The sequence below is a fragment of the Manis javanica genome, chromosome 10 (assembly GCF_040802235.1).
Source record: "Manis javanica isolate MJ-LG chromosome 10, MJ_LKY, whole genome shotgun sequence".
NCBI lineage: Eukaryota > Metazoa > Chordata > Mammalia > Pholidota > Manidae > Manis > Manis javanica.
The window spans coordinates 87,562,906-87,681,075 of NC_133165.1; the positions used below are offsets into that span (position 1 = coordinate 87,562,906).

Genomic DNA, 118,170 nt, shown 5'->3' on the forward strand with positions numbered 1-118,170 from the left:
TAGTAGTTTTGGAGAGGAGTCTTTAGGGTATTTTTTATGTACAGTATCATGTCATCTGCAAATAGTGACAGTTTAACTTCTTCTTTACCAATCTGGATTCCTTGTATTTCTTTGTTTTGTCTAATTGCCGTGGCTAGGACCTCCAGTTCTATTTTGAATAACAGTGGGGAGAGTGGGCATCCCTGTCTTGTTCCCGATCTCAGAGGAAAAGCTTTCAGCCTCTCGCTGTTCAGTATGATGTTAGTTGTGGGTTTATCATATATGGCCTTTATTTTGTTGAGGTACTTGCCCTCTATACCCATAGAATGGTGAGATTTTATTGGAGAAATCTAAAGAACATTTTGATTTACATAATATTTGCATTCTTGGAGATTTCAGTATGTAATTAAACTAGACAAAAATACTTCATGTTTATATTTTAAAAGGAGTGAATTCCTAGGCTTGAATAATTGAAAACAGATTTTTTTTAACCTACATGAATGTCCCATAGGACAGTCAAAATTTATACAGAATTGGGCCAATTCTTCATTGTGTGGACTGTCCACTGCCCTGTAGGATGGACTAGCATCCGTTAGCACCCTTTACTAAATAACAATAAATACTCCATTCCAAAAATTGTTACAACCAAAAATGCTTACGTAAGTTTCCAGATGCCACCTATGAAACAGTAATTACCCTTATTGAGAACTACTGGGATAAAGTGATGAACAGAATACATTTATTGATAGTCCCTTGAGGAGGGGAGATAATGAAACAAAAGTCATGTTGAAGAATATTCTGATAGCTGCTTTCCAGGTGTGAGGGCTACCTAAATATAGGAGGAAAAAGTAACCTCCTTTTGTTTGTTTCTTTTGTTTGTATGTATAGCAACCACAATTTATAAATCATTTTCACACATCTCACATGAACTGTGAATTTAGTATCTCCACCATTTTACAGATGAGGCAGAGCCAGCTCAGAATTGTTAAGTTAATTATTAAAAGTCTTTTTAATGAAAAAGCTAGAGTTGAGATCCAGATATGGTTTCAAACCCAATGTTTTAATTATGTCTTCCAATGCTAGGATGATGAAGGCAGAAAAACATTTTTAAGAGGAAAAATCTGAGACTCATGAGCAAGAATTAACAGGACTTTGATTAGCCATTTTATAGTAACTGTCATTGACATTCTGGAAGGAAAAGTGACCAAAGCTCATTGTCAAACTGAAAATTTATTAATATATTCTCTCCTTATTTTTATAGGACATTAATATGCAGCTGTATAACATAATGTACAATGTGCAAAGGGTAATAAGTCACTACAATGTTGATGAGAATGTGCACTCTAGAAGGAATATCTCCATTACAGAAAATAAAAAATGGAGAATAAATTTGCTGGAGAAAATAGTCACTTGTGGTAAAACTGCTGAAATTAGAGAAAAGGCTCTTGTCTACATCCTGGCCTGGCTGGAAGAATGGAGTAAGTTTCCAGAAGTGGTTCAGAGGTAAACCACAATGCTAATGAAAAATCTAGAGAAACAGGATCTATTTCTGAATTTTGTTCTGTATATTTTTGTAGTTCTGATAATTTTGAAGAAGTAATCAGATCAAAAGAGACCGAGTATTCACAGAACAGTTGTCCTCTGTTCCAGTAAGAATAAAATAAGAAAAATATGGCTTGCTCACTAGTGCCAGCTATTCTGACCTCCTTGATTTTCTTCAAGCATGACAGCATGCTCTTGCCCAGTGTCTTTAGGCTTACTTTCCCTTGTCTGGAACATTTTCTACCAGGCAGCCAGATGGCTCATTCTCTGCTGATACCTCACTTTAAAATGAGGTGTTCTCTGACCATTCCCATTTCTTACCCCTGGCACTGCGCATTACTCTCATCTCTTCTTTATTTTTGTCTTTAGCATTTCTTACCATTTGACATACTATATAATTAACATTTTTATTTTCATTTTTTGTATGTCTCTTTTCACTAGAATGTAAGCAGGATGAAGTCAGGGAATTTGTTTCATTCAATGCTGTATTCTTAGCATCAGAATAGTACATGACAGAGGAGACATTGGATGAATGAAAGAATAAGTTAAGGATACAAAAAACAGGAATTTCATTTAATTGCAAGAAATCTCACATAACAGGGGTTATAAAATACTAGATAACTTACCAAAGGAGTTAATTGGGATTTAGATCCCCAATATTAAAATACATTCATATTTTGTGTACCTACTTCTGTGGAGTAAGGTAACTATACCAAATAGCCACCTTTTTACCTGACTCATATTTTCATTCCAAGATTTACTGTTTACCCTTCTAGTCCAAGTCACTACCTTTTTTATTTCTTCACAGAAAAAAGCCTCAAAATAGCAATAAGTGCAAAATACCTATATTCCTCAATATTACAATATTGAGTAGTCAACATTATAAGCCTATATGTTTATAATTATTTTTCTGCACAAAAGTAATATTTTTTACTCTCTTCAAGATGCCATTTTATCTGAGATGACTTCATATGATATTGATGAACACTTTCAATGGATAGCACAAATGGAGATGTTATCAGAAACATTCAAAGCTACTAAGAGCAATGTCAATATGCTGAGTAGGATTTGTACATCTTTGCTTGAAGAAAAGAAGAAACAAAAGAAAAAAAAAAGTAAGGGTGTTTTTAGGTTTTATTATATATCATACCATTTTATTACATACCATACCACTTTATTACATACAATTTATATACCATAAAATTCACCTGTTAAGTGTACAATTCAATGATTTTTAGTAAAAAAAAATTGAGTTGTTTAACTGTCACCATAATTATAGAATATTTCTATCATTCCCAAAAGCTCCCTCATGCCCATTTGCAGTCAGTCCTCATTCCCATCTCAGCTCATACAACCACTAATCTATTTACTGTCTCAACAGATTTGCCTTTTCTGGATATTTCACAAAAAGGAATCACATTATATGTGGTCTTTTATTTCTGGTTTCTTTCATTGAGCATGCTTTTGAGGTTCAACTAAGTTACAGGATGTATCAGTAGTTTCTTCTTTTCTATTGCCAATATATACCACTGTTTGCATATACCACATTTTGTTTACCCATTCATCAGTTCATGAGCATTTGGATTGTTTCTACTTTTTGGCTTTTATGAATAATGCTGTTTTGAACACACATGCATAAGTCTTTGCATGGACACATTTTTTTTCTTTTTTAAAGTGAAGTATAGTTGATATACAATATTATACTGGTTTCAGGTGTACATAACAATGATTCAACAATTACATATACTGTGAAATTCTCATTACAATAAACATAGTTACCAACTGTCAACATACAAAGATATTACAATATTATTGACTATATTTCCAATGCTGTACTTTTCATCCCTGTTACATATTTACTTTATAATTGGAACTTTGTCCCTCTTTATCACCTTCACCTATTTCTCCCATCCCCCAACCCTGCCCCCAAAATCCTGTGTTTTAGTCTGTTTCTGTTTTGTTTATTCAATTATTTATTTCATAAAATTTCACATACAAGTGAAATGATACAGTATTTGTCTTTCTCTGGCTTATTCTACTTAGCATAATACCCTTTAGGTCCATCCATGTTGCAAATGGCAAGATTTCATTCTTTTTTATGGCCAAGTAGTAGTCCATCGTATATATGTACCACATCTTTATCCATTCATCTATCAATGGAAAATTATGTTCCACCAATTTACATTCTCATCTACAGTGCACAAAGGTTCCCTCTTCTCCAAATCCTCACCAACACTTGTAATTTTTTGTCTTTTTGATATAGCCATTCTGACTGGTCTGACATGATATCTTATTGCAGTTTTGATTGGCATTTCCCTGCTGATTAGTGATGTTGAGTATCTTTTCTTGTGTCTGTTGGTCACCTGTATGTCACCTTTGGAAATGTCTATTCAGGTCTTTTGCCTTTTAATTGGATTGTTTTTGTGTGTGTGGGTGTGTTGAGTTGTATGAGTTCTTTATATATTTTGAGTATTAAGCACTTGTCAGATATATTATTTGCAAATATATTCTCCCATTTTTGCAAATATATTCTCCCATTTAGTAGGTTGTCTTTTCATTTTGTTGATAGTTTCCTTTGCTGTGCAGAAACTTTTTAGATTGATGTAACCCCAATTGCTCTTTTTTGACTTTGTTTCCCTTGCTAGGGAGATATATTCAGAAAACAATTACTAATGCTGATGTCCAACAGATTACTGCCTATGTTTTATTTTAGGAATTTTATGGTTTCAGATCTTAAATGTAGGTCTTTAATCCATTTTGAGTTTATTTTTGTGTGTGGCTTAAGATAGTGATCCAGTTTCATTCTTCTGCATGTAGCTTTTCAGTTTCCTCAACACCATTTACTAAAGAGACTGAATTTTTTCCATTGTATATTCTTGATTTTTTTTCATGTATTAGTTGAACATATAAACCTGGTAAACCTGGGCTTATTTCTGGACTCTCAATTCTGTTTCATTGATCTATGTTTTTATTTTTGTGCCAGTACCATACTGTTTTGATTACTATAGCTTTGTAGTATAGTTTGAAATCAAGGTGCATGATACCTCCAGCTTTGTTCTTCTTTTTCAAGATTGCTTTGCCTCTTAAGATTCTTTTGCTGTTCATACAAATTTTAGGGTGATTTGTTCCAGTTTTGTGAGAAATGCCTTTGGAATTTTGATAGGGATTGCCTTCAATCTGTAAATTGCTTGGGGCAGTACGGACATTTTAACAATACTAATTCTTCATGTCCATGAGCACATGGAATCTTTCCATTTATTTGTGGGTTTTTAAATATCTTATAATTTTCAGTGTACAGGTCTTTCACTTCCTTGAACAAATTTATTCCTAAGTATTTCATTCTTTTTGGTGCAATTGTGGGATTGTTTTCTTGATTTATCTTTCTGATACTTCATTATTAGTATATAGTATATAGATTGCAACAGATTCCTATTGATTCATACTGACTTTGAATCCTGCAACTTTACTAAATTCATTTATTAGTTCTAACAGTTTTTTGGTGATGTCTCTAGGGTTTTCTATAGATAATATGTCATCTGCAAATAGTGACAATTTAATTTCTTCCTTGCCAATTTGGATGCCTTTTATTTCATTTTCTTGTCTGAATACTGTGGCTAGGGCTTTCAGTACTATGTTGAAAAGAGTGGTAAGTGTGCTACTTTGTCTTGTTCCCAATCTCAGAGGAAAAGCTTTCAGCTTTTCACCACTAAGTATGTTAGTGTGGGTCTGTCCTATGTGGCCTTTATTATTGAGGTGTGTTCCCTCTGTATCCACTTTTGGATAGTTTTCATCATGAATGGATGTTGAATTTTGTCAAATATTTTTTCTGCATCTATTGAGATCATATGATTTTTATGCTTCCTTTTGTTAATGTGGTATATCACATTGATTGATTGCAGATATTGAACCATCCTTACATACCTGGAATAAATCACATTTGGTCATGGTGCATGATCCTTTTAAGGCATTTTTTGAATTTAGATTGCTAATATTTTGTTGAGGATTTTTGCATCTATGTTTATCAGGGATATTCACCCGTAATTTTCCTTTGTAGTGTCTTTGATTTTGGTTTCTGAGTGATAATAGCCTTGTAGAATGGATTTGGAAGCATTCCTTCCTCTTAAATTTCTGGAATAGTTTGAGATAGATAGGTAATAACTGTTCTTTAAATATCCGGTAGAATTCACCTGTAAAGCTATGTGGTCCTAGCTTTTGTTTTTGGGGAGGTTTTTGAATACTGATGGCATTTCATTACTAGTAATAAGTCTATTTGTTTCTATTTATTTTTGGTTCAGTCTTGGAAGATTGAATGTTTCTAGAAATTTATCCATATCTTCTCCTGCCCAATTCAGTGGTATATCATTTTTCATAGTAAACTCTTATAATCTTTTGTAATTCTGTGTGCCATTTGTAACTTCTTTCATTTCTGATTTTATTTGAGTCCTTTTTTTTGATGAGTCTAGCTAAAGGTTTCCCAATTTTATCTTTTAAAGAAAAAGCTCTCAGTTTCCTTGGTCTTTTGTATTGTTTTTTAAGTCTCCATTTCATTTATTTTCACTCTGATCTTTATTCCCTTCCTTCTGCTAACTATGGGCTTTGTTTGTACTTTTTCTAGTTTCTTTAGGTGCAAGGTTAGATTGTTTGATATTTTTTCTTGTTTCCTGAGGTAGGCCTGTACTGTTACAGACTTTTTTAGAACTACTTTTTCTGCATCTCAAAGATTTTGAACCATTGTGTTTCTATTTTCATTAGTCTCCAAGTATTTTTTTGATTTTCTTGTTTATTTCTTCATTGGTTGGTTAGTAGCATGTTGGTTAGCCTCCACATGTGTGTGTTTTTTCTAATTTTTTTTTCTTCTAATGAATTTCCAATTTCATATTATTATGTTTGGAGAAGATACTTGATATGATTTCAATCTTCCTAAAATTATTGAGACTTGCTTTCTGTAACATGTGATCTATCCTGGAGAATGTACTATGTGCACTTGAAAAGAATGTGTATGTTATTGTTTATGGATGGAATATTTTGTATATATCTGTTAGATCTATATGGTCTAATGTGTCATTCAAAGCTACTGTTTCCTTATTGATTTTCTGCCTGAATAATTTATCCGTTAATGTAGGAAGGGTGTTAAAGTACCTTACCATTATTGTATTACTGCCAATTTCTCCCTTTATGTCAGTTAATGTTTGCTTTATATAATTAGATGCTCCTTTTTGGGTGCATAAATATTTACAATTGTTATAACTTCTTGCTGGATTTAACCTTTTATCATTATGTAATGTCCTTCTTTGTCTCTCATTAAAGTCTTTGTATTAAAGTTTATTTTTTGACATAAGTACTGCTACCCCAGTTTTTTTTTAATTTCCATTTGTGTGGAATGTCTTTTTCCATCCCCTCACTTTCAGTCTGTGTGTGTCTTTAAGTCTAAAGTGGGTCTTTGTAGGCAGTATATAGATGGGTCTTGTTTTTTTATCTATTCAGTCACCCTACATTTCTCATTGGAACATTTAGTCCATTTACATTGAGTAGTTATTGATAGATATGTACTTATTGCCATTTTGTTAAAAGTTTTCTGGTTGATTTTGTTGTTGTTCTTTGCTCCTATTGTTCTGTTCTATTATTCTGTTCTTTATGCATGATGACTTTATTTAGTGTCATGCTTAGATTCCTTTATTTTTTATCACTTTATCTATTATAGGTTTTGGGTTTGTGGTTACCATGAATTTCACATATAACATGCCTATATATATAGCTTTCTACATTAAGCTGATGATGACTTAAGTTTGAAAACATTCTATCAGTATTACATTTTTCTATTTTCCCTGCACACTTCATGAGACTAATGTCTTATAGTATACTTTTATTTAATGATTCCCTTAACTATTTTTTTTAGATAACTGAATTTTCTGGCTTTTTTTTTGGTATCATTAATCTACAATTATGTTTGTAGATTACATGAGGAGCATTATTATGTTTACTAGGCTCCCCCTTGCACCAAGTCCCACCGACAAGCCCCATTACAGTCAGTGTCCATCAGCATAGTAACATGCTGTAGAGTCACTACTTGTCTTCTCCATGTAGCACATCCATCCCCGTGCCCCTCCCCACATTATACATGCTAATCGTAATCCCCCCTTACTTTTTTACAGCCCTTATCCCTCCGTTCCCCACCAATCCTCCCCAGCCCCCTTCCCTTTGGTAACTGTTAGTCCATTCTTGGGTTCTCTGATTCTGCTGTTTTGTTCCTTCAGTTTTTTCTTTGTTCTTATATTCCACATATGAGTGAAATCATTTGGTATTTGTCTTTCTCTGCCTGGCTTATTTCACTGAACATAATACCCTCTAGCTCCACCCATGTTCTTGCAAATGGTAGGATTTGTTTTCTTCTTATGGCTGAATAATATTCCATTGTGTATATGTACCACATCATCTTTATCCATTCATCTACCGATGGACACTTAGGTTGCTTCCATTTCTTGGCTATTGTAAACAGTGCTGCGATAAACATAGGGGTGCATCTGTCTTTTTCAAACTGAGCTGCTGCATTCTTAGGGTAAATTCCTAGAAGTGGAATTCCTGGGTCAAATGGTATTTCTATTTTGAGTTTTTTGAGGAACCTCCATACTGCTTTCCACAATGGATGAACTAATTTACATTCCCACCAGTAGTGTAGGAGGGTTCCCCTTTCTCCACAATCTCACCAACATTTGTTGTTGTTTGTCTTTTGGATGGTGATGATCCTTATTGGTGTGAGGTGATATCTCATTGTGGTTTTAGTTTGCATTTCTCTTATGACTAGTGATGTGGAGCATCTTTTCATGTGTCTGTTGGCCATCTGAATTTCTTCTTTGGAGAACTGTCTGTTCAACTCCTCTGCCCATTTCTTAATTGGATTATTTGCTTTTTGTTTGTTGAGGTGCGTGAGCTCTTTATATATTTTGGATGTCAACCCTTTATTGGATCTGTCATTTATGAATATATTCTCCCATATTGTATGATACCTTTTTGTTCTATTGATGGAGTTGTTAGCTGTACAGAAGCTTTTCAGCTTGATATAGTCCCACCTTTTGCTTGTCTGGGAATTGTTTAATCCCTCCTTCATATTTAAATGATAATCATGCTGGATACAGTATCCTTGGTTCAAAGCCCTTCTGTTTCATTGCATTAAATATATCATGCCATTCTCTTCTGGCCTGTAAGGTTTCTGTTGAGAAGTCTGATAATAGCCTGATGGGTTTTCTTTGTAGGTGACCTTTTTTCTCTCTCTGGCTGCCTTTAATACTCTGTCCTTGTCCTTGATCTTTGCCATTTTAATTATTGTGTGTCTTGTTGTTGTCCTCCTTGGGTCCCTTCTGTTGGGAGTTCTGTGTGCTTCCACAGTCTGAGCGACTATTTCCTCTCCCAGTTTGGGGAAGTTTTCAGCAATGATTTCTTCAAAGACACTATCTATCCCTTTCTCTCTCTTCTTCTTCTGGTACCCCTATGATGCAGATATTGTTCAGTTTGGATTGATCACTCAGTTCTCTTAGTATTGTTTCATTCCTGGAGATCCTTTTATCTCTCTGCATCAGCTTGTCTGCATTCCTGTTCTCTGATTTCTATTCCATTAACTGCCTCTTGCATCTCATGCATTCTGCTTTTAAGTCTTTCCAGAGATTGTTTTATTTCTGTATTCTCCCTCCCAACTTTATCCATTAGCTCTTACATTTTTCTCTGCAGCTCCATCAGCATGGTTATGACCTTTATTTTGAATTCTTTTTCAGGAAGATTGGTTAAATCTATCTCCCCTGGTTCCTTTCTCAGGGGATGTCTGGGTTATTCTGGTCTGTATCAAATTCTTCTGCCTTTTGATGGCATTAGAGGTAGTTGTGGGCAGTTGGTGCGTGTGTCAGCTGGGAGAATAAAATCCCTTCCCGCTTGCTCATCACCTTCCTCTCCTGCAAGAACAGTGACCCCTAGCAGCTTGTGTTGGGAGCTGTGCCCTAGCGGGGTCTCGAAGTCTGGTCCGGGCAGCTGCAGAGTAGGCTCCGAGCAGCTGCTGTGGGCATGGCCGGTCTCAGGCTGCTGCTCCCTATAGTGGGGCCACGCCGGAAGGGGAATGGGTGGGAGGCTGTTTATCACCGTGAGGGGCCTCAGAGCTGCGCTACCTCCCAGGGGGTTAAGGTGCATGGAGTTCCCTGGGATTCCCAGCTGCTGGGCTGAGTGTGCCGGGATGCTTCCATCCAGCTGTGAGGCTCCTGTCCCTTTAAGACTTACTTTTAAAAAGCACTCACTTTTCTTTTGTCCCAGAGGCACTGGCTGTGGGAACCCGCTCACAGGTTTTACTGTTCCGTTTCCCTGGTATCCAGCACACCACACACTGTGTGTCTGCGCTCCTGGTGCGGATGACTAGGGCTGGGTATTTCTCAGTCCTGGGCTCCCTCTCCCTCCCCACTCTGACTCCTCTCCTCCTGCCGGGGAGCCAGGGTCAGAGGCACGCTCTGGTCCCCACCAGGCCGCAGCTTGGCGCTGTGTGAGGTGCTGGGTTCTCGCAGGTGTAAATGTAGCTTGGCTGTTGTCCTGTATCTTCTGGTCTCTCTTTTAGGGAGAGTTGTATTTGTTGTATTTTCAAAAATATATATGGTTCTTGGGAGGAAATTTCCACTGCCCTATTCACACTGCCATCTTGGCTCCTGATTTTTCTGTTTTTATCTTTTAACTTTGCTATTAGTTTTAGTATATGTTTGCTTTCATCACTAAAAAAAGTTTCCCTTTCATAATTTTCTTCTAGTTATGGCCTTTTCTTCTCCTCTTAAAGAAGTCTCTTAACATTTCTTGTAGGGCCAGTTTAGTAGTGGTGAAGTCTTTTAACTTATGTTTATATGGAAAACTCTATTTCTCCCTTCAATTCTAGATGATAACTTGCTGTGTATTCTTAGGAGGGTTTCTCTTTCTCCACATTCTTGTCATCATTTGTTGTTCCTTGTGGTTGATTTTTTAAAATATTTTCTGTCTCTTTGCTCAAGTCTTCACTGAGTTCATCCACTCTTTTCCCAAGTCCATTGAGCACCTTTATAGCCATTACTTTGAACTCTTCATCAGGAAGATTGCTTAACTTCATTTCATTTAGTTCTTTTTCTGAGGTTTTGTCTTGTTCTTTTGTTTGGAACATATTATTCTGTCTCCTCAGTTTGCCTGGCTTTCTGTGTTTGCTTTTAAAAATTAGGTGAAATGGCTACCTCTTCCACTCTTGAAGGAATGGCCTCAGATAGGGATGACTCCTGGAATAGACTGGATGCCTGGCAGATTTGGCTCATTGGCTGGAGGCCAGGTGGGCACAGGCCAGAGGTGTTCCAAAGAGTGCCAGCCAAGGGTATGTGTTATGGGGCCAAGGGCACAGTCTAGCAGAGGTCCTGGTGAACATCTGCCAGTGGATATGCCACTGGGGCTGAGGGATCATGGTTCAACAGAAGTTCTGGTGAGCACTGGCCAGGGACACATCCATGGGACAGCCAGGGACCAAGGGAAGATGGTCCAGGGAAGAATGTGGACATACGTTTTCATTTCTTTTGAACAGATACCTAGGAGTAGAATTTCTAAGTCATTTATCTGTAGTGATGGTAAATTTATGTTTAACTTTTAGAGAAATTGTTAACTTATTCCAAAGTGAAGCACCATTTCACATTCCCATCAGCAATGTATTAGGGTTCCAGTTTCTCCACATTTACAACAACAATACTTGTTATTCTGTCTATTTTATTATAGGAAATGGGTCAAATGGTATTTATATTTTTATAGGAATGAAGTAGTATCTTGTTGTGGTTTTAATTTGCAGTTCCCTAATGATTAATGATGTTGAGTATCTTTCCATATGCTTATAAGCCAGTCCAATATATTTTTTTGATGAAATGTCTATTCAAATACTTACCCATTTTTATTATTGAGTTTTAAGAGTTGTTTATATATTTTTTCTTTTATGGATAACACTTTTAGTGCTATATTAATAAGTTGTATCAGTTAGGGTTCAACCAGAGAAACAGTGTCAGTAGAAGATTATGCATTATCTTCTATCCAGCCATCCATCACACTGCAATGTATCTTGGGGAACATACATTGTATTATTTCACTCCTTTTAAATTTATTGAGACTTGTTTTATAACCTACCATATACTCTAACCTAGAGAATGTTCTAAGTGTGCTTGAAAATAATACATTATTTTGCTGTTGTCAGGCTGTAGTTTATATTGTTGTTCTAGTCTTCTGTATGTGTATTCTTAGTGATTTTCTGTCTAGCTTTTCTATTATTGAGAGTGGGATATTGAACTCTCCAACTACTATTACTGAGTTGTACATTTCTCACTTTAATTCTGTCACTTTTTGTTTCCTGTATTTTTTTTTGGTTGCTTCCAATTTTTTATTTTTTATTTTGGTATCATTAATGTACAATTACGTGAGCAACATTATGATTACTAGACTCTACCCTTTATCAAGTGCCCACCACATACCCCATTACAGTCACTGGCTTCCTGTACTTTTTTAATTAAGGTATCATTGATATACAATCTTATGAAAGTTTCACATGAGCAATATTATGGTTACAACATTCAACCATATTATCAAGTCCCCCACACACACCCAATTGCAGTCACTGTCTATCAGCATGGTAAGATGCTATAGAGTCACTCCTTGCCTTCTCCATGCTACACTGCCTTCCCCATGTTGCTTCCTGTATTTTAAGGCTCTTATTAGGTGCATTATGCTTGTAACTTGATAGCCTCCTTATGAATTGAACCTTTTATTATTGTAAAATGTTCCTTTGTTGTCTCTAGAACCACTTTTTTTTGTCTTAAAGTCTATTTTCTCGATATTAGTATATTCTCTCCAGCTCTCCTGTGATTAGTTTGCAAGATTGACTTGACGATATGTTGCTTATAGTTGTACCTTGTCAGTTAAAAAAAAAACAATCTGACTTTTGATTGGAATGTCAAAATTCATTTATATTTAATGTAATTTTTGAAATGATTGGATTTATACCTTCCATTTTGCTACTTGTTTTTCATATGTCTCATATCTCTTTTTTTAAACCTATTCTTATTTTATTGCCAGCAGTCATTAATGTTTTTCATCAAATTTGGAATGATTTAGCTATTATTATTTCAAATATTTTTTTTTTGAGAGGGCATCTCTCATATTTATTGATCAAATGGTTGTTAACAACAATAAAATTCAGTATAGGGGGGGTCAATGCTCAATATACAATCATTAATCCATCTCAAGCCTAATTCTCGTCAGTCTCCAATCTTCTGAAGCATAACGAACAAGTTCTTACATGGTGAATGAATTCTTACATAGTGAATAAGTTCTTATATGGTGAACAGTACAAGGGCATTCATCACAGAAACTTTCGGTTTTGATCACGCATTATGACCTATAAACAATCAGGTCAAATATGAATATTCATTTGATTTTTGTACTTGATTTATATGTTGATCCCACATTTCTCCCTCTATTATTATTATTATTTTTATTTTTAATAAAATGCTGAAGAGGTAGGTAGATGCAAGATAAAGGTAGAAAACATAGTTTAGTGCTGTAGGAGGGCAAATGTAGATGATCAGATGATCAGGTGTGTGCCTATGGACTAAGTAATAATCCAGGCTAGACAAGGGCAGCAAGACATCCATGGATGCAGAAGATTTCTCTCAAAGCAGGGGGGGTGAGGTTCTGAGCCTCACCTCTGTTGATCCCCAAATTCTCACCTGATGGCCCCCCTGCGACTGTGCCTGTCTTAGGTTGTTCCTCCCTTGAGGAATCTTACCCATCTCTGGCTAACCAGTCATCTTCCGGGGCCATACAGGGAAATGTAAAGTTGGTAAGTGAGAGAGAAGCCATATTGTTTGAAAAGGTTAGCTTTTTACTTCTTTGCAGATTTATGCCCTGTGGCTTCTATGCCCAGCACTTGTCTCGAGGTATCTTTACCACCTGGAGGAATTATGATACTCGGTAAATTCAATATGAGGCACGAATTCTATTTAAGGGTTGTAATTAGGAAGGAAGAAGAAAAGCTATAGATGTAGCATATGGAAGGAAACATGGGAGGATTGATTATTTCTTTGACATATCTTCTTGTAGAGTACCTAAAGTATGTATAGGTTTTAAACTACTAACTAATTTGAACACACATATTAACATAATAGGAATACGGTGACATAAACAAAGCAAATCTATAATTACCAGCCATCTCCAGTGAAGCCAAGAAAACCATTTAGGCACCCTAGGCATTTGTGAAAATTTGTCTATGATATGATGGATATTGTCCAACTGTACTTGAACAATCAGACAAATTAAAGCAGCCCATTTCTGGGATCTGTTCACATCCCATATGTTCTTTTAACCGTAGAGAGTCTATAGTCATGAGATTTTGGAGTGCTACAACTTGCACCCCTCCCAACTCCTGGTTGAGTTCCAACAGTACAGATCCGGTCAAATTCGTTGTCTCACTGTATACACATGCCAGCCTAGACACCTCCCTCCACATTCCTATGGCAAGACCAGGAGACGGTGGGCTGAATGCGGCCACAACCGCAGCATTGTCCGGATCCCTGTGGAGGCTTTTTGATGATCATCCCCTGGCACAAGTCCTCCAGAGAGTGCTGATGCCAGAAGCTCCTCCTCATATTGTATCTTAGTTCATTTTCTGGGTATCCAAGCTAGGCCTTGATCTTCTGCATAGAAACAAACAGACCCTTTGCCCACACTTTGACATGCCCTCTATACCACTGTGCAGAACTCATTGGAGGTCAGCACACAGTAACTGCTTTTTTTTTTTTTATTAAGAGAAAGGAATATTATCAGAAAAGAGTACCTCCATAGCTGATCATCTGACACCCTTTAAGTGATCAACATTAAGGATATTTAAAGCATGCGTTGATCTTTGATTTATCAATAGTTTTATCCTATCAAGGAGTAATCCCCCTTTTCTTTCTTTCTTTCTTTCTTTTTTTTTTTTAATTTTTAATCTACACTTACATGAAGAATACTATGTTTACTATGCTCTCCCCTATATCAGGTCCACCCTAACAACCACATTACGGTTACTGTCCATCAGCTTAGCAAAATGTTGTAGAGTCACTACTTGTCCTCTCTGTGTTGTGCAGCCCACCCTCCCCTTTCTCCCTCCCCCCATGCATGCCAATCTTAATACCCCCCTTCTTTCCCCCCCCTTATACCTCCATGCCCACCCATCCTCCCCAGGTCCTTTCTCTTTGGTACCTGTTAGTCCATTTTTGGGTTCTGTAATTCCGCTGCTGTTTTGTTCCTACAGTTTTTCCTTTGTTCTTATACTCCTCAGATGAGTGAAATCATTTGGTATTTCTCTTTCTCCGCTTGGCTTATTTCACTGAGCATAAAACTCTCCAGCTCCATCCATGTTGCTGCAAATGGTTGGATTTTTCCACTTCTTATGGCTGAGTAGTATTCCATTGTGTATATGTACCACATCTTCTTTATCCATTCATCTACCGATGAACATTTAGGTTGCTTCCAATTCTTGGCTGTTGTAAGTAGTGCTGCGATAAACATAGGGGTGCATCTGTCTTTCTCAAACTTGATTGCTGCGTTCATAGGGTAAATTCCTAGGAGTGGAATTCCTGGGTCAAATGGTAGGTCTGTTTTGAGCATTTTGATGAACCTCCATACTGCTTTCCACAATGGTTGAACTAATTTACATTCCCACCAGCAGTGTAGGAGGGTTCCCCTTTCTCCACAGCCTCGCCAACATTTGTTGTTGTTTGTCTTTTGGATGGCAGCTCTCCTTACTCGTGTGAGGTGAAACCTCATTGTAGTTTTAATTTGCATTTCTCTGATAATTAGCGATGTGGAGCATCTTTTCATGTGTCTGTTGGCCATCTGTATTTCTTTTTTAGAGAACTGTCTGTTCAGTTCCTCTGCCCATTTTTTAATTGGGTTATTTGTTTTTCGTTTGTTGAGGCGTGTGAGCTCTTTATATATTCTGGACATCAAGCCTTTATCGGATGTGTCATTTTCAAATATATTCTCCCATACTGTAGGGTTCCTTTTTGTTCTATTGATGGTGTCTTTCGCTGTACAGAAGCTTTTCAGCTTAATGTAGTCCCACTTGCTCATTTTTGCTGTTGTTTTCCTTGCCCGGGGAGATATGTTCAAGAAGAGGTCACTCATGTTTATGTCTAAGAGATTTTTGCCTATGTTTTTTTCCAAGAGTTTAATGGTTTCATGACTTACATTCAGGTCTTTGATCCATTTTGAGTTTACCTTTGTATATGGGGTTAGACAATGGTCCAGTTTCATTCTCCTACATGTAGCTGTCCAGTTTTGCCAGCACCATCTGTTGAAGAGACTGTCATTTTGCCATTGTATGTCCATGGCTCCTTTATCAAATATTAATTGACCATATATGTTTGGGTTAATTTCTGGAGTCTCTAATCTGTTCCACTGGTCTGTGGCTCTGTTCTTGTGCCAGTACCAAATTGTCTTGATTACTATGGCTTTGTAGTAGAGCTTGAAGTTGGGGAGTGAGATCCCCCCTACTTTATTCTTCTTTTTCAGGATTGCTTTGGCTATTCGGGGTCTTTGGTGTTTCCATATGAATTTCTGAATTATTTGTTCCAATTCATTGAAGAATGTTGCTGGTAATTTGAGAGGGATTGCATCAAATCTGTATATTGCTTTGGGCAGGATGGCCATTTTGACGATATTAATTCTTCCTAGCCATGAGCAGGGGATGAGTTTCCATTTGTTAGTGTCCCCTTTAATTTCTCTTAAGAGTGACTTGTAGTTTTCAGAGTATAAGTCTTTCACTTCTTTGGTTAGGTTTATTCCTAGGTATTTTATTCTTTTTGATGCAATGGTGAATGGAATTGTTTTCCTGATTTCTCTTTCTATTGATTCATTGTTAGTGTATAGGAAAGCTACAGATTTCTGTGTGTTAATTTTGTATCCTGCAACTTTGCTGTATTCCGATATCAGTTCTAGTAGTTTTGGAGTGGAGTCTTTAGGGTTTTTTATGTACAGTATCATGTCATCTGCAAATAGTGACAGTTTAACTTCTTCTTTACCAATCTGGATTCCTTGTATTTCTTTGTTTTGTCTGATTGCAGTGGCTAGGACCTCCAGTACTATGTTAAATAACAGTGGGGAGAGTGGGCATCCCTGTCTGGTTCCCGATCTCAGAGGAAATGCTTTCAGCTTCTCACTGTTCAGTATAATGCTGGCTGTGGGTTTATCATATATGGCCTTTATTATGTTGAGGTACTTGCCCTCTATTCCCATTTTGCTGAGAGTTTTTATCATGAATGGATGTTGAATTTTGTCAAATGCTTTTTCAGCATCTATGGAGATGATCATGTGGTTTTTGTGTTTCTTTTTGTTGATGTGGTGGATGATGTTGATGGATTTTCGAATGCTGTGCCATCCTTGCATCCCTGGGATGAACCCCACTTGGTCATGGTGTATGATCCTTTTGATATACTGTTGAATTCTGTTTGCTAATATTTTATTGAGTATTTTTGCATCTACATTCATCAGGGATATTGGTCTGTAATTTTCTTTTTTGGTGCGGTCTTTGCCTGCTTTTAGTATTAGGGTGATGTTGGCTTCATAGAATGAGTTTGGGAGTATTCCCTCTTCTTCTATTTTGTGGAACACTTTAAGGGGAATGGGTATTATGTCTTCTCGGTGTGTCTGATAAAATTCCAAGGTAAATCTGTCCAGCCCCGGGGTTTTGTTCTTGGGTAGTTTTTTGATTACTGTTTCAATTTCTTTGCTCATAATTGGTTTGTTTAACTTTAGTGTTTCTTCCTTGGTCAGTCTTGGAAGGTTGTATTTTTCTAGGAAGTTGTCCATTTCTTCTAGGTTTTCCAGCTTGTTGGCATATAGGTTTCATAGTAGTCTTTAATAATTCTTTGTATTTCTGTGGAGTCTGTCGTGATTTTTCCATTCTCATTTCTGATTATGTTGATTTGGGTTGATTCTCTTTCTCTCTTAATAAGTTGGGCTAGAGGCTTATCTATTTTGTTTATTTTCTCGAAGAACCAGCTCTTGGTTTCATTGATTTTTGCTCTTGTTTTATTCTTCTCAATTTTGTTTATTTCTTCTCTGAACTTTATTATATCCCTCCTTCTGCTGACTTTAGGCCTCATTTGTTCTTCTTTTTCCAGTTTTGATAATTGTGATGTTAGATTATTCATTTGGGATTGTTCTTCCTTCTTCAAGTGTGCCTGGATTGGTATATACTTTCCTCTTAAGACTGCTTTCGCTGCGTCCCACAGAAGTTGGGGCTTAGTGTTGTTGTTGTCATTTGTTTCTATATATTCCTTGATCTCTATTTTGATTTGTTCATTGATCCATTGATTATTTAGTAGCATGTTGTTAAGCCTCCATGTGTTTGTGAGCCTTTTTGTTTTCTTTGTAGAATTTATTTCTACTTTTATACCTTTGTGGTCTGAAAAATTGGTTGGTAGAATTTCAATATTTTGGAATTTACTGAGCCTCTTTTTGTGAGCTAGTATGTGGTCTATTCTGGAGAATGTTCCATGTGCACTTGAGAAGAATGTATATCCTGTTGCTTTTGGATGTAGAGTTCTATAGATGTCTATTAGGTCCATCTGTTCTAGTGTGTTGTTCAGTGCCTGTGTGTCCTTACTTATTTTCTGCCCCGTGGATCTATCCTTTGGGGTGAGTGGTGTGTTGAAGTCTCCTACAATGAATGCATTGCAGTCTATTTCCTTCTTTAGTTCTGTTAGTATTTGCTTCACATATGCTGGTGCTCCTGTGTTGGGTGCATATATATTTAGAATGGTTATATCCTCTTGTTGGACTGAGCCCTTTATCATTATGTAGTATCCTTCTTTATCTCTTGTTACTTTCTTTGTTTTGAAGTCTATTTTGTCTGATATTAGTACTGCAACCCCTGCTTTCTTCTCACTGTTGTTTGCCTGAAATATGTTTTTCCATCCCTTGACTTTTAGTCTATGCTTATCTTTGGGTTTAAGGTGAGTTTCTTGTAAGCAGCATATAGATGGGTCTTGCTTTTTTATCCATTCTATTACTCTATGTCTTTTGATTGGTGCATTAAGTCCATTTACATTTAGGGTGACTATTGAGAGATATGTACTTATTGCCATTGCAAGCTTTAGATTCGTGGTTACCAAAGGTTCAAGGTTAGCTTCTTTAGTATCTTACTGCCTAACTTAGCTCGCTTATTGAGCTGTTATATACACTGTCTGGAGATTCTTTTCTTCTCTCCCTTCTTATTCCTCCTCCTCCATTCTTCATATGTTGTGTCTTTTGTTCTGTGCTCTTTTCAGGGGTGCTCCCATCTAGAGCAGTCCCTGTAGGATGCCCTGTAGAGGTGGTTTGTGGGAAGCAAATTCCCTCAGCTTTTGCTTGTCTGGGAATTGTTTGATCCCACCATCATATTTAAATGATAGTCGTGCTGGATACAGTATCCTTGGTTCAAGGCCCTTCTGTTTCATTGCATTAAGTATATCATGCCATTCTCTTCTGGCCTGTAGGGTTTCTGTCAAGAAGTCTGATGTTAGCCTGATGGGTTTTCCTTTATAGGTGACCTTTTTCTCTCTAGCTACCTTTAAAACTCTTTCCTTGTCCTTGTTCCTTGCCATTTTAATTACTATCTGTCTTGGTGTTGTCCTCCTTGGATCCTTTCTGTTGGGGGTTCTGTGTAATTCCATGGTCTGTTCAATTATTTCCTCCCCCAGTTTGGGGAAGTTTTCAGCAATTATTTCTTCAAAGAGACTTTCTATCCCTTTTCCTCTTTCTTGTTCTTCTGGTATCCCTATAATACAAATATTATTCCTTTTGGCTTGGTCACATAGTTCTCTTAGTGTTGTTTCATTCCTGGAGATCCTTTTATCTCTCTCTATGTCAGCCTCTGTACATTCCTGTTCTCTGGCTTCTATTCCTTCAATGGCCTCTTGCATCTTATCCATTCTGCTTATAAATCCTTCCAGGGATTGTTTCACTTCTGTGATCTCCTTCCTGACATCTGTGATCTCCTTCCGGACTTCATCCCACTGCTCTTGCATTTTTCTCTGCATCTCATCCCATTGCTCTTGCATTTTTCTCTGCATCTCTGTCAGCATGTCCATGATTTTTATTTTGAATTCTTTTTCAGGAGGAATGGTTAGTTCTGTCTCCTTCTCAGGTGTTGTCTCTGTGATCTTTGTCTGCCTGTAGTTTTGCCTTTTCATGGTGATAGAGATAGTTTGCAGAGCTGGTACAAGTGACTGCTGGAAGAGCTTCCCTTCTTGTTGGTTTGTGGCCTTCCTCTCCTGGGAGAATAGCAACCTCTAGTGGCTTGTGCTGGGCAGCTGTGTGCAGACAGGGCTTCTGCTTCCTGCCCGGTTGCTATGGGGTTTATCTCCGCTGTTGCTGTGGGCGTGGCCTGGCTGGGGCTGCTCCTCCAAAATGGTGGAGCCCCATTGGAGGGGGAGCGGCCGGGAGGCTATTTATCTCTGTAAGGGGCCTCTGTGCTCCCTGCTGCCCAGGGGGTTAGAGTGCCCAGAGATCCCCAGATTCCCTGCCTCTGGTCTAAGTGACCTGTCCTGCCCCTTTAAGACTTCCAAAAAGCACTCTCCATACCAAAATAACAACAGCAACAATGAGAGAGGGAACAGGAAAAAAAAAAAAAAAAGGAAAAAAACACGCGATTTTTTTTTTTTTGTCCTCAGGCACCGGTCCCAGGCACCCGCTCACTGGTCCTGCTGCCCTGTCTCCCTAGCACCAGGGTCCCTGTCCCTTCAAGGCTTCCAAAAAGCACCTGCCCACTGGTCCCGCAGGGAAAAACGCGTGATATTCTTTGTCCTCCAGCGCCGGTCCCAGGCACCCGCTCACCAGTCCCGCCGCCCTGCCTCCCTAGCACCGGGGTCCCTGTCCCTTTAAGGCTTCCAAAAAGTGCTCACCAAAAAGAGGAAAAAAAAGGGGAAAAACGCGCGATTTCCTCCGTCCTCAGGTGCCGGTCTCAGGCACCTGCCCACCAGTCCCGCAGGGAAAAACACGGGATATTCTTTGTCCTCAGGCACCGTTCCCAGGCACCCGCTCACCGGTCCTGCTGCTCTGCCTCCGTAGCACCAGGGTCCCTGTCCCTTTAAGGCTTCCAAAAAGCACTCGCCAAAAAGAGAAAAAAAAAAACAGGGGGGGGGGAAACGGGTGATTTCCTCCGTCCTCAGGTGCTGGTCTCAGGCACCCGCCCACCGGTCCCGCAGGGAAAAACGCGTGATATTCTTTGTCCTCAGGCGCCGGTCCCAGGCACCCGCTCACCAGTCCCGCCACCCTGCCTCCCTAGCACTGGGGTCCCTGTCCCTTTAAGGCTTCCAAAAAGCGCTCATCAAAAAGAGAAAAAAAAAGGGAAAAAATGCACGATTTCCTCCGTCCTCAGGTGCCGGTCTCAGGCACCCGCCCACCAGTCCCGCAGGGAAAAACACGGGATATTCTTTGTCCTCAGGCACCGTTCCCAGGCACCCGCTCACTGGTCCTGCTGCCCTGTCTCCCTAGCACCAGGGTCCCTGTCCCTTCAAGGCTTCCAAAAAGCACCTGCCCACTCGTCCCGCAGGGAAAAACGCGTGATATTCTTTGTCCTCCAGCGCCGGTCCCAGGCACCCGCTCACCAGTCCCGCCGCCCTGCCTCCCTAGCACCGGGGTCCCTGTCCCTTTAAGGCTTCCAAAAAGCGCTCGCCAAAAAGAGAAAAAAAAAAAGGGGGAAAAACACGTGATTTTCTCCGTCCTCAGGCGCCGGTCTCAGGCACCCGCCCCCCGGTCCCGCAGGGAAAAATGCGGGATATTCTTTGTCCTCAGGCGCCGGTCCCAGGCACCCGCTCACCGGACCCGCCACCCTGCCTACCTAGCAACGGGGGCCCTGTCCCTTTAAGGCTTCCAAAAAGCACTCACCAGAAAAAAAAACCGCTCCGGTTTCTTTCCACCCGCCGGGAGCCGGGGGGAGGGGCGCTCGGGTCCCGCCTGGCCGGGGCTTGTATCTTACCCCCTTCGCAAGGCGCTGGGTTCTTGCAGGTGTGGATGTGGTCTGGATGTTGTCCTGTGTCCTGTGGGCTCTATTTTAGGAAGATTTTTCTTTGTTATATTTTCATAGCTCTATGTGTTTTTGGGAGGAGATTTCCACTGCTCTACTCACGCCGCCATCCTGGCTCTGCCCCCTCAACTACTTTTCTATTTCAAATATTTTTAATGCCCCTCCATCTTCTTTTTCCAAGGCTTCTGTTACTTTTACATTGATATGCTTGATGGTTTCCCACAGCCTCTGGAGCTTTGTTCATTTTCCTTCACTTTTCCTCCCTCTTCTTCAGATTACCTAATATCTACTAATCTAGTGTCAGTATTGCTGGTTATTCTCTTCCATTAGCTCAAATCTGTTATTGAGCCTTTTTGGTGAATTTCATTTCAGTTATACTTTCCAACTACAAATATTCCACTTGGTTTTTCTAATTTCCATCTCTTTATTGATATGCACTATTTGATGAATAATTGTCATCATACTTTCATTTTAAAATATGATTTCCTTGAGTTCTTTGAACACACTTATAATTGCTTCCTTTGAAGTCTTTTTTTTCTGATAAATCCAACATCTGGGTCCCCCTGCCCCAATCCCTAAGATAATTTCTATTGACTGCCTTTTTCCCCTGTGTATGGGTCAGATTTTTCTGTTTCTTTGCTTGCTTCTTTAATGTTGAAAACTGGGACATACTAGGTAATACATTGTAGCTGCTCTGGATTTGGATTCTCCCTACAACCTGCAGGGTTTGTTTCTATTGCTTTTTTGGTTTGTATTTTAGTGACTTGCCCAGACTAATTTGGTGGAGTCTGTCTCCCTCAGTGGGTGCAGCCACTGATATCCGTGCTTTTTTTTGTTTTGTTTTTTCATTTTAATTTATATTTTTAATCCTGAATTCCTAAGGGTCACCATCGAGTCAGCATAGATTAGTGGTCAGTCAATGACCGACCAATCATTAACTGATCCAGACTGATCCAGTAAGGCTTCTACCCTTTGCTAATTAATCTGTGTATAGGTTAAGGCAGTATTGTTTGAGACAATGCTCCGGACTTGGGTTTTCCATGCTTTTCTTTAGATCAAATCAGCTCCCTCAGGCAATAGAGCTGTCAGTACCCACAGCCTGCCTTTCTCAGGCAGAACTACCAGGGCATGGGGCTGAGGAGTTGGAGATGGAAGCAGCTCCAGGCTAAAACATCACAGACTTCTACTGTTCTTACTGAATGGGGTTCAGTAATTTTTCTTGAATAAATGTTTTTCAATTTTTTGTATACCTTTGGTCAATTTCCGATGTCTTAAAGTGGTTATTTTTGGCAGTTCTGTCAAGTTTTATCATTGTTCTTTTTTTTGGGAAAAAATATGCTGAGTTTCTTATTGTCCTTCTGGAAGTCTTTTCAAATGTTTGACTTTTGCCTGTTTTTGTGATTGTTTGTAAAGAACCAAGGTTAGTTTTGATTCAGAAAAGGGAGTAAAGAAAGACAGGAATGAGAAAAAGAAAATGGAAATCACCAAGCATAATCAAAGCCAAAGGGAAATTTTGGCTTACATTATATCTAACTCCAAACCTATAATGGAGGTAAGTTGAGGTCACAGCTGAGTTCTTCTCCTAAATTCTGTAAGCAGGAGTTCTAGGTGTTTGTGGGAAGAGTCCTTCTTGCAAAAATAATACTACTGATTTTGAGCCAAAGTTTTCTGATGAATCTTCATCCTATAGCTATCTGTATCATTTAGGCTAAATTCCTTAGGCTGAAGCACAGATAGACAACAACACGAATGAAGAAATATAATCTTACTATTTTATTTTATATTTTACGTTTATTTTTCTTCTAGCATCTAGAGGTACTCTATGGAAATCTTGGAAAGAAAGAGTTACAAAGCAACCTACAACAGCTCATGCTTTAAGACAGGATCAGATGATTAATGATCCCTCTGCAATACAAACAAAGGTTTCAGAAATCCAAGATATGCTACAGGAACTCATAGGTACTGCAATGTTCAATAAAGTGGAAAACAATGCTATTAAATATATATCATCAACAATAGCAAATCTTTTAAAAGCTTTGACTATACTAAAGGATGAAGCAAAAGTTACTAACCTTCAAAGTACCAATATGTATATAAATGAGGCAAGTGAAAGAGAAAAAGAGGTCTCCCTGAAGATAATACAAGATCTCAGTGAAAAAAATGAAATGCTTCAGCAGAAACTTCAAGAATCACAGGAAAAATGTGAACAACTTATTCGATCTAAAAGTTTTATAGAACACCAAATACAGACAGCATTGCCCATATCAGTCTTGGAAGTGTTACCTGAGCTCTCTCCACATTTATCCATGACCATTAGCAAAGCTAACAGAAAAGACACTATGCATAGTATTTTTGCCAAGGAAACTGAAAATACTGTAGATGAGATTCAAAGGAAAGGGACCAAATCCTTGGGGATCAACTGGGACTCAGGTATTTTAGATACAGCCACAGGTGAAATGACTCCAGGCTTAACTGAACAGCAATACCATTTACCTGAAATAAAAAGGGAAAATTCTTCTGAAGATAACACTGAAGATAAGATATCACTGATGAAAAAGGATGCCGATCAGAAAGATGGGACTGACCAGGATCAATTACAGAACAGGAAGCTCACAGAAGGCCCACATATTCATGAGATCTCTGGATCAAATCTGAGGGATGATAAAAGTGAACAAAAAGTCTCAGAGAACCAACTTGGTCACCACTTTGAGCTACAAACACTGGAAAAGAAGAAAAAAGAAATAAAATCCTTTTCTGAAGCCAGACCAAAGGCATCCCCTGAATCAAAAAGTCAACACATCCCTGCTGAATCCCCTGCTATTGACACAAAAAGCCAAGGTGGCAAAAGTGAAACAAGTGGTATGTGGGAACAACACAGGAAGGTCAAAACTGAGTATTCACCTGACAAACACCAGATTTCTTCAGAGAATAAAGAGGAAACCACCACTGAGTCAGTGGACAAAGCGAGTGAAAGTAAGATAGGTAACCAAGCAGAACTATTCAGTTTGCATCAACTTGGTCCTTCCTCTGAGGAAGTGAAAACCAAAGGAAAGAAACACCAAGTCTCTCCAGGAACCACCAAAAGCAAAAAAGGAGAAATGGAAGAGACAAACATACTAGATTTTGCCAAGAAAGTCAAGCCTCATGAACTTGTTAAATCACAACCTAGGATAACTAACGAGACTTCAGAACCTATGAGAGCTCCAGGAAGTCTGGATGGCAAAATTGAACAGGGTAACCTGGAAGAATTTCAGGAAGCTGTACTGGCTTTCCTAACAGAGAAAATCAGTAACATAGGAAAGCCTTTGGATAAGAAAACTGTGCCAAAAAAGTTATTAAAAAGAGCAGAAGTTGAAAAATTAGGAATCATTAAGGCAAAAATGGAAGAATATTTCCAAAATGTGGCTGACACTGTGATAAAAACATTGAGAAAACACAAAGATACGAAAAATGCAGCACAGGTTGGAGAGAAGGCAGTCTCATTCATGCCAGGATCACATTTTCAGAAGCCAACTAGTGCAAAGTCTGAAATTAGCTCATTACTCTCACATGAGAACATGGACCCAATAATTGAAAATTTAATACAAAGGATCTTGACTGAAGTAGAAAGTGAAAGAGATGTTTCAGTAGAAAGTGAAAGAGATGTTTCAGTAGCCCCAGTAGTAGGGAGAGACCACAAGGAGAAGGAAAAACAAAGACAGGAGGAGTATTTGCAAAAGGGTCAAGAAAAAGATTTTGATATAAGTCTCAAATCCCGGTTGCAAGACAAAAGGAATCTCTGGATGAAGAACAATGAGATAGTAAGTAAGAATTTGAAAGAAGAGGCCTGGTTCCAGATGAAGGAGGGAAAGCAAGGGCAACAGAAGCAAGAACAGTGGCAGGAAGAAGAGGTATGGAAGGAACAGCAGAAACAGAGAATGCAAAATCAAACTGAGCAAGATGAGAGGCAAAGGCAAAGCAAAGCAGAGGAAGAAGAGCATCAGAAGTCAAAGCAGCAGCAGTTGGAAGCATGGAAGCAAAAAATGAAAGAGCAAGGGGTGCCCTTGGAGGAGAAGGGACAGCAGGTTCAGATGGAAATAAGACATCTGGATCTGGAAAGCAGTTGGGAGAAAGAGGAGGAAAAGCAGAAGCCAAGGAGAAAGGTAGAGGACCATGAAATGCAGAGGCAGAAAAAGGCAAAAGATCAGATGAAAATTAAGGAGAAAAACACTGAAGAACTAGAAAAGTTGCTCAGCCAAACATCAGTGACATTGTTTCCCAGGTGGAAGAGTATACAGAAAGATGTATCTCAGTTATACCAAAGAAAAGTGTTCCCTGGGCTTAAGATATTAGAGATTCTTGCCGATGGAAAGCATCCCATACCAATCACTCCTCCCACCTCCACACAATCTTCCTCACCTGGAGTCTTTCCTACTTCTGGACAGTCCCCCACAAAGTCCTTTACTCTCACTTCTAAACAGGCCCAGACACAGGGGATCACTCTTAGCCCTCAGCAGGGCCAGGCAATGGAGACTGATCACATCGCCAAGGAGGCCCAGGCGCTGAGCATCATTCCCACTTCTCAGCAGGTTCAGGTACTGGGGGACACCCCTACTCCTAAGATGTCTCAGGGTTTGGAAGTAACCCACACAAATGAGCAGGCACAGGCATTGAGGGTTCCTCTCACCCTTGAACAGATCCCTAAACTGAAAATCCCTTTTAAATGTCAGCAGCCACAAGTATTAGAGGACTCTATAATCTTGGAACAAGCCCAGGCATTGAGAATCCCTACTAGTCCTGAGGAGACACAGACCCTAAAGGCACCTTTCATATTAGAACAACAACAGGCATTGCAGGTTCCTCTAATGGCTGACCAGGAACAGATATTTCAGGTCTCTATTAACCAAGGACAAGACCAGGCACAGGAGATCGTTCTTACACTTAAGGAGCTCCAGGCACTGGGGGTCACTGTCCCCCCTGAGCAGGCCCAGGCACTGGGGATCACTGTCCCCCATCAGCAGGCCCAGGTACAGAGGATCACTGGCCCCCCTGAGCAGGCCCGGGCACTGGGGATCACTGTCCCCCATCAGCAGGCTCAGGTACAGAGGATCACTGTCCCCCCTGAGCAGGCCCAAGCACTGGGGGTCACTGTCCCCACTAGGCCTGCTCAGGTACTGGGGATCACTGTCCCCCCTGAGCTGGCCCAGACACTGGGGGTCAGTGTCACAGCTCAGCAGGCACCAGCACAGGGTATAACCCTTACCTCTGAGAAATTCCAGGATTTGGGAATCACACTCACACATGAGCAAGTCCAGGTTTTGAGGGCTCCTGTCATTTCTGAACAGGCTGAGTCATTACAGGACCTTGTCATTCTAGAACAGGTAGAGGCACCAGTATTTACTTTCTCTCCAAAGAAAGCACAGACTTCAGATACATCACGTATCCACGAACAAGCCCAGGCTATGCATGTCACCCTCACCCCTGAACAGGCACATTCACTGGGGATCCCTCTTACCCTTGACCAGGCTCAGGCATTACAGACCTCTCTCACTTCAGAACAAGCCTGTAAATCGGGGGTCTCTATCACTCCAGAAGTGGTTCAAGAAGTATCAAACACTCTTAAGCAGATCCATGCACTGGGGGTCACTCCCTCCTATGAGCAGAGTCATGCGCTTGGCACTCCTTTCACTCTGGATCTGGCTCAGGCATTAGAAGTCCCCATCACTCCAGGAAATGCCTGGGTGTCAGCTGTCACTCTTACCCCTAAACAGATCCAGGCTTTGGGGGTCCCTCTAGCTTTAGAACAGGCTCAGTCATTGAAGGTTTCTCTCTCTCCAGAACAGTTCAGGGAATTAGGGGTCCCTCTCACCTCAGATAAAGCCTGTGCCTTAGGATCTCTGCTCACTTCTGAGCAAGTCCAACCTTTGGGAGCCCCTTTCCTCCCAGGACAGACCCATACCATGGGCAGTACTCTCATGTCTGAGCAGGACCTAAATTCAAGAGCCCCTCTCACAGATGAGCAGCCCTCACAATTCTGTGCTGGTCCTTCAGGACATACCCTGGGAGTTGGGACCTTTTCCATTACTGATCAATCTGTCATACCAAGTGCTCCTCACCTTCCTAAGCAGTCCCCCACACTGGCTTCCACTCTCAGTCCACTGCAAGATTGGAAGTCTCCTCTCCATCCTGGGCAATCCATTACATTAAGCCCTAGGCTGTCCCCGGCATCATCAGCTCCTATTGCTGAGATGTCTTCTGTGTTTGAGGAGGTCTCTATTCCTTTGCAGATATCAAGGTCTCCTCCTATCCAAGAGCCCTTTGTCCCTGGGAAATCCCTAGGAATGAGGACTCCTCCTGACTCTGGGAAGCTCCTGGCACCACAGACTTTTCCTTCCTCTGGACAGAACCTGGTTTTTAAGGGTCTAGCATCAGAGGTCCCTCTCACCCCTGGGAAGCTCCCCAAATCTAGGGCCCCTCCCACTCCAGGGCAGCCCCTTGCACCAGAGGCCATCCTTAGTGCTAGGCAACTCCTCAGACCTAGGGACTTTCTGACTTCCAAGTCACATCTGATGTCAAAGGCCCCTTCTGTCCCCAGGCAGCCCCTCATATCTGGACTCCCACCCACCTCTGCACAGATTCCCAGTCTCTGGGCTCCTCCCTCTCCTAGGAAGTCTTTGGTTCCTGGGGCCTCTTCTATCCCTGGAGAACTCCTGGAATCTGGACCCTTAACCCTCTCTAAGCAGTCCCAGGTATTCCAGCCCCCTAACACCTGTGAGCAGTCTCACTATCTACAAGCCCCTTCTACCCTTGAGCAGCATCTGACACCACTGACCCTTCCTGGACAAGCTTCTCCCCCTACCCCCCCCACCCCTAGGCATCCCCCAACACAATGGGCCTCCTCAACCACTAGAAAGGCCCAGGAAAATTTGTCTTCTGTCTCTAAGAAAAGTAAGAAAAGATTGGCAATTATTTCTTCTCTGAAATCTGAATCAGCATCGGTCCATCCCAGTGCTCCAAATTACAAGGTACCTCAAGCCCCTATCACCACTAAGAAGTTTCAAATATCAGAGGTCTCTGACATTGGTGAAGAAAACCAGATACTCCATGATCCTTTCTCCATGGAACAATTTAGAACATTTCAGTCCTATCTCACCAGTTGTAGGATACCATTATCACAAACCCCTCACATTGATGATGGAGCCTTTCCCGCTCTAAAGAAGCCTATAGCATCACTACCTCTTCCTACTACTAAAATACTCAAAACATCACAGATCTCACCTTCTGAATGGGACCAGAAATCACGATTCCTGTCTATAGACAAGCCCTGGATACTGACTGCAGTTTCAGATACCAAGAAACCCAAAATGACAGTGCCCCCTTCCTCTACCCAAGAGTTCAACAAAGAACAGAGGTATTTTGTTGACGTGGAGGCTCAGAGGAAGAACCTAATACTCTTAAATGAGGCCACAAAAGCTTCTGGACTCCCTTCAGAGCTACACACAACAACTAGGAATCTCATAATTGAGGCACTTCATATGGACACAGTTCGGCTGGGACACCTATGCCGCAAGTACATTGCCTATTGGCTCATCCAGCGTGCAAGGTAGATGTAACTATTTTATGTCAAGTTTTCTGGTTCAGTTCTGATTTCAAATATCCTCCCTCATCACCCTATAACTATATACATATTTGTCAGTTCAGATGTTCTAAATGATTCTCTTACAGGTCTGTGGGATGAAAACCTATTAAAGGTAGCAAAAGGAGATCAGTATTTTTAGAAAATAAGAGATGTCATATAACATGATCCATTTTGTTCATTTATATCTCTAGCAGAGGTGCCGAGATGTATATATAGTGGATCATGACTGAGCTCCAAAACATCAACTTTAGAAAAGTTGCTTCCAGTTACTCTGAATTTCTTTCATCTTATTGGGTTCACCAGATGATCTATGTTTCTTAAAATGGGAGATGGCAGGTTATGTACAAAGTGCTGCCATGGCAACTTTGCTGCTGGAGTAACCTGGAAAAAAAGGTCCTGGTCCTGATTTTTTTAAATTGCAAGTATCAGAAATAGGTCAGGGAAAGCGATGATTGGTCTGTCATCCTTAGCATTTGCATTTGGGTTACTAACCTATTATTTTGGAGAAATATTTAAACCTAAAATTACAAGATGCCAAATTAAAACCTACAATAGAAAAGTTTATCATTAATTATAGGAACAACTTATGTCATTTATTCAACAAATAATCTATTGAATGCCTACTATATGCCAAGCATTGTTCTGGGTGCTAGGGATATAGCTGTGAATAAAACAAAATAACTTGTTCTTATGAAATTTACATTTTCGAGGACTGAATTCATTTGGAAACTAAGGACTGGAACAAGATGCAAAAGAAAGACATCTAAGATATAGTCAGAACTTTCAGTTTCATATGAGATCTGTTAAAAAATGTTTTACTCTATACCTGTCTTTAATTTTCTCTTTCCAGGCTGACTAGTTCTAGTCTTTTAAATCTTTTTTTACATGTGAACACTTTTAGTCACTTTAGAAATGTAAATAACATGTATCTTGGTCATTCTCCAGTTTCCTTATGTCTTTTGTCCTTTTTTATAGTTAAATAAAAAAGTTAAGTTGTACATTCCCTTGATAATGTATTTAGAAAGTATAAATGGTAGAGTGAAAAGTCTCCCTAATAGACCTATCCTTGGCTATTATGTCCCTCCTCCAGGGTTACTAAGCTATGTTCATCCAGAAATATTTTCTGCATATGTAGAAAAATACATATGCTCTTTTATCCCCCTTTCTACATATTTTAAAGTTATGTTTAATATTTTCATAACTACATTTAGATATTAGGCATTAGATAACTAGATATTAGTATATAAAGAGCCTACTCATTCATTTTATAGCTTCACAGTATTCCAAAGTCTGGATTTACCAGAATTTACTTAACCTCCAATGGGCATTTATGTTGTTCTCAAAATTTTGTATTATAAAAATATGCTTCAATGAATAATCTTGTATATTAACATGTATATTCCTAGAAGCAGAATTTCTGGATCAAAGGGTAAATGTTTTGTAATTATGAAAGATTTTTGTCAAATTGTTCTCAGAAGAGGATATAACAATTTACACATTGGTCAGCATTATAAAAGAGTCTTTTCCCACAAGACTGACATGAAATATTATCAAATTTTTTTGTTCATTGTCAATATAATAGATGAAATATGGTATTTCACTTCTTTAATTTGCATTAAAGGGTGAGGTTAAACATCTTTTCAGAGACTTAAGAGCCATCTGTATTTCATTTTCTGTGAAGATTCTGTTCGAATACTTTGCCATTTTTCAATTGGGTTATCAAGTTGATTTTTAAAATTTATTTATGGGACTTATTCAAATATTTGGAAAATTAGCCCCTTCTCTTTGATATAAACTGAGAGTTTTGCCCTACTTGTTTGTTTGTGTTTTGACTCTGCTTTTGGTTGTTTTTGCTTTATAGAAAATTTTATGTGTTTACGTCAGTATTTTTAATAATGTTTTGTAACTTATTTAGAAGGGCCCTTTCCACCCTGAGAAACATAAAAAAATTCTTTCTAGGTTTCTTTTAGTAAGTTTATGGCTGGTTATTAGTTTTTTGCTTGTTTTACATTTAAGTCTTTGATTCACAACTTTGTTGTGAGACACAGATTTTATTTTCCACGTGGCTACCCATTTGTCCCATCGCTACTTAAAAAATAATCTGCTTTCCCCCTGCTGATTTAAATGTACTTTCATCATAAATTCTGGTAGCATGGAGGTCCATATCTGGCCTTTTTGGATTTTTTAATTGATTTCATTTAGATGAGTCACTTCTATTCTGTTATTTATTGTTTTTATTTTTATGATGCTGAGTCTTAGTGGTAGTTATTAGTGCTATTTGCCAGTACTTGTAAATGAGATGTGAGCAGAACTGATGTGTGTCATTTCTGTGCTGACCTTGTTATTGTTGGTTTGAGACCTGCCAGAGTCTCCTTTTCCACTGGTATGATAATTTACAGTGTTCAAGGTGATGGCTGGTCTGTTAGCCTGTGTCCCTGGGAGTATACAATGAAGCCCATTCCCTGCCAAGCTATGAAGGACTTGAAATATGAGCAGCAAGTAAAATTTTGTTGTTTTTAGCCACTGATATTGGGGGCTATTTGTTAAAACAGCAAAACCTAGCTTATCCTTACTAATACAGTTTTCCTATCCAAGAATGTGGTATACCTTTCTTTCTGTCAAGGGTGTGTGTGTGTGTGTTTGCATATTCATCCGTAAGTGTATATATCCTGGTAGTTTTTTTGTTCTTACTATTATAAACAAACTCTCTTCTTCTATATCTTCTAACTGGTTGTTATTTGTTAAATGAAGGCTAGATATCTATCTATTTTGTATGCAGTCATATTACTGTATTCAAGCATGTGAAAGTTTTTCAGGTGATGTTCCTGAGTTTTCCAGGTATATAATCATGTCACCTGCAAATAAATTTTTACATCTAAATTTTCCAACTTTTAAACATTGGATTTCTGTCTCTTGACTACCTGAATTGGTTAATATCTCCAGAACTATATTAAAAAATAGTGGTGGTATGACTATAGGCCATCTTTGTTTGACTTGCCCTGTGTAACAGCTAGGAGTGCCTTTTCATGGCCCCATGTTATTTTTTCCTAGGAACAGTTCATCTTTAAGAGGTTTAGAAGGACCACTTACATTTATATTCTCCTTTCCAAAAAAGTTGCAAAACATTCTTAATCTTAGTCAGTTTTTTTGCTGTTTTGTTTTTTCCATTCCCATGTAACTCAGATTGCCAAAATGTAAGACCTTTTTTCATTGCTAATTATTAAGACATAAATACAAATTTGTTAAAAACATAGTGGTTATAGTGGACATCTTTCTAGTATTTGCCATTAAGAAAAATGCTGTCTTTAGGTTGAAATACATTTTATCACATTAAAGAAATACCCAGTTGCTCCTGTTTCATGTTTTTTAATCAATAATGGATATTGAATTTTGCTAAATTTATTAAATTGCATTTTGTTAAATGTGATTTCAGTACTTCATTTTCATGTGTATTAAAGAAAATACAATTTTCTCTTCAGGCCTATTATTAAACCATCTTCGCATTCTTGGACAAATCCTATTTGTCCTTGGTGTATGCTTCTTTGAATGTGTTATGGAATTTGTTTGCATTGATATTCATTAATAAGTTTGGCTGGTAGTTTCTTTTAGTGCTATCATTGACAAATTTTAGTATAATTTTAAGCTTGTATCAGTTTTAAAAAGTGTGGAAGCATGCTTTTCTTATTTTCTGGAACAATTTAATAGTAAATTAGCTGTTCTTTAAAGGTTTGTCAGGTTTCACATATCATATTATATGGGCTTGGTACTTTTGTGAGGGAAGTTCTTTGACAGCTATCTCAACTTTTATATGGCAATTAGTTTCTTTAGATTTACTGGAAATTTTGAAGACCTAAGTAATGTGATCTGACCTGTATCAGTAAAATCACTTAAAAATTGAAATATATAGATTAACATTTCATAAAAATATTTATTTAAGTTATACAATTATAACTTTAATCCCATCAAGGATCAATTCATTTTCAGAATACTATTCTCTAATATTTATGTTATAATAATCAGGTTACCAAAAGGTGTAACAAGGAATAAAATATTGACAGATTAAAAACTTCATACATAATAAGGATGTCTAGGTCAAGAAGATTCTAACATATGGAATAGAAAATAAAAAGTATAATAATATAAATTATTTTTTAATGAAGGAAGTTTTCCAGAACCTCTGTAAGTGAAGATTCCCTATTTAATGCTAAAACATAGTTTTAGAGTTGTTTTACTACATGATCAGTGTAATATACCTGAGAAACTATAATGGAAAGGATGTAAAATTAGATTAGATGATGATAATGAAATACTTCATTTCCATGCATATTGAAGAAAATCCTCACAGGTACTATATATTGTGGTGACTAGATAGGATTTAATTTATCATTTAATTCATCAACATTTTTGAATATCCATTACTTGCCAGGGACTGTGTTAGGCCCAGGGGGTGGAGGGTGGAAGGATACAAAGATGGGTAAGCCATATCCCTGCTCTGAGGGCTCTCAAAGTCTACTCAGAGGGTCACACAAACACATGATTATACATAGTATGATGTGGAAATGGTGATACATATACAAAGTATACAAAAGAATACTGAGAATTAGGTGAAGCTTATAAGAGTCTGGACCTCTGAACTCTGTCTCGAAGAAGCAGTAAAAGACAGTAAGAAAGAAAAGACAAGAGTCTAGAGGTGCAAAGAAAGGGAGCCAGAAAAAATCTGTGTGTGTATGTGTATCTGGGGAAACTCCTTTTTTTGCTGGTGGAACACAAAGAATTAGCAAGGTGTGGCAAAAAATAGAACTGGAAAGATAGGTCAGATTATAGAGAATCCTAAATGGCATGCTGACAAACTTGTATTTTACATATGTGATAGAGGGTAACTGAAAAATTCTTAGCAAGGGAAGTAAAATGTCAATAATATAAAAGATAGATTTAAGGAGATCATGTAGAGGCATCAGTTAGGACCAGATGGCATTCGCCCAAAAGTTTTAAAGGAATATAAAGGGAAAAGTGGAATTACTAGTCAAATATTTCCTGTTGTCTGGAAGAGATTCTATGCTAGGGTGATATATTAACAGTGTTAACTCCCATTAAAGAAGGGCATCCATGGAAGGTAATCTGGTGGAGTTGGTGATTAAGAAGTATAATCACTGCACTCTTGAAACAGTGAAAACTGTTAGACTAAAGGAAATACAAGTTTCATTGGAGTATTACACTTGTTTTATCTTTGAGGTAACAGTGCATGAATGAAGAACTAAACGAATACACATAATTTAAAGCTGGTTATGTACATACAGAGTGTTACAAAGCATCTTTAAAGAACAGGAACTTTAGCTATATTATGACATTTAACCTGGAGTTGGGGAATCAGGTTCAGAAAGTTGATACTATTTGGCAATCCTATTTACCCAAGTTACATAGCTAGGAAGTGGTAGAGTCGAGTTAAAAAGATCCATTTTCAAAGTCCACATGATACTATACTACAAATTATAGTACCTTGCCTTGAAGGTACTATTATGCTTTTATATCCAAATCCTAATCATGCTTTCTCTTAAACGTAGACTTTAAAAGTCAGGAAGATCTTTGTTTGCTCAAATTACCAGTTCTAAACTTGTCTTAGACTCGAATGTGCTGTTTGTAAAATGGATGTAATAATATTTACTTTAAAGAATGGTTGAGGGTTAAATGAAATATTCTGAAATATTGAAAATATCTTCATTTAATATAAGTTTAAAAATAGAAATAAAATTTCTAGCACAATGATTGATCCATAGTAGATACTCAGTAAATGTTAAGCATTTTACCCTGGATCATGATTCTATATCAAATACCATAAAAAAATTTCTAAAGATGGGGCAATACTTTATCAGTATAAGTGGGATTTGATAAGAGAGTGGGAACAAGAGTTAGGAAGGGATGGCATATTTCTAGACAGGAAATTTTAAACAATGGGATACCTCAGTGGTTCCTGTTGGACTGTTTAGATTATTAAAATGAATTATCTTTAAATCCATAAACAATAAAATCCCTAAGTTTGAGATGAAACTGTAAACTTTTCCAAGTAGTAAAATATGATTTTAGTAAGAAAAAATTATGGAGAAAATCTAAAAGACTGTGTGAGAAAACAGAAAAACAACAGGAAAGATTTAGTGTGTAAAACAAGGCTTATTGGGGACAGTTGATGCACAGCATAGTGATTATAGTCTATACTATGTTATAAACTTCAAAATTGCTAAGAGACTAGATCTTAATTGTTCTCATCACAAAAATAAATGGTAATTATGTGACATGATAGAGATGTTAGCTAACACTATGGTGGTAATCATATTACAATGTGTAAATGTATCAAATCAACACATTGTATACCTGACACCTACACAATGTTGTTATTTATAGCTCACTAAAAATATATATTTATATTTATGATATAAATACAGACATATATATATAAATATATATAAATATATATATAGTGGTTAGATGAATGCTACCTATTGCTTCATTGAGAATAGTGTTATTTATGGGAATGGATGTGACAGGCATTCTTGTAATGCATGTAGAGAAGCGATTAAAAAAATGTAGTAAAGATGGTTATAAGGGTGAAAAATAAAAATAAGAATCACCTATAGGGTATAAAAAAATAAGGAAATTGGGAAATTAATTAAAATTAACTACAAATTCAGAACATCAATATAATTAGTATTAAATGATCCTGATATACAGAAGTCCCTAAGCTCTTCATTTTAACCCACAAGAGACCTAGAATTATTCGCTCTTTATATATATGTAATATATATATATATATATATTGAAAAATATCTTCAATGGATTTCTACTGCCTCCCCCACCATCCAAACTCCTTAATATGCATTTTAAGACCTTTCATAATCCAGCCATTCCAGTCTCATCTCCCACTAAATCTAAACCCTTTTTCATCTATCTGTGGTCTAAAAGTTCCAGACTACTCACCATTCCCAAAATACAACTTTCATTTTTTTGCCTTTGTTTATACTATGCACTCAACATCTCCTCATTCCTTTCTTCCCAAATCTTAGAAAGATTTTCCTGAGCTTCTGTTTAGAGATCCTGAAGGCTACCAGAAGGATTTTTATTAAAAAGGTCTGGGGAATCGCCTGGGAATCTGCATTTTCAAGGAGCATCTCCACTCCCTGCCCCCACAACCTCATACCCCCAATGATTCAGTCCAGTGATTAGGGTCCACACTTTGAAAAATACTGGCATTGCAAAACGATCTATGTTTGTTCCCCACATCTGCTATTTATTCATTATGCAACTAGAAAATTACTTTGCTTTGTTTAGATTCCTTCTCCTGTAGAATAAGGATGGAAAAACACTATCTGTTTAGGAGGCCCAAATGTTGTGGTATACACTATAGGAAGCAGAGTACATTTTTATGACTGTTTCTCAAGGTCCTATTTAGCATCTTCCTATGAAGCTTTTTTTATTCCTCCTCTTAGAATTATGCTTCCCTTTTTGCTAAAAGAAACCTGTTTATATTTCTATTTAGCATTTCTTTCATTCTCTCTTTGGCAGAGTTCATTTATTAGTCTCCTATTCTTGTTTGTAAGTGCTTTTGAAGACAAAGATACTGTCTTTTTCATAATTGTATTGAGTACCTTCTATATGTCTTGTACATATCAATATTAAAATTCTAAGATATTGAAAGAATAATAAACAACACTATCATAACACTAAAAAATGTGACAATTGCCAAGTTTGTTAATGAACATTTGACAGTCATATAGATTTTTGAAAATGTAGTCATATAGGGAGCAGGATTGAGGTTTCATTAAGCAAGACTCCCACCCTATCCTATTGCCCTCTACTTCACCAAGGATGGGATGAGAATTCAAAGTAACTGAGGCCAGGTTGGTTGAGTTATGGTCAATAATTATGTCAATTTAATTCTTGTTAATTTTTTCAAGAAACAACATAATCAAACGATTACAAGCCATCCAAAACACTGGGAAACGTTATGAGGCACAGAAGCTCTACATAATGCTGAGCAGAATTGATGACTACCAGAAAAAAGTGATGCAGTTCTGGACCAAGAAGCAGAAGTCTCTAGAGGAGGAACGGAATCGGTGCCTTAGGAAAATGATGTTCTTTTTTAGCCAGGTAATCAGGTCTAGTCCCTCTCCCTGCATGTTGTAATAAAAATGAAAGTGATAAACTATATAAGGTAACATTCACCTGGAGATGCTGTGTATATTAGTTTCCAAGGGCTGCTGTAACATTACCACAAACTTGATGACTTAAAACAACAAATATATTGTCCTACAGTTTTGATTCAGTTAATGAAATCGAGATATTGGCAGGATTGGTTCCTTCTGGAGGTTCTGAGGGAGAAATCTCTCCCATGCCTCCCATTCCTCTCTCCTAGATTCTGATGGATTGAGGTATCCTTGGCATTAGTTGGTTTGTAGCTGCATAGCAACAGTCTCCACCTCCATCCTCCCCTAGGCTTTCTTCTCAGTGTGTCTTATGTCTTCTTTTCTCTTATAAAGCCATGTGTTATTGGATTGAGGAAACACCTGGTTAATCTAAGATGATCTCATCTGGAGATCCTTAATTACACCAGCAAAGACCCTTTTCCTAAATAAGGTTACATTCACAGGTTCTGGGTTTGGTGGGTTTGCCATTGAACCCACTACACCATGACTTCAGTGGAACTCCTAAACTAACAACAGGAACATTAGCTGAGTATACTCTCTAGAAAAGATTAGGAGAGACTTCCAGAAATGTTCAACTCTTTCCTAGTCAACCAACATCTACCGGCCTCTAGATAGGAAACCTCTGAAGTTACTGCTCTCCTACTGATTCGTGGTGGTTACTTCTTTCTTCAAAACTGTCAAAAGCAAGTCTTAATATCATGAGTTTACAAGAAAGGAGATAAGGGTTTATCTTTAACTTGCTCACATAGCACCAGGAATGGAAGATCCTGCTAAACTCTGGTATCCATTCATTATGTCCCAGAGCTCTTCTGAGATAATCTGCAGTATGCTTTTAGGAGTGATTGTCACCTTCCAAAAAGTTACAGAGCTGAGATTGCCCTGGGATCATATGCTCCCATTACATGCTTCAGCATGGAATTCTGGAACATTCCTGGAGTTCTAGGAACATCCTATATCTATATATGCTCTTTTAAAAAATTGAAGTATCATTGATATACAATCTTATATTGGATTCAAGTATACAACAGTGTTTCCACAGTTACCCACATTATTAAATCCTCACCTGCACTAGTGCAGTTACTGTATGTCAACATAGGAAGATGTTACAGAATCATTGGTTACATTCTACATGCTGTACTATTATTCCCATGACCAACTTATATTATGACTGAGAATTTTTGTGCTCCTTTATCCCCCTTGCACATGCGATCCATCCCAAACACTCCCCCTTGATTACCGAAAGTCCTTCCTCATTGTCTATGAGTCTACTGCTATTTTTTTCATATTTCACAAATAAGTGAAATTATATGATTTTGTCTTTATCTACCTGGCTTATTTCACTGATCATAATTCCCTCTAGGTATATCCATGTTGCACATGGCAGGATTTCTCTTTTTTAAGGCTGAATAATATTCCATAGTGTATATGTACCACCTCTTCTTTATCCATTCATCTACTGATGGACACTTCGGTTGCTTCCATGTCTTGGCTATTGTAAATAATGTAGTGATAAAATAGGCATGCATATGTCTATTCAAATCAGGGATTTTGTTTTCTTGGTAAATTCCTAGAAGTGGAATTGCTGGAGCAAATGATATTTCTATTTTTAGTTTTTTGAGGAATCTCCATACTGCTTTCCACAGTGGCTGCACCAATTGACATTCTCACCAACAGTGTAAGAGGGTTCACTTTTGTCAGCATCCTCATTTGTTATACCTTGTCTTTTGGATGGTGGCCATTCTAAATGGTTTGAGGTGATATCTTACTGTGGTTTTGATTTGTATATCCCTGATGATTTGTGATGTGGAGCATCTTTTCATGTTCCTGTTGGCCACCTGTATTTCTTCTTTGGAGAAATATCTGTTCAGGACCTGTGCCCATTTTAGAATTGCATTATTTGTTTTCTTGGTGTTGACGCATATGAGTTCTTTATATATTTTGGATGTTAACCCTTTATTGGATATGTCATTTACAAATATATTCTCCAATACTGTAGGTTGCCTTTTTGTTCTGCTGATGGTGTCCTTTGCCGTACAGAAGCTTTTTAGTTTGATGTAGTCCTGCTTGTTAATTTTTTATATTGTTTCTCTTACCAGGAAAAAATTGTGTAAAGAGATTTTTGCCTATGTTTTCCTCTGAGAGCTTGTCTTATCTTCAGGTCTTTGACTAATTTCAAATTTCTTTTTGTGCATGAAGTTAGACAATAATCCAGTTTCATTTCTAAGCTGTCCAGTTTTCCCAACACCAGTTACTGAAGAGACTGTCTTTCCCCATTGTATATTCATGGCTCCCTTACTGTATGTTAATTGACCATATGTGTGTGGGTTTACATCTGGGCTCTCTATTCTGTTCCATTGATCTATGGGTCTGTTCTTGTGCCAGTACCATATTGTTTTGATTACTGTAGCTTTGTAGTATAGCTTTAAGTCAGAGACTGTTATCCCCCCAGGTTTGTTCTTCTTTCTCAGGATTGCTTTGGCTATTCAGGGTCTTTTGTGGTTCCATATGAATTTTAGAACTACGTGTTCTAGTTCACTGAAAAATGCCATTGGTTATTTTGAGTGGGATTGCATTGAATCTGTAAATTGCTTTGGGGAGGATGGCCATTTTGACAATATTAATTCTTTCTATGCATGAGCATGGGATAGACTTTCATTTATTTGTGCGTTCTTTTCATTTCTCTCATGAGTGTCTTATAGTTTCCAGAGTACAGGTCTTTCACTTCCAGCTTAGGTTTATTCCTAGGTATTTTAATCTTTTTTTATGTAGTTGTAAATGGAATTGTTTTCCTGATTTCTCTTTCTGCTAGTTAACAAACTAGTTTGTTTATAGGAATACAACAGATTTCTGTGTATAAATTTTCTATCCTGAAACTTTGCTGAATCCAGTTATTAGTTCTAATAGTTTTTTGGTGGAATCTTTAAGGTTTTCTATATACAATAACCTGCCATCTGCAATTAGTTACAGTTTAATTTCTTCTTTACCAATTTGGATGCCTTTTATCTCCTTATCTTGTATGATTGCCATGGCAAGGACTTTAAATTCTATGTTTAATAAAAGTAGTGAGAGTGGACATTACAGTCACTGTCCATCAGCATAGTAAGATGCTATAGAATCACTTAATTGTTCTCATCACAAAAATAAATGGTAATTATGTGACATGATAGAATCACTGCTTGTCTTCTCTGTGCTATACTGCCTTCCGCATCCCCCTGCCACTACATTATGTGTGTGAATCATAATGCCCCTAATTCCCCTTCTCCCTCCCTTCCCACACACCCCCTTCCCCCAGTCCCTTTCCCTTTGGCAATTGTTAGTCCATTCTTGGGTTCTGTGAGTCTGCTGCTGTTTTGTTCCTTCAGTTTTTGCTTTGTTCTTATGCTCCACAGATGAGTGAAATCATTTGGTACTTGTCTTTCTCCACCTGGCTTATTTCACTGAGCATAATACACTCTAGCTCTATCCATGTTGTTGCAAATGGTAGGATTTGTTTTCTTCTTATGGCTGAATAATATTCCATTGTGTATATGTACCACATCTTCTTTATCCATTCATCTACTGATGGACCCCTTCTCCCATGCAGCAAGCTCTGTGCAAACCCCATCCCTTCAGCAGCCCTCTTGCTGCTAGGAAGCCTCTCAGACTGCCTGCCTTTCCTTTGTCCCAGAGAGGCTGGATGTGGATCCCTGTCTTCCACAAATGGCCAGAATCTCAGTCTCTCAAGCACTATGCCTGTCCCAGATCCCCAACCATACCAACCTCCAGAGCACCACACAATGTAGGTTTGTGCTCCAAAGCAGATTTCCAGGGCTGAGTGTTCAGCAGTCCTACGCTTCCTCCTGCTATCCACTCCATTCCTCTTCCTCCCACCAGTGAGCTGGGGTGGGGGAAGTGCTTGGTTTCCACCGGATCAAGGCTTTGGTACATTACCCTGTTTCGTGAGGTCTGCCCCGTTCTCCAGGTGTATGCAGTCTGGCACAGCCCTCTTTCCTGCTGCTGTTTTAGGATTAGTTGTATTAACTATATTTTCGTTCTATATGCAGTTTTGGGAGGAGTTCTCTCTCTCACCTCTCACACCACCATCTTGAAACTATCTTCTGATGTATTTTTGAATTTGGTTTCCTAATATTTTGTTGAGCATTTTTGCATCTATGTTCATCAGGGATATTGGTGTACGACTTCTTTTTTTTTTTTTGTAGTGTCCTTGGTTTGGGTACTGGAATGATGCTGGCCTCATAGAATGAGTTTGCAAGTATTCACTCCTCTTCTACATTTTGGAATACTTTCAGAAGGACAGGTATTAGCTCTTCTTTAAATGGTAGAATTCAGCTGTAAAGCCATCTAGTCATGGACGTTGTTTGTTGGCAGTTTTTGGATTACCAGTTCAATTTCACTACTGGAAACTGGTTTGTTCAGATTCTCTGTTTCTTCCTGAGTCTATCTGGGAAGGATGTATTTTTCTAGAAATTTGTCTATTTCTTCTAGGTTGTCCAATTTATTGGCACATAATTTTTCATAGAATTTTCTAATAATTCTTTGTATTTCTAGGGTATCCATTGTGACTATTCCTTTTTCATTTCTGATTTTTTTATTTGTGTATTTTCTCTTTTTTTCTTGATAAGTCTGGCTAGGGATTTGTCTATTTTGTTTATCTTCTCAAAGAACCAGCTCTTGGTTTCACTATTTTTCTATTGTTTTATTCTTCTGTATTTTACTTATTTCTGCTGTGATTTTATTATGTCCCTCCTACTGACTTTGTGTTTCATTCTTTAATTATGAGTTTGGATTGTTTATTTGGGATTGTTCTTGTTTCTTAAGGTTGGCCTGTATTGCTGTGTACTTTCCTCTTAGAACTGCTTTTGCAGTGTCCCACAAATTTTTGACTTTTTTATTTTGGTTTTCATTTGTCTCCATGTATTGCTTGATTTGTTTTAATTTATTCATTGATCAATTGATTATTTAGAAGCATGATGATTTGCCTCCATGTGTTCATAGACTTTTTTGGGGTTTTTTGTGTAATTTATTTCTAGTTTCATACTATTTTTGTCTGAGTTTCAATCTAGTTCCTCCTTTAATTCTGTTAGTATTCGGTTTGTGTATTTAGGGACTCCTATGTTGGGTGCATAGATATTTATAATGGTTATATCCTCTTGTTGAACTGACCCTTTCATTATGTAATGTCCCTCTTTGTCTCTTGTTACTTTCTGTGTTTTAAAATCAATTTTGTCTGACATAAGTACTGCTACTCTTGCTGTTTTTCTCCTTATTATTTGCTTGGAATATCTTTTTCCATTCCTTCACTTTCAGTCTATGTATGTCTTTGGGTCCAAAATGACTCTCTTAAGGCAGCAAACAGATGGGTTTTGTTTTTTTATCCATTCTGCCACCCTATGTCTTTTGAGTGGTGTATTCAGTCCATTTACATTTAAGGTAATTATTGATGGTATGTATTTATTGTCATTTTATTATTGTTTTCTGTAGTTCCTGTTTCTTTCTTCATCTCTCACACTCTTCTTTTGTTACTTGGTTTTCTTTAGTGTTGTGATTGGATTTCTCTTTTTCAACTTTTTGTGTATTGTAGGCTTTAGGTTTATGGTTACCATAAGGTTCAAGGATAGCTTCCCTTACTATGAAACAGTCTATATCAAGGGGATGATTGCTCTATTTCAAACACAATCTAAAAGTACTTATTTTTCTTCTCTTCCTCTTCCATACTTTATGTATTACATGTCACAATCTGCATTTTTGTGTATCTCTTGGCTAATTTTGTGTACAGTTGGTTTTACTACTTTTGTTTTTTAATTTCATAGTTGCTTCATAAGTCTACTACTTTTACTGTGGGTTTATTTTCACTGGTAAAACTATTTAGGTTTAATAACATTTCCATATAGAGAAGTTTCTTTCACATATCCTGTGATGCTGGTTTAGTGGTTGTAAATTCCTTTAGCTTCCATTTCTCTGGGGAGATTTAATCTCTCCTTCAAATTTGAATGATAATCTTGCTAGGTAGAGGATTCTTAATTGAAGGTTCTTGTGTTTTAATACATAAATATTTCATGCCACTCCCTTCTGCCCTGTAAAATTTCTGCTAAGAAGTCTGCTGATACCCTGATGAGGTTTCCCTTATAATCTTTTTCCTTTCTCTGACTGCTTTCAGTACTCTCTCCTTATCCTTAATCTTTGTCACTTCAATTATTGTATGTCTTGGTGTTGTCTTCCTGGGGCTCCTTTTGTTAGGGGCTCTCTGTGTTTCCAAGAAGTGAGTGTCTACTTCCTTCCCCAGATTGGGGAAGTTTTTAACAATTACTGCATCAGAGACTTTCTACCCCTTTGTGTTTCTGTTCTCTTTTTGGTACCCCTATTAAGCAAGTATTGTTTCTTTTGGAGCTGCCATACACCCCTCTTAGCATCCTCTTGTTTCTAGAGACTCTTTTTCCTCTCTTTCTTCAGATTCATTTGTGTTCCTGTTCTCTAATTTCACCTTATTGACTGTGTCCTCTAATTGCAGTAACCTATTATTCATCCCCTCCATTGTATATTTCATTTCAGCTTCTGTATTCTTCAGCTCTGAGTGGCTCTTTTTCAAGACTCTACTCTCCAGTGCCTGGTTTTTCTTTGCTGTGGAGCTCCAGTTTCTGCTGGATGGCAATGGGCAGGGCCGCCTTTCTGTCTGTCAACAGTGGTCTCAGTCTGCCACTGATGGAAGTTTGCCATAGCCAGCCCTTTGTGATCAGAGCTGTGGCTCCTCCTCCATAATGGCAGGGCTGATAGGTTAATGGGGTGGGCAGGGTGGTTGTGTGGCTCTAGGGCAGGTCAACTATAGCAGCTGTAGTGAGTCAATCAGTGGCAGGTTGTGCAGGTGCAAGGAAGAAGGAGTAAGGAGCTCTCAGAGCTGGCTCCTGCAGGTACCTCCCTAGTTAGGCTGAGACAGGGTCAAGAAAGCTAGGAAAGCATCCCTCTATCTGCCAGGCAGCAAAGTCCAATGCTGCTGGGTCGAGCAAGCAGGTGGGTGGGCGTAAGTGCAGGGAAATGCCTCTGGCTGAGCCACTAGCAAGGAGGGTGGAGAGCATTTGGGAATCCTGAGAGTGCCCAAACTTTTGGGCTGAGAGAGAGCTGTGGAAGTATCATCCCTCTGCTCTTTCTCCTGTACAGAGAGCTCCATCCAACCTTCAACCCTCTGGCACCCTTCCCACTGCTGGCAAATCTTTCAAACTGCCACCTCTGTTTTGGGTCTTATCTGCCTGTCCTCCACAAGCATCTGGAGTCTCAGTCTCCCATAATGCTCCAACTCTCCTTGTGTCCAGCCCTGCTAATCACCAGAACCCAAATGCAGTATGGACTCATGTTCCCAGAGCATATCTCTAGGGCCAGGTGTCCAGAGTTTCTGAGTGCTTATCCCATCCCCACTCCATTCCTCTTCTTCCAGCTTGTGGGTGGGATGGGGAAAGGGCTGGGGTTCCGATTGATCATTGCCCTGCCACTTTACCCTTCTCTTCACCAGATGTAGGTGGTCTGCAGGTCATTTTCAGGATTGGTTGTATTTGCTGTAGTTGCTTCCTTGGTATACATGTGGGAGGAGGTTTCTGCCTTCCCTCCTACTCCACTCTTTTTTCCCCAAGAAGCTCCCATATATATCCTTTTATTTTACTAAATTAATTTATAAAATTAGTTTATTTGCTACTTTAGAAGGCATAGAGAGACTTATCATAGCCTGATCTAAATTAAACATATTCTGAATTTTCTAGAATAGTTATTTTTTTTAAGAGGGCATCTCTCATATTTATTGATCAAATGGTTGTTAACAACAATAAAATTCTGTGTAGGTGAGTCAATGCTCAATGCACAATCATTAATCCACCCCAAGCCTAATTCTCGTCAGTCTCCAATCTTCTGAAGCATAACGAAAAAGTTCTTACATGGTGAACAAATTCTTACATAGTGAATAAGTTCTTACATGGTGAACAGTACAAGGGCAGTCATCACAGAAACTTCCGGTTTTGATCACTCATTATGAACTATAAATAATCAGGTCAAATATGAATATTCGTTTGATTTTTATACTTGATTTATATGTGAATCCCACATTTCTCCCTTTATTATTATTATTATTATTTTTTAAATAAAATGCTGAAGTGGTAGGTAGATGCAAGATAAAGGTAGAAAACATAGTTTAGTGTTGTAAGAGAGCAAATGTAGATGATCAGGTGTGTGCCTGTAGACTATGTGTTAATCCAAGCTAGACAAGGGCAATAATACATCCACGTATACAGAAGATTTCTCTCAAAGCAGGGGGGGTGAGGTTCTAAGCCTCACCTCTGTTGATCCCCAATTTCTCACCTGATGGCCCCCCTGAGACTGTGCCTGTCTTAGGTTGTTCCTCCCTTGAGGAATCTTACCCGTCTCTGGCTAACCAGTCATCTTCCAGGGCCATACAGGGAAATGTAAACTTGGTAAGTGAGAGAGAAGCCATATGATTTGAAAAGCTTAGCTTTTTAATTCTTTGCAGATTTATGCCCTGTGGCTTCTATGCCCAGCATTTGTCTTGAGGTATCTTTACCACTTGGAGGAGTTATGATACTCGGTGAATTAGATATGAGGCATGAATTCTATTTAAGGGTTGTAAGTAGGAAGGAAGAAGAAAAGCTATAGAGGTAGCAGATGGAAGAAAACATGGGAAGATTATTTCTTTGACATATCTTCTTGTAGAGTAACTTAAGCATGTATAGGTTTTAAACTCCTAATTAAATTGCACACACACATTAACATAATAGGAATACAGTTACATAACCAAAGCAGATCTATAACCAGCTATCTCCAGTGAAGCCAAGAAAACCACTTAGGCACCCTAGGCATTTGTGAAAATTTGCCTATGATATAATATTGTCCAACTGTACTTGAACAGTCTGAGAGAAATCAGACAAATTAAAACAACCCATTCCTGGGAACTGTTCACATCCCATATGTTCTTTTAACAGTAGATAGTCTGTAATTGTAAGATTTTGGAGCGCTATAACTTGCACTTCTCCTAATTCTTGGTTGAATTCCAACAGTATAGATCCAGTCAAATTTGTTGTTTTACTGTATGCACAGGCCAGCTTAGATATCTCCTTCATTCCAATGGCAAGTCCAGGAACCAGTGGGATGAATGCAGCTACAACTGCAGCATCGCCTGGATCTTTGTTGAGGTTTTTTGATGATCATCTTCTGGTATGTCTCTTCCAGAGAGTGCTGAAGTTGGAAGTTCTTCTTCATATCGTATCTTAGTTCATTTTCTGGGTAGCCAAATTAGGCTTTGATCCTCTGTATAAAGACAAACAGACCCTTTGCCCACACTTTGATACGCCCTTTATACCATTGTGTAGAGAAAGGAATATTATCAGAAAAGTGTACATCCATAGCCGATACTCTGACACCCTTTAAGTGATCAAAATTAAGGATATTTAAAGCATGCATTAATCATTGATTTACAGTTAGTTTTATCCTATCAGGGAGTAATCCCCCTTCTCTTTCTTTCTTTTTTTTTTTGTTATCTTTAATCTACACTTACATGAAGAATATTATGTTTCCTAGGCTCTCCCCTATACCAGGTCTCCCCATAAACCCCTTTACCGTCACTGTCCATCAGCACAGCAAAATGTTGTAGAATCCCTACTTGTCTTCTCTGTCTTGTATAGCCCTCCCCTTTCTTCCAGCCCCTCATGCATGCTAATCTTAATACCCCTCTTCTTCTCCCCCCACCCCCCGTATCCCTCCCTATCCACCCATCCTCCCCAGACCCTTTCCATTTGGTACCTGTTCTTGGTACCTTGGGTTCTGTGATTCCGCTGCTGTTTTGTTCCTTCAGTTTTTCCTTTGTTCTTATACTCCACAGATGAGTGAAATCATTTGGTATTTCTCTTTCTCCGCTTGGCTTATTTCACTGAGCATAATACCCTCCAGGTCCATCCATGTTGCTGCAAATGGTAGGATTTACCCTCTTCTTATGGCTAAGTAGTATTCCATTGTGTATATGTACCACATCTTCTTTATCCATTCATCTACCGATGGACATTTAGGTTGCTTCCAATTCTTGGCTATTGTAAATAGTGCTGCGATAAACATGGGGGTGCATCTGTCTTTCTCAAACTTGATTGCAGTGTTCTTATGGTAAATTCCTAGGAGTGGAATTCCTGGGTCAAATGGTAAGTCTATTTTGAGCATTTTGATGAACCTCCATACTGCTTTCCACAATGGCTGAACTAATTTACATTCCCACCAGCAGTGTAGGAGGGTTCCCCTTTCTCCACAGCCTTGCCAACATTTGTTGTTGTTTGTCTTTTGGATGGCAGCCATCCTTACTGGTGTGAGGTGATATCTCATTGTAGTTTTAATTTGCATATCTCTGATAAGTAGTGATGTGGAGCATCTTTTCATGTGTCTGTTGGCCATCTGTATTTCATTTTTGAAGAACTGTCTGTTCAGTTCCTCTGCCCATTTTTTAATTGGATTATTTGCTCTTTGTTTGTTGAGATGTGTGAGCTCTTTATATATTTTGGATGTCAAGCCTTTATCGGATCTGTCATTTACAAATATATTCTCCCATACTGTAGGGTTCCTTTTTGTTCTATTGATGGTGTCTTCTGCTGTACAGAAGCTTTTCAGCTTAATATAGTCCCACTTGTTCATTTTTGCTGCTGTTTTCCTTGCCCGGGGAGATATGTTCAAGAAGAGGTCACTCATGTTTATGTCTAAGAGGTTTTTACCTATGTTTTTTTCCACGAGTTTAATGGTTACATGACTTACATTCAGGTCTTTGATCCATTTTGAATTTACTTTTGTGTATGGGGTTAGACAATGGTCCAGTTTCATTCTCCTACATGTAGCTGTCCAGTTTTGCCAGCACAATCTGTTGAAGAGACTGTCATTTCGCTATTGTATGTCCATGGTTCCTTTATCAAATATTAATTGACCATATATGTTTGGGTTAATGTCTGGAGTCTCTAGTCTGTTCCACCGGTCTGTGGCTCTGTTCTTGTGCCAGTACCAAATTGTCTTGATTACTATGGCTTTATAGTAGAGCTTGAAGTTGGGGAGTGAGATGCCCCCTACTTTATTCTTCTTTCTCAGGATTGCTTTGGCTATTCGGGGTCTTTGGTGTTTCCATATGAATTTTTGAATTATTTGTTCCAGTTCATTGAAGAATGTTGCTGGTAATTTGATAAGGATTGCATCAAATCTGTATACTTCTTTGGACAGGATGGCCATTTTGACGATATTGATTCTTCCTATCCACGAGCATTGGATGAGTTTCCATTTGTTAGTGTTCCCTTTAATTTCTCTTAAGAATGACTTGTAGTTTTCAGAATATAGGTCACTCACTTCTTTGGTTAGATTTATTCCTAGGTATTTTATTCTTTTTGATGCAATTGTGAGTGGAATTATTTTCCTGATTTCTCTTTCTATTGGTTCATTGTTAGTGTATAGGAAAGCTACAGATTTCTGTGTGTTAATTTTGTATCCTGCAGCTTTGCTGTATTCTGATATCAGTTCTAGTAGTTTTGGAGTGGAGTCTTTAGGGTTTTTTATGTACAGTATCATGTTGTCTGCAAATAGTGACAGTTTAACTTCTTCTTTACCAATCTGGATTCCTTGTATTTCTTTGTTTTGTCTGACTGCTGTGGCTAGGATCTCCAGTACTATGTTAAATAGCAGTGGGGAGGGTGGGCATCCCTGTCTAGTTCCCGATCTCAGAGGAAAAGCTTTCAGCTTCTCGCTGTTCAGTATAATGTTGGCTGTGGGTTTATGATATACGGCCTTTATTATGTTGAGGTACTTGCCCTCTATTCCCATTTTGCTGAGAGTTTTTATCATGAATGGATGTTGAATTTTGTCAAATGCTTTTTCAGCATCTATGGAGATGATCATGTGGTTTTTGTTTTTCTTTTTGTTGATGTGGTGGATGATGTTGATGGATTTTTGAATGTTGTACCATCCTTGCATCCCTGGGATGAATCCCACTTGTCATGGTGTATGATCCTTTTGATATACTGTTGAATTGTTTGCTAATATTTTATTAAGTATTTTTGCATCTACATTCATCAGAGATATTGTCTGTAATTTTCTTTTTTGGTGGGGTCCTTGCCTGGTTTTGGTATTAGGGTGATGTTGGCTTCATAGAATGAGTTTGGGAGTATTCCCTCCTCTTCTATTTTTTGGAAAACTTTAAGGAGAATGGGTATTATGTCTTCTCGGTGTGTCTGATAAAATTCCGAGGTAAACCCGTCCAGCCCAGGTGCTTTGTTCTTGGGTAATTTTTTCATTACCATTTCAATTTCTTTGCTCGTAATTGGTTTGTTTAACTTTTATGTTTCTTCCTTGGTCTGTCTTGGAAGGTTGTATTTTTCTAGGAAGTTGTCCATTTCTTCTAGGTTTTCCAGCTTGTTGGCATATAGGTTTTCATAGTAGTCTTTAATAATTCTTTGTATTTCTGTGGAGTCTGTCGTGATTTTTCCATTCTCATTTCTGATTATGTTGCTTTGTGTTGATTCTCTTTTTCTCTTAATAAGTTTGGCTAGAGGCTTATCTATTTTATTTTCTCAAAGAACCACCTCTTGGTTTCATTGATTTTTGCTATTGTTTTATTCTTCTCAACTTTGTTTACTTCTTCTCTGATCTTTATGATGTCCCTCCTTCAGCTGACTTTAGGCCTCATTTGTTCTTCTTTTTCCAATTTCAGTAATTGTGATGTTAGACTATTCATTTGGGATTGTTCTTCCTTCTTCAAATGTGCCTGGATCGCTATATGCTTTAATCTTAGGACTGCTTTTGCTGCATCCCTCAGAAGTTGGGGCTTTGTTTTTTTGTTGTCATTTGTTTCTATATATTCCTTGAGCTCTATTTTAATTTGTTCGTTGATCCATTGATTATTTAGGAGCATGATGTTAAGCCTCCATGTGTTTGTGAGCCTTTTTGTTTTCTTTGTAGAATTTATTTCTACTTTTATACCTTTGTGGTCTGAAAAATTGGTTGGTAGAATTTCAATATTTTGGATTTTGCTGAGGCTCTTTTTGTGGGCTAGTATGTGGTCTATTCTGGAGAATGGTCCATATGCACTTGAGAAGAATGTGTATCTTGTTGCTTTTGGATGTAGAGTTCTATAGATGTCTATTAGGTCCATCTGCTCTACTGTGTTTTCAGTGCTTCCGTGTCCTTACTTATTTTCTGCCTGGTGGATCTATCTTTTCGGGTGAGTGGTGTGTTGAAGTCTCCTAAAATGAATGCATTGCAGTCTATTTACCCCTTTAGTTCTGTTAGTATTTGTTTCACATATGCTGGTGCTCCTGTGTTGGGTGCATATATATTTATAATGGTTATATCCTCTTGTTGGACTGAGCCCTTTATCATTATGTAGTGTCCTTCTTTATCTCCTGTTATTTTCTTTGTTTTGAAGTCTATTTTGTCTGATATTAGTACTGCAACCCCTGCTTTCTTCTCGCTGTTGTTTGCCTGAAATATGTTTTTCCATCCCTTGACTTTTAGTCTGTGCATGTCTTTGGGTTTGAGGTGAGTTTCTTGTAAGCAGCATATAGATGGGTCTTGCTTTTTTATCCATTCTATTACTCTGTGTCTTTTGATTGGTGCATTCAGCCCATTTATATGTAGGGTGATTATTGAAAGATATGTACTTACTGCCATTGCAGGCTTTAAATCTGTGGTTACCAAAGGTTCAAGGTTAGCCTCTTTAGTATCTTACCGCCTAACTTAGCTCACTTATTGAGCTGTTATATACACTGTCTGGAGATTCTTTTCTTCTCTCCCTTCTTATTCCTCCTCCTCCATTCTTCATATGTTGTGTGTTTTGTTCTGTGCTCTTTTTAGGAGTGTTCCCATCTAGAGCAGTCCCTGTAAGATGCCCTGTAGAGGTGGTTTGTGGGAAGCAAATTCCCTCAGCTTTTGCTTGTCTAGGAACTGTTTAATCCCACCATCATATTTAAATGATAGTCGTGCTGGATACAGTATCCTTGGTTCAAGGCCCTTCTGTTTCATTGCATTAAATATATCATGCCATTCTCTTATGGCCTGTAGGGTTTCTGTCGAGAAGTCTGATGTTAGCCTGATGGGTTTTCCTTTATAGGTGACCTTTTTCTCTCTAGCTGCCTTTAAATCTCTTTCCTTGTCCTTGATCTTTGCCATTTTAATTATTATGTGTCTTGGTGTTGTTCTCCTTGGATCATTTCTGTTGGGGGTTCTGTGTAATTCCATGGTCTGTTCTATTATTTCCTCTCCCAGTTTGGGGAAGTTTTCAGCAATTATTTTTTCCAAGATACTTTCCGTCCCTTTTCCTCTCTCTTCTTCTTCTGTACCCCTATAATATGGATATTGTTCCTTTTGGATTGGTCAAACAGTTCTCTTAATATTGTTTCATTCCTGGAGATCCTTTTATCTCTCTCTATGTCAGCTTCTATGCATTCCTGTTCTCTGGTTTCAATTCCATCAATGGCCTCTTGCATCTTATCCATTCTGCTTATAAATCCTTCCAGAGTTTGTTTCATTTCTGTGATCTCCTTTCTGGCATCTGTGATCTCCCTCCGGACTTCATCCCATTTCTCTTGCATATTTCTCTGCATCTCTGTCAGCATGTTTATGATTTTTATTTTGAATTCTTTGTCAGGAAGACTGGTTAGGTCTGTCTCCTTCTCTGGTGTCTCTGTGATCTTGGTTTGCCTGTAATTTTGTCTTCTCATGGTGATAGGAATAGTTTTCAGAGCTGGGACTAGTGACAGCTGGAAGAACTTCCCTTCTTGTTGGTTTGTGGCCTTCCTCTCCTGAGAGAATAGTGACCTCTAGTGGCTTTTTCTGGGTAGCTGCATGCAGACAGGGCTTCTGCTTCCTGCCCGGTTGCTATGGAGTTTATCTCCGCTGTTGCTGTGGGTGTGGCCTGGTTCTGGCCGCTGCTCCAAAGTGGTGGAGTTGCGTTGGAGGGGGAGCAACCGGGAGGCTATTTATCTCCATAAGGGGCCTCCATGCTCCCTGCAGCCCAGGGGATTAGAGTGCCCAGAGATCCCGGGATTCCCTAACTCTGGACTAAGTGTCCCACCCTACCCCTTTAAAACTTCCAAAAAGCACCTGCCAAAACAAAACAACGATCACACACACACACACAAAAAAAAAATCGGCTGCTCGTTTTTCTTTATTCTCCAGCGCCAGCCTCGGGCACCCACTCACCAGACTTGCTGCCCTGTTTCCCTAGTATTGGGGTCCCTATCCCTTTAAGACTTCCAAAAAGCGCTCGCCAAAACAAAACAACAAAAACAAAAACAAAAACAAAAACAAAAAGAAGAAAAAAAGAGAAAAAGGTGGCCACTTGTGTTTCTTTTGTTCTCTGGCACCAGTCTCCGATACCCGCTCGCCAGTCTTGCTGCCCTGTTTCCCTAGGATTGGGGTCCCTGTCCCTTTAAGACTTCCAAAAAGCACTCACCGCAACAAAACAGCAACAACAACAAAAAGAAAGATGGCCACTCGCTTTTCTTTTGTCCTCTGGCGCCGGCCTCCAGTACCTGCTCACCGTTCTTGCTGCCCTGTTTCCCTAGTATCCAGGGCCCCGCGCATGCACTGTGTCTGTGCTCTGGTCCGGATGGTTGGGGCTGGGTGTTCAGCAGTCCTGGGCTCCTTCTCCCTCCTGCTCAGATCTCTCTCTTCCCGCTGGGAGCTGGGGGGAGGGGCACTCGGGACCCGCTGGGCTGGGGTTTGTATCTTACCCCCTTTGCGAAGTGCTGGGTTCTCGCAGGTGTGGATGTGGTCTGGATGTTGTCCTGTGTCCTCTGGTCTCTATTTTAGGAAGAGTTGTCTTTGTTATATTTTCATAGATATATGTGGTTTTGGGAGGAGATTTCCACTGCTCTACTCACGCTGCCATCCTGGCTCCCTAGAATAGTTACATTTTACATATTAAAGCTCTTTGACAAAAAGTGGATATTTTTGACAGCTTTTGGCTTGGATAATATGGCCAGTGTAGATGTTCTAAAGCAATATGAGTTGGTAGTGTCATGAGCTGTCCAACAGGATTCACAATGTCTAAGGAATTTCAGAGGATACCTAATTGTCTGGGGTCTAGATGATGAGGTATCAAGGCATAAAGAAGGGAGAAAAAGGAAAAGGGAAAAAAGGGTAGAAATGAATAAATTTCTTATACTGAAGCAAGGTGGTGGTCAAGAGGTTGGTTCTGCTACCAAATTGTCAAACCAATTTCACCACATACTAGATAAGAGAACTTGGGAAGCCACTTAAACTTTCTGAGCTTCAGATCTCCATATGTAAGACAATGGTAACAGTACCTGCTTACCTCAAGGTTGTTGAAAATATCAAATAAGTTATTATATAGAAAGTATCTGACATTAAGCAAGTAATCAGTAAATGTTAGCTACTATTACATTGTATAGTACTTCACAATTTATGAAGTGTTTCTATATATATTATCTATAAAACTCTTAACAACCCTGTTTTATTATCTTTGTTTTATAAGTGAGGATAAAATTAGCAACTAACCCAAAGTCACACAGCTAGGAAATGAGAGGACTAGGAATAGAGAGCGTATGCAGGACCAACATTTATATATATCATAGCTGCTACCTCTGAAATTGTGTGTCAAAGGTAGGATGGAGGTTGAGAAGTAGTTGGAGGAAGGGAGAAAAGAGGATTTGCAAATCAGTGGAACAGGAAGAGGCATACTTTAGCTAGGGCCAGCTCAGAAGACCTTCCTAAAGACTCTGACCCTTTCTTTTCATGGTTTCCCTTTTCTCTAATTTTAGCTCCAAAAGATGTATAATCTGAATCTTAGTCAACCTATCCCTTTGATCGTCAACAAAAAGCTGATACCTGCCACTACCAAATTTGTTCAACAGCCGTTAGTGGAGCTACTGACAGAAGAGGACAGAAAGTCTGATGTATTTAAGAAATTTAGGTATGTGGTAGGTAAGACTGACATTAAACTTACTTTGGATGATATGTGGGACCTAAATCTTTTTTTTCTGCCCAAGAGATATCCTTACCCACAATTACAATATAGTGGAGTAGAGAGTCTAAGGGAGTATTAATTTTCTTAGCTTATTTATCAAGAGGTTTATTTACATATATTTCTACTTAGGTATTTAACATCTAATTGAGAGTTCCATTGTAAAAAATGAAGTGGGTTTTGTAAAAAAAAAAAAAAAGTTGTTTCTTCCTAAGAATTAAATTATTTTAACATACAATGAAAAAAACCATAGAAGCATTACTTTCCTTTAAAGAAGGTAAGAGCTTTGGGAAGAAGGGGGGAAAGATTGTTGCTGGGAAAAAATAATATAGATATGGTCTGTATACTCCATGAAGCTAAGATCAGAAGCTAGTTTTAAAATGAATTACTAGGTGAAGTTATAGAATTGCAGCTCTCAACAATAAAAATGCTATTTCCATAAATTCTGCTGTTTTAATCCATTTCTCAAAGTGGACTTAGCTAGTGTTCCTCTGTGCCAGGGAGGGTACTATAGGACAGGGTGATGGTGAAAAAAAAGGGAAAGTAAAAATCATACATTTTGGTTGGCTACTGAACTCAGGAGAGTTTGGTGTGCTTCTAATGAGGGCTCTCTGATTCTGTAGACAAGAAGATCAAATGAAAGCCATCTGGAATGCTGATCTGTCGACTTCAAGCTACCCAATAACAGAGAAGAAATCAACACATTCACTGTGGGCCCAGCTGGGTGGGTACCCAGATATTCCTAGGCTGCTCCAGTTAGATGTTCAGTCTACCTTCAGAAAATCTCTTGCATCCATTCAATCACAGTAAGTTAAAGACTGGGAGTACTTTGGTAATCAGGTCTTTGGTCATCTAACTTTTGTTTCCCTAACTTGACCTTCTCTTACAGCATAGGGAGTAGGTGGTTGATGTGAAGTTAGACACACCAGTCATAAAACAGGCTAGGTAAATTCAGCATTAGTTTTTTACTGATTCTCTTCATAGGCCTGCAGATGTCACTATTAGAATACTGAAGAAAAAAAATGGTTATAATACCTCAAAACCTAATCTAACACTAAATAGATGCACTTTGTTGTTTTTCTAGTCTTTTTTTTACTTAGGTACAAAAAATAAAATGCACACATCTTTGTGTACAGCTTGATGAATTCTGACATGTGTACACAGTCATGTAAACCATCACCCAGATTGAGATAGTTTCTAGTTTAATTCCATTGTGATCTGAGAGCAGGCATTGTACGATTTCTCTAAATTTGTTAAGGTGTATTTTATGGCTCAGAATGTGGTTTATCTGGATGACTGTTCTATGTCAGCTGGAAAAGAATGTGTAACCTGCTATTGTTGGATAAAGTAGTACAGAGATAGATGTCAGTTATCTCTAGTTGATTGATGGTGCTCTTGAGTTCAACCAAATATTTAAAGATTTTTTAGCCTGCTGGATCTGTCCATATCTGATGGAGGAGTGGTAAAGTTGTCAACTATAATAGTGGATTCATCTATTTCTCTTTACAGTCCTATTAACTTTTGCTTCACATAGTTTGATGCTCTGTTGTTAGGCAAACATTAAGAATTATGTCATCTTGAAGCACTGACCCCTTATCATTATGAAATACCCCTCTTGATCCCTGATAATTTTCCTTGTTCTGAAGTCTGCTCTGCCTGAAACATAGCTACTCCTCCTTTCTTTTTATTAACATTAGCATAATGTTTTTTTCTCATCCATTTACTTTCTCTTTTTTTTGGTATCATTAATGTACAACTACTTAAACAGCATTACGGTTACTAGACTCCCCCTACTATCAAACACCCCCACATACCCCATTACAGTCACTGTCCATCAGCATAGCAAGATGCTATAGAACCACTACTTGTCCTCTCTGTATATACCACCCTTCCCGTGTCCCCCCACCCACTACATTATGTGTGCTAATCGTAATGCCCCTTTTTCCCCCTTATACCTCCCTTCCCACTCATCCTCTCCAGTCCCTTTCCCTTTGGTAGCTGTTAGTCCATTTTTGGGTTCTGTGAGTCTGCTGCCATTTTGATCCTTCAGTTTTTGCTTTGTTGTTATACTCCACAGATGAGTGAAATCATTTGATACTTGTCTTTCTCCATCTGCCTTATTTCAAGCATAATACCCTCTAGCTCCATCCATGTTGTTGCAAATAGTAGGATGTTTTCTTCTTATGACTGAATAATATTCCATTGTATATAGGTACCACATATTCTTTATCCATTCATCTACTGATGGACACTTAGGTTGCTTCCATTTCTTGGCTATTGTAAATAGTGCTGCAATAAACATAGCGGTGCATAAGTCTTTTTCAACTGGGCTCCTGCATTCTTTGGGTAAATGCCTAGGAGTGGAATTCCTGGATCAAATGGTATCTCTTTTGAGATTTTTGATGAATCTCCATACTGCTTTTCACAATGGTTGAACTAGTTTACATTCCCACCAGCAGTGTAGGAGGGTTCTCCTTTCTCCACATCCTCGCCAACATTTGCTGTTGTGTGTGTCTTTTGGATGTTGGCCATCCTAACTGGTGTGAGGTGATATCTCACTGTGATTTTAATTTGCATTTCTATGATGATTAGTGATGTGAAGCATCTTTTCATGTGCCTGTTGGCCATCTAAATTTCTTCTTTGGAGAAGGGTCTGTTCAACTCCTCTGCCCATATTTTAATTGTATTATTTGCTTTCTGTTTGTTGAGGTTATATAATTTGGATGTCAATCCCTTATTGGATATGTCATTCATGAATATATTCTCCCATACTGTATGATATCTTTTTGTTCTACTGATGGTGTCCTTTGCTATACAGAAGCCTTTTAGTTTGATATAGTCCCACTTGTTCATTTTTGCTTTTGTTTCCCTTGCCTGGGGAGATATGTTCATGAAGAAGTTGCTCATGTCTATGTCCAAGAGATTTTTGCCTATATTTTTTTCTTAGAGTTTTATGCTTTCATCACTTACATTCAGGTCTTTGATCCATTTCGAGTTTACTTTTGCATATGGGGTTAGACAATGATCCAGTTTCATTCTCTTACATGTAGCTAGCTGTCCAGTTTTGCTAACATCAGTTGTTGAAGAGGCCATCATTTCCCCCATTGTATATCCATGGCTCCTTTATCGTTTATTTATTGACCATATATGCTTGAGTTTATATCTGGACTCTGTTCTGTTCCACTGGTCTATGGGTCTGTTCTTGTGCCACTACCAAATTGTCTTGATTACTGTGGTTTTGTAGTAGAGCTTGAAGTTAGGGAGTGTAATTCCCCCTGCTTTATTCTTCCTTCTCAGGATTGCTTTGGCTATTCGGGGTCTTTTGTCATTCCATATGAATTTTAGAACTATTTTATGTAGTTCATTGAAGAATGCTGTAGGTATTTTGATAGAGATTGCATTGAATCTGTAGATTGCTTTAGGCAGGATGGCCATTTTGACAATATTAATTCTTCCTAGCCAAGAGCATGGGATGAATTTTGATTTACTAGTGTCCTCTTTAATTTCTCTTAAAAGAGTCTTGTAGTTTTCAGTGTATATAGGTCTTTCACTTCCTTGGCTAGGGTTATTCCTAGGTATTTTATTCTTTTTGATGCAATTGTGAATGGAAGTGTTTTACTGATTTCTCTTTCTGCTAGTTCTTCGTTAGTGTATCGGAATACAACACATTTCTGTGTATTCATCTTGTATCCCACAACTTTGCTGAATTCAGATATCAGATCTAGTAGTTTCGGAGTGGATTCTTTAGGGTTTTTTATGCAATATCATGTCATCTGCAAACAGGGACAGTTTGACTTCTTCCTTGCCAATCTGGATGCCTTTTATTTGTGTTGTCTGATTGCTGTGGCTAGGACCTCCATAACTATGTTGAATAAAAGTGGGGAGAGTGGGCATCCTTGCCTTGTTCTCGATCTTAAAGGAAAAGCTTTCAGCTTCTTGCTGTTAAGTATGATGTTGGCTGTGGGTTTGTCAAATATGTCCTTTATTATGTTGAGGTACTTGCCCTCTGTACCCATTTTGTTGAGAGTTTTTATCATGAATGAATGTTGAATATTTGTCAAATGCTTTTTCAGCATCTGTGGAGATGATCATGTGGTTTTTGTCCTTCTTTTTGTTGATGTAGTGGATGATGTTGATAGATTTCCGTATGTCGTACCATCCTTGCATCTCTGGGATGAATCCTACTCGATCATGATGGATGATCTTTTTGATGTATTTTTGAATTCGGTTTGCTAATATTTTGTTGAGTATTTTTGCATCTATGTTCATCAGGGATGTTGGTGTGTAATTTTCTTTTTTTGTGGTGTCTTTGCCTGGTTTTGGTATTAGAGTGATGTTGGCCTTGTAGAATGAGTTTGGAAGTATTCCCTCCTCTTCTACTTTTTGGAAAACTTTAAGGAGGATGGGTATTAGGTCTTCTCTAAATGTTTGATAAAATTCAGCATTGAAACCATCTGGTCCATGAGTTTTGTTCTTAGGTAGTTTTTTGATTACCAATTCAATTTCTTTGCAGGTAATTGGTATATTCAGATTTTCTGTTTCTTCCTGGGTCAGCCTTAGAATGTTGTATTTTTCTAGAAAGTTGTCCATTTCTTCTAGGTTATCCAATTTGTTATATATAATTTTTCATAGTATTCTCTCATATTTTTTGTATTTCTGTGGTGTCCACAGTGATTTTTCCTTTCTCATTTCTGATTATGTTTATGTGAGTAGACTCTCTTTTTTTCTTGATAAGTCTGGCTAGGGGTTTATCTATTTTGTTTATTTTCTCGAAGAACCAGCTCCTGCTTTCAAGATTCTTTCTATTGTTTTATTTTTGTCGATTTTATTTATTTATGCTCAAATGTTTATTATGTCCCTCTATCTATTGACTTTTGGCCTCATTTGTTCTTCTTTTTCTAGTTTCATTAATTGTGAGCTTAGACTGCTCATATGGAATTGCTTTTCTTTCCTGAGGTAAGCCTGTATTGCAATATACTTCCCTCTTAGCATGGTCTTCGCTGCATCCCACAGACTTTGCGGTATTGAGTTATTGTTGTCATTTGTCTCCCTATATTGCTTGATCTCTGTTTTTATTTGGTCATTGATCCATTGATTATTTATGAGCATGTTGTTAAGGCTCTATGTGTTTGTGGGTTTTTTCATGTTTTTTTTTGCATAATATATTTCTAGTTTCATACCTTTATCTGAGAAGCTGGTTGGTACAATTTCAATCATTTTGAACTTGCTGAGGCTCTTTTTGTGGCCTAGTATATGATCTATTCTTGAAAATGTTCCATGTGCACTTGAGAAGCATGTGTATCCTGCTGCTTTTTGGTGGAGTGTTCTGAAGATGGCTGTTAGGTCCATCTGTTCTAACATGTTGTTCACTGCCTCTGTGTCCTTACTTATTTTCTGTCTGGTTTATCTGTCCTTCAGAGTGCATGGTATGTTGAAGTCTCCTAAAATGAATGCATTGCATTCTATTTCCCTCTTTAAATCTGTTAGTATTTGTTTCACAAATGTAGGTACTCCTATGTTGGGTGTATATATATTTATAATTGTTAAATCATCTTGCTGGGTTGACCCCTTTACTGTTATGTAATGTCCTTTGTCTCTTGTTACTTTCTTTGTTTTGAAGTCTATTTCATCTGATACAAATACTGCAACTTCTGCTTTTTATGCATATTAGTTGCATGAAATATCTTTTTGCCCCCCCTCACTTTTAGTTTGTGTATGTCTTTGGGTTTGTGTGAGTCTCTTGGAAGCAGCATAAAGACAGTCTTATTTTTTTATACATTCAGTGACTCTGTGTCTTTTGATTGGTACATTCAGACCATTTACATTTAGTATGATTACTGATAGATATGTACTTACTTCTATTGCAGGTTTTAGATTTGTGGTTACCAAATATTCAAGCATAACTTCTGTACTATATAACAGTCTAACATAACTCAGTATGCTATTACAAACACAATCTAAAAGGTTTTTTTCCTCCTTTTTCTTCCTCCTCCATTCTTTATATCTTAGGTATCATACTCTGTACTCTTTGCTATCCCTTGACTGACTTTGGGGGTAGTTCATTTAATTTTGCATTTATTTAGTAATTAGTTGGTCTACTTCCTTTACTGTGGTTTTATTTTCTCTTGTGACAGCTATTTAGCCCTAGGAGCACTTCCATCTAGAGCAGTCTCTCCAATATACACTGTAGAGAAAGTTTGTGGGAGGTAAATTCTCTTAACTTTTGCTTAACTAGAAATTTTTTAATCCCTGCCTTAAATTTAAATGATAATCTTGCTGGGTAGAGTACTCTTGGTTCAAGGCCCTTCTGCTTCATTGCATTAAATATATCATGCCACTCCCTTCTGTTGAGAAGTCTGATGATAGCCTGATGGGTTTCCCTTTGTAGGTAATCTTTTTTCTCTCTCTGGCTACTTTTAAAAGTCTGTCCTTATCCTTGATCTTTGCCATTTTAATTATTATATATCTTGGTGTTGTCTTCCTTGGGTCCCTTGTGTTGGGAGATCTGAGCCCCTCCAGGGCCTGAGAGACTATTTCTTTCCCCAGACTGGGGAAGTTTTCAGCAATTACCTCCTCAGAGACACTTTCTATCTCCTTTTCTCTCTCTTCTTTTTCTGGTACCCCTATAATGCGAATATTGTTCAGTTTGGATTAGTCACAGTTCTCTCAATATTCTTTCATTCCTAGAGATCCTTTGTTTTTCTGCCTCAGCTTCTTTGTAATCCTGTTCTCTAATTTCTATTTCATTTACTGTCTCCTCTACTTCATCTAATCTGCTTTTAAATCCCTCCATTGTATGTTTCATTTCAGATACTTTATTTTTCAAAGTTTCTATTTCTTTCTTAAATTCCTCCTTGAGGTCTTGAATACTTTTCTGTAGCTCTGTGAGCATGTTTATAACTTTCATTTTGAAATGTCTTTCAGGAAGATTGGTGATTTCAGTTTCACTTGGCCCTCTTTCTGGTGTTTATGGGATTTGGGTTTGAAGCAGTTTCCTTTAATATTTCACATTTGTAGGTGGTGCCCTCTAATGCCCAGATGCTCTACTCTCTGGAGCTACTTAGCCCCTCGAGCAATGGCAGGGGTTACAGGTGAGTGGTGCTCATGCCTGTCAGGAGGAAAGAGCTCTTTCCTGCTTCCTGGCTACAGTGTCTGCCTCCACTGCCAGGGCCACTGGGCCGAGCACATAAGGAGGAGCCTCTGTGCTTCACCCTTGTAGCTGCCATATGTGGGAGTTCCCTCCAGCTGGGCTGGCGCAATGGTGGGGGCAGCTGTTTTGCAAGCCAGTGCTGATCAGGAGGAAGGAACATCAAGCTGTGTATCATGGTGGGGGGCGGTCCTCAGAGCTGTGTTGCCAGCCAGGGGGATGGAGTGCCTGAAGTTCCTAAAAGTTCCCAACCTGCTGGGCTGAGTGCACCTGGACAATTTTGTCTACCTGTCCTTTCTTCTGAGCAGCAAGATCTGTGAAATCCTCACCCCTTTAGCAGCCCTTTCACTGTTAGGAAGTCTCTCAGATTGCCCACCTTTCTTTTGTCCCAGAGCTGCTGGTGTGGTTACCTGTTTTCCACAAGTGGCTGGAATATCAGTCTCTCCAAGTATTCCACCTGCCTTAGCTTCCCACCCCATTAATCTCCAGATCACCATATAATGTAGGTTCATGCTCCCAGAGCAGATCTCCAGGGCTGGGTGTTCAGCAGTCTTAGGCCTCCACCCCCTCCCTGCTCTGTTTATCTTCCTCCCACTGGTGAGCTGGGATCGGGGAACAGCTTGGGTCCCATCAGATCGTAGCTTTGGTACTTTGCCCTTTTCTGTGAGGTCTGCTCTTTTCCCCAGGTGTAGGCAGTGTGCCACAGCCTTCTTTCCTGCTGCTCCTTCAGGATCAGTTGTATTTGCTATATTTTCATATTATATGTGGTTTGGGGAGGAAGTTTCTGTCTCCCCTCTCATGCTGCCATCTTTAAGCCAATCTTCCCCTCTGGAGTTTTTAACTCTCAGACTTGTCCACACTGAACCTGCTGCAATTCATCAATTACAGTTTAGGTTTTCTACCAGCACTAGTTACTGTGGAAGTGTATGCTGGTGGGTTTCTGCTCTAGTAAGTTGGGATTCTCTGTATTGTCTATCTCTCCAATTTGGGGGGCAATGGTCTGCCTGGGGCCTCACTTCTCTGAAGGATCTAAAAGGAGTTGTTAATTTTTATATTTGTTCAACTTTTTACTTGTTACTATGAAGGAGTAGCAACTTCTTGCATATATTTTTCAAAAGTTTCTGTGCACTTTCCTTTTGATTGCAAAAACTCGCTCATATTGAACATATTTTTAACCTGCTTTATGTTTCACTTAACAGCCCTTCTTTAAAACTTTTTTATGTTAATATAGATTTACACCATTTTTATTTGTTGCTTGATACTCACTGTATAGACCTATCATAATTTATTGAACTGTTCTCCTACTGATATAAATTTGGGTATTTTTTAACATTACAAACAATGCTGTGGCAAATATATTTGCATAAGTTTGTATATTTATATGATGATTTCTCTGTGAAAATTCCTTTAAAATAATATTATTTTTTTTAGTTACAAATGTAATGCCCATTCTTCGTAGGAAATTTGGACTATACAGACAAGTGTATGCCTAGAAATAACAACCATTGTCAATATTTAGGCTACGTTCAAACCTTAGTTATAAGAATACTATCTAATAAGTAATAAGCTATTACCAAGCACTGCTCTCCCTAATTTTGGTCCTGGAGACAAATTGCCTTGTTAATAAGGTGACTTTTATAAATATGGATTGCATATTAATTTTGCTAGTTTAACTGTGAGTTCTGGAGGCACTCTTGTTTTCCCTATGAATTGTCTATAGTCCCACAAATGTGTTTAAGAGCAATGTATAAGAAGATTAATTTTCCTGTCTTGTTTACAGGTTTAAGAAGATTCCCAAGTGACTGTAAAATTAAACACAAGCATGTTGAAATTAAATTTCAATGTTTCTGTAAAATGTATATTTTGCTCTCTTTCATGCATATACACTGGTTTGTCTATCCTTTGCTTTTACATTCTGCTGGTAGTTCTTCATGTTAAACATCTTCATTTCCAGACTACTACCATGACCACCCAAGAAAGGATATTTTCTGCTCTAGATAACTAGAAACATAAAGCTTCAACAAACACTGGGGTGGACTGTCATAAAAGGGACATCACATGGCCCCTAATGTGATGATGCCAAAGTGGCACATCCTACCTCCCCCATCCCAAACCCAAAGATGCCTCAAAAATAAAAAATACATGGATATTGAAAAAGAAAATAAAACTAGCAGAAATCTCTGGAGGGTTAGAAGGTGGTTATGATTTGATAAAGAAGGGAAACAGTAGCCCTGGACAACAGAGGAGAGCCAGGTTCCCAACAAGAGGAGTATATTTGGGAGAAATTTTGAGTTGGGCTCTTTTCTATCCACCATATTGCCCAGAATAGATCACTGCCTGTGCCATCAGCCCTACCAAAATGCCAAAAAGCAGGTTTGTAGGGGAATACTTTTGAGATGTAGGGTGAAAAAACAGTAAATTCTGGCTCAACCAATAAGCATCTAAGAGTTTCCTCCTACCTTCTCCTATAGGCCGCCTTTTTACCCAGAGGGCTTGACAAATACATTTGTAGAAAGAACAAAGCCTAGAGTAAGGTACAGAGAGGTTCACTAAAGGGCAAAGCCTTCTGATGAGAGCAACACTCATGAGGATATTCAAAGATGGACCCCCTACTCCCTAGGAATGGCAGGCAAAAGCTAGGCCTAGGTTTTGATTCCTTCCACCCCTTTCTCTATCCATTACCCACCAAGATAATTGATACCCATAAGGGAAAATAATACAGGGAAAAACATCCAGACAATTAGAAAGGCAATAAACTGAACAACCTATTATATATGATAAGAATGAATAGAATACTAGACAAATAAATGTCCCCAAAGAGGATATCAATAATGAATCATAAACAGTTACAAAGAACCAAGTAGGATTATTGAATATTCAAAACAGTTGAAATTAACTCACTAGATGATATAAACAGCAAAATACCATAGCCCTATCATCATCCAAGCTCTATCTTTTCCAGAAGATACTGACACATAGAAATTACAGCATTCATATAATAGGAGCTGTAACAGGAGAAAAAAAAAGTAAATGGAGGGAAGACGATGTATGAAAGAAACAAGTGAGAACTTCCAAAGAAAGATGGACATTGAAAGGGTGTATGGAGTATAAATAGGGTTGGAATAGAAAAATGCACACCTAGTGATATTTTAATAAATATAAACACTCCAAAGACAAAATCCTAAAAACTTCTAAGAAGGGCAACTCATCCCACAAAGAAGATAATCAAATGATGTCAGACTTCTTAAGAGCAACATCAAGAGGCAGAAAAATGAATATTTTCAAAATACCGAAAACAGAAACTTTGACTCTAAAATTTTATATTCAGCTAAGTTATAATTTAAATGTGAGAGTATGAGAAATATATTCTCAGTTATTCAAGGTCTCAGCAGATTATCATAAAGATCCTCTTTGAAAATACTCTTGGGAAATACTTTTATATTTACATTTTTATATTATTGAACAGAAATTTTAGGAAATGTTACAAAATATGAGAGCAAGAATGAGAAAATAACTTTGTAAAGTTTATTGCTATCTAAAAAAGCACTTTATACATAAACACACACATACAAGATATAACAAGTAGGGGACAGAGTGCAATATCCAGAGGCAGGTAAGAGTCTGTGTGTTACAGCATTTGTTCTATTAAGGGGGAAGATACAGATAGGCGCTGGTGAGTTTCATAAATTGGGAAAAACAAATACAAGTAGGAGTCAAGGAGTCAGAGAGAACCCATGGAAGAACAAATGTAAATTGCAGGCTTTTCAAACCCATAGTAAAAACTGATTTAGTCAAGGAAATGAGCAAGAAGCAAACAAGAAAAAAAATGAAAATTTAAGATGGAATAAAAAGCTTTAACATGAAAGTAATTTAATATATTAGTTACATGCATCAAAGAAAAGACTTCTTAGATTGAATTGAAAAAAAAAAGATCTAGCAATATAATGTCTATTAAAGACACATTTAGAAGAAAGGACAGGACAAATTAAAGCAAAAAGATAGAGAAAGGCAACTATGATCCAAAAGAAAGCCAAGCAGACATCTTAGTATCAGACAAAAACAGAATTCAAGGCAAAAAGCATTAAGAGCAAAGGGAGACAGTAGATAAAGAATATATAATATATAGATGACTATACATCGTACGATATAATACATAGATGACATATATATCATCATAGATACTTATAACAATATAATCTCAAAATAAATAAAGCAGATCCCTGGCTTCCCCATGATAATAGTGCCACACATGCAGGCCTCTCAAATGATGTCTATTTTAACTCCCACATCTCCCTTATCATTTGACCTGGAAATGAGGTGGGGATCTTCCTTATTCCTCGGTGCTACTTCTAGATCATTCTTTCCCACTCTAAAATACTCAACTTCTAAATCTCCTATCATTAGACTATATACCACCCAAGGCCTTCTTTATTGCAGTCATTTACCTCCTTCTTGCTCACTGTCACTCTATCCAGTACCGCTGTCATAATCCCTAGCAATTTTAATATTCATATAGGTTTTTCTAACACCTGGCTCACGATGATTTAATCTGTTCTTCAGTTATTTAATCCTCTAGCCATTAGTCATACCCTCAACCTTGTGATTACAAAAAAAAAAAAAAAAAAAGCCGAACAGAAAACAAACTTAAAACCCATCTCAGTTTCAAATAACTCAGTCTCCAAATATCACCTCTTTACAGCTCACTCCCACTAGTACCCCAACTCCAACAATCCTTTGATCTCCACAGGGACCTTTAACTTCATTGACTCTATCACCTTCTTACAGTCCCTCACCCCTTCATGTCCTTACTTCCAGTTTAAATCCCATGGTCGATAATTATAATCTGTCCCTTGCATATGCTCTCAACTTGAACTCATTTGCTCCTTTTCTGCTCTGAAGTGCTCCTCTCCTCGGCTGACCACAGCCCAGCTTAAATACAGTTTTCTCTGCCACTCTATAGCTGCGCCCTGGCAGTTGAATGTGGCTTCAGGAAATCATTCAAACTTGCTGAGCCTTCTGTTGTTACCATAATGCTCCCTGGCAAACATAACTGTATTTCTTTAACCCATATATTGACTTTCCTAGACAACAATTTTGTATTTTTTCCTGTCTCCTCAAGTCTCTGAGGTCTTCTCTTTCATCTTTCTTCCTGATGATCTAGCTCCTTAAGGCACTGCAAAATGGAAGCAATCATTATTAACTCCACCTACTTCTGCCACCTCATCTTCCTAGCAATCTGCATTTATAACCACATATTTTACTTTCTTTTTTATTATCTATGGATGAACTCTCTGACTCCTATCTAATACCAGCTTCTCCACTTGTACACTAGAACCCACCTCTATTCTTCTATTCAAGTCCATTGCCTCACTAAGTCTCCCATCTCTCTCTGTAGAATCGGTTTTTCCTCTCTAACATCATATTATTTTTCTCAACCTAAAGAAAAAAGTTCTCTTGGACCCACTTCATCCACTGGTCACTACCCCATTTCTCTTCTTCCTTTCACAGCAAAACTGCTTTTAAAAATTGTGTGAACTCACTGTCTCCAACTTCCCTCCTCTCCTGAACCCACTCTAATCAGATTTTTGCCCCTGCTCCCTCCATTATCAAACTGGACCCTAGCAAGGTCACCAACACCCTCCATATTGTTAAGTCCAACCATTGATTTTCAGTCATCCTCTTACTTGACCTATCAGCAACATTTGAAACACTCTCTTTGAAATAATTTTTTCACCTGGGTTCCAGGACACATCTGGTTTCCTGCCTACCTTTCTGGCCACTTCTTCATCTCTTTGTTGCTTCCTCATCTCCCTGACCTCAAAATGTTGGAGTGGTTCAGAGTTTATTTCCTTGGACCTCTTTTCCTGTCTACACTCCCTTGATAGTCTCAGTCTATGGCTTTAACTACCATATATATGCTGATGATCAAATTTATATCTCACATTTATCTTTGCCTCCGAGTTTTGCCCCTGAACTCTAATTCTATATATCCAACTATCCATGTGATATCTCCACTTGGCTGAATTCCTGACTGGCTGCATCAAGCCTACTCTTTATGCTTTGTCCCTGATGATATTTTTGCCTTGAATTTATCTTATGTAAAAAAGAAATGAAAATATATTTTCAAAAATATATGCAAATCAATATGATCCAACTCAATTCAACAGTCAAGGTATTCTAGGAACACAAGAATGGCTTCACATAAGAAAACTATCAATGTTATTGACCATATCTACATATTAAAGGAGAAAATCACATGATCATCCCAAGAGTTGCAGTATAAAATACTTGATAACAGTTAAACATTTATGTTTAAAATTTCTTCAGAAAAACAGAAATTTACTTCTCTATACTAGCAATAATGAATCAGAAATGGCAAGCTACCATTCACAATAACAGCAAAGATCATAAAATATTTAACAGTTAATCCACAAAGATGGTACAATTCCTTTACCTGAAAGATCTGAAAAAATAAGGTATGTTCTTAAGTCAGCTTAGCTTAGTGAAATGTCAATTCTTCCCAAATTAATCTGTAAATTCAAATGCTATTAAAAGATGTTTGTTGGAACTTTTTTAGAAATGTGATAAACTCATTCTAAAATGTGTATGGAATAGCTCATGAAAAGTTGTATCAATTTTGTAAAAGAAAATTAAAAAGGCAATAATAATACCAACTGCTAAGACCTAGTACACTATATAAATTTAAGAAACAATAGCAGCAAGATAAAGAAACAAGAACAAATAAACAAATAGAACATATAAAAAGCTCAGAAACAGACCAAGGAGACATAGAACTTGACATATGAAAAAGGCAGCACCACAAAGGCAGCAAGATCATCTTTATGAGGAAAGAGCATCCAGCAAGATCATCCTTTATGAGGAAATTATGTTGGTAAAACTGGTTCAGTTGGATCCCTATCTGACAGTAAATACAAAGGCAGACTTCAGATGGCTTAAAGAGATAAATTAAATAAGTAAAACTATGAAGTTAATGGAAGAAAATGTAGGAAAATACCTTTGTGAATTAGGGTGGTGAAAAATAGTTTCCTATTTTGGTGAAGATCCAAAAATAGGAAACTTAAATCACTCTGATGTACATCTTAAATATCTTACAATTTTATTTGTCAATTATACCTCAATAAAGTTGAAATTAAAAACTAAAACTAAAACTAAACTTAGGGCCAAAATTTTATGGATTGTTTACCAGTACAGAAATATTTAATAGGTGCTTAATACCAAATCTTGGTGATATGTGTGAGGAGACTGACCTCTTATGCACAGGATGTGGAAGTATAAACTGTATTAACTATTTTGGTTTTGGGAAGCAACCTGGAAGTAATGAGGTTAAGTGTGTCACACTCATAGGTATATATCCTAGAAAAATATATCATGTGGATTATCATGGGGACATAGACAAGTGTTGATCCAGCTCTTGCCATGATAGCAGGGAGGTGGAAGCAACCCAGGTATTTTAACTAAAGGCACAACTATATAAAATAGGGTGGATGCTGACTGGAAGTAATGTAGCAACCAAAAGCAACAAGCTAGGTGTATATATAGTGTATACATAGATTTTAAACACATAATGTTTTATAAACAGAGAAAAGAACAATAGGATATTTAAAGCACAATATCATCTAAGCATATTAAAAACAATTACATATTCTGGGTTCCTGTGAATTCCCACATCTCTTCTTAAAAACTATACAGAACAGAGAGAGGAGCCAAGATGGTGGCATGAGTTGGGCAGTGGAAACCTCCTCCCAAAACCATATATATTTTTGAAAATACAACAAATACAACTATTCCTAAGAGAGACCAGTGGATACAGTACAACAGCCAGGCTACATCTACATCTGTGAGAACTCAGATCTCACAAAGGGGGTAAGATACAAGCCGCGGCCCAGCAGGACCCAAGCGTTCCCCCCACCCCAGCCCACCGGTGGGAGGAAAGGAGTCAGAGTGGGGAGGGAATGGAAGCACAGGACTGGTAAATAACCAGCCCTAGTAATCTGCACCGGGATTGCAGACAAATTGCACGGTGTGCAGGATACCAGGGAAATGGAAAAGTAAAATCTGCGAGCAGGTCCCCACAGCCGGCTCCACTGGGACAAAAGAAAAGTGAGTGCTTTTTGAAAGTCTTAAAGGGACAGGGGTCTCACAGCTGGAAAGAATCGTCCCAGCACACTCGGCCCAGCAGGCTGGGAATCCTGAGGAATTCCAGGCACCCCAGCCCCCTGGGAGGCAGCGCAGCTCTGAAACCCCTCAGGGTGATAAACAGCCTGCTGTTCATTCTCCCTCTGGTGTGGCACTGCTACAGCGGCCAAGCAGCCTGAGAGCGGGGCGCCGTTCTCGCAGGAGAGTACACCTGGCACGCCTGCCTCTCCCCACAGGACTCTGGGCTACCCCGAGGGCTGCTCCCGGTGTGCGGAGAACCGACACAGGCAGTGGAGATGGGCAGGGCAAGCAGCAAGCAGGAAGAGACTTTGTTCTCTCAGCTGACACACGCGCCACCTGCCTATGACTACCTCTATCACCATGAGAAGGCAGAAGAATTTGGTCCAGTCCAGAATCACCCAGACAACCCCTGAGAAAGGAGGGCCTGGAGAGACAGATATAACCAATCTTTCTGAAAAAGAATTCAAAATAAAGGTCATAACCATGCTGATGGACCTGCAGAGAAATATGAAAGAGCTAAAGGATCAAGTTTGGAGGGAGAATACAGAAATAAAACAATCTCTGGAAGGACTTAAGAGCAGTCTAGATGAGGTGCAAGAGACTATTAATTGAATAGAAATCAGAGAACAGGAATACAGAGAAGCTGAGATAGACAGAGATAAAAGGATCTCCAGGAATGAAACAATATAAACAGAACTGTCTGACCAATCCAAATGGAATAATATTTGCATTATAGGGGTACCAGAAGAAGAAGAAGAGAGAAAAAAGGGATAGAAAGTGTCTTTGAAGAAATAATTGCTGAAAATTTCCCCAAACTGGGAGAGGAAATAGTCTCTCAGACCATGGAAGCCCACAAATCTCCCAACACAAGGGACCCAAGGAGGACAACACCAAGACATACAATAATTAAAATGGCAAAGATGAAAGACAAGGACAGAGTATTAAAGGCAACCAGAAGGAGAAAAAAGATCACCTATAAAAGAAAACCCACCAGGCTCTCATCAGGCTTCTCAGCAGAAACCTTACAGGCCAGAAGAGAATGGCATGGTATATTAATGCAATAAAATAAAAGGGCCTTGAACCAAGAATACTGTATCCAGCATGATTATCATTTAAATATGAAAGAGGGATTAAACAATTCCCAGACAAGCAAAAGTTGAGGGAATTTGCCACCCACAAACCACCTCTACAGGATGTTTTAGAGGGACTGCTCTAGATGGAAGCACTCCTAAGGCTAAATAGATGTCACAAGAGAAAATAAAATCACACCAAAGAAAGCAGACCAACCAAATACTAACTAAAGGCAAAAAAATAAAATCAACTATTCACAAAAGCAGTCAAAGGAAACACAGAAGAGTACAGAATAAAATATATAACATATAAAGAATGGAGGAGGAGGAATAAGAAGGGAGAGAAATAAAGAATCATCAGACTGTGTTTATAATAGCTCAATAAGAGAGTTAAGTTAGATGGTAAGATAGTAAAGAAGCTAACCTTGAACCTTTGGTAACCACGACTCTGAAGCCTGAAATGGCAATAAGTACATATCTTTCAATAATCACCCTAAATGTACATGGACTGAATGCACCGATCAAAAGACACAGAGTAATAGAATGGATAAAAAAGCAAGACCCACCTATATGCTGCTTACAAGAGACTCACCTCAAACACAAAGACATGCACAGACTAAAAGTCAAGGGATGGAAAAAGATATTTCATGCAAACAACAGGGAGAAAAAAGCAGGTGTTGCAGTACTTACATCAGACAAAATAGACTTTAAAACAAATAAAGTAACAGGAGATAAAGAAAGACATTACATAATGATAAAGGGGTCAGTCCAACAAGAGGATATAACCATTATAAATATTTATGCACCCAATACAGGAGCACTGACATAAGTGAAAGAAATACCAACAGAATTAAAGGAGGAAATAGAATGCAACACATTCATTCTAGGAGATTTCAACAGCCCACTCACTCCAAAGGACAGATCCACCAGACAGAAAATAAGTAAGGACACAGAGGCACTAAACAACGCACTAGAATAGATGGACCTAACAGACATCTACAGAACTCTACACCCAAAAGCAGCAGGATACACATTCTTCTCAAGTGCACATGGAACATTCTCCAGAATAGACCACATACTAGGCCACAAAAAGAGCCTCAGTAAATTCAAAAAGATTGAAATTCTACCACCCAACTTTTCAGATGACAAAGATATAAAACTAGAAATAAAATGTACAAAGAAAACAAAAAGGCTCACAAACACTTGGAGGCTTAACAACATGCTCCTAAATAATCAATGGATCAATGACCAAATTAAAATAGAGATCAAACAATATATGGAGACAAATGACAACAAAACACAAAGCCCCAACTTCTGTGGGATGCAGCGAAGGCAGTTATAAAAGGAAAGTATATAGCAACCCAAGCCTATTTAAAGAAGGAAGAACAATCCCAAATGAATAGTCACAATTACTGAAACTGGAAAAAGAAGAACAAATGAGGCCCAAAGTCAACAGAAGGAGGGACATAATAAAGATCAGAAAAGAAATAAATAAAATTGAGAAGAATAAAACAATAGAAAAAAATCAATGAAACCAAGAGCTGGTTCTTTGAGAAAATAAACAAAATAGATAAACCCCTAGCCAGACTTATTAAGAGAAAAAGAGAATCTACACACATCAACAGGATCATAAATGAACAAGGAAAAATCACAATGGACTCCATAGAAATACAAAGAATTGTTAGAGAATATTATGAAAATCTATATGCTAACAAGCTGGAAAACCTAGAAGAAATGGACAACTTCCTAGAAAAATACAACCTTCCAAGACTGACCAAGGAAGAAACACAAAATCTCAACAGACCAATTACCAGCAACAAAATTGAATTGGTAATCAAAAAACTACCCAAGAACAAAACCCGTGAGCCAGATGGATTCAACTCTGAAATTTATCAGACATATAGAGAAGACATAATACTCATTCTCCTTAGAGTTTTCCAAAAATAGAAGAGGAGGTAATACTTCCAAACTCATTCTATGAAGCCAGCATCACTGTAATACCAAAACCAGGCAAAGACCCCACCAGGAAAGAAAATTACAGACCAATATCCTTGATGAACATAGATGTAAAAATACGCAACAAAATATTAGCAAACCAAAGTAAAAAATACATCAAGAGCACCATACACCATGATCAAGTGGGATTCATCTCAGGGATGCAAGGATGGTACAACATTGAAAAGTCCATCAACATCATCCACCACATCAACAAAAAGGACAAAAACCACATGATCATCTCCATAGACGCTGAAAAAGCATTTAACAAAATTCAACATCCATTCATGATAAAAACTCTCAACAAAATGGGTACAGAGGGCAAGCACCTCAACATAATAAAGGCCATATATGACAAACCTACAGCCAACATCATACTTAACAGCGAGAAGCTGAAAGCTTTTCATCTCAGATCGGGAACAAGACAGAGATGCCCATTCTCCCCACTGTTACTCAACATAGTTCTGGAGGTCATAGCCATGGCAATCAGACAAAACAAAGAAATAGAAGGCATCCAGATTGTTAAAGAAGAAGTCAAACAGTCATTATTTGCAGATGACATGATACTGTACATAAAAGACCCTAAAGACTCCACTCCAAAACTATTAGAACAAATATCTGAATTTAGCAAAGTTGCAGGATACAAAATTAACACACAGAAATCTGTGGCATTCCTATACACTAACGATGAACTAGCAGAAAGAGAAACCAGGAAAACAATTTAATTCACAATTGCATCAAAAAGAATAAAATACCTAGGAATAAACCTAACCAAGGAACTGAAATACCTATACCCTGAAAACTACAACACACTCTTAAGAGAAATTAAAGAGGACACTAACAAATGGAAACTCATCCCATGCTCTTGGCTAGGAAGAATTAATATTGTCAAAATGGCCATCCTGCCTAAAGCAATCTACAGATTCAAAGCAATCCCTATCAAAATACCAACAGCATTCTTCAATGAACTGGAACAAATAGTTTCAAAATTCATATGGAACCACCAAAGACCCCAAATAGCCAAAGCAATTCTGAGAAGTAAGAATAAAATGTGGGGGGGATTTTGCTTCCCAACTTCAAGCTCTACTACAAAGCCACAGTAATTAAGACAGTTTGGTACTGGCACAAGAACAGACCCACAGACCAGTGGAACAGAAGAGAAAGTACAAATATTAACCCAAACATCTATGGTCAATTAATATACCATAAAGGAGTCATGGACATACTTGGAGAAATGACAGTCTCTTTCAACAGCTGGTGTTGGCAAAACTGGACAGCTACATGTAAGAGAATGAAACTGGATCATTGTTTAACCCCATAAACAAAAGTAAATTCAAAATGAATTAAAGACCTAATGCAAGTCATGAAACCGTAAAACTCTTAGGAAAAAACATAGGCAAAAATCTCTTGGACATAAACATGAGCAACTTCTTCATGAACATATCTCCCCGGGCAAGGAAAACAAAAGCAAAAATGAACAAGTGGGACTATATTAAGCTGCAAAGTTTCTGTACAGCAAAGGACACCACCAATAGAACAAAAAGACATCCTGCAGTATGGGAAAATATATTCATAAATGACAGATCTCATAAAGGGTTAACATCCAAAATATATAAAGAGCTCACACACCTCAACCAACTAAAAGAAAATAATCCAATTAAAAAATGGGCACATGATCTGAACAGACACTTCTCCAAAGAAGAAATTCAGATGGCCAATAGACACATGAAAAGATGCTCCACATCGCTAGTCATCAGAGAAATGCAAATTAAAACCACAATGAGATATCACCTCACACCAGTAAGGATCGCCACCATCCAAAAGACAAACAACAAATGTTGGTGAGGTTGTGGAGAAAGGGGAACCCTCCTGCACTGCTGGTGGGAATGTAAACTAGTTCAACCATTGTGGAAATCAGTATGGAGATTCCTCAAAAAACTCAAAATAGAAATACCATTTGACCCAGGAATTCCACTCCTAGGAATTTACCCTAAGAATGCAGCAACCCAGTCTGAAAAAGACAGATGCACCACTATGTTTATCACAGCACTGTTTACAATAGCCAAGAAATGGAAGCAACCTAAGTGTCCATCAGTAGATGAATGGATAAAGAAGATGTGGTATATATACACAATGGAATATTATTCAGCCATAAGAAGAAAACAAATCCTACCATTTGCAACAACATGGATGGAGCTAGAGGGTATTATGCTCAGTGAAATAAGCCAGGTGGAAAAAGACAAGTATCAAATGATTTCACTCATCTGTGGAGTATAAGAACAAAGAAAAAAACTGAAGGAGCAAAATAGCAGTAGGCTCACAGAATCCAAGAGTGGACTAACAGCTACCAAAGGAAAAGGGACTGGGGAGGATGGGTGGGAAGGGAGGGTTAAGTGATTCTACAGCATCTTACTATGCTGAAGGACAGTGACTGTAATGGGGGGAGTCTAGTAAACATAATGTTCCTCATGTAATTGTAGATTGATGATAACAAAATAAAATAAAATAAAATAAAATAAAATAAAATAAAATAAAATAAAATAAAATAAATAAACAAAAAAAACTATACAGAACAAAAAGGAAAACAAAAATTCCTACAGCTGATACTAAAATACAGAAAAAAAATCCTCCAATCTCCAGTTTACAAGGAAGTTGGGAAAAATACAGTGGAGACCATCCAGAATCCCTGCAAGTGTGAGAAATCACAGAATCTGCTTTAAAAAGTAGCAAATTTGAAGGGTCTTAAGGTTGGTAGAATCTGACAACATCAACAAGGGTTCATTTCCAGAAGGAAGTCACCTAACCGTTGGCGGGAACAACTGAGAGCTGGTCTGAACCTGGCAAATCAGCACTGGCAACAAGAGTCAAAACATATTGGACTTGAGAAAGACAAATACCACATGACTTCACTTATTTGTGGAATATAAAAAAAAAAAAAAAATGAACAAAATAGCAGTAGACGCATAGACACTGAAAAATGACTGGTGTTACCAGCGGGGAGGGGTTGTGGTGGGGAGAGTGAGGGGGATAAAAGGCCACAAAAATTCTCAATCCTACTATAAATTGGTCATAGGGATGATACTGCAGCATGGAGAATATAGCCAATGATTCTGTGACATCTTCCTGTGTTGACAGTAACTGCACTAGTGGGATCAAGGATTTAATAGTATGAGTAACTATTGAACCATTGTGTTGTACACTTGAAACCAATATAAGCTTGTATATCAACTATACTTGAATAAAAAATAAATAAATAAAAATAAGCGCTTGGAAAATTCATAGGAAAAATGGTAGCGGCCTTGGGAAAGTGCCACTCTTAAGGAGAAAGAGGCACTTTGGAAAGTAAATGCACTGTTCCTTGGAGACAGCAGCCAGTGGTAAATGGAAGAAAGAAAAGAAGTAACTGTTAATAAGCATCCTACTCAGAAAAAGAGTAGGAGAATAAGAACTGTGACTATAAAAAAAAACCCACAAGAATTAAGAAAACTGATCTTTACTATAGCAACAGAAGAGGGAGTGCTTGAGCTGAAAACCAAGAAAGGCTCTCAATATCCTCACCATTCTCGGAAAAGTCCATCTGTTAAAAGCTGACCCAGAAAAATCCAAAATATTCCAACATGAATAACAATAACAACAAAATTCAGTATCCATACAAAGTTACCATAATAAAAACACACACTCATACAGAAATAATCACGTTTTGAGAGATGAAATCATACCAGAAAAAATGCTCTCCCAAAGCAGAAACCAAGACTAAACATACTAGATATGTAAGTACAGTGGACCCTGTGGTGTGCTCCCCAGATATTCAAAACTGAAGCATTCTTAGCCTAAGTTGCTGGAATGCTGGTGTCTTGAGTCCTCTGGGAATTTCCTTTAGCCAAAGAAAACTCCCTCAGCCATGGTCAAATCCTTTCCTCAAGGTCCACCTGCATCTTTGTTGTGACTGCTCAGGGTCTGTAGTATACTGGACCTGTGGTACCTACTGGCCTGGAAGAGTCAATGTTAACATTTTTAGGAATTTTACAAGCAAGCTGTTAAACATAACCATTACTAAAACTTCAATTGTACGAACTCAAAATTAAATAAATCATATTCAAAATAATGTAATAAATACTCAATACTCATTAATTCCTAATTATTTACTAAATTTATTATTACCTATGCTCCTGAGGTTGTATTTATTGTTTCTCTATGGGTGTTGCTATGCATTTCTTCCCATAACCATGTTCAGTAATGCCATGTTGATAGCTTAAAACTGACCATGATGGAAATATTTACATGCTGGAAGATGTTAAAAATCAGGGCTTTCTTTTCTTCCTGAGAATTGGTTGTTAAACACTTACCAGCATACCACTCCTTCTGGCCAATTCTTCTCCCTTCATGTTGTCACAAGTGTTGACAGAAAGAGCCTCTCCAATAAGCTTCATCCACACAAGTCTGTGTCCCACGGAATGCAACCTAAAACAACAAAAATGAATAGTTAGGACCAAATGTACTGTATAGGACATAGGGGATGGAAAATAAAAAAGCCAAGAAAATTTTAAAGAAAGAGATTAAAAGGATCTAAGAGAAAGTAATATAGAAATAGGACAATATCCAACATACATATTTCTGGTTGCCGTGAAGAATAAAAGCAAAATAATGGAATAGGATGATTCTAATCTAGTAACACTTTTGGGGTTAGGAGGAAGGGGTGGAAGAAAGACCTGAATCTACATACTGAAAGGGCACACCAAGTTAAACAGACCCAGACTGGTTAACTCTTAGATTTATCCTAGAAAATTATTTTATTCTAATACAAAGGGAAAAAATGACCTGTGCTTCCTGGCAGAAAGATCAAGACACTTTCTAAAACTTGCAAACCAATTTGGCGTCAGAATTCTTGGCAACCTTCAAAGCCAGAAAATAGTAAAGCAACATCTACAATATAATCAAGGGGAAAATATGCACCAAGGATTTTAAATGCAGACAATTGCCCTATAAGTAGCAAGCCCATAGAAAAAAGTTTTCAGTATGATATATAGCTGGGACTACTGTACTCCTGAGCCCTTCCTGAGGACAAATGCACCCAACTCAGACAGAACTGAGAAACGTCAGCAAAGAGACCAGTGGTGTGCACTGAATATATTTAAGACTAAAACATAAGTGGAAGTAAGAATAATATATGAATTTTATATGCTCTGACTATGTAGTAATAACTTAAAAATAGAAAGCAGGGGAGAGAGAAAAAAAGTGGAATAGCTCATTGATTATCTAAACAGGTAAAAAGTGGGAGCTAAAAGATGTCATCTAAAGCCAACAAAACTGAGAATTATAAACCAAAACATATTAGATAGGCAAGAATAAACATTAGGAAAATAATACTATTAACTAAATTGGATGGTAGAGGGCACAGAAGAGAGATAGAAGGAGGTGGTTTGAGTTCCTTCATTATTTCTCCAAGTAAGAAACTAATAGTCAATGTGTAAAGAAAAACAGGACCAAGGGATTATTTGAGTATTGGCATAAAGAGAATCAGAACAAAAATATAAATTCAAGAGAAAAGCTAAAAGCTACAATTCACTATGAGTAGTCATGAATTTCTATGCAACAAATAATATAGCAACAGCTGTTATAAAGTAGTAACTACAGAATATTAGAGAAATAGAAAAATGCTAATAATGACTTTAATATATCTCTCATTCCAAGACAGTCTGAAGAAATAACAACAACAAAAGTAAGATTTAGGAAAACTATACAACATTGGACTATAAGATGGATAGTCTCATAAGATGGATGAAAGATTTATCAGTCTTTTACTATGAAACATCACATGATGGTATATCAATTACCTATTGCTGCATAATGAACTACCCCCAAAATGTAATGGCTTAAAGCAATGCATATGTATTATCTCACAATTTCTGTAGGTCAGGAGTTCAGTAGTGACATACCTTATGGTTATGGCTTAAGGTCTGTCATAAAGTTGCAGTCAGAGGCTATATGGACCGCTTCATAGAGCTTCTTGAGTATCTTTATGACGTAGTAGCTAAGTTCTCTCAGAACAAATGATCCAAGAAAGACAGAAAGAATGAAGCCGCAATGCCTTTCTATGATCTAGTCTCAGAAGTGCCTTTTGAAGTCTGTCATTTTTGCCACATTCTATTCATTATAAGCAAGTCTATCCATGTTCAAGGGTAGGAGCCCTACCTTTTGATGGGAAGAATATCAAAGAATTTATTGTTTTAAAACCATCACAGATGGTATACTGAAAGTAAAAATTTGAGTTGCTTTTCTATTAAAATAAAAAATTGATCTTTGAGGTATATAGTCAGCTATCAATGCCTGGATAACAGAAGTTTCTTAAATCACAAAAATACTATACACAAGAGTCTGTTAACTTTTGAGTCTTGCATTCACAGTAATCACCAACAGGCTAGGAAAGGAAGAAGGGAAGGTTAAAAAGTTACTGCAAGAAGTACACAGAAACTACATTTGGTCAGCATGACTCATTAATGGGAATTCTCCAACATTATCTGACTGGTTTGGAAGACAAAGACCTTTTAAGGATAGTATAATTTAAGGATTTGGACCTGTTCTTGCTTGATTTTAAAGGGCTTTGCCTTGATCAAGAGCCTAAAGCAGAGGAGAGAATAAGAGGATAAGTACGAAATCTTTCTTTCATGTATGTAGTGATTATCTCCAACTAGGATAAAACTATAACATGAAAGACCATATCTTTTCTTTCTTTCTAAATAGTTTAGTTGTTCAATAAGTGAACTACCTAACAGAAATCAAAATAAAGAAATATGGTCAGCCTTCATTTCAAGTACAAATTTATGATTACAACAGTGCTAAAACTAAAGCCCTGGCTTCCAATTTTGCTAGATAAATGAATTAATTGGAATTCACAGTTCTAATTCTATTCACCTAAATACTCAGGTTTACCAGCTCCTGGCACTGTCTAATACTTAAACAAAAATTAATCAATCCTAAAATACAATTCTCTGAAATTCTTCTCTGATAAGCCCAATGGAAAAAAAAAATCTTCCAGTGAAATAAAGTGAGATAAACTGAACAAATCTGGGACTCCTTTCAGGTTAAATAATCTGTGGATCACTATTTAGAACCAACTGTCAGAGCTCAATTATCACAAACTTCCATTAAGTTTAAATGATTAGAATAAACAGTTCACTTTTTAAATGAGGTCGGCTCCCATGAGGCTATAGTTTGGATGAGTTTGCTGACCTTTTCTCACTTCTTGAGAAAGCATTATACATATTTATTCTAACACGCTTTAACACAATCCAATGTTTCACAGAATCCTCTTATCCAATGGACCTAGTTCTGAGGTGTTCTTTTTATATTAGGATCTGGAAAATGTTAATAACATTTCTGACAATTAATAATTAAAACTCTTAATTCCTTTATTCCACTTTTCCAAGTTTATTTACAAAGAATATTTTCGGGACAACTTAAAACACAAATAATACAGGAGAGTAACAAGTTTGAGGTCTACTACAGGTAAAATATCTAATCTCTCTTTGCTTCAATTTCCAATTTCTAAAATGGCAATAGTAACATTCAATCAAAATCACCAGATTATAATAAGCAATTAATAACTTAATGTTGGCTGAGTTCATTTTAACAAAATCTGCAGAACTCAAATTATATGTTTTAGTACAAGGGTTGGCAACCTATAGCCTGTGGCCAAATCTGGCACATGGTATATTCTGTATGTTTCACAAGCTTAAAACAGTTTTTACATTTTTAAAGAATTATAAAGGTAAAAGAAGAGGAAGGAAAAAAAGGGAAGAAGCAACAGATACTGTATGTAACCCACGGTAGCCTAAAATATTTAGTAACTGGACCTTTATGGAAATAGTTTGCTGACCCCTCTTCTAGAGGATTCAGCTATCATGAAAACGGTATCTAGAAATATTTTCAACAAACATGATAATCAAAATGTATATTTTTCAAAGCCATAATATGGGCAGTTAAGGGAGAAAGAAAAAGAAAGAGGAAATTGTATTTGAGATCATTCATTTAATAAACATTTAAATACTTGCAGAACAATGTGCTAAGTACTGGTGATTTAGCAAGCACTCAGATAAACAACCCTCCTGTCGGACTGCTATAGATGGAAGTGTTCCTAAGGTTGAAGAGCTGTCACCAGAGGTAATAAAAACACAGTAAAGAAAGTAAAACAACTAATTACGAAGCAAATGCAAAATTAAATTAACTATCCCCAAAGTCAATCAAGGGATAGACAAAAAGTACAGAATTTGATGCCTACTATATAAAGAATGAAGGAGGAAGAAAACGGAGGAGAAATAGAAAATAACTTTTAGATTGTGTTTGTAACAGCATACTAAGTAAGTTAAGTTAGACTCTTAGATAGTAAGGAAAGTAACCTGGAACCTTTGGTAACCATGAATCTAAAGCCTGAAATGGAAATAAGTACATACCTATCGATAATCACGCTAAATGTAAATGGACTGAATGCACCAATCAAAAGACATAGAGTAACTGAATGGATAAAAAAAACAAGACCCATCTATATGCTGCTTACAAGAGACTCACCTTTAACCCAAAGACATGCACAGACTAAAATATAAGGGATGGAAAAAGATATTTCATGCAAACAATAGGGAGAAAAAAGCAGGTGTAGCAGTACTAGTATCAGACAAAATAGACTTCAAAACAAAGAAAGTAAGAGATAAAGAAGGACATTAAATAATGACAAAGGCCTCAGTCCAACAAGAGGACATAACCATTATAAATATATATGCACCCAATACAGGAGCATGAGCATATGTATAAATTCTATTTAAAGGAGGAAATAGAATGCAATGCACTCATTTTAGGAGACTTCAACACACCACTCACTCCAAAGGATAGATCCACCAGACAGAAAATAGGTAAGGACACAGAGGCACTGAACAACACCCAAGAACAGATGGACCTAATAGACATCTATAGAACTCTACACCCAAAAGCAACAGGATACACATTCTTCTCAAGTGCACATGGAACATTCTCCAGAATAGACCACATACCAGGGCACAAAAAGAGCCTCAGTAAATTAAAAAGGTTTAAATCCTACCAACCAACTTTTCAGACCACAAAGGTATAAAACTAGAAATAAATTGTACAAAGAAAGCAAAAAGGCTCACAAACACATGGAGGCTTAACAACGCACTCCTAAATAGTTAATGGATCAACGACCAAATTAAAATGGAGATCCAGCAATATATGGAAATAAATGACAACAACAACACAAAGCCCCAACTTCTGTGGGATGCAGCAAACGCAGTCTTTAGAGGAAAGTATATAGCAATCCAGGCATATTTAAAGAAGGAAGAATAAACCCAAATGAATAGTCTAAGGTCACAGTTATCAAAATTGGAAAAAAAGAACAAATGAGGCCTAAAGTCAGCAGAAGGAGGGACATAATAAAGATCAGAGAAGAAATAAACAAAATTGAGAAGAATAAAACAATAGAAAAAATTAATGAAACCAAGAGCTGGTTCTTTGAGAAAATAAACAAAATAGATAAGCCTCTAGCCAGACTTATTAAGAGAAAAAGAGAATCAACACACATCAACAGAATCAGAAACAAGAAAGGAAACATCACGGCAGACCCAACAGAAATGCAAAGAATTATTTGAGACTACTATGAAAACCTATATCCTAGGAAGCTGGAAAACCTAGAAGAAATGGACAACTTCTTAGAACAATACAACCTTCCAAGACAGACCAAGGAAGAAACACAAAATCTAAACAAACCAATTACCAGAAAAGAAATTGAAGCAGTAATCAAAATACTACCCAAGAAAAAAAACCCCGGGCCGGATAGATTTACCTCAGAATTTTATCAGACATACAGAGAAGATACAATACCCATTCTTCTTAAAGTTTTCCAAAAACAGAAGAGGAGGGAATACTCCCAAACTCATTCTAGGAAGCCAACATCACCCTAATACCAAAACCAGGCAAAGACCCCACCAAAAAAGAAAATTACAGACCAATATCCCTGATGAACGTAGATGTAAAAATACTCAACAAAATATTAGCAAACAGAACTCAAAAATACATCAAAAGGAGCATACACCATGACCAAGTGGGATTCATCCCAGGAATGCAAGGATGGTACAACATCCGAAAACCCATCAACATCATCCACCACATAAACAAAAAGAAGGACAAAAACTACATGATCATCTCCATAGATGCTGAAAAAGCATTCAACAAAAATTCAACATCCATTCATGATAAAAACTCTCAACAAAATGGGTACAGAGGGCAAGTACCTCAACAAGATAAAGGCCATATATGATAAACCCACAACTAACATCATACTGAACAGTGAGAGGCTGAAAGCTTTTCCTCTGAGATCGGGAACAAGACAGGGATGTCCATTCCCCCCACTGTTATTCAAAATAGAACTGGAGGTCCTAGCCACGGCAATTAGACAAAACAAAGAAATACAAGGAATCCAGATTGGTAAAGAAGAAGTTAAACTGTCACTATTTGCAGATGACATGATACTGTACATAAAAAAAACCCTAAAGACTCCTCTCCAAAACTACTAGAACTAATATCAGAATTCAGCAAAGTTGCGGGATACAAAATTAACACACAGAAATCTGTGCCTTTCCTATACACTAACAATGAACTAATAGAAAGAGAAATCAGGAAAACAATTCCATTCACAATTGCATCAAAAAGAATAAAATACTTAGGAATAAACCTAACCAAGGAAGTGAAAGACCTATGCCCTGAAAACTATAAGACACGCTTAAGAGAAATTAAAGAGGACACTAACAAATGGAAACTCATCCCATGCTCTTGGCTACGAAGAATTAATATCGTCAAAATGGCTATCCTGCCCAAAGCAATATACAGATTTGATGCAATCCCTATCAAATTACCAACAACATTCTTCAACAAACTAGAACAAATAGTTCAAAAATTCATATGGAACCACCAAAAACCCTGAGTAGCGAAAGCAATCCTGAGAAGGAAGAATAAAGTGAGGGGGATCTCACTCCCCAACTTCAAGCTCTACTACAAAGCCACAGTAATCAGGACAGTTTGGTACTGGCACAAGAACAGAGCCACAGACCAGTCGAACAGAATAAAGACCCCAGACATTAACCCAAACATATATGGTCAATTAATATATGATAAAGGAGCCATGGACATACAATGGGGAAATGACAGTCTCTTCAACAGATGGTGCTGGCAAAACTGGACAGCTACATGTAAGAGAATGAAACTGGATGACTGTCCAAACCCATACACAAAAGTAAATTCGAAATGGATCAAAGACCTGAATGTAAGTCATGAAACCATAAAACTCTTAGAAAAAAACATAGGCAAAAATCTCTTGGACATAAACATGAGTGAATTCTTCATGAACATATCTCCCTGGGCAAGGGAAACAAAAGCAAAAATGAACAAGTGGGACTATATCAAGATGAAAAGCTTCCTTACAGCAAAAGACACCACCAATAGAACAAAAAGGTACCCCACAGTATGGGAGAATATATTCATAAATGACAGATCCGATAAAGGGTTGACATCCAAAATATATAAAGAGCTCAGGCACCTCAACAAACAAAAAGCAAATAATCTGATTAAAAAATGGGCAGAGGAGCTGAACAGACAGTTCTCCAAAGAAGAAATTTAGATGGCCAACAAACACACGACAGGATGCTCCACATCGCTAGTCATAAGAGAAATGCAAACTAAAACCACAATGAGATATCACCTCACAACAGTAAGGATCGCCACCATCCAAAAGACAAACAACAACAAATGTTGGTGAGATTGGGGAGAAAGGGGAACCCTCCTACTCTGCTGGTGGGAATGCAAATTAGTTCAACCATTGTGGAAAGCAGTATGGAGGTTCCTCAAAATGCTTAAAATAGAAATACCATTTGACCCAGGAATTCCACTCTAGGAATTTACCCTAAGAATGCAGCAACCCAGTTTGAAAAAGACAGATGCACCCCTATGTTTATTGCAGCACTATTTACAATAGCCAAGAAATGGAAGCAACCTAAGTGTCCATCATTAGATGAGTGGATAAAGAAGATGTAGTACATATACACAATGGAATATTATTCAGCCATAAGAAGAAAACAAATCCTACCCACGGATGGAGCTAACGGGTATTATGCTCAGTGAAATAAGCCAGCCGTAGAAAGACGAGTACTAAGTGATTTCACTCATATGTGGAGTATAAGAACATTGAAAAACTGAAGAAACAAAACAGCAGCAGAATCACAGAACCCAGGAATGGACTAATGGTTACCAAAGGGAAAGGGACTGGGGAGGATGGGTGGGAAGGGAGGGATAAGGGCAGGGCAAAAGAAGGAGGGCCTTACGATTAGCATGTATAATGTGGGGGGTGCCTAGGGAGGGATGTGCAAAGCAGCAAAGACAATTAGTGAGTCTACAGCATCTTACTACGCTGATGGACAGTGAGTGTAATGGGGTTTGTGGGGGGGCTTGGTGAAGGGGGGAGTCTAGTAACCATAATGTTCTTCATGTAATTGTAGATTAATGATAATAAAATGAATAATAAAAAAAGATTAAATATGCTACAAAATTTAAAAAAAACCTCCTGTCATGGATTGGAAGTAGTAAAGGAGACAAAGAAGCATTTACCATATGGCTTGATAAATGAAATAATAATACATAAGTTTGCAGGTTAATAAGAGAGATTATACAAGAGGTGCTTAATCTAAATTTAGGGTATCAAAGGAAGTTTTCCAGAGGAATAGCCTCCAGGATGGAACTAATGAGGAAGAGGAATTAATCAAGTGAAATAGAGGAAGAAAAGTATTCCAGTTCAGGAGACTCATGCAAAGGTCCAAAGACCAGGGAGATCACTGTGTACTTGAAGATTTAAAGGTCAGAAGAACTGGGATCTACCTACAGGGTAGGTACCTACAGGGCAGTGGGAATGAAGGTAGAAAGTACTAACAAATGAGGCTAGAGATACAAGCAGGCATCAAGCCATGTTGAGGGTTTTAGATTTTTTTTGGTATCATTAATATAAAATCACATGAGCAACATTGTGGTTACTAGATTCCCCCCTATTATCAAGTCCCCACCACATACCTCATTACAGTCATTGTCCATTAGCATAGTAAGATGCTATAGAGCTCACTACTTGCCTTCTCTGTGCATACTGCCTCCCCTGAGCACCCCCACTACATTAGGTGTGCTAATCGTAATGCCCCTTATATCCCTTCTCCCTCCCCAGTCCCTTTCCCTTTGGTAACTGTTAGTCCATTCTTGGGTTCTGTGAGTCTGCTGCTGTTTTGTTCCTTTGGTTTTTGCTTTGTTCTTATGCTCCACAGATGAGTGTAACCATTTGGTACTTGTCTTTCTCCACTTGGCTTCTTTCACTGAGCATAATACTCTCTAGCTCCATCCATGTTGTTGCAAATGGTAGGATTTGTTTTCTTCTGATGGCTGAATAATATTCCATTGTGTACATGTACTGCATCTTCTTTATCCATTCATGTACTGATGGACACTTGGGTTGCTTCCATTTCTTGGCTATTGTAAATAGTGCTGTGATAAACATAGGGTTGCATATGTCTTTTTGAAACTGGGATCCTACATTCTTAGGGTAAATTTCTAGGAGTGGAATTTCTGGGTCAAATGGTATTTCTATTTTTAGTTTTGGAGTAACCTCCATAGTGCTTTCCACAATGGTTGTACTAGTTTACATTCCCACCAGCAGTGTAGGAATCCTTGCCAGCATTTGCTGTTCCTCATCTTTTCTATGTTGGCCATCCTAGCTGGTGTGAGGTGATATCTCATTGTGGTTTTAATTTGCATTTCCCTGATAATTAGCCATGTGGAGCATCTTTTCATGTGCCTGTTGGCCATCTGAATTTCTTCTTTGGAGAAGTGGCTGTTCATATCCTCTGCCCATTTTTTAATAGGGTTATTTGCTTTTTGGGTGTTGAGGCATGTGAGTTCTTTATATATTTTGGATGTTAACCCCTTGTTGGATATGTCATTTTCAAATATATTCTCCCATACTAGGATGCCTTTTTTTTTCTGCTGATGGTGTCCTTTGCTGTACATAAGCTTCTTAGCATGATGTAGTCCCATTTGTTCATTTTTTATTTTTTTTCCCTTCCTGAGGAGAGGCATTCAGGAATAAGTTGCTCATGTTTATATTCAAGAGATTTTTGTCTATATTTTCCTCTAAGAGTTTTATGGTTTCATGACTTATATTCAGGTCTTTGATCCATTTTGAGTTTACTTTTGTGTATGGGGTTAGACAATAATCCTGTTTCATTCTCTTGCATGTAGCTATCCAGTTTTGCCAACACCAGTTGTTGAAGTGGCTGTCATTTCTCCATTGTATATCCATGGCTCCTTTATTGTATATTAATTAATCATATATGCTTGGGTTTATATCTGGGCTCTCTAGTCTGTTTCATTGGTCTATGGGTCTGTTCTTGAGGGTTTTAGATTTTTATACTAAGGATAATGAGTAGCCATGGATGGATTTTTAAGCTGAAGAGTAGCAATAAAATTTTCATTTCAGAGTACATATTCTAGTGGTATAGAGAATGAACAGAAGGAGACAAGTCAGAAGATGAGACATAGAGAAACTAGCTAATGAAGTTGTGTATGTCATAATCCAAGGAAGAGATGGCACATACTGGTACTAATTGGTACCAGGTGGAATGTACTGTACCAATTATTGAGTTATTGTCTCTCAGCTCCAAATCCTTCTAAATACTCTGCTTTGTGGGGCTATTCACATTAGGACTTTACTAAATCTGGAATTAATTTTGATGTGAGATAGGGATAGTATTTACTATTTTTCCACATGAATAGGCAATTGTCCCAACACTCTTTATTGCATAGTTCATCAGTCAGTGATATGAAATGTCTTTAGTCATATATCAAATTAATCCTCAAATGGGGATCTGTTTCTGGGCCCTATGTTATTTCACTGATTTACTCATCCAAGTACCAATAATACCATATTGTGTATTAATTACTATGACTTTTAGAAATATGTCAAAGATCTAGAAAAATACTGTTGGGATTTTGATTGGATTGCACTGAATTTATAGATCAATTTGGGAAAATGGACATATTTTTTATATTGAGTCCTCCTATACATGAACATGGTATATTTCTCTATTCATTATATCTTCTTAAATGTTTTTCAATAAAATTTAAAATTTCCCCTCATATCTTATATATATTTTGTTAACTTATTTCTACATACTTTATTTTTAGTGTTATTGCAAATGGCATTGTAAATTCCTTTCTCACCATTTGTGGCTATAGTACAGAAATTAATTTGATCTTGTATACTGATGTTACAATCAGCCACCTTGCTAAAACTCAATTATTATTTCTAATAATTTGTGCTTATATATATATATATATTTTTTTTGAGAGGGCATCTCTCATATTTATTGATCAAATGGTTGTTAACAACAATAAAATTCAGTATAGGGGGGTCAATGCTCAATGTACAATCATTAATCCATCTCAAGCCTAATTCTCGTCAGTCTCCAATCTTCTGAAGCATAACGAACAAGTTCTTACATGGTGAACGAATTCTTACATGGTGAATAAATTCTTACATGGTGAACAGTACAAGGGCATTTATCACAGAAACTTTCGGTTTTGATCACGCATTATGACCTATAAACAATCAGGTCAAATATGAATATTCGTTTGATTTTTTTTTTTTTTTTTGAGAGGGCATCTCTCATATTTATTGATCAAATGGTTGTTAACAACAATAAAATTCAGTATAGGGGGGTCAATGCTCAATGTACAATCATTAATCCATCTCAAGCCTAATTCTCGTCAGTCTCCAATCTTCTGAAGCATAACGAACAAGTTCTTACATGGTGAACGAATTCTTACAGAGTGAATAAATTCTTACATGGTGAACAGTACAAGGGCATTCATCACAGAAACTTTCGGTTTTGATCATGCAATATGACCTATAAACCATCAGGTCAAATATGAATATTCATTTGATTTTTGTACTTGATTTATATGTTGATCCCACATTTCTCCTATTATTATTATTATTTTTATTTTTAATAAAATGCTGAAGTGGTAGGTAGATGCAAGATAAAGGTAGAAAACATAGTTTAGTGCTGTAAGAAGGCAAATGTAGATGATCAGATGATCAGGTGTGTGCCTATGGACTAAGTATTAATCCAGGCTAGACAAGGGCAGCAAGACATCCACGGATGCAGAAGATTTCTCTCAAAGCAGGGGGGGTGAGGTTCTGAGCCTCACCTCTGTTGATCCCCAAATTCTCACCTGATGGCCCCCCTGCGACTGTGCCTGTCTTAGGTTGTTCCTCCCTTGAGGAATCTTACCCGTCTCTGGCTAACCAGTCATCTTCCGGGGCCATACAGGGAAATGTAAAGTTGGTAAGTGAGAGAGAAGCCATATTGTTTGCAAAGGTTAGCTTTTTACTTCTTTGCAGATTTATGCCCTGTGGCTTCTATGCCCAGCACTTGTCTCGAGGTATCTTTACCACCTGGAGGAATTATGATACTCGGTAAATTCGATATGAGGCACGAATTCTATTTAAGGTTTGTAATTAGGAAGGAAGAAGAAAAGCTATAGATGTAGCATATGAAGGAAACTTGGGAGGATTGATTATTTCTTTGACATATCTTCTTGTATAGTACCTTAAGTATGTATAGGTTTTAAACTACTAACTAATTTGCACACACATATTAACATAATAGGAATACGGTGACATAAACAAAGCAAATCTATAATTACCAGCCATCTCCAGTGAAGCCAAGAAAACCATTTAGGCACCCTAGGCATTTGTGAAAATTTATCTATGATATGATGGATATTTTCCAACTGTACTTGAACCATCAGACAAATTAAAGCAGCCCATTTCTGGGATCTGTTCACATCCCATATGTTCTTTTAACCATAGATAGTCTATAGTCATGAGATTTTGGGGTGCTACAACTTGCACCCCTCCCAACTCCTGGTTGAGTTCCAACAGTACAGATCGAGTCAAATTCGTTGTCTCACTGTATGCACATGCCAGCCTAGACATCTCCCTCCTCCTTCTTATGGCAAGTCCAGGAGACGGTGGGCTGGATGCAGCCACAACCGCAGCATCGTCCGGATCCCTGTGGAGGCTTTTTGATGATCATCCCCCGGCACGAGTCCTCCAGAGAGTGCTGATGCCGGAAGCTCCTCCTCATATCATATCTTAGTTCATTTTCTGGGTATCCAAGCTAGGCCTTGATCTTCTGCGTAGAAACAAACAGACCCTTTGCCCACACTTTGACATGCCCTCTATACCACTGTGCAGAACTCATTGGAGGTCAGCACACAGTAACTGCTTTTTTTTTTTTTTTTTTAATTAAGAGAAAGGAATATTATCAGAAAAGAGTACCTCCATAGCTGATCATCTGACACCCTTTAAGTGATCAACATTAAGGATATTTAAAGCATGCGTTGATCTTTGATTTACCAATAGTTTTATCCTGTTAAGGAGTAATCCCCCTTTTCTTTCTTTCTTTCTTTTTTTTTTTAAATTTTTAATCTACACTTACCTGAAGAATACTATGTTTACTATGCTCTCCCCTATATCAGGTCCCCCCTAACAACCACATTACGGTTACTGTCCATCAGCTTAGCAAAATGTGGTAGAGTCACTACTTGTCCTCTCTGTGCTGTGCAGCCCACCCTCCCCTTTCTCCCTCCCCCCCCATGCATGCTAATCTTAATACCCCCCTTCTTCTTCCACCCCCTTATCCCTCCCTGCCCACCCATCCTCCCCAGTTCCTTTCCCTTTGGTACCTGTTAGTCCATTTTTGGGTTCTGTAATTCTGCTGCTGTTTTGTTCCTTCAGTTTTTCCTTTGTTCCTATACTCCTCAGATGAGTGAAATCATTTGGTATTTCTCTTTCTCCACTTGGCTTATTTCACTGAGCATAATACTCTCCAGCTCCATCCATGTTGCTGCAAATGGTTGGATTTTTCCACTTCTTATGGCTGAGTAGTATTCCATTGTGTATATGTACCACATCTTCTTTATCCATTCATCTACAGATGGACATTTAGGTTGCTTCCAATTCTTGGCTATTGTAAATAGTGCTGCGATAAACATAGGAGTGCATCTGTCTTTCTCAAACTTGATTGCTGCGTTCTTAGGGTAAATTCCTAGGAGTGGAATTCCTGGGTCAAATGGTAGGTCTGTTTTGAGCATTTTGATGCACCTCCATACTGCTTTCCACAATGGTTGAACTAATTTACATTCCCACCAGCAGTGTAGGAGGGTTCCCCTTTCTCCACAGCCTCGCCAACATTTGTTGTTGTTTGTCTTTTGGATGGCAGCTATCCTTACTGGTGTGAGGTGATACCTCATTGTAGTTTTAATTTGCATTTCTCTAATAATTAGCGATGTGGAGCATCTTTTCATGTGTCTCTTGGCCATCTGTATTTCTTTTTTGGAGAACTGTCTGTTCAGTTCCTCTGCCCATTTTTTAATTGGGTTATTTGTTTTTTGTTTGTTGAGGCGTGTGAGCTCTTTATATATTCTGGACGTCAAGCCTTTATCAGATCTGTCATTTTCAAATATATTCTCCCATACTGTAGGGTTCCTTTTTGTTCTATTGATGGTGTCTTTCGCTGTACAGAAGCTTTTCAGCTTAATGTAGTCCCACTTGCTCATTTTTGCTGTTGTTTTCCTTGCCCGGGGAGATATGTTCAAGAAGAGATCACTCATGTTTATGTCTAAGAGGTTTTTGCCTATGTTTTTTTCCAAGAGTTTAATGGTTTCGTGACTTACATTCAGGTCTTTGATCCATTTTGAGTTTACCTTTGTATATGGGGTTAGACAATGGTCCAGTTTCATTCTCCTACATGTAGCTGTCCAGTTTTGCCAGCACCATCTGTTGAAGAGACTGTCATTTTGCCATTGTATGTCCATGGCTCCTTTATCAAATATTAATTGACCATATATGTTTGGGTTAATTTCTGGGGTCTCTAATCTGTTCCACTGGTCTGTGGCTCTGTTCTTGTGCCAGTACCAAATTGTCTTGATTACTATGGCTTTGTAGTAGAGCTTGAAGTTGGGGAGTGAGATCCCCCCTACTTTATTCTTCTTTTTCAGGATTGCTTTGGCTATTCGGGGTCTTTGGTGTTTCCATATGAATTTTTGAATTATTTGTTCCAATTCATTGAAGTATGTTGCTGGTAATTTGAGAGGGATTGCATCAAATTTGTATATTGCTTTCGGCAGGATGGCCATTTTGATGATATTAATTCTTCCTAGCCATGAGCATGGGATGAGTTTCCATTTATTAGTGTCCCCTTTAATTTCTCTTAAGAGTGACTTGTAGTTTTCAGAGTATAAGTCTTTCACTTCCTTGGTTAGGTTTATTCCTAGGTATTTTATTCTTTTTGATGCAATGGTGAATGGAATTGTTTTCCTGATTTCTCTTTCTATTGATTCGTTGTTAGTGTATAGGAAAGCTACAGATTTCTGTGTGTTGATTTTGTATCCTGCAACTTTGCTGTATTCCGATATCAGTTCTAGTAGTTTTGGAGTGGAGTCTTTAGGGTTTTTTATGTACAGTATCATATCATCTGCAAATAGTGACAGTTTAACTTCTTCTTTACCAATCTGGATTCCTTGTATTTCTTTGTTTTGTCTGATTGCCGTGGCTAGGACCTCCAGTACTATGTTAAATAACAGTGGGGAGAGTGGGCATCCCTGTCTGGTTCCCGATCTCAGTGGAAATGCTTTCAGCTTCTCGCTGTTCAGTATAATGCTGGCTGTGGGTTTATCATAGATGGCCTTTATTATGTTGAGGTACTTGCCCTCTATTCCCATTTTGCTGAGAGTTTTTATCATGAATGGATGTTGAATTTTGTCAAATGCTTTTTCAGCATCTATGGAGATGATCATGTGGTTTTTGTCTTTCTTTTTGTTGATGTGGTGGATGATGTTGATGGATTTTCGAATGTTGTACCATCCTTGCATCCCTGGGATGAACCCCACTTGGTCATGGTGTATGATCCTTTTGATATACTGTTGAATTCTGTTTGCTAATATTTTATTGAGTATTTTTGCATCTACATTCATCAGGGATATTGGTCTGTAATTTTCTTTTTTGGTGGGGTCTTTTCCTGGTTTTGGTATTAGGGTGATGCTGGCTTCATAGAATGAGTTTGGGAGTATTCCCTCTTCTTCTATTTTGTGGAACACTTTAAGGAGAATGGGTATTATGTCTTCTCTGTGTGTCTGATAAAATTCCGAGGTAAATCCGTCCGGCCCCGGGGTTTTGTTCTTGGGTAGTTTTTTGATTACTGTTTCAATTTCTTTGCTTGTAATTGGTTTGTTTAACTTTTGTGTTTCTTCCTTGGTCAGTCTTGGGAGGTTGTATTTTTCTAGGAAGTTGTCCATTTCTTCTAGGTTTTCCAGCTTGTTGGCATATAGGTTTTCATAGTAGTCTTTAATAATTCTTTGTATTTCTGTGGAGTCTGTCGTGATTTTTCCATTCTCATTTCTGATTATGTTGATTTGTGTTGACTCTCTTTTTCTCTTAATAAGTTGGGTTAGAGGCTTATCTATTTTGTTTATTTTCTCAAAGAACCAGCTCTTGGTTTCGTTGATTTTTGCTATTGTTTTATTCTTCTCAATTTTGTTTATTTCTTCTCTGATCTTTATTATGTCCCTCCTTCTGCTGACTTTAGGCCTCATTTGTTCTTCTTTTTCCAGTTTTAATAATTGTGATGTTAGACTATTCATTTGGGATTGTTCTTCCTTCTTCAAGTGTGCCTGGATTGCTATATACTTTCCTCTTAAGACTGCTTTCGCTGCATCCCACAGAAGTTGGGGCTTAGTGTTGTTGTTGTCATTTGTTTCTATATATTCCTTGATCTCTATTTTGATTTGTTCATTGATCCATTGATTATTTAGTAGCATGTTGTTAAGCCTCCATGTGTTTGTGAGCCTTTTTGTTTTCTTTGTAGAATTTATTTCTACTTTCATACCTTTGTGGTCTGAAAAATTGGTTGGTAGAATTTCAATATTGTGGAATTTACTGAGGCTCTTTTTGTGAGCTAGTATGTGGTCTATTCTGGAGAATGTTCCATGTGCACTTGAGAAGAATGTATATCCTGTTGCTTTTGGATGTAAAGTTCTATAGATGTCTATTAGGTCCATCTGTTCTAGTGTGTTGTTCAGTGCCTGTGTGTCTTTACTTATTTTCTGCCCAGTGGATCTATCCTTTGGGGTGAGTGGTGTGTTGAAGTCTCCTACAATGAATGCATTGCAGTCTATTTCCCTCTTTAGTTCTGTTAGTATTTGCTTCACATATGCTGGTGCTCCTGTATTGGGTGCATATATATTTAGAATGGTTATATCCTCTTGTTGGACTAAGCCCTTTATCATTATGTAGTGGCCTTCTTTATCTCTTGTTACTTTCTTTGTTTTGAAGTCTATTTTGTCTGATATTAGTACTGCAACCCCTGCTTTCTTCTCACTGTTGTTTGCCTGAAATATGTTTTTCCATCCCTTGACTTTTAGTCTATGCTTATCTTTGGGTTTAAGGTGAGTTTCTTGTAAGCAGCATATAGATGGGTCTTGCTTTTTTATCCATTCTATTACTCTGTGTCTTTTGATTGGTGCATTAAGTCCATTTACATTTAGGGTGACTATTGAAAGATATGTACTTATTGCCATTGCAGGCTTTAGATTCGTGGTTACCAAAGGTTCAAGGTTAGCTTCTTTAGTATCTTACTGCCTAACTTAGCTCGCTTATTGAGCTGTTATATACACTGTCTGGAGAGTCTTTTCTTCTCTCCCTTCTTATTCCTCCTCCTCCATTCTTCATATGTTGTGTGTTTTGTTCTGTGCTCTTTTTAGGGGTGCTCCCATCTAGAGCAGTCCCTGTAGGATGCCCTGTAGAGGTGGTTTGTGGGAAGCAAATTCCCTCAGCTTTTGCTTGTCTGGGAATTGTTTGATCCCACCATCATATTTAAATGATAGTCGTGCTGGATACAGTATCCTTGGTTCAAGGCCCTTCTGTTTCATTGCATTAAGTATATCATGCCATTCTCTTATGGCCTGTAGGGTTTCTGTTGAGAAGTCTGATGTTAGCCTGATTGGTTTTCCTTTATAGGTGACCTTTTTCTCTCTAGCTGCCTTTAAAACTCTTTCCTTGTCCTTGATCCTTGCCATTTTAATTATTATGTGTCTTGGTGTTGTCCTCCTTGGATCCTTTCTGTTGGGGGTTCTGTATAATTCCATGGTCTGTTCGATTATTTCCTCCCCCAGTTTGGGGAAGTTTTCAGCAATTATTTCTTCAAAGACACTTTCTATCCCTTTTCCTCTTTCTTCCTCTTCTGGTATCCCTATAATACGAATGTTTTTCCTTTTGTATTGGTCACATATTTCTCTTAGTGTTGTTTCATTCCTGGAGATCCTTTTATCTCTCTCTATGTCAGCTTCTATACGTTCCTGTTCTCTGGCTTCTATTCCTTCAATGGCCTCTTGCATCTTATCCATTCTGCTTATAAATCCTTCCAGGGATTGTTTCACTTCTGTGATCTCTTTCCTGACATCTGTGATCTCCTTCCGGACTTCATCCCACTGCTCTTGCATTTTTCTCTGCATCTCATCCCATTGCTCTTGCATTTTTTTCTGCATCTCTGTCAGCATGTTCATGATTTTTATTTTGAATTCTTTTTCAGGAGGACTAGTTAGGTCTGTCTCCTTCTCAGGTGTTGTCTCTGTGATCTTTGTCTGCCTGTAGTTTTGCCTTTTCATGGTGATAGAGATAGTTTGCAGAGCTGGTACAAGTGACTGCTGGAAGAGCTTCCCTTCTTGTTGGTTTGTAGCCTTTTCCTGGGAGAATAGCGACCTCTAGTGGCTTGTGCTGGGCAGCTGTGCGCAGACAGGGCTTCTGCTTCCTGCCCAGTTGCTTTGGGGTTTATCTCCGCTGTTGCTGTGGGCTTGGCCTGGCTGGGGCTGTTCCTCCAAAATGGTGGAGCCCCGTTGGAGGGGGAGCAGCCAGGAGACTATTTATCTCCGTAAGGGGCCTCTGTGCTCCCTGCTGCCCAGGGGGTTAGAGTGCCCAGAGATCCCCAGATTCCCTGCTTCTGGTCTAAGTGACCTGTCCTGCCCCTTTAAGATTTCCAAAAAGCACTCTCCAAACCAAAACAACAGCAGCAACAATGAGAGAGGGAACAGAAAGAAAGAGAAAAAAAAAAGGAAAAAAAAGGAAAAAACAAGCGATTTTTTTTTTTTTTTTTTTTTTTGTCCTCAGGTGCCGGTCCCAGGCACCCGCTCACTGGTCCTGCTGCCCTGTCTCCCTAGCACCAGGGTCCCTGTCCTTTCAAGGCTTCCAAAAAGCACCCACCCACCGGTCCTGCAGGGAAGGAACGCTCAATATTCTTTGTCCTCAGGCACTGGTCCCACGCACCCGCTCACCAGTCCCGCCGCCCTGCCTCTCTAGCACCGGGGTCCCTGTCCCTTCAAGGCTTCCAAAAAGCACTCGGCAAAAAGAGAGAAAAAAAAGGGGAAAAACGCGCGATTTCTTCCGTCCTCAGGTGCTGGTCTCAGGCACCCACCCACCGGTCCCACAGGGAAAAATGCGGGATATTCTTTGTCCTCAGGTGCCGGTCCCAGGCACCCACTCACCAGTCCCGCCGCCCTGCCTCCCTAGCACCGGGGTCCCTGTCCCTTTTAGGCTTCCAAAAAGCACTCGCAGAAAAGAGAAAAAAAAAAGGGGAAAAACGCGCGATTTCCTCTGTCCTCAAGTGCCGGTCTCAGGCACCCGCCCACCGGTCCTGCAGGGAAAAACGGGGGATATTCTTTGTCCTCAGGCGCCGGTCCCAGCCACCCGCTCACCAGTCCCGCCACCGTGCCTCCCTAGCACTGGGGTCCCCGTCCCTTCAAGGCTTCCAAAAAGCGCTCGCCAAAAAGAGAAAAAAAAAAAGGGGAAAAACACGCGACCTCCTCCGTCCTCAGGCACCGGTCTCAGGCACCCGCCCCCCAGGTCTCGCAGGGAGAAACGCGGGATATTCTTTGTCCTCCGGCGCCGTTCCCAGGCACCTCCTCACCGGTCCCGCCACCCTGCCTCCCCAGCAACGGGGGCCCGTCCCTCTAAGGCTTCCAAAAAGCGCTCGCCAAAAAAAAAAAAAAAAAAAAAAAAACCGCTCCGGTTTCTCTCCACCCGCCGGGAGCCGGGGGGAGGGGCGCTCGGGTCCCGCCGGGCTGGGGCTTGTATCTTACCCCCTTCACAAGGCGCTGGGTTCTTGCAGGTGTGGATGTGGTCTGGATGTTGTCCTGTGTCCTGTGGTCTCTATTTTAGGAAGATTTTTCTTTGTTATATTTTCATAGCTCTATGTGTTTTTGGGAGGAGATTTCCACTGCTCTACTCACGCCGCCATCTTGGCTCCGCCTGTGCTTATATATTTTGAAGTTGTTGATGAAAACAAGTATTTTACTTGTCAGCATTTCTTCCTTTTCAGTCCTTTTATCTCTTATTTCTTTTCCTTGACTTAGTGTCCTTACTGTCTAGGAATTCCTGTAAAATGTGATTAGAAGCCATAATAGTAGACATCCTTATCTTGCTCCTGGTTTTAGAGAGAACTCTTAACGTTTTAATGCTGGAAATGTTGTTCACTTTAAGTTTTCTATAGATTTCTTTTAACAAATTAGGAAAGTTTCTTTTTTTAGTTTGCTAAGACCTTTTCTCATGAATGGACGCTGAATTCAAATGCTTGTTCTCCTCTATTGAGAGGATCATAGCTTTTCCCCTTCTAATCTTGTAATACGATAATTTACATTGATAATTTGTTTTGTTTTGTTTTGAATGTTAAGCCATCCTTGAATTCCTGGAACAAACCCAACTAGATGGTACATATTATCAATTTAATACACTGCTGGATTCAGTTTACTAATAATTTATTTAGAATTTTTGTGTCTATAATAATGAGATTGGCCTTTAATTTTCTTTCTCTCCCTATCTGGTTTTGGTGTCAATGTTATCATGGTCTTATGGAAAGGGCTAGGGAATATTGCCACTTTTTCTATGTTTTGAAAATGTTTATGTAAGATTTAAATGACCTATGAAAAGAAAAGAAATCCTCCCATTTGCAACAACATAGATGGATATAGAGGTTATTATGCTCAGTGAAATGGGGAAAGACAAATACCAAATGATTTCACTTATTTATGGAGTATGAAAACAAAGCAAAACAGAAGGAACACAATAGCAATAGACTCATAGACACCAAGAAGGGACTAGGGGTTATCAAGGGGGAGGGATAAGGGCACATGCAGGGGGAAAATGAGGGGGATAATGGGACACAATAATTTGCAGTCAGAATATAGGCTGGTCACGGGGATGGTAGTACAGCACACAGAATACAGTTAATGATTCTGTAACATCTTACTACCTTGATAGTGACCGCACTAGAAGGGTTGAGGATTAATAATACAGATAAGTGTCGAACCACTGTTGTATATTTGAAACCAAAATAAGAATGTATATCAGTGATACTTTAATTTTAAAAAGATTTAAATGATCTAGTCTTTGAAACTCAGGAAGAACACCTATGTAAATTTATCTAGGTCAGGTGCTTTAACTATAGACTGAATTCCTTTAATGGTGCTTTTAGCAGCAAATACCAGAATATAATACAACAATGACTTAAACAACAAAAACATTTATTTCTTCTAATTAGAACTCTCTCCAGAAAAGTGTTAATGACTGTTTTTATTGATGGTGCATCTGAGAAATACTGCAGACAGAAAGTGTAAAGAAGTTTGTATGTACATCTGAGCAGACTCGAATTTATGCAAGAACAAAGCTACAGACTAAAGAATGAGCTTTTGGAAAACAATCAATCAATGAAATATTATTTAATAGGTGTTATAGTCTAAGTTGAATATACAAACATACATCTGAATATGTTTTACATAGAGAATCAGAGAAAGAATTGTGTGTTTTTATGCCTAGATGGATCCATGCACTATACAATAGAATTTTTGTACATAAAAAAAACAGAATTAGGGACTTTGAGTACTAATCCTATCTTGCCTTTCTTGTGATTTAAGTATTAAGGTCCAAATCTTGTACTTTATGTATTCTCAAGGCCTAATACAATGCATGAACAGGACAAAGAAAGCCTAATCTTAATTCAGTTCTTCATCATAATGGGAATAGGGATGCAGACATAACAACAAGTTAATATGATCAGTCTACATGAGAGTGTTTTGTGTTTTGAGATATTCTCAAAATAAAAATTGATCATTTTTCTGCAATACCACAAAAGTACATTAAGATATTTGCACACATAACTAAGAATCTGTTGTTTACTAATAGGGTTGTAGAGATCTTCCTAAAATATAGCCAGGGCATTTTGGAAAGTTTTCCTGCCTTTGGGAATAAAATTAATTATGAAGGGGCAGGTATATTGAACAGCAGGAAAGAGGAACCAGAAGCAACTTAAATTAGGCAGTACCAACATCTCTTTCACAGGATTAAGTGGGAGGAGGTGAAGAGGGCCACAATCTGCTAGTTTAAGGCGACACTAATAATGTGTCCTTGAATTTAAAAGCTGCTGCAAGAGAGGACATAATTAAATTACATGAGGACAAAGAACGATAGAGAAAGACTCAAAGGTGCTCTCAGGTCAACCTTCCACTACAGCTGGGTACTGTTCTCAAAGAGTTCCCCAGAGAGTCTTTCTACCATCAAGTGACATTTGAGGTATTGAACATGTGAGATGGGATTGGACACCTCGAGTATATGATCCTTAAAGGGCTGACAGTGCACACTTCCTGCTGAACTAGTTTCTTATCCTAGAGTCTGATTGCTGAGCTCAGATGTTCTCCTGTTTTCCAATGCTTTCAAACGTTTATCATTGTTACCAAAAGAATGAGGAAGAACCAGCAGATTAACTTCTGCTGTGGGATGTGCAATTTACCTCCAGAAAACTTCTCAGCCTATCTGAGAAAGGACTGGGAGAAGTGGGAAAGGGATATAATATTTACTGAATGTGTACTATATGCTAAGTCAAGTACTACGTATCATTTAATTAAATCCCCATGACAATACTGTCACCCAAGTATTATTATTGCCAAGGAAGCTGAAACTTCTAGTTAAGAATCTTGACCCCTGACTCATGTTAAGAAGTCAGAGAGATGCATTTGATTCCAAAGTCTTTGCTTATTTCACCAGACGAAAGGATCGCTTTCACTCAGTTATTACCGTCTGGGCGTTTCCCTCCCTCTTGGTATACATAATCTCCTTGGCTCTGTAACATTTCCACAGCAGAGTGACTTTTTACTGAAATAATTTAACATTCTGTAAATTAAGAATCTGACAAAATCCCAAAGGTTTATGAAATTCAGGAATATTAGTATACATGTACGTAAAATCCCAAAAAAATGAAAGTATACTAATTGTGCCCACAATAAGTTTTTTAAAAAGGAAAAATCACTTCGTCCTTCATTTACTGGAATTGCTTGAAAGCCCAGTCAGGAAATCCCTTTCCTTGATTTGTGGTATTTATGTGGTTGTTATTCTCAAAGAACAGAATTTATTTTGCTTTACCCTTTGAAATGTTCAATATTTTCTCATACTTCCTTAATAGAATACAGTTTGTTACTTTAAAGATTTCCACATGACAAGAGTTTTACTCCCTTTTCTACATTCTGAGAAAATGAAACTAAAATCAAAGAATGCCTAATTCCTTCTTATGCATAAAAAAAATGCATATTCCCTACTCTAATAACTTACTATTCTAGGAATTGCTTATGGGAAAATACCTTTAATACACCTATATATTTCCAGTTCAAGTAATAGATATTTGGGAAGAATGCAAATTGTTCACATGTACAGGATTCAGTCCATTTTCACACTATCGAAAAATAACTTTGGAATACTTTATTATTTTTTTTAAATTATAAAATGTACATCACAGTGGTTCAAGAGTTCCTCTCCCTCTCCCCCTGCCAACTCTCCTCCCCCTTGGTAAACCACTAGTCACTTCTCAGTGCCTACGAGTCTAATATGTTGTTTTGTTCCTTCTGCTTTGCTTTGTTTTTATATTCCACAAATAAGTGAAATCATACGGTATTTGTCTTTCTCCACCAGGCTTATTTCATTTAGCATAATACCATCTACATCCATCATGTTGTTACAAATGGCAAGATTTCTATTCTTTTTATGTCTGAATAATATTCCATTGTGTACCACCTCTTCTTTATCCATTCTTCTATTGATGTACACTTAGACTGCTTCCATATCTTGACTACTGCAAAAAGTGTGGCAATAAACAAAGGGGTGAATATATCTTTTAAAATCAGGGATTTTGTTTTCTTTGGGTAAATGCCTAGGAGTGGAATTACTGGGTCAAATGGTATTTTATTTTTAGTTTTTTGAGGAATCTCCGTATTGTTTTCCACAACGGCTGTACCAACTTGCAGTTCCACCAAATGTAGGAAGGTTCCCATTTCTCCACATCCTCGCCAGCATCTGTTGTTTCTTGTCTTTTGGGCAGTGGCCATTCTAACTGGTGTGAGGTGATATCTCATTGTGGTTTTGATTTACATTTCCCAGATGATTAGTGATATGGTGCATCTTTTCATGTGCCTGCTGGCCATGTGTAATTCTTCTTTGGAGAAGTATCTGTTCAGGTCTTCCATCCATTTTCTAATGGGCTTGTTTTTTGGGGTGTTGAGGCATATGAATTCTTTATATAATTTGGGTGTTAACCCCTTATTGGGTAAGCCATTTACAAATATATTCTCCCATACTGTAGGGTACCTTTTTGTTCTGATTGTGTCCTTTGCTGTACAGAAGCTTTTTAGTTTGATATAGTCCTGCTTGTTAATTTTTTACTTTGTTTCTCTTGCCCTGGAAGATGTGTCCAGGAAAAATTGCTCATGCTTATGTTCAAGACATTTTTGCCTATGTTTTCCTCTAAGAGTTTTATCATTTCATGTCTTACATTTAGGTCTTTGATCTATTTCAAATTTATTTTGTTTATAGAGCTAGACAGTAATCCAATTTCATTCTCTTGCATATAGCTGTTCAGTTTTCCCAACACCAGTTGTTGAAGAGGCTATCATTTTCCCATTGTATATTATTCATGGCTCCTTTATCATATATTAATTGACCATATATGTATAGGTTTAAATCTGGGCTCTCTATTCTGTTCCATTGATCTATGGGTCCATTCTTGTGCCACTACCAAATTGTTTTGATTACTATAGCTTTGTAGTACAGCTTGAGATGAGGGAGCATAAACCCCCCAGCTTTGTTCTTCTTTCTCAGGATTTCTTTGGTTATTTGGGGTCTTTTGTGGTTCCATATAACTTGTAGAACTATTTGTTCTAGTTCATTGAAGAATGCTGTTGGTGTTTTGATAGGGACTGCATTGAATCTGTAACTTGCTGTGGGCAGGATGATCATTTTGACTATATTAATTCTTCCTATCCATGAGCATGAGATAGATATCCATTTATTCATATCTTAATTTCTCTCATGTGTCTTGTAGTTTTCAGACCATAGTTCTTTCACTTCCTTGGTTAGCTTTATTCCTAGGTATTTTATTCTTTTTGATGCAATTGTAAATGGAGTTGTTTTCCTGATTTATCTTTCTGTTAGTTTGTTGTTAGTATATAGGAATGCAACAAATTCTGGGTATTAATTTTCTATCCTGCAACTCTGCTGAATTCAATTATTAATTCTAGTAATTTTTGGTGGATTCTTTAGGGTTCTCTCTGTATAATATCATGTCATCTGCAAATAGTGAGCGTCTAACTTATTCCCTACCAATTTTGATGCATTTTATCTCTTTGTGTTGTCTGATTGCTGTGGCTAGCACCTCCAGTACTATGTTGAATAAAAATGGTGAGAGAGGGCATTCTTGTCTTATTCCCAATCTTAGAGAAAAAGCTTTCAGCTTTTTGCAATTAAGTATGATGCTGGCTGTGGGTATGTTGTATATGTCTTTTATTATGTTGAGGCACATATCCTCTATACCCATTTTGTTGAGAGTTTTTATCATGAATGGATGTTGAATTTTGCCAAATGTTTTTACAGCATCTATTGAGATGATCATGTGGTTTTTATCCTTCTTTTTGTTAATGTAGTGTATGATATTGATTGATTTATGATTATTGTACCATCCTTCATCTTTAATCCCTGGAATAAATCCAACTTGGTCATGATGGATGATCTTTTTGATGTATTTTTGGATTTGGTTTGCTAATATTTTGTTGAGAATTTTTGCACCTATGTTCATTAGGGATATTGGTCTGTAAATTTTTTGTGGTGTCTTTGGTTTTGGCATTAGAGTGATGTTGGCTGGCCTCACAGAATGAGTTTGGGAGTATTCCCTCCTCTTCTACTTTTTGGAAAAGTTTAAGAAGGATAGGTATTAGCTCTTCTTTAAATGTTTGGTAGAATTTGGCTGTAAGCTGTCTGGACATGGAGTTTTGCTTTGAGGGTTTTTTGATCACAAGTTTGATTTCATTGCTGGTAATTGGTCTGTTCAGATTTTCTGTTTCTTCCTTGGTCAATCTAGGAAGATTGTAGTTTTCTAGGAAGTTGTCCATTTCTTCTATGTTGTCCAATTTATTGGCATATAATTTTTCATAGTAATCTCTAGTAATTCTTTGCATTTCTGCAGAATCCATTGTGATCAATCCTCCTTTGTTTCTGACTCTGTTTATGTGTGTACACACATTTTTTGTTATCATTAATCTACAATTAGATGCAGAACATTATGTTTACTAGGCTCCGCCCTTCAACAAGTTCCCCCCCACACCCCATTACAGTCACTGTCCATCAGCATAGTAAGAAGCTGTAGAATCACTACTTGTCTTCTCTGTGCTGTACAGCCCTCCCCATGCCCCCTCCACATTATACATGCTAATCATAATGCCCCCTTTCTTTTTCCCCGCCCTTGTCCCTCCCTTCCCACCCATCCTCCTCAGAACCTTTCCCTTTGGTAGCCATTAGTCCATTTTTGGGTTCTGTGAGTCTGCTGCTGTTTTGTTCCTTTAGTTTTTCTTTGTTCTTATACTCCACATATGAGTGAAATCATTTGGTACTTGTCTTTCTCCACCTGGCTTATTTCACTGAGCATATTACCCTCTAGCTCCATCCATGTTGTTGTAAATGGTAGGATTTGTTTTCTTCTTATGGCTGAATAATATTCCATTGTGTATATGTACCACATCTTCTTTATCCACTCATCTAATGATGGACACTTAGGTTGCTTCCATTTCTTGGCTATTGTAAATAGTGCTGCGATAAACATGGGGTGCATCTGTCTTTTTTTGTTGAGAGTTTTTATCATGAATGGATGTTGAATTTTGTTGAATGCTTTTTCAGCATCTATGGAGATGATCATGTAGTTTTTGTCCTTCTTTTTGTTTATGTGGTGGATGATGTTGATGGGTTTTCGGATGTTGTACCATCCTTGCATCCCTGGGATGAATCCCACTTGGTCATGGGGTATGATCCTTTTGATGTATTTTTGAGTTCTGTTTGCTAATATTTTGTTGAGTATTTTTGCATCTACATTCATCAGGGATATTGGTCTGTAATTTTCTTTTTTGGTGGGGTCTTTGCCTGGTTTTGGTATTAGGGTGATGTTGGCTTCCTAGAATGAGTTTGGGAGTATTCCCTCCTCTTCTGTTTTTGGAAAACTTTAAGGAGAATGGGTATTATGTCTTCTCTGTATGTCTGATAAAACTCTGAGGTAAATCCATCCGGCCCAGGGTTTATTTTCTTGGGTAGTATTTTGATTACTGCTTCAATTTCTTTTCTGGTAATTGGTTTGTTTAGATTTTAATTTTCTTCCTTGGTCATTTTTAGAAGGTTGTATTTTTCTAGGAAGTTGTCCATTTCTTCTAGGTTTTCCAGCTTCTTAGCATATAGGTTTTCATAGTAGTCTCTAATAATTCTTTGCATTTCTGTTGGGTCTGTCGTGATGTTTCCTTTCTTGTTTCTGATTCTGTTGATGTGTGTTGATTCTCTTTTTCTCTTAATAAGTCTGGCTAGAGGCTTATCTATTTTGTTTATTTTCTCAAAGAACCAGCTCTTGATTTCATTGATTTTTTCTATTGTTTTATTCTTCTCAATTTTGTTTATTTCTTCTCTGATCTTTATTATGTCCCTCCTTCTGCTGACTTTAGGCCTCATTTGTTCTTTTTTTCCAATTTTGATAACTGTGACCTTAAACTATTCATTTGGGTTTGTTCTTCCTTCTTTAAATATGCCTGATTGCTATATACTTTCCTCTAAAGACTGCTTTTGCTGCATCCCACAGAAGTTGGGGCTTTGTGTTGTTGTTGTCATTTATTTCCATGTATTGCTGGATCTCCGTTTTAATTTGGTCATTGATCCATTAACTATTTAGGAGTGCGTTGTTAAGCCTCCATGTGTTTGTGAGCCTTTTTGCTTTCTTTGTACAATTTATTTCTAGTTTTATACCTTTGTGGTCTGAAAAGTTGCTTGGTAGGATTTCAATCTTTTTTAATTTACTGAGGCTCTTTTTGTGCCCTAGTATGTGGTCTATTCTGGAGAATGTTCCATGTGCACTTGAGAAGAATGTGTATCCTGTTGCTTTTGGGTGTAGAGTTCTATAGATGTCTATTAGGTCCATCTGTTCTTGGGTGTTGTTCAGTGCCTCTGTGTCCTTACCTATTTTCTGTCTGGTGGATCTATCCTTTGGAGTGAGTGGTGTGTTGAAGTCTCCTAAAATGAGTGCATTGCATTCTATTTCCTCCTTTAATTCTGTTAGTATTTGTTTCACATATGCTCATGCTCCTGTATTGGGTGCATATATATTTATAATGGTTATATCCTCTTGTTGGACTGATCCCTTTATCATTATGTAATGTCCTTCTTTATCTCTTGTTACTTTCTTCATTTTGAAGTCTATTTTGTGTGATATAAGCACTGCAACACCTGCTTTTTTCTCACTGTTGTCTGCATGAAATATCTTTTTCCATCCCTTGACTTTTAGTCTGTGTATGTCTTTGTGCTTGAGGTGAGTCTCTTGTAAGCAGCATAGAGATGGGTCTTGCTTTTTTATCCATTCTTTTACTCTGTGTCTTTTGATTGGTACATTCAGTCCATTTACATTTAGGGCAATTATTGAAAGATATGTACTTATTGCCATTGCAGGCTTGAGATTCATAGTTACCAAAGGTTCAACGTTAGCTTGTTTAGTATCTTTCTGTCTAACTTAACTTGCTTATTGAGCTATTATAAACACTGTCTGATGATTCTTTATTTCTCTCCCTTCTTATTCCTCCTCCTCCATTATTTATATGTTGGGTATTTTATTCTGCGCTCTTTTGTGTTTCCTTTGACTGCTTTTGTGGGTAGGTGATTTTATTTTTTGCCTTTAGTTAGTATTTGGTTGGTCTGCTTTCTTTGCTGTGATTTTATTTTCTCTGCTGACATCTATTTAGCCTTAGGAGTGCTTCCATCTAGAGCAGTCCCTCTAAAATACCCTGTAGAGGTGGTTTCTGGGAAGCAAATTCCCTCAACTTTTGCTTGTCTGGGAATTCTTTAATCCCTCCTTCATATTTAAATGATAATCATGCTTGATACAGTATTCTTGGTTCAAGACCCTTCTGTTTCATTGCATTAAATATATCATGCCATTCTCTTCTGGCCTGTAAGGTTTCTGTTGAGAAGTCTGATGGTAGCCTGATGGGTTTTCCTTTGTAGGTGACCTTTTTCCTCTCTCTAGCTGCCTTTAAAATTCTGTCCTTGTCCTTGAGCTTTGCCATTTTAATTATTATGTGTCTTGGTGTTGTCCTCTTTGGGTCCCTTCTGTTGGGAGTTCTGTGTACTTCCATGGTCTGAGAGACTATTTCCTCCCTCAGTTTGGGGAAGTTTCGGGCAATTATTTCTTCAAAGACACTTTCTATGCCTTTCTCTCTCATCTTCTTCTTCTGGTACCCCTATAATGTGGATATTGTTCCTTTTGGATTGGTCACACAGTTCTCTTAATATTGTTTCATTCCTGGAGATCCTTTTATCTCTCTCTGCTTCAGCTTCTATGTGTTCCTGTTCTCTGGTTTCTAATCCATCAATGCCCCCTTGCATCTCATCCATTCTGCTTTTAAATCCTTCCAGAGATTGTTTTATTTCTGTATTCTTCATCCTTAGCTCTTGCCTATTTCTCTGCAAGTCCATCAGCATGGTTATGACCTTAATTTTAAATTCTTTTTCAGGAATGTTGGTTAGGTCTACCTCCCCAGATTCCTTTTCAGGGGAGACTGTCTCAGTTAACCTGGTGTGCATCAAATTCTTCTGCCTTTTCATGGCGATAGAGGTAGTCGTGGGTAGTTGGCATGTGTCAGCTGGGAGAATGTCCCTTCTTGCTAGTTTGTGGCTTTCCTCTCCTGGGAGAATGGCAACCTCTCGTGCTTGTGCTGGGCAGTTGCGCACAGACAGGGTTTCTGATTCTTACCCGGCCGCTGTGAAAGGAAGCTCCGTGCACGGTTGCTGTAGGCATGGCCACTCTCAGGCTGCTGCTCTGCTACACTGGAGCAGGAACAGGCAGGAGGCTGTTTATCGCTGTGAGGGGCCTTGGAGCTGTGTTGCCGCCCAGGGGTTTAGGGCACCTGGAGTCTCCTGGGTTCCCAGCTGCTAAGCTGATTGTGCTGGGACACCTCCATCCAGCTGTGGGGTCCATGTCTCTTTAAGACTTTCAAAAAGCACTCACTTTTCTTTGTTCCAGGGGCGCTGGCTGCGGGAACCCACTTGCAGGTTTTACTGTCCTGTTTCCCTAGTATCCAGCACCCCACGCCCTGTGTGTCTGCGCTCCGGTGCAGATGGCTAGGGCTGGGTGTTTAGCAGTCCTGGGCTCCCTCTCCCTCCCTGCTCTGACTCCTCTCCTCCCGCCAGGAGCTGGGTGAGGGGCGCTCAGTCCCGCCGGGCCGTGGCTTGTATCTTACCCCCTTCATGAGGTGCAGGTTTCTCACAGGTGTAGATGTAGTCTGGCTGTTGTCCTGTATCTTCTGATCTCTCTTTTTGAAATAGTTGTATTTGTTGTATTTTCAAAAATATATGTTTTCGGTGCTGTTGTATCTTTTAAGTTTCATTTGTTATCAGTTCCTTTGATTCTGAGTATAATGGCCCATTATTTCTGACATTATTTTTATACCAGAGAGTAAGTACAGCACAGTGATTAAATGCATGAACTGTGAAACCAGAAAAAAAAAAAATATATATATATATATATATATGTTTTCGGGAGGAGATTTCCACTGCTCTACTTACATCACCATCTTGGCTCCTCCCCCACTCTCTTTTTTATTCATAAGACTGTCTAAGATAAATAAAATTTATCTATTTTGTTTATTTTCTCAAAGACACAGCTCCTGGTTTCATTGTTTCTATTGCTTTATTTTTCTCTATTTTATTTATTTCTGCTCTGATTTTTATTATGTCCCTCCTACTGATTTTGGGTTTCATTTGTTCTTTTTCTATTTTCTTTGTGATTTTAGACAGTTTTTTGGGATTGCTCTTATTTCTTGAGGTAAGCTTGTATTGCTATGTACTTTCCTCTTAGTCGTGTCTTTGCTGCATCCCACAGATTTTGGACTGTTGTGTTTTTGTTTTCATTTGTCTGCATGTATTGCTTGATTTATGTTTTAGTTTGTTCATTGATCTATTGATTATTTAGGAACATGTTGTTTAGCCTCCATGACTTCATAAGTCTTTTTGTTTTCTTTGTGTAATTTATTTCTAGTTTCATACCATTGTGGTCTGAGAAGTTGCTTGATACAATTTCAATATTTTTAAATTTACTGAGTCTCTTGTTGTGGCTTAGTATGTGATCTATTCTGGAGAATGTTTCATGTATACTTGAGGAAAAATGTGAATCCTGCTGCTTTTGGGTGGAATGTTTGGTAGATATCTGTAAGTCCATTTGATGTAATATATTATTCAGTGCCTCTATTTCTTTATTTATTTTCTGTCTGGTTGATCTACTGATGTGAGTGGTGTGTTAAAGTCCACTAAAATGAATGTGTTGCAATCTATTTCCTCCTTTAATTCTGTTAATATTTATTTTACATATTTAGGTGTTCCTACATTGGGAGCATAGATATTTATAATGGTTATATCCTCTTGTTGGACTGATACCTTTATCATTATCTAACATCCTTCTTTATCTCTTTTTACTTTCTTTGCTTTGAAATCACATTTGTCTCATATAAGTACTGCTACTCCTGCATTTTTCTCCCTATTATATGCATGAAATATCTTTTCCATCCTTCCCTTTCTTCTTTGTATGTCTTTCGATCCGAAATGAGTCTCTTGTAGGCAGCATGTAGATGGGTCTTGTTTCCTTATCCATTCTGCCACTCTACACTCTATGTCTTTTGAATGGTACATTCAGTCCATTTACATTTAAGGTGACTACTGATATGTACTTATTGTCATATTTATTAATTGTTTTATGGCTGTTTTTTATATCTCCTCTTTGTTCCTTCCCTCTCTCTTATACTCTTCTCTTGTTATTGATGGTTTTCTTTAGAGTTGTAATTGGATTTATCTCTTTAAAAAATTTATTTATTTTTGTGTGTATTTATTGTAGGCTTTAGTTTTGTGATTACCAAAGGTTCAAGAATAGCTTCTTTACTAAATAATAGTCTATCTTAAATTGTTGACTACTTTTTTCAAATACAATTTAAAGGTACTTTTTCGCCCTTCTTCTTACTCCTCTACATTTTTTGTATAAGATGTCTTATCTGCACTTTTTGTGTATCCCTTGACTGATTTTGTGTACAGTTGATTTTGCTTCTTTTGTTTTAATTTCATACTTGCTTGGTAATTAGTCTACTACATTTACTGTGGGTTTACTTTCACTGGTGAAAGCTATTTAGCCTTAAGATCATCTCCTTCTACAGCAATCCCTTTAACATGTCCTGCAAAACTGGCATAGTGGTGGCAAATACCTTCAACTTTTGTTTATCTGGAAACTGTTTAATACCTGCTTCAAATTTAAATGATAATCTTTCTGGGTAGAGAATTCTTGATTGGAGGTCCTTCTGTTTCAGTACACTAAATGCATCATCCCTTCTGGCCTATAGAGTTTCTGTTGAGAAGTCTACTGATAGCCTGATGGGATTTTTTTTATAAGTAATATTTTCTCTCTCTCTGGCTGCTTTCAACACACTCTTGTTATCCTTGATCTTTGCCATTTTAATTATTATGTGTCTTGGTGTTGTCTTCCTGGGGTTCCTTTTGTTAGGGGATCTCTGTGCTTCCATGACCTGTCTATTAACTTCCCCAGATGGGGAAGTTTTCAACAATTATTTCCTTAAAGAGACTTTCTATCCCTTTGCCTTTCTCTTGTTCTTCTGGTATCCCTATTATGTGAATATTGTTTCATTTTGATTGGTCACATAGCTCTCTTATCATTCTTTCATTCCTAGAGATCCTTTTTCTCTCTGTTCCTCTGCCTCTCTGTTTTCCTGTTCTCTAATTTCTATTTCATTTACTCTCTACTCTACATGATCTAATCTGTTTTTAAATACCTCCATTGTATGTTTCATTTCAGATACTGTATTCTTCAGCTCTGAATGGCTCTTTTGCAGGTTTTCTATCTTTGTTGAAGTCCTCCCTGAGATTTCAATACTTTTCTGTAAATCCATGAGCATGTTTATGACTTTTATTTTGAAATCTTTATCAAAAAGATTGGTGATCTCTGTTTAATTTAGCCCTCTTTCTGGGGTTCTGTCTTGTAGTTTTGTTTGGATAAAATTTCTCTGCCTGCTCATTTTCTCAGGGATTCTTAGTTTCTTTCTATATATTAGATGGCTATGCTTTCTGGTCTAAAGAGTAATAGTTTTGTGAAGAAGTGTGGTATGGTGCCAAGAAGCTCAATATTCTTTACTTTTTAGTGCCTGGTTCTATTTTGTGGAGGCTCCAGTTGTTGGCATGTCATGTGCAGGGCTACCTTTCTGTCTGGCTTCTGTAGTGGTTTAAGTCTGGTTGGGCAGTTTTCTTGAGTTATTACCTTTGTGAGAAGCTTAGGAATCTCTGCTGAGCTTGCTATGGGTGGGCCACCCTCTGCTTGGCCTGGTGCAATGGCAGGGTGCAGGGTTAATGAGGTGGGCAGACCAATGTGCCCTGGCTTGACACACAGCACCGGGTTTGGATAACTGCAGGGAGGAAGGAGCTCTTGGAGCTGGCTCCTCCAGGCATCTCTCTGGTTGGGCTGAAATGGAGCCAAGCAAGCTGGGAGAGTCTTCCTCTGCCTGCCAGGCAGCAAAGTCTGATGCTGCTACTAGGCCAAGTGGGTTGTCTGTTGGCAGCCTGTGCAGGGAGGAGCCTCTGGGCTGCACTGCCAGCAAGGAGGATGGAGAATCTGGGGCTCCTGAGAGTTACTGATCTATTGGGCTGTGGAAGGGCTGAGGTGACATCCTCTACCTGTCCTTTTTCCTGAGGAGAGAGTTCTGTCCAACCCTCATCCCCTCTGGTACTCCTCCCACTGTTGACAAGTTTCTCAAACTGCTGCCTCTGCTTTGGGTCTCAGGACAGGCAGAGTGTTGCTGCCCCCCCCCCCACTGGCTGGAATCTCAGCCTCCCAGAGTGCTCTGCCTGCCCTTTGTGTCCAGCCTTGATCATCACCAGAACCCAATGTAATGTGGACTCGTGCTCCTGGAACAGATCTCCAGGGCCAGGTGTGCAGTGCTCCTGGGCTTCTACCTTCTCCCCACTCCATTCCTCTCCTTCTCCCACCTGTAGGCTGGGGTGGAAGGAAGGCTTGGGTCATGCTTGATCTTGGCTTTGCTGCCTCACTCTTTTCTTGCTGCCTCACCTCTTTCTTAGGTATAGGGGGTCTGTTCTGCAGTATTCAGGTCATTTTCAGGTCTAGTTGCATTTGCTGTATTTTCCTCTTTTATGTGTTTTTGGGAAGAGGTTTTTGTCTTGCCTTCCTATTCTGCCATCTTTAATCCTATCTCTCTTGGAATACTTTTTACCAAAGTAAAATAAGTTATTCTCATTACTAAAATATTATCATAAACATAGACATATTAAATGAAATATAATAGAATGCCCAGAGTTGGAACACATAGATATTCATTTATTTCAACAAAAAGGCCAAAGTAATTCAATGGGAGAAAGGACCCCCTTTCAATAAATGGTGCTAGACAAACTGGATATCCATATGGGAAAACTTTGACCCTTACCTTATATCATAGACCAAAAAATTAACTTGAAATGGGTTTTAGACTTATAGCTAGGAGCTAAAACTGTAAAACAGGTAAATATCATTGTGACCTTTGAGACAAAGACTTCTTAAATAAAATTCAAACTGCACAAGTCATAATAGAAAACATTGGTAAAAAAGAAGATGGTGTAGGAAGGCAAGGTGAAAACCACTTCCCACATATACACCAAGGAAGCAACTACAGCAAATACAACTAATACTGAAATTGACATGAAGACTGCAGAAGAGACCACCTATGCCTCATGAAGAAGAGAAGACCACACAGAGAAGGGTAAAGAGGCAGAGCCTCAAGTCTCCTTGAGGAAATAATTCGTGAAAACTTCCCCTATCTGGGAAGGAAATAGACAGTCATATCATGGAGGTACAGAGAGCCCCTAACAAAAGTAACCCCCATAAAGACAAAACCAAAACATATAATAATTAAAATGACAAAGATTAAGATTAGGAGAGGGTACTAAAAGCATCATGAGAGAGAAAATGATTACTTATAAGGGAAACCCCATCAGGTTATCAGCAGATTTCTCAGCAGAAATTTTACAGTCCATAAGAGATTGACATGAACTATTTAATAGTATTGAAACACAAGAACCTTCAACCAAGAATCTTCTAACCAGCAAGATTATCATTCAGATTTGAAGATGATTAAACAATTACCAGGTAAATGAAGGGTCAAGGAATTTACACCACTAAACTAGCATTGCAGGATATATTAAGGAGCTTCTGTAGATGGAAATGTTCTTAAGCATAAGGTTTTCACCAGTGAAAATTAACCCACAGTAAAGGTAATAGACAATTTACTTACCAAGCAAGTATTAAAATTAAAATAAATCAAAAGTAGTAAAACAAACTATACACAAAATCAGTCAAGGGGCACAAACACACAAAATACAGATTACAACACTTAATACATAAAGCATGGAATAGGAGGAAGAATTTTAAAAAGGGCTTTAGATTGTGATTGAAGTAGGGTAAGCAGCAACTTAATATAGACTGCTATATGGGTTAGAAATTATCCATGAACCTTATGGTAACCATGAACTTAAAGCCACAAAAAATTTTAAAAAGAGGAATCCAATCACACTAAAGAAAACTATCAAGTAACAACAGAAGAGCATGAGAGAGGAAGAAAGGAACAGAGAGGAACTACAAAAAACAACCATAAAACAACTAATAAAATGACAATAAGTGCACATGTATAGATAATTACCTTAAATGTAAATGGACTGAATGCACAAATCAAAAGACATCAAGAGACAAGATCCATCTACATGCTGCCTACAAGAGATTCATTTCAGACCCAAAGACATACACAGACTTAAAGTGAAGGGGTGGAAAAAAGATATTTCATGCAAATAATAGGGAGAAAAAAGCAGGAGTAGCAGTACTTATATCAGACAAATAGACTTCAAAATACAGAAAGTAACAAGTAAAGAAACAAAGAAGACCATTCCAAAATGATGAAGGGGTAGTCCAATAAGAGGATATAACCATATAAATATCTATGTACCCATCATAGGAGCGCCTAAATATGCAAAACAAATACTAACAGAATTAAAGGGAGAAACAGAATGCAACTCATTCATATTAGGAGAATTTAACATACCACTCACTCACATCAATAGACAGATCAACCAGACAGAAAATAAATAAGGAAACAGAGGCACTGAATAACACATTAGATGAGATGGACCTAACACATGTCTATAGAAAATTTCACCCAAAAGCAGCGGGATTCACATTTTTCTCAAGTGTGCATGGAATAGGCCACAAAAAGAGCCTTCATAATTTCAAAAAGATTGAACTTGTATCAAGCAACTTCTCAGACCGCAGTGGTATGAGACTAGAAATAAATTACACAAAGAAAACAAAAAAGTCACAAATACATGGAGGCAAAACAATATGCTTCTAAATAATCAATGGATCAATGAACAAATTAAAACAGAAATCAAGCAATACATGGAGACAAATGGAAACAAAAATAAAACAGTCCAAAATTTTGGGGGGATGGAGCAAAAATGGTTTTAAGAGAGAAGTACATAGCAATACAGGCCTATCTCAAGAAACAAGAATAATCCCAAATAAACAGACTAAACTTACAATAAAAGAAATTAGAAAAAGAAGAACAAATGGAACCCAAAGTTAGTAGAAGGAGGGACATAATAAAGATCAGAGTGGAAATAAACAAAATACAGAGTAATAAAACAATAGAAAAAATTTAAAGAAATGAAGAGCTGGTTCTTTGAGAAGATAAAATAGATAAACCCGTAGCCAGATATATCAAGGAAAAAAGAGAGAGTACACAAATAAACAAAATCAGAAACAAAGAAGGAATAGTCATAACAGATACCACAGAAGTACAAAGAATTATTAGAGAATTCTATATGCCAATAAATTGGACAGCCTAGAAAAAATGGACAACTTCCTAGAAAAATACAACCTTCCAAGACTGACCTAGAAAGAAACAGAAAATCTGAACAGACCAATAACCAGCAATGAAATTGAACTGGTAATCAAAAAATTTCTAAAAAACAAAACTCCAGGGCCAGATGGCTTCACAGCAGAATCTATCAAACATTTAAAGAAGAGCTAATACCCATCCTTCTTAAAATACTCCAAACGGCAGAAGAGAAGGGAATACTTCTAAACTCATTCTGAGTCCAGCATCACTCTAATACCAAAACCAGGTAAAGACTACAAAAAAAAGAAAATTACAGACCAATATCCCTGATGAACATAAATGCAAAAATGCTCATCAAAATATTAGTAAACTGAATACAAAAATACATCAAAAAAGATCATATGTCACAAGTGGGATTTATTCCAGGGATGCAAGGATGGTATAATATTCATAAAACAATCAATATCATATACCACATTAACAAAAAGGACAAAAACCACATGATCATTCCACTAGGTGCTGAAAAAACATTTGACAAAATTCAACATACATTCATGATAAAAACTCTCAGCAAAATGGGTATAGAGGTTCCAAACCTCAACATAATTAAGGCCATAAACCACAAACCCACAGCTAACATCATACTTAATGGTGAAAAGCTGAATGCTTTTCTTTTAAGACCACTCTCACCACTTTAATTCAACATAGTACTGGAGGTGCTAGCCATAGCAATCAGACAATATAAAGAGATAAAAGGCATCCAAATTGGTAAAGAATAAGTTAAACTGTCACTATTTGCAGATGACATGATATTATACATAAAAAACTCTAAAGACTGCATGAAAAAACTATTAGAACTAATAACTAGATTCAGGAAAGTTGCAGGGTAGAAAACTTGTACTCAGAAATTTGTTGTGTTCTTATATACTAACAACAAACTAGCACAAAGAGAAATCAGGAAAATAATTCCCTTTACAATTGCATCAAAACTAATAAAATACTTAGGAATAAACCTAACTAAGGTGACAGACCTGTACTCTGAAAACTGTAAGACACTCATGAGAGAAATTAAGACACAAATAAATGGCAATCTATCTCATGCTCATGGATAGGAAGAATTAATAGTGTCAAAATGACCATCTTGCCCAAAGCAATTTACAGAATCAGTGCAATCCCTACCAAAATATCAATGGCATTCTTCAATGAACTAGAACAAATAGTTCTAAAATTCATATGGAACCACCAAAGACCCTGAATAGCCAAAGCAATCCTGAGAAGGAAGAATAAAGTCAGGGGGGGATCTCGCTCCCCAACTTCAAGCTCTACTACAAAGCCAACGTAATCAAGACAATTTGGTAATGGCACCAGAACAGACCCATAGATCAATAGAACAGAATAGAGGGTCCAGATATAAACCCAAGCATATATGGCCAATTAATATACAATAAAGGAACCATTAATATACAATGGAGAAATGACAGCCTCTTCAACAACTGGTGTTGGCAAAACTGGACAGCTACATGTAAGAGAATGACATTGGATTACTGTCTAACTCCATACACAAAAGTAAACTTGAAATGGATTAAAGACCTGAATGTAAGTCATCAAACCATAAAACTCATAGAAGAAAACATAGGCAAAAATCTCTTCAATATAAACATAAGCAACTTTTTCTTGAATGCATCTCCTCAGGCAAGGGAAACAAAAGCAAAAATTAATAAATGGGACTACAAACTAAAAAGCTTCTGTACAGCAAAGGACACCATCAGCAGAAAGGCATCCTATAGTATGGAAGAATATATTAGTAAATGACATATCTGATAAGGGGTTAACATCCAAAATATATAAAGAGCAACACTCAAAACACACATAACCCGATTAAAAAATGGGAAGAGGATATGAACAGATTCTTCTCCAAAGAAGAAATTCAGATAGTCAACCGGCACATGTAAAGATGCTCTACATCACTAATTATCAAGGAAATACAAATTAAAACCACAATGAGATATCACCTCACACCAGTTAGGATGACCAACATCCAAATAACAAAAAACAACAAATAATGGAGAGGACTGGAGAAAGGGGACCTCCCCTCTACTGTTAGTGGGAATGTAGTTCAACCATTGTGGAAAGCAGTATGGAGTTCCTCAAAACACTAAAAATATAAATACCATTTGACCCAGGAATTCCACTCTTAGGAATTTACACTAAGAATGCAGGAGCCCAGTTTGAAAAAGACATATGCACCCTATGTTTATTGCAGCACTATTTACAATAGCCAAGAAATGGAAGCAACCTAAGTGTCCATCAGTAGATGAATGGATAAAGATGTGGTACATATACACAATGGAATATTATTCAGCCATAAGAAGAAAACAAATCCTACCATTTGCAACAACATGGATGGAGCTAGAGGGTATTATGCTCAGTGAAATAAGCCAGGCAGAGAGAGACAAATATGGAATGATTTCATTTGTGGAGTATAACAACAAAGAAAAACTGAAGGAACAAAACAGCAGCAGATTCACAGATTCCAAGAAGGGACTAGCAGTTACCAAAGGGGAGCGGTGGGAGAGGGTGGGTGTGGAGGAAGGGAGAAGGGGATTGAGGGGCATTATGATTGGCACACATGGTGTGCAGGGGGGTCAAGAGGAAGAGAGTGTAGCACAAAGAAGACAAAGAGTGACTCAGTGGCATCTTACTATGCTGATGGACAGTGACTGCAATGGGGTGTGGGGGGGACTTGATAATATGGGTGAATGTAGTAACCACAATGTTTTTCATGTGAAATCTTCATAAGTATGCATATCAACAATACCTTAAAAAAAAAAAAAAGAAGGAAAAAAAAACAAGTGGAACTACATCAAACTAAAAAGCTTGCGTACAGCAAAGGACACCATTAGCAGAACAAAAAGGCAACCTACAGTATGGAAGAGTATACTTGTAAATGATTTATCCAGTAAGTTGTTAGCATCCAAAATATATAAAGAGCTCATATGCCTCAACACCAAAAATGTAAACAACCTGATTAAAAAATCAACAGAGGACCTGAACAAACATTTTTCCAAAGACGAAATACAGATGGCCAACAGGCATATGAAAAGATGGCACATCGCTAATCATTAGGGAACTGCAAATCAAAACCACAATGAGATATCACCTCACACCAGTTAGAACAGCCCCTATCCAAAAGACAAGAAATAACAAGTGTTGGTGAGGTTGTGGAGGAAAGGGTACCCTCCTGTAGTGTTTGTGGGAATATCAACTGGTTCAGCCACTGTGGGAAGCAGTATGGAAGTTCCTCAAAAACTATGAATAGAAATATCATTCCACACTGTAATTACACTTCTAGAAATTTACGTGAAGAAAACAAAATCCCTGATCTGAAAAGACATATGTACCCCTATGTTTATTGCTGTATTATTTATAATAGCCAAGATATAAAAGCAACCAAAGTATCATCAACAGATGAATGGATAACGATTTGGTACATATACACAATGGAATATTTTTCAGCTGTAAAAAAACAAACAAACAAATTCTGCCATTTGCAACACCATGGATGGATCTAGAGGCTGTTATGCTCAGTGAAATAAGCCAGGTGGAGAAAGACAAATGCCATAGGTTTTCACTTTTTTGTGGAATATAAAAAGAAAACAAAAGAGAAACAAAACAGCAGACTCATAGACACTGAAAAATGTATAGTGGT

At 38.0% G+C, this 118,170-nt stretch overlaps 1 protein-coding gene across 1 annotated transcript; it reads left to right on the plus strand.

Annotated features, from left to right (window-relative positions):
• Window positions 1–1,246: 1,246 nt before the first annotated feature.
• Window positions 1,247–63,386, plus strand: FAM186A (family with sequence similarity 186 member A). Its single transcript, XM_073213536.1, has 7 exons — window positions 1,247–1,457; window positions 2,466–2,636; window positions 23,393–29,168; window positions 37,151–37,343; window positions 54,187–54,338; window positions 55,013–55,195; window positions 63,317–63,386. The coding sequence occupies exons 1-7, from the start codon at window positions 1,250–1,252 to the stop codon at window positions 63,336–63,338; spliced, it is 6,705 nt and encodes a 2,234-aa protein (XP_073069637.1). The 5' UTR covers window positions 1,247–1,249; the 3' UTR covers window positions 63,339–63,386.
• Window positions 63,387–118,170: the final 54,784 nt, after the last annotated feature.

What these genes read in the sequence shown, in the direction of transcription:
- FAM186A (XM_073213536.1), top strand. Translation starts at nt 1,250, where the DNA reads ATGCAGCTGTATAACATAATGTACAATGTGCAAAGGGTAATAAGTCAC. An exon ending in GGCCTGGCTGGAAGAATGGA is followed by an intron (nt 1,458 to 2,465) that starts GTAAGTTTCCAG and finishes ACTCTCTTCAAG; the next exon opens with ATGCCATTTTATCTGAGATG. An exon ending in CTTGCATCCATTCAATCACA is followed by an intron (nt 55,196 to 63,316) that starts GTAAGTTAAAGA and finishes TCTTGTTTACAG; the next exon opens with GTTTAAGAAGATTCCCAAGT.